Consider the following 144,179-nt stretch of genomic DNA (forward strand, 5'->3'; position numbering starts at 1 on the left):
TCTAGTCAGTGAAATTTTTACCAAGTTTTGGGAGAATGGCAGGTTTCAGAAACACCATAACCTATGGAATAAGCACGAGACTCTCAGGATAGACCTTCAAATCTGCAAAGGTTCTCTGAGCCACATCACAGTACACCTTTCATTCACGGAACTGAAGACATAATGTCAGAGCCACACTAGGCTGCTCCTCAAATGACTTCGGGAAGGAACCGAATTTCTACAAATCAGTGATGGCAGCCCGAACAACAAATATCCCCCACACACTCACACACACAAAATTTGCGATGTACTAAGAGTTATCTTGTATGTGAATTTCTTACATTCTATGGAGTGAATTAAATCAGTAAGCATGAATAAAAGTCATGGAACATCACACAGCCTTCTACATTCCATCCATTTCCACAGTGTTAGAGACAGATTTTGATTCAAGGAGACTTCTGCATGCCTAAGCAGCAGATACACTCATCGAGGGTGAAATAATTGCTAGTATGAGAATTTATGAGAAACAGCAAAGAAATTAATACATGAAGACACTACAAACATTAAACACAGACACAAAAACAAACACACACACTCAAAGAAAGACAGACAGACAGGTAGACACACACACACACACACACACACGCTCACTCACACACACACACCAAGGAACACGGCCTGTATTTCAACGAATGTCAAATATTATCTGCAAAGGCTGAAAAGTTGGCGTGAACCTACCGAGGGGACCCTTCCAGCACTTTAGAAAGGATCAAATTTAGAAAAACACGTGAAGTGAGATTGGTTACACCAGTGTCCTTGGCAGGAAGACAAATGACCACCACTATGCCAAGGAACAACTAAAGCCTAATTAATAGTCAGTGCCTGAAGCCATCACTTGAATTGAAATAACATCTAGCAGGGTAATGATGCACGTACGTACACGCATCATGATAATCTCACATAAACTGGCCATATTTAAGGAACACTGAATCTTTCCTCCTCAGGCAATCGATTATATTTGACATAGGGAATAGCTACGCCTAGAAAAACCCGAAATTACTGTCTTCCAAGTAGCATTCCTGACTGGCATTATTAGGATCTGAGCATCTAACGGATACTGATCCAGGAAATATTCTTAAGCACACATGTGCACCCACTCATAAACACACCCACAGAGTGCCTGTGATCCATGAATATTAACTATTTTGGAGTAAGTGAATTTCTGGACTTTCATCTAAGAAAAGTACCTTTTAGCAGCAGCCATACTTAGGAATACCTACAAACACTGGTGATGAGGTGCATTTCTTGAAACCTTCACTGCCCGTGGTTGAATGGACCCTGCAGACTGGAGAAGAAATTATGTTAGATCAACAAGTGCCTGTGCTAGGCCTCCATGTAACCTTTTCCTCCCTTGCCAGGGCACTAGGATCACACCCTGAGATCACGTGACCAGGACTAGAAGCAGAAACCAACGCTGCCTGGGACCACCGCGACACCACAGCTTGGTGAGATAACTGCTAAACGACCCACACGAGTATGGACTCTGAAAGCCGTGTGGCACGGTAGCTTACGCTGGCTGTGAAGAATGGAACCACTCCATCCTGATGTGCTCACGTCACCCCTGTGCTCCTGCCATACGTGCCGCGTATACCTAGGACCCAGTTAAAGAGAAGGCTTCCACACAAGACAGTGGCACCTTCCTCCAGCTTCACATGCTTTGCTGGCTGCGCTACCATAGCAACAGGCCAGGCAGGAGCTGCCTCAGGAATCTATATGTTCCAGGGGCTGTGATCCCACTGTAACATCACAAGCAAGCGTGTCCTGATTGGTCATAACACGTAAGCACTGCCTCTCCGGCCCATCTCCCTCCAGTCTCCAGCCACTTGTGTGGCAGTTTCCTGGCAAGAACTGATCTGGGGATTGCTTTTCTCCTCCATGTTCCCTCCTCAGATCATTCAAGGCTCTACTGGCATGACATTTATGTCATGTTCCAAATGACTCCCAATCTGGACCCCACACTTTGGAGGACAGGAATCCTTTCGCCTGGTGAGTACACAAACACCTGAAGTCCTTTGAAGGTAAATCAGCCAGGAAAACTCCCTGAACCTTGGATGAGGAAACTTCCTTCTCAGAACTTCATCTCCCATCATCTGGGAGCGGATTCCCTTATGTCACAAAAAAGGAACACAGTGAGGAATAGGGACTGTTATCCAGCTTTCGGTGTTCCTCACGTGAACAAAACACACACTGGCTGGCAAGTGCCTCAAGGTGTCCACATGAATTCACTTCCTCTCCACACAGAAATTACTTCACTTTGATCTCAGAAATACATAGGCTCCACACGACATTGTCAAGGAATGATTAGTTTTCTCTAGTCAGTGAAATTTTTACCAAGTTTTGGGAGAATGGCAGGTTTCAGAAACACCATAACCTATGGAATAAGCACGAGACTCTCAGGATAGACCTTCAAATCTGCAAAGGTTCTCTGAGCCACAACACAGTACACCTTTCATTCACGGAACTGAAGACATAATGTCAGAGCCACACTAGGCTGCTCCTCAAATGACTTCGGGAAGGAACCGAATTTCTACAAATCAGTGATGGCAGCCCGAACAACAAATATCCCCCACACACTCACACACACAAAATTTGCGATGTACTAAGAATTATCTTGTATGTGAATTTCTTACATTCTATGGAGTGAATTAAATCAGTAAGCATGAATAAAAGTCATGGAACATCACACAGCCTTCTACATTCCATCCATTTCCACAGTGTTAGAGACAGATTTTGATTCAAGGAGACTTCTGCATGCCTAAGCAGCAGATACACTCATCGAGGGTGAAATAATTGCTAGTATGAGAATTTATGAGAAACAGCAAAGAAATTAATACATGAAGACACTACAAACATTAAACACAGACACAAAAACAAACACACACACTCAAAGAAAGACAGACAGACAGGTAGACACACACACACACACTCACTCACACACACACACCAAGGAACACGGCCTGTATTTCAACGAATGTCAAATATTATCTGCAAAGGCTGAAAAGTTGGCGTGAACCTACCGAGGGGACTCTTCCAGCACTTTAGAAAGGATCAAATTTAGAAAAACACGTGAAGTGAGATTGGTTACACCAGTGTCCTTGGCAGGAAGACAAATGACCACCACTATGCCAAGGAACAACTAAAGCCTAATTAATAGTCAGTGCCTGAAGCCATCACTTGAATTGAAATAACATCTAGCAGGGTAATGATGCACGTACGTACACGCATCATGATAATCTCACATAAACTGGCCATATTTAAGGAACACTGAATCTTTCCTCCTCAGGCAATCGATTATATTTGACATAGGGAATAGCTACGCCTAGAAAAACCCGAAATTACTGTCTTCCAAGTAGCATTCCTGACTGGCATTATTAGGATCTGAGCATCTAACGGATACTGATCCAGGAAATATTCTTAAGCACACATGTGCACCCACTCATAAACACACCCACAGAGTGCCTGTGATCCATGAATATTAACTATTTTGGAGTAAGTGAATTTCTGGACTTTCATCTAAGAAAAGTACCTTTTAGCAGCAGCCATACTTAGGAATACCTACAAACACTGGTGATGAGGTGAATTTCTTGAAACCTTCACTGCCCGTGGTTGAATGGACCCTGCAGACTGGAGAAGAAATTATGTTAGATCAACAAGTGCCTGTGCTAGGCCTCCATGTAACCTTTTCCTCCCTTGCCAGGGCACTAGGATCACACCCTGAGATCACGTGACCAGGACTAGAAGCAGAAACCAACGCTGCCTGGGACCACCGCGACACCACAGCTTGGTGAGATAACTGCTAAACGACCCACACGAGTATGGACTCTGAAAGCCGTGTGGCACGGTAGCTTACGCTGGCTGTGAAGAATGGAACCACTCCATCCTGATGTGCTCACGTCACCCCTGTGCTCCTGCCATACGTGCCGCGTATACCTAGGACCCAGTTAAAGAGAAGGCTTCCACACAAGACAGTGGCACCTTCCTCCAGCTTCACATGCTTTGCTGGCTGCGCTACCATAGCAACAGGCCAGGCAGGAGCTGCCTCAGGAATCTATATGTTCCAGGGGCTGTGATCCCACTGTAACATCACAAGCAAGCGTGTCCTGATTGGTCATAACACGTAAGCACTGCCTCTCCGGCCCATCTCCCTCCAGTCTCCAGCCACTTGTGTGGCAGTTTCCTGGCAAGAACTGATCTGGGGATTGCTTTTCTCCTCCATGTTCCCTCCTCAGATCATTCAAGGCTCTACTGGCATGACATTTATGTCATGTTCCAAATGACTCCCAATCTGGACCCCACACTTTGGAGGACAGGAATCCTTTCGCCTGGTGAGTACACAAACACCTGAAGTCCTTTGAAGGTAAATCAGCCAGGAAAACTCCCTGAACCTTGGATGAGGAAACTTCCTTCTCAGAACTTCATCTCCCATCATCTGGGAGCGGATTCCCTTATGTCACAAAAAAGGAACACAGTGAGGAATAGGGACTGTTATCCAGCTTTCGGTGTTCCTCACGTGAACAAAACACACACTGGCTGGCAAGTGCCTCAAGGTGTCCACATGAATTCACTTCCTCTCCACACAGAAATTACTTCACTTTGATCTCAGAAATACATAGGCTCCACACGCCATTGTCAAGGAATGATTAGTTTTCCTAGTCAGTGAAATTTTTACCAAGTTTTGGGAGAATGGCAGGTTTCAGAAACACCATAACCTATGGAATAAGCACGAGACTCTCAGGATAGACCTTCAAATCTGCAAAGGTTCTCTGAGCCACAACACAGTACACCTTTCATTCACGGAACTGAAGACATAATGTCAGAGCCACACTAGGCTGCTCCTCAAATGACTTCGGGAAGGAACCGAATTTCTACAAATCAGTGATGGCAGCCCGAACAACAAATATCCCACACACACTCACACACACAAAATTTGCGATGTACTAAGAATTATCTTGTATGTGAATTTCTTACATTCTATGGAGTGAATTAAATCAGTAAGCATGAATAAAAGTCATGGAACATCACACAGCCTTCTACATTCCATCCATTTCCACAGTGTTAGAGACAGATTTTGATTCAAGGAGACTTCTGCATGCCTAAGCAGCAGATACACTCATCGAGGGTGAAATAATTGCTAGTATGAGAATTTATGAGAAACAACAAAGAAATTAATACATGAAGACACTACAAACATTAAACACAGACACAAAAACATACACACACACTCAAAGAAAGACAAACAGACAGGTAGACACACACACACACACACACACACACACTCACTCACACACACACACCAAGGAACACGGCCTGTATTTCAACGAATGTCAAATATTATCTGCAAAGGCTGAAAAGTTGGCGTGAACCTACCGAGGGGACTCTTTCAGCACTTTAGAAAGGATCAAATTTAGAAAAACACGTGAAGTGAGATTGGTTACACCAGTGTCCTTGGCAGGAAGACAAATGACCACCACTATGCCAAGGAACAACTAAAGCCTAATTAATAGTCAGTGCCTGAAGCCATCACTTGAATTGAAATAACATCTAGCAGGGTAATGATGCACGTACGTACACGCATCATGATAATCTCACATAAACTGGCCATATTTAAGGAACACTGAATCTTTCCTCCTCAGGCAATTGATTATATTTGACATAGGGAATAGCTACGCCTAGAAAAACCCGAAATTACTGTCTTCCAAGTAGCATTCCTGACTGGCATTATTAGGATCTGAGCATCTAATGGATACTGATCCAGGAAATATTCTTAAGCACACATGTGCACCCACTCATAAACACACCCACAGAGTGCCTGTGATCCATGAATATTAACTATTTTGGAGTAAGTGAATTTCTGGACTTTCATCTAAGAAAAGTACCTTTTAGCAGCAGCCATACTTAGGAATACCTACAAACACTGGTGATGAGGTGAATTTCTTGAAACCTTCACTGCCCGTGGTTGAATGGACCCTGCAGACTGGAGAAGAAATTATGTTAGATCAACAAGTGCCTGTGCTAGGTCTCCATGTAACCTTTTCCTCCCTTGCCAGGGCACTAGGATCACACCCTGAGATCACGTGATCAGGACTCGAAGCAGAAACCAACGCTGCCTGTGACCACCGCGACACCACAGCTTGGTGAGATAACTGCAAAACAACCCACACGAGTATGGACTCTGAAAGCCGTGTGACACGGTAGCTTACGCTGGCTGTGAAGAATGGAACCACTCAATCCTGATGTGCTCACGTCACCCGTGTGCTCCTGCCATACGTGCCGCGTATACCTAGGACCCAGTTAAAGAGAAGGCTTCCACACAAGACAGTGGCACCTTCCTCCAGCTTCTCATGATTCGCTGGCTGCACTACCATAGCAACAGGCCAGGCAGGAGCTGCCTCAGGAATCTATATGTTCCAGAGGCTGTGATCCCACTGTAACATCACAACCAAGCGTGTCCCGATTGGTCATAACACGTAAGCACTGCCTCTCCGGCCCATCTCCCTCCAGTCTCCAGCCACTTGTGTGGCAGTTTCCTGGCAAGAACTGATCTGGGGATTGCTTTTCTCCTCCATGTTCCCTCCTCAGATCATTCAAGGCTCTACTGGCATGACATTTATGTCATGTTCCAAATGACTCCCAATCTGGACCCCACACTTTGGAGGACAGGAATCCTTTTGCCTGGTGAGTACACAAACACCTGAAGTCCTTTGAAGGTAAATCAGCCAGGAAAACTCCCTGAACCTTGGATGAGGAAACTTCCTTCTCAGAACTTCATCTCCCATCATCTGGGAGCAGATTCCCTTATGTCACAAAAAAGGAACACAGTGAGGAATAGGGACTGTTATCCAGCTTTCGGTGTTCCTCACGTGAACAAAACACACACTGGCTGGCAAGTGCCTCAAGGTGTCCACATGAATTCACTTCCTCTCGACACAGAAATTACTTCACTTTGATCTCAGAAATACATAGGCTCCACACGACATTGTCAAGGAATGATTAGTTTTCTCTAGTCAGTGAAATTTTTACCAAGTTTTGGGAGAATGGCAGGTTTCAGAAACACCATAACCTATGGAATAAGCACGAGACTCTCAGGATAGACCTTCAAATCTGCAAAGGTTCTCTGAGCCACATCACAGTACACCTTTCATTCATGGAACTGAAGACATAATGTTAGAGCCACACTAGGCTGCTCCTCAAATGACTTCGGGAAGGAACCGAATTTCTACAAATCAGTGATGGCAGCCCGAACAACAAATATCCCCCACACACTCACACACACAAAATTTGCGATGTACTAAGAGTTATCTTGTATGTGAATTTCTTACATTCTATGGAGTGAATTAAATCAGTAAGCATGAATAAAAGTCATGGAACATCACACAGCCTTCTACATTCCATCCATTTCCACAGTGTTAGAGACAGATTTTGATTCAAGGAGACTTCTGCATGCCTAAGCAGCAGATACACTCATCGAGGGTGAAATAATTGCTAGTATGAGAATTTATGAGAAACAGCAAAGAAATTAATACATGAAGACACTACAAACATTAAACACAGACACAAAAACAAACACACACACTCAAAGAAAGACAGACAGACAGGTAGACACACACACACACACACACACACACTCACTCACACACACACACCAAGGAACACGGCCTGTATTTCAACGAATGTCAAATATTATCTGCAAAGGCTGAAAAGTTGGCGTGAACCTACCGAGGGGACTCTTCCAGCACTTTAGAAAGGATCAAATTTAGAAAAACACGTGAAGTGAGATTGGTTACACCAGTGTCCTTGGCAGGAAGACAAATGACCACCACTATGCCAAGGAACAACTAAAGCCTAATTAATAGTCAGTGCCTGAAGCCATCACTTGAATTGAAATAACATCTAGCAGGGTAATGATGCACGTACGTACACGCATCATGATAATCTCACATAAACTGGCCATATTTAAGGAACACTGAATCTTTCCTCCTCAGGCAATCGATTATATTTGACATAGGGAATAGCTACGCCTAGAAAAACCCGAAATTACTGTCTTCCAAGTAGCATTCCTGACTGGCATTATTAGGATCTGAGCATCTAACGGATACTGATCCAGGAAATATTCTTAAGCACACATGTGCACCCACTCATAAACACACCCACAGAGTGCCTGTGATCCATGAATATTAACTATTTTGGAGTAAGTGAATTTCTGGACTTTCATCTAAGAAAAGTACCTTTTAGCAGCAGCCATACTTAGGAATACCTACAAACACTGGTGATGAGGTGAATTTCTTGAAACCTTCACTGCCCGTGGTTGAATGGACCCTGCAGACTGGAGAAGAAATTATGTTAGATCAACAAGTGCCTGTGCTAGGCCTCCATGTAACCTTTTCCTCCCTTGCCAGGGCACTAGGATCACACCCTGAGATCACGTGACCAGGACTAGAAGCAGAAACCAACGCTGCCTGTGACCACCGCGACACCACAGCTTGGTGAGATAACTGCTAAACGACCCACACGAGTATGGACTCTGAAAGCCGTGTGGCACGGTAGCTTACGCTGGCTGTGAAGAATGGAACCACTCCATCCTGATGTGCTCACGTCACCCCTGTGCTCCTGCCATACGTGCCGCGTATACCTAGGACCCAGTTAAAGAGAAGGCTTCCACACAAGACAGTGGCACCTTCCTCCAGCTTCACATGCTTTGCTGGCTGCGCTACCATAGCAACAGGCCAGGCAGGAGCTGCCTCAGGAATCTATATGTTCCAGGGGCTGTGATCCCACTGTAACATCACAAGCAAGCGTGTCCTGATTGGTCATAACACGTAAGCACTGCCTCTCCGGCCCATCTCCCTCCAGTCTCCAGCCACTTGTGTGGCAGTTTCCTGGCAAGAACTGATCTGGGGATTGCTTTTCTCCTCCATGTTCCCTCCTCAGATCATTCAAGGCTCTACTGGCATGACATTTATGTCATGTTCCAAATGACTCCCAATCTGGACCCCACACTTTGGAGGACAGGAATCCTTTCGCCTGGTGAGTACACAAACACCTGAAGTCCTTTGAAGGTAAATCAGCCAGGAAAACTCCCTGAACCTTGGATGAGGAAACTTCCTTCTCAGAACTTCATCTCCCATCATCTGGGAGCGGATTCCCTTATGTCACAAAAAAGGAACACAGTGAGGAATAGGGACTGTTATCCAGCTTTCGGTGTTCCTCACGTGAACAAAACACACACTGGCTGGCAAGTGCCTCAAGGTGTCCACATGAATTCACTTCCTCTCGACACAGAAATTACTTCACTTTGATCTCAGAAATACATAGGCTCCACACGCCATTGTCAAGGAATGATTAGTTTTCCTAGTCAGTGAAATTTTTACCAAGTTTTGGGAGAATGGCAGGTTTCAGAAACACCATAACCTATGGAATAAGCACGAGACTCTCAGGATAGACCTTCAAATCTGCAAAGGTTCTCTGAGCCACAACACAGTACACCTTTCATTCACGGAACTGAAGACATAATGTCAGAGCCACACTAGGCTGCTCCTCAAATGACTTCGGGAAGGAACCGAATTTCTACAAATCAGTGATGGCAGCCCGAACAACAAATATCCCCCACACACTCACACACACAAAATTTGCGATGTACTAAGAATTATCTTGTATGTGAATTTCTTACATTCTATGGAGTGAATTAAATCAGTAAGCATGAATAAAAGTCATGGAACATCACACAGCCTTCTACATTCCATCCATTTCCACAGTGTTAGAGACAGATTTTGATTCAAGGAGACTTCTGCATGCCTAAGCAGCAGATACACTCATCGAGGGTGAAATAATTGCTAGTATGAGAATTTATGAGAAACAGCAAAGAAATTAATACATGAAGACACTACAAACATTAAACACAGACACAAAAACATACACACACACTCAAAGAAAGACAAACAGACAGGTAGACACACACACACACACACACACACACACTCACTCACACACACACACCAAGGAACACGGCCTGTATTTCAACGAATGTCAAATATTATCTGCAAAGGCTGAAAAGTTGGCGTGAACCTACCGAGGGGACTCTTTCAGCACTTTAGAAAGGATCAAATTTAGAAAAACACGTGAAGTGAGATTGGTTACACCAGTGTCCTTGGCAGGAAGACAAATGACCACCACTATGCCAAGGAACAACTAAAGCCTAATTAATAGTCAGTGCCTGAAGCCATCACTTGAATTGAAATAACATCTAGCAGGGTAATGATGCACGTACGTACACGCATCATGATAATCTCACATAAACTGGCCATATTTAAGGAACACTGAATCTTTCCTCCTCAGGCAATTGATTATATTTGACATAGGGAATAGCTACGCCTAGAAAAACCCGAAATTACTGTCTTCCAAGTAGCATTCCTGACTGGCATTATTAGGATCTGAGCATCTAATGGATACTGATCCAGGAAATATTCTTAAGCACACATGTGCACCCACTCATAAACACACCCACAGAGTGCCTGTGATCCATGAATATTAACTATTTTGGAGTAAGTGAATTTCTGGACTTTCATCTAAGAAAAGTACCTTTTAGCAGCAGCCATACTTAGGAATACCTACAAACACTGGTGATGAGGTGAATTTCTTGAAACCTTCACTGCCCGTGGTTGAATGGACCCTGCAGACTGGAGAAGAAATTATGTTAGATCAACAAGTGCCTGTGCTAGGTCTCCATGTAACCTTTTCCTCCCTTGCCAGGGCACTAGGATCACACCCTGAGATCACGTGATCAGGACTCGAAGCAGAAACCAACGCTGCCTGTGACCACCGCGACACCACAGCTTGGTGAGATAACTGCAAAACAACCCACACGAGTATGGACTCTGAAAGCCGTGTGACACGGTAGCTTACGCTGGCTGTGAAGAATGGAACCACTCAATCCTGATGTGCTCACGTCACCCGTGTGCTCCTGCCATACGTGCCGCGTATACCTAGGACCCAGTTAAAGAGAAGGCTTCCACACAAGACAGTGGCACCTTCCTCCAGCTTCTCATGATTCGCTGGCTGCACTACCATAGCAACAGGCCAGGCAGGAGCTGCCTCAGGAATCTATATGTTCCAGAGGCTGTGATCCCACTGTAACATCACAACCAAGCGTGTCCCGATTGGTCATAACACGTAAGCACTGCCTCTCCGGCCCATCTCCCTCCAGTCTCCAGCCACTTGTGTGGCAGTTTCCTGGCAAGAACTGATCTGGGGATTGCTTTTCTCCTCCATGTTCCCTCCTCAGATCATTCAAGGCTCTACTGGCATGACATTTATGTCATGTTCCAAATGACTCCCAATCTGGACCCCACACTTTGGAGGACAGGAATCCTTTCGCCTGGTGAGTACACAAACACCTGAAGTCCTTTGAAGGTAAATCAGCCAGGAAAACTCCCTGAACCTTGGATGAGGAAACTTCCTTCTCAGAACTTCATCTCCCATCATCTGGGAGCAGATTCCCTTATGTCACAAAAAAGGAACACAGTGAGGAATAGGGACTGTTATCCAGCTTTCGGTGTTCCTCACGTGAACAAAACACACACTGGCTGGCAAGTGCCTCAAGGTGTCCACATGAATTCACTTCCTCTCGACACAGAAATTACTTCACTTTGATCTCAGAAATACATAGGCTCCACACGACATTGTCAAGGAATGATTAGTTTTCTCTAGTCAGTGAAATTTTTACCAAGTTTTGGGAGAATGGCAGGTTTCAGAAACACCATAACCTATGGAATAAGCACGAGACTCTCAGGATAGACCTTCAAATCTGCAAAGGTTCTCTGAGCCACATCACAGTACACCTTTCATTCACGGAACTGAAGACATAATGTCAGAGCCACACTAGGCTGCTCCTCAAATGACTTCGGGAAGGAACCGAATTTCTACAAATCAGTGATGGCAGCCCGAACAACAAATATCCCCCACACACTCACACACACAAAATTTGCGATGTACTAAGAGTTATCTTGTATGTGAATTTCTTACATTCTATGGAGTGAATTAAATCAGTAAGCATGAATAAAAGTCATGGAACATCACACAGCCTTCTACATTCCATCCATTTCCACAGTGTTAGAGACAGATTTTGATTCAAGGAGACTTCTGCATGCCTAAGCAGCAGATACACTCATCGAGGGTGAAATAATTGCTAGTATGAGAATTTATGAGAAACAGCAAAGAAATTAATACATGAAGACACTACAAACATTAAACACAGACACAAAAACAAACACACACACTCAAAGAAAGACAGACAGACAGGTAGACACACACACACACACACACACACACTCACTCACACACACACACCAAGGAACACGGCCTGTATTTCAACGAATGTCAAATATTATCTGCAAAGGCTGAAAAGTTGGCGTGAACCTACCGAGGGGACCCTTCCAGCACTTTAGAAAGGATCAAATTTAGAAAAACACGTGAAGTGAGATTGGTTACACCAGTGTCCTTGGCAGGAAGACAAATGACCACCACTATGCCAAGGAACAACTAAAGCCTAATTAATAGTCAGTGCCTGAAGCCATCACTTGAATTGAAATAACATCTAGCAGGGTAATGATGCACGTACGTACACGCATCATGATAATCTCACATAAACTGGCCATATTTAAGGAACACTGAATCTTTCCTCCTCAGGCAATCGATTATATTTGACATAGGGAATAGCTACGCCTAGAAAAACCCGAAATTACTGTCTTCCAAGTAGCATTCCTGACTGGCATTATTAGGATCTGAGCATCTAACGGATACTGATCCAGGAAATATTCTTAAGCACACATGTGCACCCACTCATAAACACACCCACAGAGTGCCTGTGATCCATGAATATTAACTATTTTGGAGTAAGTGAATTTCTGGACTTTCATCTAAGAAAAGTACCTTTTAGCAGCAGCCATACTTAGGAATACCTACAAACACTGGTGATGAGGTGAATTTCTTGAAACCTTCACTGCCCGTGGTTGAATGGACCCTGCAGACTGGAGAAGAAATTATGTTAGATCAACAAGTGCCTGTGCTAGGCCTCCATGTAACCTTTTCCTCCCTTGCCAGGGCACTAGGATCACACCCTGAGATCACGTGACCAGGACTAGAAGCAGAAACCAACGCTGCCTGGGACCACCGCGACACCACAGCTTGGTGAGATAACTGCTAAACGACCCACACGAGTATGGACTCTGAAAGCCGTGTGGCACGGTAGCTTACGCTGGCTGTGAAGAATGGAACCACTCCATCCTGATGTGCTCACGTCACCCCTGTGCTCCTGCCATACGTGCCGCGTATACCTAGGACCCAGTTAAAGAGAAGGCTTCCACACAAGACAGTGGCACCTTCCTCCAGCTTCACATGCTTTGCTGGCTGCGCTACCATAGCAACAGGCCAGGCAGGAGCTGCCTCAGGAATCTATATGTTCCAGGGGCTGTGATCCCACTGTAACATCACAAGCAAGCGTGTCCTGATTGGTCATAACACGTAAGCACTGCCTCTCCGGCCCATCTCCCTCCAGTCTCCAGCCACTTGTGTGGCAGTTTCCTGGCAAGAACTGATCTGGGGATTGCTTTTCTCCTCCATGTTCCCTCCTCAGATCATTCAAGGCTCTACTGGCATGACATTTATGTCATGTTCCAAATGACTCCCAATCTGGACCCCACACTTTGGAGGACAGGAATCCTTTCGCCTGGTGAGTACACAAACACCTGAAGTCCTTTGAAGGTAAATCAGCCAGGAAAACTCCCTGAACCTTGGATGAGGAAACTTCCTTCTCAGAACTTCATCTCCCATCATCTGGGAGCGGATTCCCTTATGTCACAAAAAAGGAACACAGTGAGGAATAGGGACTGTTATCCAGCTTTCGGTGTTCCTCACGTGAACAAAACACACACTGGCTGGCAAGTGCCTCAAGGTGTCCACATGAATTCACTTCCTCTCCACACAGAAATTACTTCACTTTGATCTCAGAAATACATAGGATCCACACGCCATTGTCAAGGAATGATTAGTTTTCTCTAGTCAGTGAAATTTTTACCAAGTTTTGGGAGAATGGCAGGTTTCAGAAACACCATAACCTATGGAATAAGCACGAGACTCTCAGGATAGACCTTCAAATCTGCAAAGGTTCTCTTAGCCACATCACAGTACACCTTTCATTCACGGAACTGAAGACATAATGTCAGAGCCACACTAGGCTGCTCCTCAAATGATTTCAGGAAGGAACCGAATTTCTACAAATCAGTGATGGCAGCCCGAACAACAAATATTCCCCACACACTCACACACCCAAAATTTGCGATGTACTAAGAGTTATCTTGTATGTGAATTTCTTACATTCTATGGAGTTAATTAAATCAGTAAGCATGAATAAAAGTCATGGAACATCACACAGCCTTCTACATTCCATCCATTTCCACAGTGTTAGAGACAGATTTTGATTCAAGGAGACTTCTGCATGCCTAAGCAGCAGATACACTCATCGAGGGTGAAATAATTGCTAGTATGAGAATTTATGAGAAACAGCAAAGAAATTAATACATGAAGACACTACAAACATTAAACACAGACACAAAAACAAACACACACACTCAAAGAAAGACAGACAGACAGGTAGACACACACACACACACACACACACACTCACTCACACACACACACCAAGGAACACGGCCTGTATTTCAACGAATGTCAAATATTATCTGCAAAGGCTGAAAAGTTGGCGTGAACCTACCGAGGGGACTCTTCCAGCACTTTAGAAAGGATCAAATTTAGAAAAACACGTGAAGTGAGATTGGTTACACCAGTGTCCTTGGCAGGAAGACAAATGACCACCACTATGCCAAGGAACAACTAAAGCCTAATTAATAGTCAGTGCCTGAAGCCATCACTTGAATTGAAATAACATCTAGCAGGGTAATGATGCACGTACGTACACGCATCATGATAATCTCACATAAACTGGCCATATTCAAGGAACACTGAATCTTTCCTCCTCAGGCAATCGATTATATTTGACATAGGGAATAGCTACGCCTAGAAAAACCCGAAATTACTGTCTTCCAAGTAGCATTCCTGACTGGCATTATTAGGATCTGAGCATCTAACGGATACTGATCCAGGAAATATTCTTAAGCACACATGCGCACCCCCACATAAACACACCCACAGAGTGCCTGTGATCCATGAATATTCACTATTTTGGAGTAAGTGAATTTCTGGACTTTCATCTAAGAAAAGTACCTTTTAGCAGCACCCATACTTAGGAGTACCTACAAACACTGGTGATGAGGTGAATTTCTTGAACCTTCACTGCCCGTGGTTGAATGGACCCTGCAGACCGGAGAAGAAATTATGTTAGATCAACAAGTGCCTGTGCTAGGCCTCCATGTAACCTTTTCCTCCCTTGCCAGGGCACTAGGATCACACCCTGAGATCACGTGATCAGGACTAGAAGCAGAAACCAACGCTGCCTGTGACCACCGCGACACCACAGCTTGGTGAGATAACTGCTAAACGACCCACACGAGTATGGACTCTGAAAGCCGTGTGGCACGGTAGCTTACGCTGGCTGTGAAGAATGGAACCACTCCATCCTGATGTGCTCACGTCACCCGTGTGCTCCTGCCATACGTGCCGCGTATACCTAGGACCCAGTTAAAGAGAAGGCTTCCACACAAGACAGTGGCACCTTCCTCCAGCTTCTCATGATTCGCTGGCTGCACTACCATAGCAACAGGCCAGGCAGGAGCTGCCTTAGGAATCTATATGTTCCAGGGGCTGTGATCCCACTGTAACATCACAAGCAAGCGTGTCCTGATTGGTCATAACACGTAAGCACTGCCTCTCCGGCCCATCTCCCTCCAGTCTCCAGCCACTTGTGTGGCAGTTTCCTGGCAAGAACTGATCTGGGGATTGCTTTTCTCCTCCATGTTCCCTCCTCAGATCATTCAAGGCTCTACTGGCATGACATTTATGTCATGTTCCAAATGACTCCCAATCTGGACCCCACACTTTGGAGGACAGGAATCCTTTCGCCTGGTGAGTACACAAACACCTGAAGTCCTTTGAAGGTAAATCAGCCAGGAAAACTCCCTGAACCTTGGATGAGGAAACTTCCTTCTCAGAACTTCATCTCCCATCATCTGGGAGCGGATTCCCTTATGTCACAAAAAAGGAACACAGTGAGGAATAGGGACTGTTATCCAGCTTTCGGTGTTCCTCACGTGAACAAAACACACACTGGTTGGCAAGTGCCTCAAGGTGTCCACATGAATTCACTTCCTCTCGACACAGAAATTACTTCACTTTGATCTCAGAAATACATAGGCTCCACACGCCATTGTCAAGGAATGATTAGGTTTCTCTACTCAGTGAAATTTTTACCAAGTTTTGGGAGAATGGCAGGTTTCAGAAGCACCTTAACCTATGGAGGAAGCAAGAGACTCTCAGGCAAGACTTTCAAATCTGCAAAGGTTCTCTGAGCCACAACACAGTACACCTTTCATTCACGGAACTGAAGACATAATGTCAGAGCCACACTAGGCTGCTCCTCAAATGACTTCGGGAAGGAACCGAATTTCTACAAATCAGTGATGGCAGCCCGAACAACAAATATCCCACACACACTCACACACACAAAATTTGCGATGTACTAAGAATTATCTTGTATGTGAATTTCTTACATTCTATGGAGTGAATTAAATCAGTAAGCATGAATAAAAGTCATGGAACATCACACAGCCTTCTACATTCCATCCATTTCCACAGTGTTAGAGACAGATTTTGATTCAAGGAGACTTCTGCATGCCTAAGCAGCAGATACACTCATCGAGGGTGAAATAATTGCTAGTATGAGAATTAATGAGAAACAGCAAAGAAATTAATACATGAAGACACTACAAACATTAAACACAGACACAAAAACATACACACACACTCAAAGAAAGACAAACAGACAGGTAGACACACACACACACACACACACACACACTCACTCACACACACACACCAAGGAACACGGCCTGTATTTCAACGAATGTCAAATATTATCTGCAAAGGCTGAAAAGTTGGCGTGAACCTACCGAGGGGACCCTTCCAGCACTTTAGAAAGGATCAAATTTAGAAAAACACGTGAAGTGAGATTGGTTACACCAGTGTCCTTGGCAGGAAGACAAATGACCACCACTATGCCAAGGAACAACTAAAGCCTAATTAATAGTCAGTGCCTGAAGCCATCACTTGAATTGAAATAACATCTAGCAGGGTAATGATGCACGTACGTACACGCATCATGATAATCTCACATAAACTGGCCATATTTAAGGAACACTGAATCTTTCCTCCTCAGGCAATCGATTATATTTGACATAGGGAATAGCTACGCCTAGAAAAACCCGAAATTACTGTCTTCCAAGTAGCATTCCTGACTGGCATTATTAGGATCTGAGCATCTAACGGATACTGATCCAGGAAATATTCTTAAGCACACATGTGCACCCACTCATAAACACACCCACAGAGTGCCTGTGATCCATGAATATTAACTATTTTGGAGTAAGTGAATTTCTGGACTTTCATCTAAGAAAAGTACCTTTTAGCAGCAGCCATACTTAGGAATACCTACAAACACTGGTGATGAGGTGAATTTCTTGAAACCTTCACTGCCCGTGGTTGAATGGACCCTGCAGACTGGAGAAGAAATTATGTTAGATCAACAAGTGCCTGTGCTAGGCCTCCATGTAACCTTTTCCTCCCTTGCCAGGGCACTAGGATCACACCCTGAGATCACGTGACCAGGACTAGAAGCAGAAACCAACGCTGCCTGGGACCACCGCGACACCACAGCTTGGTGAGATAACTGCTAAACGACCCACACGAGTATGGACTCTGAAAGCCGTGTGGCACGGTAGCTTACGCTGGCTGTGAAGAATGGAACCACTCCATCCTGATGTGCTCACGTCACCCCTGTGCTCCTGCCATACGTGCCGCGTATACCTAGGACCCAGTTAAAGAGAAGGCTTCCACACAAGACAGTGGCACCTTCCTCCAGCTTCACATGCTTTGCTGGCTGCGCTACCATAGCAACAGGCCAGGCAGGAGCTGCCTCAGGAATCTATATGTTCCAGGGGCTGTGATCCCACTGTAACATCACAAGCAAGCGTGTCCTGATTGGTCATAACACGTAAGCACTGCCTCTCCGGCCCATCTCCCTCCAGTCTCCAGCCACTTGTGTGGCAGTTTCCTGGCAAGAACTGATCTGGGGATTGCTTTTCTCCTCCATGTTCCCTCCTCAGATCATTCAAGGCTCTACTGGCATGACATTTATGTCATGTTCCAAATGACTCCCAATCTGGACCCCACACTTTGGAGGACAGGAATCCTTTCGCCTGGTGAGTACACAAACACCTGAAGTCCTTTGAAGGTAAATCAGCCAGGAAAACTCCCTGAACCTTGGATGAGGAAACTTCCTTCTCAGAACTTCATCTCCCATCATCTGGGAGCGGATTCCCTTATGTCACAAAAAAGGAACACAGTGAGGAATAGGGACTGTTATCCAGCTTTCGGTGTTCCTCACGTGAACAAAACACACACTGGCTGGCAAGTGCCTCAAGGTGTCCACATGAATTCACTTCCTCTCCACACAGAAATTACTTCACTTTGATCTCAGAAATACATAGGATCCACACGCCATTGTCAAGGAATGATTAGTTTTCTCTAGTCAGTGAAATTTTTACCAAGTTTTGGGAGAATGGCAGGTTTCAGAAACACCATAACCTATGGAATAAGCACGAGACTCTCAGGATAGACCTTCAAATCTGCAAAGGTTCTCTTAGCCACATCACAGTACACCTTTCATTCACGGAACTGAAGACATAATGTCAGAGCCACACTAGGCTGCTCCTCAAATGATTTCAGGAAGGAACCGAATTTCTACAAATCAGTGATGGCAGCCCGAACAACAAATATTCCCCACACACTCACACACCCAAAATTTGCGATGTACTAAGAGTTATCTTGTATGTGAATTTCTTACATTCTATGGAGTTAATTAAATCAGTAAGCATGAATAAAAGTCATGGAACATCACACAGCCTTCTACATTCCATCCATTTCCACAGTGTTAGAGACAGATTTTGATTCAAGGAGACTTCTGCATGCCTAAGCAGCAGATACACTCATCGAGGGTGAAATAATTGCTAGTATGAGAATTTATGAGAAACAGCAAAGAAATTAATACATGAAGACACTACAAACATTAAACACAGACACAAAAACAAACACACACACTCAAAGAAAGACAGACAGACAGGTAGACACACACACACACACACACACACACTCACTCACACACACACACCAAGGAACACGGCCTGTATTTCAACGAATGTCAAATATTATCTGCAAAGGCTGAAAAGTTGGCGTGAACCTACCGAGGGGACTCTTCCAGCACTTTAGAAAGGATCAAATTTAGAAAAACACGTGAAGTGAGATTGGTTACACCAGTGTCCTTGGCAGGAAGACAAATGACCACCACTATGCCAAGGAACAACTAAAGCCTAATTAATAGTCAGTGCCTGAAGCCATCACTTGAATTGAAATAACATCTAGCAGGGTAATGATGCACGTACGTACACGCATCATGATAATCTCACATAAACTGGCCATATTCAAGGAACACTGAATCTTTCCTCCTCAGGCAATCGATTATATTTGACATAGGGAATAGCTACGCCTAGAAAAACCCGAAATTACTGTCTTCCAAGTAGCATTCCTGACTGGCATTATTAGGATCTGAGCATCTAACGGATACTGATCCAGGAAATATTCTTAAGCACACATGCGCACCCCCACATAAACACACCCACAGAGTGCCTGTGATCCATGAATATTCACTATTTTGGAGTAAGTGAATTTCTGGACTTTCATCTAAGAAAAGTACCTTTTAGCAGCACCCATACTTAGGAGTACCTACAAACACTGGTGATGAGGTGAATTTCTTGAACCTTCACTGCCCGTGGTTGAATGGACCCTGCAGACCGGAGAAGAAATTATGTTAGATCAACAAGTGCCTGTGCTAGGCCTCCATGTAACCTTTTCCTCCCTTGCCAGGGCACTAGGATCACACCCTGAGATCACGTGATCAGGACTAGAAGCAGAAACCAACGCTGCCTGTGACCACCGCGACACCACAGCTTGGTGAGATAACTGCTAAACGACCCACACGAGTATGGACTCTGAAAGCCGTGTGGCACGGTAGCTTACGCTGGCTGTGAAGAATGGAACCACTCCATCCTGATGTGCTCACGTCACCCGTGTGCTCCTGCCATACGTGCCGCGTATACCTAGGACCCAGTTAAAGAGAAGGCTTCCACACAAGACAGTGGCACCTTCCTCCAGCTTCTCATGATTCGCTGGCTGCACTACCATAGCAACAGGCCAGGCAGGAGCTGCCTTAGGAATCTATATGTTCCAGGGGCTGTGATCCCACTGTAACATCACAAGCAAGCGTGTCCTGATTGGTCATAACACGTAAGCACTGCCTCTCCGGCCCATCTCCCTCCAGTCTCCAGCCACTTGTGTGGCAGTTTCCTGGCAAGAACTGATCTGGGGATTGCTTTTCTCCTCCATGTTCCCTCCTCAGATCATTCAAGGCTCTACTGGCATGACATTTATGTCATGTTCCAAATGACTCCCAATCTGGACCCCACACTTTGGAGGACAGGAATCCTTTCGCCTGGTGAGTACACAAACACCTGAAGTCCTTTGAAGGTAAATCAGCCAGGAAAACTCCCTGAACCTTGGATGAGGAAACTTCCTTCTCAGAACTTCATCTCCCATCATCTGGGAGCGGATTCCCTTATGTCACAAAAAAGGAACACAGTGAGGAATAGGGACTGTTATCCAGCTTTCGGTGTTCCTCACGTGAACAAAACACACACTGGTTGGCAAGTGCCTCAAGGTGTCCACATGAATTCACTTCCTCTCGACACAGAAATTACTTCACTTTGATCTCAGAAATACATAGGCTCCACACGCCATTGTCAAGGAATGATTAGGTTTCTCTACTCAGTGAAATTTTTACCAAGTTTTGGGAGAATGGCAGGTTTCAGAAGCACCTTAACCTATGGAGGAAGCAAGAGACTCTCAGGCAAGACTTTCAAATCTGCAAAGGTTCTCTGAGCCACAACACAGTACACCTTTCATTCACGGAACTGAAGACATAATGTCAGAGCCACACTAGGCTGCTCCTCAAATGACTTCGGGAAGGAACCGAATTTCTACAAATCAGTGATGGCAGCCCGAACAACAAATATCCCACACACACTCACACACACAAAATTTGCGATGTACTAAGAATTATCTTGTATGTGAATTTCTTACATTCTATGGAGTGAATTAAATCAGTAAGCATGAATAAAAGTCATGGAACATCACACAGCCTTCTACATTCCATCCATTTCCACAGTGTTAGAGACAGATTTTGATTCAAGGAGACTTCTGCATGCCTAAGCAGCAGATACACTCATCGAGGGTGAAATAATTGCTAGTATGAGAATTAATGAGAAACAGCAAAGAAATTAATACATGAAGACACTACAAACATTAAACACAGACACAAAAACATACACACACACTCAAAGAAAGACAAACAGACAGGTAGACACACACACACACACACACACACACACTCACTCACACACACACACCAAGGAACACGGCCTGTATTTCAACGAATGTCAAATATTATCTGCAAAGGCTGAAAAGTTGGCGTGAACCTACCGAGGGGACTCTTTCAGCACTTTAGAAAGGATCAAATTTAGAAAAACACGTGAAGTGAGATTGGTTACACCAGTGTCCTTGGCAGGAAGACAAATGACCACCACTATGCCAAGGAACAACTAAAGCCTAATTAATAGTCAGTGCCTGAAGCCATCACTTGAATTGAAATAACATCTAGCAGGGTAATGATGCACGTACGTACACGCATCATGATAATCTCACATAAACTGGCCATATTTAAGGAACACTGAATCTTTCCTCCTCAGGCAATTGATTATATTTGACATAGGGAATAGCTACGCCTAGAAAAACCCGAAATTACTGTCTTCCAAGTAGCATTCCTGACTGGCATTATTAGGATCTGAGCATCTAATGGATACTGATCCAGGAAATATTCTTAAGCACACATGTGCACCCACTCATAAACACACCCACAGAGTGCCTGTGATCCATGAATATTAACTATTTTGGAGTAAGTGAATTTCTGGACTTTCATCTAAGAAAAGTACCTTTTAGCAGCAGCCATACTTAGGAATACCTACAAACACTGGTGATGAGGTGAATTTCTTGAAACCTTCACTGCCCGTGGTTGAATGGACCCTGCAGACTGGAGAAGAAATTATGTTAGATCAACAAGTGCCTGTGCTAGGCCTCCATGTAACCTTTTCCTCCCTTGCCAGGGCACTAGGATCACACCCTGAGATCACGTGACCAGGACTAGAAGCAGAAACCAACGCTGCCTGGGACCACCGCGACACCACATCTTGGTGAGTTAACTGCTAAACGACCCACACGAGTATGGACTCTGAAAGCCGTGTGGCACGGTAGCTTACGCTGGCTGTGAAGAATGGAACCACTCCATCCTGATGTGCTCACGTCACCCCTGTGCTCCTGCCATACGTGCCGCGTATACCTAGGACCCAGTTAAAGAGAAGGCTTCCACACAAGACAGTGGCACCTTCCTCCAGCTTCACATGCTTTGCTGGCTGCGCTACCATAGCAACAGGCCAGGCAGGAGCTGCCTCAGGAATCTATATGTTCCAGGGGCTGTGATCCCACTGTAACATCACAAGCAAGCGTGTCCTGATTGGTCATAACACGTAAGCACTGCCTCTCCGGCCCATCTCCCTCCAGTCTCCAGCCACTTGTGTGGCAGTTTCCTGGCAAGAACTGATCTGGGGATTGCTTTTCTCCTCCATGTTCCCTCCTCAGATCATTCAAGGCTCTACTGGCATGACATTTATGTCATGTTCCAAATGACTCCCAATCTGGACCCCACACTTTGGAGGACAGGAATCCTTTCGCCTGGTGAGTACACAAACACCTGAAGTCCTTTGAAGGTAAATCAGCCAGGAAAACTCCCTGAACCTTGGATGAGGAAACTTCCTTCTCAGAACTTCATCTCCCATCATCTGGGAGCGGATTCCCTTATGTCACAAAAAAGGAACACAGTGAGGAATAGGGACTGTTATCCAGCTTTCGGTGTTCCTCACGTGAACAAAACACACACTGGCTGGCAAGTGCCTCAAGGTGTCCACATGAATTCACTTCCTCTCCACACAGAAATTACTTCACTTTGATCTCAGAAATACATAGGCTCCACACGCCATTGTCAAGGAATGATTAGTTTTCCTAGTCAGTGAAATTTTTACCAAGTTTTGGGAGAATGGCAGGTTTCAGAAACACCATAACCTATGGAATAAGCACGAGACTCTCAGGATAGACCTTCAAATCTGCAAAGGTTCTCTGAGCCACAACACAGTACACCTTTCATTCACGGAACTGAAGACATAATGTCAGAGCCACACTAGGCTGCTCCTCAAATGACTTCGGGAAGGAACCGAATTTCTACAAATCAGTGATGGCAGCCCGAACAACAAATATCCCACACACACTCACACACACAAAATTTGCGATGTACTAAGAATTATCTTGTATGTGAATGTCTTACATTCTATGGAGTGAATTAAATCAGTAAGCATGAATAAAAGTCATGGAACATCACACAGCCTTCTACATTCCATCCATTTCCACAGTGTTAGAGACAGATTTTGATTCAAGGAGACTTCTGCATGCCTAAGCAGCAGATACACTCATCGAGGGTGAAATAATTGCTAGTATGAGAATTTATGAGAAACAGCAAAGAAATTAATACATGAAGACACTACAAACATTAAACACAGACACAAAAACATACACACACACTCAAAGAAAGACAAACAGACAGGTAGACACACACACACACACACACACACACACTCACTCACACACACACACCAAGGAACACGGCCTGTATTTCAACGAATGTCAAATATTATCTGCAAAGGCTGAAATGTTGGCGTGAACCTACCGAGGGGACTCTTTCAGCACTTTAGAAAGGATCAAATTTAGAAAAACACGTGAAGTGAGATTGGTTACACCAGTGTCCTTGGCAGGAAGACAAATGACCACCACTATGCCAAGGAACAACTAAAGCCTAATTAATAGTCAGTGCCTGAAGCCATCACTTGAATTGAAATAACATCTAGCAGGGTAATGATGCACGTACGTAAACGCATCATGATAATCTCACATAAACTGGCCATATTTAAGGAACACTGAATCTTTCCTCCTCAGGCAATTGATTATATTTGACATAGGGAATAGCTACGCCTAGAAAAACCCGAAATTACTGTCTTCCAAGTAGCATTCCTGACTGGCATTATTAGGATCTGAGCATCTAATGGATACTGATCCAGGAAATATTCTTAAGCACACATGTGCACCCACTCATAAACACACCCACAGAGTGCCTGTGATCCATGAATATTAACTATTTTGGAGTAAGTGAATTTCTGGACTTTCAACTAAGAAAAGTACCTTTTAGCAGCAGCCATACTTAGGAATACCTACAAACACTGGTGATGAGGTGAATTTCTTGAAACCTTCACTGCCCGTGGTTGAATGGACCCTGCAGACTGGAGAAGAAATTATGTTAGATCAACAAGTGCCTGTGCTAGGCCTCCATGTAACCTTTTCCTCCCTTGCCAGGGCACTAGGATCACACCCTGAGATCACGTGATCAGGACTCGAAGCAGAAACCAACGCTGCCTGTGACCACCGCGACACCACAGCTTGGTGAGATAACTGCAAAACAACCCACACGAGTATGGACTCTGAAAGCCGTGTGACACGGTAGCTTACGCTGGCTGTGAAGAATGGAACCACTCAATCCTGATGTGCTCACGTCACCCGTGTGCTCCTGCCATACGTGCCGCGTATACCTAGGACCCAGTTAAAGAGAAGGCTTCCACACAAGACAGTGGCACCTTCCTCCAGCTTCTCATGATTCGCTGGCTGCACTACCATAGCAACAGGCCAGGCAGGAGCTGCCTCAGGAATCTATATGTTCCAGAGGCTGTGATCCCACTGTAACATCACAACCAAGCGTGTCCCGATTGGTCATAACACGTAAGCACTGCCTCTCCGGCCCATCTCCCTCCAGTCTCCAGCCACTTGTGTGGCAGTTTCCTGGCAAGAACTGATCTGGGGATTGCTTTTCTCCTCCATGTTCCCTCCTCAGATCATTCAAGGCTCTACTGGCATGACATTTATGTCATGTTCCAAATGACTCCCAATCTGGACCCCACACTTTGGAGGACAGGAATCCTTTCGCCTGGTGAGTACACAAACACCTGAAGTCCTTTGAAGGTAAATCAGCCAGGAAAACTCCCTGAACCTTGGATGAGGAAACTTCCTTCTCAGAACTTCATCTCCCATCATCTGGGAGCAGATTCCCTTATGTCACAAAAAAGGAACACAGTGAGGAATAGGGACTGTTATCCAGCTTTCGGTGTTCCTCACGTGAACAAAACACACACTGGCTGGCAAGTGCCTCAAGGTGTCCACATGAATTCACTTCCTCTCGACACAGAAATTACTTCACTTTGATCTCAGAAATACATAGGCTCCACACGACATTGTCAAGGAATGATTAGTTTTCTCTAGTCAGTGAAATTTTTACCAAGTTTTGGGAGAATGGCAGGTTTCAGAAACACCATAACCTATGGAATAAGCACGAGACTCTCAGGATAGACCTTCAAATCTGCAAAGGTTCTCTGAGCCACATCACAGTACACCTTTCATTCACGGAACTGAAGACATAATGTCAGAGCCACACTAGGCTGCTCCTCAAATGACTTCGGGAAGGAACCGAATTTCTACAAATCAGTGATGGCAGCCCGAACAACAAATATCCCCCACACACTCACACACACAAAATTTGCGATGTACTAAGAGTTATCTTGTATGTGAATTTCTTACATTCTATGGAGTGAATTAAATCAGTAAGCATGAATAAAAGTCATGGAACATCACACAGCCTTCTACATTCCATCCATTTCCACAGTGTTAGAGACAGATTTTGATTCAAGGAGACTTCTGCATGCCTAAGCAGCAGATACACTCATCGAGGGTGAAATAATTGCTAGTATGAGAATTTATGAGAAACAGCAAAGAAATTAATACATGAAGACACTACAAACATTAAACACAGACACAAAAACAAACACACACACTCAAAGAAAGACAGACAGACAGGTAGACACACACACACACACACACACACACTCACTCACACACACACACCAAGGAACACGGCCTGTATTTCAACGAATGTCAAATATTATCTGCAAAGGCTGAAAAGTTGGCGTGAACCTACCGAGGGGACCCTTCCAGCACTTTAGAAAGGATCAAATTTAGAAAAACACGTGAAGTGAGATTGGTTACACCAGTGTCCTTGGCAGGAAGACAAATGACCACCACTATGCCAAGGAACAACTAAAGCCTAATTAATAGTCAGTGCCTGAAGCCATCACTTGAATTGAAATAACATCTAGCAGGGTAATGATGCACGTACGTACACGCATCATGATAATCTCACATAAACTGGCCATATTTAAGGAACACTGAATCTTTCCTCCTCAGGCAATCGATTATATTTGACATAGGGAATAGCTACGCCTAGAAAAACCCGAAATTACTGTCTTCCAAGTAGCATTCCTGACTGGCATTATTAGGATCTGAGCATCTAACGGATACTGATCCAGGAAATATTCTTAAGCACACATGTGCACCCACTCATAAACACACCCACAGAGTGCCTGTGATCCATGAATATTAACTATTTTGGAGTAAGTGAATTTCTGGACTTTCATCTAAGAAAAGTACCTTTTAGCAGCAGCCATACTTAGGAATACCTACAAACACTGGTGATGAGGTGAATTTCTTGAAACCTTCACTGCCCGTGGTTGAATGGACCCTGCAGACTGGAGAAGAAATTATGTTAGATCAACAAGTGCCTGTGCTAGGCCTCCATGTAACCTTTTCCTCCCTTGCCAGGGCACTAGGATCACACCCTGAGATCACGTGACCAGGACTAGAAGCAGAAACCAACGCTGCCTGGGACCACCGCGACACCACAGCTTGGTGAGATAACTGCTAAACGACCCACACGAGTATGGACTCTGAAAGCCGTGTGGCACGGTAGCTTACGCTGGCTGTGAAGAATGGAACCACTCCATCCTGATGTGCTCACGTCACCCCTGTGCTCCTGCCATACGTGCCGCGTATACCTAGGACCCAGTTAAAGAGAAGGCTTCCACACAAGACAGTGGCACCTTCCTCCAGCTTCACATGCTTTGCTGGCTGCGCTACCATAGCAACAGGCCAGGCAGGAGCTGCCTTAGGAATCTATATGTTCCAGGGGCTGTGATCCCACTGTAACATCACAAGCAAGCGTGTCCTGATTGGTCATAACACGTAAGCACTGCCTCTCTGGCCCATCTCCCTCCAGTCTCCAGCCACTTGTGTGGCAGTTTCCTGGCAAGAACTGATCTGGGGATTGCTTTTCTCCTCCATGTTCCCTCCTCAGATCATTCAAGGCTCTACTGGCATGACATTTATGTCATGTTCCAAATGACTCCCAATCTGGACCCCACACTTTGGAGGACAGGAATCCTTTCGCCTGGTGAGTACACAAACACCTGAAGTCCTTTGAAGGTAAATCAGCCAGGAAAACTCCCTGAACCTTGGATGAGGAAACTTCCTTCTCAGAACTTCATCTCCCATCATCTGGGAGCGGATTCCCTTATGTCACAAAAAAGGAACACAGTGAGGAATAGGGACTGTTATCCAGCTTTCGGTGTTCCTCACGTGAACAAAACACACACTGGCTGGCAAGTGCCTCAAGGTGTCCACATGAATTCACTTCCTCTCCACACAGAAATTACTTCACTTTGATCTCAGAAATACATAGGCTCCACACGACATTGTCAAGGAATGATTAGTTTTCTCTAGTCAGTGAAATTTTTACCAAGTTTTGGGAGAATGGCAGGTTTCAGAAACACCATAACCTATGGAATAAGCACGAGACTCTCAGGATAGACCTTCAAATCTGCAAAGGTTCTCTGAGCCACAACACAGTACACCTTTCATTCACGGAACTGAAGACATAATGTCAGAGCCACACTAGGCTGCTCCTCAAATGACTTCGGGAAGGAACCGAATTTCTACAAATCAGTGATGGCAGCCCGAACAACAAATATCCCACACACACTCACACACACAAAATTTGCGATGTACTAAGAATTATCTTGTATGTGAATTTCTTACATTCTATGGAGTGAATTAAATCAGTAAGCATGAATAAAAGTCATGGAACATCACACAGCCTTCTACATTCCATCCATTTCCACAGTGTTAGAGACAGATTTTGATTCAAGGAGACTTCTGCATGCCTAAGCAGCAGATACACTCATCGAGGGTGAAATAATTGCTAGTATGAGAATTTATGAGAAACAGCAAAGAAATTAATACATGAAGACACTACAAACATTAAACACAGACACAAAAACAAACACACACACTCAAAGAAAGACAGACAGACAGGTAGACACACACACACACACTCACTCACACACACACACCAAGGAACACGGCCTGTATTTCAACGAATGTCAAATATTATCTGCAAAGGCTGAAAAGTTGGCGTGAACCTACCGAGGGGACTCTTCCAGCACTTTAGAAAGGATCAAATTTAGAAAAACACGTGAAGTGAGATTGGTTACACCAGTGTCCTTGGCAGGAAGACAAATGACCACCACTATGCCAAGGAACAACTAAAGCCTAATTAATAGTCAGTGCCTGAAGCCATCACTTGAATTGAAATAACATCTAGCAGGGTAATGATGCACGTACGTACACGCATCATGATAATCTCACATAAACTGGCCATATTTAAGGAACACTGAATCTTTCCTCCTCAGGCAATCGATTATATTTGACATAGGGAATAGCTACGCCTAGAAAAACCCGAAATTACTGTCTTCCAAGTAGCATTCCTGACTGGCATTATTAGGATCTGAGCATCTAACGGATACTGATCCAGGAAATATTCTTAAGCACACATGTGCACCCACTCATAAACACACCCACAGAGTGCCTGTGATCCATGAATATTAACTATTTTGGAGTAAGTGAATTTCTGGACTTTCATCTAAGAAAAGTACCTTTTAGCAGCAGCCATACTTAGGAATACCTACAAACACTGGTGATGAGGTGAATTTCTTGAAACCTTCACTGCCCGTGGTTGAATGGACCCTGCAGACTGGAGAAGAAATTATGTTAGATCAACAAGTGCCTGTGCTAGGCCTCCATGTAACCTTTTCCTCCCTTGCCAGGGCACTAGGATCACACCCTGAGATCACGTGACCAGGACTAGAAGCAGAAACCAACGCTGCCTGTGACCACCGCGACACCACAGCTTGGTGAGATAACTGCTAAACGACCCACACGAGTATGGACTCTGAAAGCCGTGTGGCACGGTAGCTTACGCTGGCTGTGAAGAATGGAACCACTCCATCCTGATGTGCTCACGTCACCCCTGTGCTCCTGCCATACGTGCCGCGTATACCTAGGACCCAGTTAAAGAGAAGGCTTCCACACAAGACAGTGGCACCTTCCTCCAGCTTCACATGCTTTGCTGGCTGCGCTACCATAGCAACAGGCCAGGCAGGAGCTGCCTCAGGAATCTATATGTTCCAGGGGCTGTGATCCCACTGTAACATCACAAGCAAGCGTGTCCTGATTGGTCATAACACGTAAGCACTGCCTCTCCGGCCCATCTCCCTCCAGTCTCCAGCCACTTGTGTGGCAGTTTCCTGGCAAGAACTGATCTGGGGATTGCTTTTCTCCTCCATGTTCCCTCCTCAGATCATTCAAGGCTCTACTGGCATGACATTTATGTCATGTTCCAAATGACTCCCAATCTGGACCCCACACTTTGGAGGACAGGAATCCTTTCGCCTGGTGAGTACACAAACACCTGAAGTCCTTTGAAGGTAAATCAGCCAGGAAAACTCCCTGAACCTTGGATGAGGAAACTTCCTTCTCAGAACTTCATCTCCCATCATCTGGGAGCGGATTCCCTTATGTCACAAAAAAGGAACACAGTGAGGAATAGGGACTGTTATCCAGCTTTCGGTGTTCCTCACGTGAACAAAACACACACTGGCTGGCAAGTGCCTCAAGGTGTCCACATGAATTCACTTCCTCTCCACACAGAAATTACTTCACTTTGATCTCAGAAATACATAGGCTCCACACGCCATTGTCAAGGAATGATTAGTTTTCCTAGTCAGTGAAATTTTTACCAAGTTTTGGGAGAATGGCAGGTTTCAGAAACACCATAACCTATGGAATAAGCACGAGACTCTCAGGATAGACCTTCAAATCTGCAAAGGTTCTCTGAGCCACAACACAGTACACCTTTCATTCACGGAACTGAAGACATAATGTCAGAGCCACACTAGGCTGCTCCTCAAATGACTTCGGGAAGGAACCGAATTTCTACAAATCAGTGATGGCAGCCCGAACAACAAATATCCCACACACACTCACACACACAAAATTTGCGATGTACTAAGAATTATCTTGTATGTGAATTTCTTACATTCTATGGAGTGAATTAAATCAGTAAGCATGAATAAAAGTCATGGAACATCACACAGCCTTCTACATTCCATCCATTTCCACAGTGTTAGAGACAGATTTTGATTCAAGGAGACTTCTGCATGCCTAAGCAGCAGATACACTCATCGAGGGTGAAATAATTGCTAGTATGAGAATTTATGAGAAACAACAAAGAAATTAATACATGAAGACACTACAAACATTAAACACAGACACAAAAACATACACACACACTCAAAGAAAGACAAACAGACAGGTAGACACACACACACACACACACACACACACTCACTCACACACACACACCAAGGAACACGGCCTGTATTTCAACGAATGTCAAATATTATCTGCAAAGGCTGAAAAGTTGGCGTGAACCTACCGAGGGGACTCTTTCAGCACTTTAGAAAGGATCAAATTTAGAAAAACACGTGAAGTGAGATTGGTTACACCAGTGTCCTTGGCAGGAAGACAAATGACCACCACTATGCCAAGGAACAACTAAAGCCTAATTAATAGTCAGTGCCTGAAGCCATCACTTGAATTGAAATAACATCTAGCAGGGTAATGATGCACGTACGTACACGCATCATGATAATCTCACATAAACTGGCCATATTTAAGGAACACTGAATCTTTCCTCCTCAGGCAATTGATTATATTTGACATAGGGAATAGCTACGCCTAGAAAAACCCGAAATTACTGTCTTCCAAGTAGCATTCCTGACTGGCATTATTAGGATCTGAGCATCTAATGGATACTTATCCAGGAAATATTCTTAAGCACACATGTGCACCCACTCATAAACACACCCACAGAGTGCCTGTGATCCATGAATATTAACTATTTTGGAGTAAGTGAATTTCTGGACTTTCATCTAAGAAAAGTACCTTTTAGCAGCAGCCATACTTAGGAATACCTACAAACACTGGTGATGAGGTGAATTTCTTGAAACCTTCACTGCCCGTGGTTGAATGGACCCTGCAGACTGGAGAAGAAATTATGTTAGATCAACAAGTGCCTGTGCTAGGCCTCCATGTAACCTTTTCCTCCCTTGCCAGGGCACTAGGATCACACCCTGAGATCACGTGATCAGGACTCGAAGCAGAAACCAACGCTGCCTGTGACCACCGCGACACCACAGCTTGGTGAGATAACTGCAAAACAACCCACACGAGTATGGACTCTGAAAGCCGTGTGACACGGTAGCTTACGCTGGCTGTGAAGAATGGAACCACTCAATCCTGATGTGCTCACGTCACCCGTGTGCTCCTGCCATACGTGCCGCGTATACCTAGGACCCAGTTAAAGAGAAGGCTTCCACACAAGACAGTGGCACCTTCCTCCAGCTTCTCATGATTCGCTGGCTGCACTACCATAGCAACAGGCCAGGCAGGAGCTGCCTCAGGAATCTATATGTTCCAGAGGCTGTGATCCCACTGTAACATCACAACCAAGCGTGTCCCGATTGGTCATAACACGTAAGCACTGCCTCTCCGGCCCATCTCCCTCCAGTCTCCAGCCACTTGTGTGGCAGTTTCCTGGCAAGAACTGATCTGGGGATTGCTTTTCTCCTCCATGTTCCCTCCTCAGATCATTCAAGGCTCTACTGGCATGACATTTATGTCATGTTCCAAATGACTCCCAATCTGGACCCCACACTTTGGAGGACAGGAATCCTTTTGCCTGGTGAGTACACAAACACCTGAAGTCCTTTGAAGGTAAATCAGCCAGGAAAACTCCCTGAACCTTGGATGAGGAAACTTCCTTCTCAGAACTTCATCTCCCATCATCTGGGAGCAGATTCCCTTATGTCACAAAAAAGGAACACAGTGAGGAATAGGGACTGTTATCCAGCTTTCGGTGTTCCTCACGTGAACAAAACACACACTGGCTGGCAAGTGCCTCAAGGTGTCCACATGAATTCACTTCCTCTCGACACAGAAATTACTTCACTTTGATCTCAGAAATACATAGGCTCCACACGACATTGTCAAGGAATGATTAGTTTTCTCTAGTCAGTGAAATTTTTACCAAGTTTTGGGAGAATGGCAGGTTTCAGAAACACCATAACCTATGGAATAAGCACGAGACTCTCAGGATAGACCTTCAAATCTGCAAAGGTTCTCTGAGCCACATCACAGTACACCTTTCATTCATGGAACTGAAGACATAATGTCAGAGCCACACTAGGCTGCTCCTCAAATGACTTCGGGAAGGAACCGAATTTCTACAAATCAGTGATGGCAGCCCGAACAACAAATATCCCCCACACACTCACACACACAAAATTTGCGATGTACTAAGAGTTATCTTGTATGTGAATTTCTTACATTCTATGGAGTGAATTAAATCAGTAAGCATGAATAAAAGTCATGGAACATCACACAGCCTTCTACATTCCATCCATTTCCACAGTGTTAGAGACAGATTTTGATTCAAGGAGACTTCTGCATGCCTAAGCAGCAGATACACTCATCGAGGGTGAAATAATTGCTAGTATGAGAATTTATGAGAAACAGCAAAGAAATTAATACATGAAGACACTACAAACATTAAACACAGACACAAAAACAAACACACACACTCAAAGAAAGACAGACAGACAGGTAGACACACACACACACACACACACACACTCACTCACACACACACACCAAGGAACACGGCCTGTATTTCAACGAATGTCAAATATTATCTGCAAAGGCTGAAAAGTTGGCGTGAACCTACCGAGGGGACTCTTCCAGCACTTTAGAAAGGATCAAATTTAGAAAAACACGTGAAGTGAGATTGGTTACACCAGTGTCCTTGGCAGGAAGACAAATGACCACCACTATGCCAAGGAACAACTAAAGCCTAATTAATAGTCAGTGCCTGAAGCCATCACTTGAATTGAAATAACATCTAGCAGGGTAATGATGCACGTACGTACACGCATCATGATAATCTCACATAAACTGGCCATATTTAAGGAACACTGAATCTTTCCTCCTCAGGCAATCGATTATATTTGACATAGGGAATAGCTACGCCTAGAAAAACCCGAAATTACTGTCTTCCAAGTAGCATTCCTGACTGGCATTATTAGGATCTGAGCATCTAACGGATACTGATCCAGGAAATATTCTTAAGCACACATGTGCACCCACTCATAAACACACCCACAGAGTGCCTGTGATCCATGAATATTAACTATTTTGGAGTAAGTGAATTTCTGGACTTTCATCTAAGAAAAGTACCTTTTAGCAGCAGCCATACTTAGGAATACCTACAAACACTGGTGATGAGGTGAATTTCTTGAAACCTTCACTGCCCGTGGTTGAATGGACCCTGCAGACTGGAGAAGAAATTATGTTAGATCAACAAGTGCCTGTGCTAGGCCTCCATGTAACCTTTTCCTCCCTTGCCAGGGCACTAGGATCACACCCTGAGATCACGTGACCAGGACTAGAAGCAGAAACCAACGCTGCCTGGGACCACCGCGACACCACAGCTTGGTGAGATAACTGCTAAACGACCCACACGAGTATGGACTCTGAAAGCCGTGTGGCACGGTAGCTTACGCTGGCTGTGAAGAATGGAACCACTCCATCCTGATGTGCTCACGTCACCCCTGTGCTCCTGCCATACGTGCCGCGTATACCTAGGACCCAGTTAAAGAGAAGGCTTCCACACAAGACAGTGGCACCTTCCTCCAGCTTCACATGCTTTGCTGGCTGCGCTACCATAGCAACAGGCCAGGCAGGAGCTGCCTCAGGAATCTATATGTTCCAGGGGCTGTGATCCCACTGTAACATCACAAGCAAGCGTGTCCTGATTGGTCATAACACGTAAGCACTGCCTCTCCGGCCCATCTCCCTCCAGTCTCCAGCCACTTGTGTGGCAGTTTCCTGGCAAGAACTGATCTGGGGATTGCTTTTCTCCTCCATGTTCCCTCCTCAGATCATTCAAGGCTCTACTGGCATGACATTTATGTCATGTTCCAAATGACTCCCAATCTGGACCCCACACTTTGGAGGACAGGAATCCTTTCGCCTGGTGAGTACACAAACACCTGAAGTCCTTTGAAGGTAAATCAGCCAGGAAAACTCCCTGAACCTTGGATGAGGAAACTTCCTTCTCAGAACTTCATCTCCCATCATCTGGGAGCGGATTCCCTTATGTCACAAAAAAGGAACACAGTGAGGAATAGGGACTGTTATCCAGCTTTCGGTGTTCCTCATGTGAACAAAACACACACTGGCTGGCAAGTGCCTCAAGGTGTCCACATGAATTCACTTCCTCTCCACACAGAAATTACTTCACTTTGATCTCAGAAATACATAGGCTCCACACGACATTGTCAAGGAATGATTAGTTTTCTCTAGTCAGTGAAATTTTTACCAAGTTTTGGGAGAATGGCAGGTTTCAGAAACACCATAACCTATGGAATAAGCACGAGACTCTCAGGATAGACCTTCAAATCTGCAAAGGTTCTCTGAGCCACAACACAGTACACCTTTCATTCACGGAACTGAAGACATAATGTCAGAGCCACACTAGGCTGCTCCTCAAATGACTTCGGGAAGGAACCGAATTTCTACAAATCAGTGATGGCAGCCCGAACAACAAATATCCCACACACACTCACACACACAAAATTTGCGATGTACTAAGAATTATCTTGTATGTGAATTTCTTACATTCTATGGAGTGAATTAAATCAGTAAGCATGAATAAAAGTCATGGAACATCACACAGCCTTCTACATTCCATCCATTTCCACAGTGTTAGAGACAGATTTTGATTCAAGGAGACGTCTGCATGCCTAAGCAGCAGATACACTCATCGAGGGTGAAATAATTGCTAGTATGAGAATTTATGAGAAACAGCAAAGAAATTAATACATGAAGACACTACAAACATTAAACACAGACACAAAAACAAACACACACACTCAAAGAAAGACAGACAGACAGGTAGACACACACACACACACTCACTCACACACACACACCAAGGAACACGGCCTATATTTCAACGAATGTCAAATATTATCTGCAAAGGCTGAAAAGTTGGCGTGAACCTACCGAGGGGACTCTTCCAGCACTTTAGAAAGGATCAAATTTAGAAAAACACGTGAAGTGAGATTGGTTACACCAGTGTCCTTGGCAGGAAGACAAATGACCACCACTATGCCAAGGAACAACTAAAGCCTAATTAATAGTCAGTGCCTGAAGCCATCACTTGAATTGAAATAACATCTAGCAGGGTAATGATGCACGTACGTACACGCATCATGATAATCTCACATAAACTGGCCATATTTAAGGAACACTGAATCTTTCCTCCTCAGGCAATCGATTATATTTGACATAGGGAATAGCTACGCCTAGAAAAACCCGAAATTACTGTCTTCCAAGTAGCATTCCTGACTGGCATTATTAGGATCTGAGCATCTAACGGATACTGATCCAGGAAATATTCTTAAGCACACATGTGCACCCACTCATAAACACACCCACAGAGTGCCTGTGATCCATGAATATTAACTATTTTGGAGTAAGTGAATTTCTGGACTTTCATCTAAGAAAAGTACCTTTTAGCAGCAGCCATACTTAGGAATACCTACAAACACTGGTGATGAGGTGAATTTCTTGAAACCTTCACTGCCCGTGGTTGAATGGACCCTGCAGACTGGAGAAGAAATTATGTTAGATCAACAAGTGCCTGTGCTAGGCCTCCATGTAACCTTTTCCTCCCTTGCCAGGGCACTAGGATCACACCCTGAGATCACGTGACCAGGACTAGAAGCAGAAACCAACGCTGCCTGTGACCACCGCGACACCACAGCTTGGTGAGATAAGTGCTAAACGACCCACACGAGTATGGACTCTGAAAGCCGTGTGGCACGGTAGCTTACGCTGGCTGTGAAGAATGGAACCACTCCATCCTGATGTGCTCACGTCACCCCTGTGCTCCTGCCATACGTGCCGCGTATACCTAGGACCCAGTTAAAGAGAAGGCTTCCACACAAGACAGTGGCACCTTCCTCCAGCTTCACATGCTTTGCTGGCTGCGCTACCATAGCAACAGGCCAGGCAGGAGCTGCCTCAGGAATCTATATGTTCCAGGGGCTGTGATCCCACTGTAACATCACAAGCAAGCGTGTCCTGATTGGTCATAACACGTAAGCACTGCCTCTCCGGCCCATCTCCCTCCAGTCTCCAGCCACTTGTGTGGCAGTTTCCTGGCAAGAACTGATCTGGGGATTGCTTTTCTCCTCCATGTTCCCTCCTCAGATCATTCAAGGCTCTACTGGCATGACATTTATGTCATGTTCCAAATGACTCCCAATCTGGACCCCACACTTTGGAGGACAGGAATCCTTTCGCCTGGTGAGTACACAAACACCTGAAGTCCTTTGAAGGTAAATCAGCCAGGAAAACTCCCTGAACCTTGGATGAGGAAACTTCCTTCTCAGAACTTCATCTCCCATCATCTGGGAGCGGATTCCCTTATGTCACAAAAAAGGAACACAGTGAGGAATAGGGACTGTTATCCAGCTTTCGGTGTTCCTCACGTGAACAAAACACACACTGGCTGGCAAGTGCCTCAAGGTGTCCACATGAATTCACTTCCTCTCGACACAGAAATTACTTCACTTTGATCTCAGAAATACATAGGCTCCACACGCCATTGTCAAGGAATGATTAGATTTCCTAGTCAGTGAAATTTTTACCAAGTTTTGGGAGAATGGCAGGTTTCAGAAACACCATAACCTATGGAATAAGCACGAGACTCTCAGGATAGACCTTCAAATCTGCAAAGGTTCTCTGAGCCACAACACAGTACACCTTTCATTCACGGAACTGAAGACATAATGTCAGAGCCACACTCGGCTGCTCCTCAAATGACTTCGGGAAGGAACCGAATTTCTACAAATCAGTGATGGCAGCCCGAACAACAAATATCCCCCACACACTCACACACACAAAATTTGCGATGTACTAAGAATTATCTTGTATGTGAATTTCTTACATTCTATGGAGTGAATTAAATCAGTAAGCATGAATAAAAGTCATGGAACATCACACAGCCTTCTACATTCCATCCATTTCCACAGTGTTAGAGACAGATTTTGATTCAAGGAGACTTCTGCATGCCTAAGCAGCAGATACACTCATCGAGGGTGAAATAATTGCTAGTATGAGAATTTATGAGAAACAGCAAAGAAATTAATACATGAAGACACTACAAACATTAAACACAGACACAAAAACATACACACACACTCAAAGAAAGACAAACAGACAGGTAGACACACACACACACACACACACACACACTCACTCACACACACACACCAAGGAACACGGCCTGTATTTCAACGAATGTCAAATATTATCTGCAAAGGCTGAAAAGTTGGCGTGAACCTACCGAGGGGACTCTTTCAGCACTTTAGAAAGGATCAAATTTAGAAAAACACGTGAAGTGAGATTGGTTACACCAGTGTCCTTGGCAGGAAGACAAATGACCACCACTATGCCAAGGAACAACTAAAGCCTAATTAATAGTCAGTGCCTGAAGCCATCACTTGAATTGAAATAACATCTAGCAGGGTAATGATGCACGTACGTACACGCATCATGATAATCTCACATAAACTGGCCATATTTAAGGAACACTGAATCTTTCCTCCTCAGGCAATTGATTATATTTGACATAGGGAATAGCTACGCCTAGAAAAACCCGAAATTACTGTCTTCCAAGTAGCATTCCTGACTGGCATTATTAGGATCTGAGCATCTAATGGATACTGATCCAGGAAATATTCTTAAGCACACATGTGCACCCACTCATAAACACACCCACAGAGTGCCTGTGATCCATGAATATTAACTATTTTGGAGTAAGTGAATTTCTGGACTTTCATCTAAGAAAAGTACCTTTTAGCAGCAGCCATACTTAGGAATACCTACAAACACTGGTGATGAGGTGAATTTCTTGAAACCTTCACTGCCCGTGGTTGAATGGACCCTGCAGACTGGAGAAGAAATTATGTTAGATCAACAAGTGCCTGTGCTAGGCCTCCATGTAACCTTTTCCTCCCTTGCCAGGGCACTAGGATCACACCCTGAGATCACGTGATCAGGACTCGAAGCAGAAACCAACGCTGCCTGTGACCACCGCGACACCACAGCTTGGTGAGATAACTGCAAAACAACCCACACGAGTATGGACTCTGAAAGCCGTGTGACACGGTAGCTTACGCTGGCTGTGAAGAATGGAACCACTCAATCCTGATGTGCTCACGTCACCCGTGTGCTCCTGCCATACGTGCCGCGTATACCTAGGACCCAGTTAAAGAGAAGGCTTCCACACAAGACAGTGGCACCTTCCTCCAGCTTCTCATGATTCGCTGGCTGCACTACCATAGCAACAGGCCAGGCAGGAGCTGCCTCAGGAATCTATATGTTCCAGAGGCTGTGATCCCACTGTAACATCACAACCAAGCGTGTCCCGATTGGTCATAACACGTAAGCACTGCCTCTCCGGCCCATCTCCCTCCAGTCTCCAGCCACTTGTGTGGCAGTTTCCTGGCAAGAACTGATCTGGGGATTGCTTTTCTCCTCCATGTTCCCTCCTCAGATCATTCAAGGCTCTACTGGCATGACATTTATGTCATGTTCCAAATGACTCCCAATCTGGACCCCACACTTTGGAGGACAGGAATCCTTTTGCCTGGTGAGTACACAAACACCTGAAGTCCTTTGAAGGTAAATCAGCCAGGAAAACTCCCTGAACCATGGATGAGGAAACTTCCTTCTCAGAACTTCATCTCCCATCATCTGGGAGCAGATTCCCTTATGTCACAAAAAAGGAACACAGTGAGGAATAGGGACTGTTATCCAGCTTTCGGTGTTCCTCACGTGAACAAAACACACACTGGCTGGCAAGTGCCTCAAGGTGTCCACATGAATTCACTTCCTCTCGACACAGAAATTACTTCACTTTGATCTCAGAAATACATAGGCTCCACACGACATTGTCAAGGAATGATTAGTTTTCTCTAGTCAGTGAAATTTTTACCAAGTTTTGGGAGAATGGCAGGTTTCAGAAACACCATAACCTATGGAATAAGCACGAGACTCTCAGGATAGACCTTCAAATCTGCAAAGGTTCTCTGAGCCACATCACAGTACACCTTTCATTCACGGAACTGAAGACATAATGTCAGAGCCACACTAGGCTGCTCCTCAAATGACTTCGGGAAGGAACCGAATTTCTACAAATCAGTGATGGCAGCCCGAACAACAAATATCCCCCACACACTCACACACACAAAATTTGCGATGTACTAAGAGTTATCTTGTATGTGAATTTCTTACATTCTATGGAGTGAATTAAATCAGTAAGCATGAATAAAAGTCATGGAACATCACACAGCCTTCTACATTCCATCCATTTCCACAGTGTTAGAGACAGATTTTGATTCAAGGAGACTTCTGCATGCCTAAGCAGCAGATACACTCATCGAGGGTGAAATAATTGCTAGTATGAGAATTTATGAGAAACAGCAAAGAAATTAATACATGAAGACACTACAAACATTAAACACAGACACAAAAACAAACACACACACTCAAAGAAAGACAGACAGACAGGTAGACACACACACACACACACACACACACTCACTCACACACACACACCAAGGAACACGGCCTGTATTTCAACGAATGTCAAATATTATCTGCAAAGGCTGAAAAGTTGGCGTGAACCTACCGAGGGGACTCTTCCAGCACTTTAGAAAGGATCAAATTTAGAAAAACACGTGAAGTGAGATTGGTTACACCAGTGTCCTTGGCAGGAAGACAAATGACCACCACTATGCCAAGGAACAACTAAAGCCTAATTAATAGTCAGTGCCTGAAGCCATCACTTGAATTGAAATAACATCTAGCAGGGTAATGATGCACGTACGTACACGCATCATGATAATCTCACATAAACTGGCCATATTTAAGGAACACTGAATCTTTCCTCCTCAGGCAATCGATTATATTTGACATAGGGAATAGCTACGCCTAGAAAAACCCGAAATTACTGTCTTCCAAGTAGCATTCCAGACTGGCATTATTAGGATCTGAGCATCTAACGGATACTGATCCAGGAAATATTCTTAAGCACACATGTGCACCCACTCATAAACACACCCACAGAGTGCCTGTGATCCATGAATATTAACTATTTTGGAGTAAGTGAATTTCTGGACTTTCATCTAAGAAAAGTACCTTTTAGCAGCAGCCATACTTAGGAATACCTACAAACACTGGTGATGAGGTGAATTTCTTGAAACCTTCACTGCCCGTGGTTGAATGGACCCTGCAGACTGGAGAAGAAATTATGTTAGATCAACAAGTGCCTGTGCTAGGCCTCCATGTAACCTTTTCCTCCCTTGCCAGGGCACTAGGATCACACCCTGAGATCACGTGACCAGGACTAGAAGCAGAAACCAACGCTGCCTGGGACCACCGCGACACCACAGCTTGGTGAGATAACTGCTAAACGACCCACACGAGTATGGACTCTGAAAGCCGTGTGGCACGGTAGCTTACGCTGGCTGTGAAGAATGGAACCACTCCATCCTGATGTGCTCACGTCACCCCTGTGCTCCTGCCATACGTGCCGCGTATACCTAGGACCCAGTTAAAGAGAAGGCTTCCACACAAGACAGTGGCACCTTCCTCCAGCTTCACATTCTTTGCTGGCTGCGCTACCATAGCAACAGGCCAGGCAGGAGCTGCCTCAGGAATCTATATGTTCCAGGGGCTGTGATCCCACTGTAACATCACAAGCAAGCGTGTCCTGATTGGTCATAACACGTAAGCACTGCCTCTCCGGCCCATCTCCCTCCAGTCTCCAGCCACTTGTGTGGCAGTTTCCTGGCAAGAACTGATCTGGGGATTGCTTTTCTCCTCCATGTTCCCTCCTCAGATCATTCAAGGCTCTACTGGCATGACATTTATGTCATGTTCCAAATGACTCCCAATCTGGACCCCACACTTTGGAGGACAGGAATCCTTTCGCCTGGTGAGTACACAAACACCTGAAGTCCTTTGAAGGTAAATCAGCCAGGAAAACTCCCTGAACCTTGGATGAGGAAACTTCCTTCTCAGAACTTCATCTCCCATCATCTGGGAGCGGATTCCCTTATGTCACAAAAAAGGAACACAGTGAGGAATAGGGACTGTTATCCAGCTTTCGGTGTTCCTCACGTGAACAAAACACACACTGGCTGGCAAGTGCCTCAAGGTATCCACATGAATTCACTTCCTCTCCACACAGAAATTACTTCACTTTGATCTCAGAAATACATAGGCTCCACACGACATTGTCAAGGAATGATTAGTTTTCTCTAGTCAGTGAAATTTTTACCAAGTTTTGGGAGAATGGCAGGTTTCAGAAACACCATAACCTATGGAATAAGCACGAGACTCTCAGGATAGACCTTCAAATCTGCAAAGGTTCTCTGAGCCACAACACAGTACACCTTTCATTCACGGAACTGAAGACATAATGTCAGAGCCACACTAGGCTGCTCCTCAAATGACTTCGGGAAGGAACCGAATTTCTACAAATCAGTGATGGCAGCCCGAACAACAAATATCCCACACACACTCACACACACAAAATTTGCGATGTACTAAGAATTATCTTGTATGTGAATTTCTTACATTCTATGGAGTGAATTAAATCAGTAAGCATGAATAAAAGTCATGGAACATCACACAGCCTTCACATTCCATCCATTTCCACAGTGTTAGAGACAGATTTTGATTCAAGGAGACTTCTGCATGCCTAAGCAGCAGATACACTCATCGAGGGTGAAATAATTGCTAGTATGAGAATTTATGAGAAACAGCAAAGAAATTAATACATGAAGACACTACAAACATTAAACACAGACACAAAAACAAACACACACACTCAAAGAAAGACAGACAGACAGGTAGACACACACACACACACTCACTCACACACACACACCAAGGAACACGGCCTGTATTTCAACGAATGTCAAATATTATCTGCAAAGGCTGAAAAGTTGGCGTGAACCTACCGAGGGGACTCTTCCAGCACTTTAGAAAGGATCAAATTTAGAAAAACACGTGAAGTGAGATTGGTTACACCAGTGTCCTTGGCAGGAAGACAAATGACCACCACTATGCCAAGGAACAACTAAAGCCTAATTAATAGTCAGTGCCTGAAGCCATCACTTGAATTGAAATAACATCTAGCAGGGTAATGATGCACGTACGTACACGCATCATGATAATCTCACATAAACTGGCCATATTTAAGGAACACTGAATCTTTCCTCCTCAGGCAATCGATTATATTTGACATAGGGAATAGCTACGCCTAGAAAAACCCGAAATTACTGTCTTCCAAGTAGCATTCCTGACTGGCATTATTAGGATCTGAGCATCTAACGGATACTGATCCAGGAAATATTCTTAAGCACACATGTGCACCCACTCATAAACACACCCACAGAGTGCCTGTGATCCATGAATATTAACTATTTTGGAGTAAGTGAATTTCTGGACTTTCATCTAAGAAAAGTACCTTTTAGCAGCAGCCATACTTAGGAATACCTACAAACACTGGTGATGAGGTGAATTTCTTGAAACCTTCACTGCCCGTGGTTGAATGGACCCTGCAGACTGGAGAAGAAATTATGTTAGATCAACAAGTGCCTGTGCTAGGCCTCCATGTAACCTTTTCCTCCCTTGCCAGGGCACTAGGATCACACCCTGAGATCACGTGACCAGGACTAGAAGCAGAAACCAACGCTGCCTGTGACCACCGCGACACCACAGCTTGGTGAGATAACTGCTAAACGACCCACACGAGTATGGACTCTGAAAGCCGTGTGGCACGGTAGCTTACGCTGGCTGTGAAGAATGGAACCACTCCATCCTGATGTGCTCACGTCACCCCTGTGCTCCTGCCATACGTGCCGCGTATACCTAGGACCCAGTTAAAGAGAAGGCTTCCACACAAGACAGTGGCACCTTCCTCCAGCTTCACATGCTTTGCTGGCTGCGCTACCATAGCAACAGGCCAGGCAGGAGCTGCCTCAGGAATCTATATGTTCCAGGGGCTGTGATCCCACTGTAACATCACAAGCAAGCGTGTCCTGATTGGTCATAACACGTAAGCACTGCCTCTCCGGCCCATCTCCCTCCAGTCTCCAGCCACTTGTGTGGCAGTTTCCTGGCAAGAACTGATCTGGGGATTGCTTTTCTCCTCCATGTTCCCTCCTCAGATCATTCAAGGCTCTACTGGCATGACATTTATGTCATGTTCCAAATGACTCCCAATCTGGACCCCACACTTTGGAGGACAGGAATCCTTTCGCCTGGTGAGTACACAAACACCTGAAGTCCTTTGAAGGTAAATCAGCCAGGAAAACTCCCTGAACCTTGGATGAGGAAACTTCCTTCTCAGAACTTCATCTCCCATCATCTGGGAGCGGATTCCCTTATGTCACAAAAAAGGAACACAGTGAGGAATAGGGACTGTTATCCAGCTTTCGGTGTTCCTCACGTGAACAAAACACACACTGGCTGGCAAGTGCCTCAAGGTGTCCACATGAATTCACTTCCTCTCGACACAGAAATTACTTCACTTTGATCTCAGAAATACATAGGCTCCACACGCCATTGTCAAGGAATGATTAGTTTTCCTAGTCAGTGAAATTTTTACCAAGTTTTGGGAGAATGGCAGGTTTCAGAAACACCATAACCTATGGAATAAGCACGAGACTCTCAGGATAGACCTTCAAATCTGCAAAGGTTCTCTGAGCCACAACACAGTACACCTTTCATTCACGGAACTGAAGACATAATGTCAGAGCCACACTAGGCTGCTCCTCAAATGACTTCGGGAAGGAACCGAATTTCTACAAATCAGTGATGGCAGCCCGAACAACAAATATCCCCCACACACTCACACACACAAAATTTGCGATGTACTAAGAATTATCTTGTATGTGAATTTCTTACATTCTATGGAGTGAATTAAATCAGTAAGCATGAATAAAAGTCATGGAACATCACACAGCCTTCTACATTCCATCCATTTCCACAGTGTTAGAGACAGATTTTGATTCAAGGAGACTTCTGCATGCCTAAGCAGCAGATACACTCATCGAGGGTGAAATAATTGCTAGTATGAGAATTTATGAGAAACAGCAAAGAAATTAATACATGAAGACACTACAAACATTAAACACAGACACAAAAACATACACACACACTCAAAGAAAGACAAACAGACAGGTAGACACACACACACACACACACACACACACTCACTCACACACACACACCAAGGAACACGGCCTGTATTTCAACGAATGTCAAATATTATCTGCAAAGGCTGAAAAGTTGGCGTGAACCTACCGAGGGGACTCTTTCAGCACTTTAGAAAGGATCAAATTTAGAAAAACACGTGAAGTGAGATTGGTTACACCAGTGTCCTTGGCAGGAAGACAAATGACCACCACTATGCCAAGGAACAACTAAAGCCTAATTAATAGTCAGTGCCTGAAGCCATCACTTGAATTGAAATAACATCTAGCAGGGTAATGATGCACGTACGTACACGCATCATGATAATCTCACATAAACTGGCCATATTTAAGGAACACTGAATCTTTCCTCCTCAGGCAATTGATTATATTTGACATAGGGAATAGCTACGCCTAGAAAAACCCGAAATTACTGTCTTCCAAGTAGCATTCCTGACTGGCATTATTAGGATCTGAGCATCTAATGGATACTGATCCAGGAAATATTCTTAAGCACACATGTGCACCCACTCATAAACACACCCACAGAGTGCCTGTGATCCATGAATATTAACTATTTTGGAGTAAGTGAATTTCTGGACTTTCATCTAAGAAAAGTACCTTTTAGCAGCAGCCATACTTAGGAATACCTACAAACACTGGTGATGAGGTGAATTTCTTGAAACCTTCACTGCCCGTGGTTGAATGGACCCTGCAGACTGGAGAAGAAATTATGTTAGATCAACAAGTGCCTGTGCTAGGCCTCCATGTAACCTTTTCCTCCCTTGCCAGGGCACTAGGATCACACCCTGAGATCACGTGATCAGGACTCGAAGCAGAAACCAACGCTGCCTGTGACCACCGCGACACCACAGCTTGGTGAGATAACTGCAAAACAACCCACACGAGTATGGACTCTGAAAGCCGTGTGACACGGTAGCTTACGCTGGCTGTGAAGAATGGAACCACTCAATCCTGATGTGCTCACGTCACCCGTGTGCTCCTGCCATACGTGCCGCGTATACCTAGGACCCAGTTAAAGAGAAGGCTTCCACACAAGACAGTGGCACCTTCCTCCAGCTTCTCATGATTCGCTGGCTGCACTACCATAGCAACAGGCCAGGCAGGAGCTGCCTCAGGAATCTATATGTTCCAGAGGCTGTGATCCCACTCTAACATCACAACCAAGCGTGTCCCGATTGGTCATAACACGTAAGCACTGCCTCTCCGGCCCATCTCCCTCCAGTCTCCAGCCACTTGTGTGGCAGTTTCCTGGCAAGAACTGATCTGGGGATTGCTTTTCTCCTCCATGTTCCCTCCTCAGATCATTCAAGGCTCTACTGGCATGACATTTATGTCATGTTCCAAATGACTCCCAATCTGGACCCCACACTTTGGAGGACAGGAATCCTTTTGCCTGGTGAGTACACAAACACCTGAAGTCCTTTGAAGGTAAATCAGCCAGGAAAACTCCCTGAACCTTGGATGAGGAAACTTCCTTCTCAGAACTTCATCTCCCATCATCTGGGAGCAGATTCCCTTATGTCACAAAAAAGGAACACAGTGAGGAATAGGGACTGTTATCCAGCTTTCGGTGTTCCTCACGTGAACAAAACACACACTGGCTGGCAAGTGCCTCAAGGTGTCCACATGAATTCACTTCCTCTCGACACAGAAATTACTTCACTTTGATCTCAGAAATACATAGGCTCCACACGACATTGTCAAGGAATGATTAGTTTTCTCTAGTCAGTGAAATTTTTACCAAGTTTTGGGAGAATGGCAGGTTTCAGAAACACCATAACCTATGGAATAAGCACGAGACTCTCAGGATAGACCTTCAAATCTGCAAAGGTTCTCTGAGCCACATCACAGTACACCTTTCATTCACGGAACTGAAGACATAATGTCAGAGCCACACTAGGCTGCTCCTCAAATGACTTCGGGAAGGAACCGAATTTCTACAAATCAGTGATGGCAGCCCGAACAACAAATATCCCCCACACACTCACACACACAAAATTTGCGATGTACTAAGAGTTATCTTGTATGTGAATTTCTTACATTCTATGGAGTGAATTAAATCAGTAAGCATGAATAAAAGTCATGGAACATCACACAGCCTTCTACATTCCATCCATTTCCACAGTGTTAGAGACAGATTTTGATTCAAGGAGACTTCTGCATGCCTAAGCAGCAGATACACTCATCGAGGGTGAAATAATTGCTAGTATGAGAATTTATGAGAAACAGCAAAGAAATTAATACATGAAGACACTACAAACATTAAACACAGACACAAAAACAAACACACACACTCAAAGAAAGACAGACAGACAGGTAGACACACACACACACACACACACACACTCACTCACACACACACACCAAGGAACACGGCCTGTATTTCAACGAATGTCAAATATTATCTGCAAAGGCTGAAAAGTTGGCGTGAACCTACCGAGGGGACTCTTCCAGCACTTTAGAAAGGATCAAATTTAGAAAAACACGTGAAGTGAGATTGGTTACACCAGTGTCCTTGGCAGGAAGACAAATGACCACCACTATGCCAAGGAACAACTAAAGCCTAATTAATAGTCAGTGCCTGAAGCCATCACTTGAATTGAAATAACATCTAGCAGGGTAATGATGCACGTACGTACACGCATCATGATAATCTCACATAAACTGGCCATATTTAAGGAACACTGAATCTTTCCTCCTCAGGCAATCGATTATATTTGACATAGGGAATAGCTACGCCTAGAAAAACCCGAAATTACTGTCTTCCAAGTAGCATTCCAGACTGGCATTATTAGGATCTGAGCATCTAACGGATACTGATCCAGGAAATATTCTTAAGCACACATGTGCACCCACTCATAAACACACCCACAGAGTGCCTGTGATCCATGAATATTAACTATTTTGGAGTAAGTGAATTTCTGGACTTTCATCTAAGAAAAGTACCTTTTAGCAGCAGCCATACTTAGGAATACCTACAAACACTGGTGATGAGGTGAATTTCTTGAAACCTTCACTGCCCGTGGTTGAATGGACCCTGCAGACTGGAGAAGAAATTATGTTAGATCAACAAGTGCCTGTGCTAGGCCTCCATGTAACCTTTTCCTCCCTTGCCAGGGCACTAGGATCACACCCTGAGATCACGTGACCAGGACTAGAAGCAGAAACCAACGCTGCCTGGGACCACCGCGACACCACAGCTTGGTGAGATAACTGCTAAACGACCCACACGAGTATGGACTCTGAAAGCCGTGTGGCACGGTAGCTTACGCTGGCTGTGAAGAATGGAACCACTCCATCCTGATGTGCTCACGTCACCCCTGTGCTCCTGCCATACGTGCCGCGTATACCTAGGACCCAGTTAAAGAGAAGGCTTCCACACAAGACAGTGGCACCTTCCTCCAGCTTCACATTCTTTGCTGGCTGCGCTACCATAGCAACAGGCCAGGCAGGAGCTGCCTCAGGAATCTATATGTTCCAGGGGCTGTGATCCCACTGTAACATCACAAGCAAGCGTGTCCTGATTGGTCATAACACGTAAGCACTGCCTCTCCGGCCCATCTCCCTCCAGTCTCCAGCCACTTGTGTGGCAGTTTCCTGGCAAGAACTGATCTGGGGATTGCTTTTCTCCTCCATGTTCCCTCCTCAGATCATTCAAGGCTCTACTGGCATGACATTTATGTCATGTTCCAAATGACTCCCAATCTGGACCCCACACTTTGGAGGACAGGAATCCTTTCGCCTGGTGAGTACACAAACACCTGAAGTCCTTTGAAGGTAAATCAGCCAGGAAAACTCCCTGAACCTTGGATGAGGAAACTTCCTTCTCAGAACTTCATCTCCCATCATCTGGGAGCGGATTCCCTTATGTCACAAAAAAGGAACACAGTGAGGAATAGGGACTGTTATCCAGCTTTCGGTGTTCCTCACGTGAACAAAACACACACTGGCTGGCAAGTGCCTCAAGGTGTCCACATGAATTCACTTCCTCTCCACACAGAAATTACTTCACTTTGATCTCAGAAATACATAGGCTCCACACGACATTGTCAAGGAATGATTAGTTTTCTCTAGTCAGTGAAATTTTTACCAAGTTTTGGGAGAATGGCAGGTTTCAGAAACACCATAACCTATGGAATAAGCACGAGACTCTCAGGATAGACCTTCAAATCTGCAAAGGTTCTCTGAGCCACAACACAGTACACCTTTCATTCACGGAACTGAAGACATAATGTCAGAGCCACACTAGGCTGCTCCTCAAATGACTTCGGGAAGGAACCGAATTTCTACAAATCAGTGATGGCAGCCCGAACAACAAATATCCCACACACACTCACACACACAAAATTTGCGATGTACTAAGAATTATCTTGTATGTGAATTTCTTACATTCTATGGAGTGAATTAAATCAGTAAGCATGAATAAAAGTCATGGAACATCACACAGCCTTCTACATTCCATCCATTTCCACAGTGTTAGAGACAGATTTTGATTCAAGGAGACGTCTGCATGCCTAAGCAGCAGATACACTCATCGAGGGTGAAATAATTGCTAGTATGAGAATTTATGAGAAACAGCAAAGAAATTAATACATGAAGACACTACAAACATTAAACACAGACACAAAAACAAACACACACACTCAAAGAAAGACAGACAGACAGGTAGACACACACACACACACTCACTCACACACACACACCAAGGAACACGGCCTGTATTTCAACGAATGTCAAATATTATCTGCAAAGGCTGAAAAGTTGGCGTGAACCTACCGAGGGGACTCTTCCAGCACTTTAGAAAGGATCAAATTTAGAAAAACACGTGAAGTGAGATTGGTTACACCAGTGTCCTTGGCAGGAAGACAAATGACCACCACTATGCCAAGGAACAACTAAAGCCTAATTAATAGTCAGTGCCTGAAGCCATCACTTGAATTGAAATAACATCTAGCAGGGTAATGATGCACGTACGTACACGCATCATGATAATCTCACATAAACTGGCCATATTTAAGGAACACTGAATCTTTCCTCCTCAGGCAATCGATTATATTTGACATAGGGAATAGCTACGCCTAGAAAAACCCGAAATTACTGTCTTCCAAGTAGCATTCCTGACTGGCATTATTAGGATCTGAGCATCTAACGGATACTGATCCAGGAAATATTCTTAAGCACACATGTGCACCCACTCATAAACACACCCACAGAGTGCCTGTGATCCATGAATATTAACTATTTTGGAGTAAGTGAATTTCTGGACTTTCATCTAAGAAAAGTACCTTTTAGCAGCAGCCATACTTAGGAATACCTACAAACACTGGTGATGAGGTGAATTTCTTGAAACCTTCACTGCCCGTGGTTGAATGGACCCTGCAGACTGGAGAAGAAATTATGTTAGATCAACAAGTGCCTGTGCTAGGCCTCCATGTAACCTTTTCCTCCCTTGCCAGGGCACTAGGATCACACCCTGAGATCACGTGACCAGGACTAGAAGCAGAAACCAACGCTGCCTGTGACCACCGCGACACCACAGCTTGGTGAGATAACTGCTAAACGACCCACACGAGTATGGACTCTGAAAGCCGTGTGGCACGGTAGCTTACGCTGGCTGTGAAGAATGGAACCACTCCATCCTGATGTGCTCACGTCACCCCTGTGCTCCTGCCATACGTGCCGCGTATACCTAGGACCCAGTTAAAGAGAAGGCTTCCACACAAGACAGTGGCACCTTCCTCCAGCTTCACATGCTTTGCTGGCTGCGCTACCATAGCAACAGGCCAGGCAGGAGCTGCCTCAGGAATCTATATGTTCCAGGGGCTGTGATCCCACTGTAACATCACAAGCAAGCGTGTCCTGATTGGTCATAACACGTAAGCACTGCCTCTCCGGCCCATCTCCCTCCAGTCTCCAGCCACTTGTGTGGCAGTTTCCTGGCAAGAACTGATCTGGGGATTGCTTTTCTCCTCCATGTTCCCTCCTCAGATCATTCAAGGCTCTACTGGCATGACATTTATGTCATGTTCCAAATGACTCCCAATCTGGACCCCACACTTTGGAGGACAGGAATCCTTTCGCCTGGTGAGTACACAAACACCTGAAGTCCTTTGAAGGTAAATCAGCCAGGAAAACTCCCTGAACCTTGGATGAGGAAACTTCCTTCTCAGAACTTCATCTCCCATCATCTGGGAGCGGATTCCCTTATGTCACAAAAAAGGAACACAGTGAGGAATAGGGACTGTTATCCAGCTTTCGGTGTTCCTCACGTGAACAAAACACACACTGGCTGGCAAGTGCCTCAAGGTGTCCACATGAATTCACTTCCTCTCGACACAGAAATTACTTCACTTTGATCTCAGAAATACATAGGCTCCACACGCCATTGTCAAGGAATGATTAGTTTTCCTAGTCAGTGAAATTTTTACCAAGTTTTGGGAGAATGGCAGGTTTCAGAAACACCATAACCTATGGAATAAGCACGAGACTCTCAGGATAGACCTTCAAATCTGCAAAGGTTCTCTGAGCCACAACACAGTACACCTTTCATTCACGGAACTGAAGACATAATGTCAGAGCCACACTAGGCTGCTCCTCAAATGACTTCGGGAAGGAACCGAATTTCTACAAATCAGTGATGGCAGCCCGAACAACAAATATCCCCCACACACTCACACACACAAAATTTGCGATGTACTAAGAATTATCTTGTATGTGAATTTCTTACATTCTATGGAGTGAATTAAATCAGTAAGCATGAATAAAAGTCATGGAACATCACACAGCCTTCTACATTCCATCCATTTCCACAGTGTTAGAGACAGATTTTGATTCAAGGAGACTTCTGCATGCCTAAGCAGCAGATACACTCATCGAGGGTGAAATAATTGCTAGTATGAGAATTTATGAGAAACAGCAAAGAAATTAATACATGAAGACACTACAAACATTAAACACAGACACAAAAACATACACACACACTCAAAGAAAGACAAACAGACAGGTAGACACACACACACACACACACACACACACTCACTCACACACACACACCAAGGAACACGGCCTGTATTTCAACGAATGTCAAATATTATCTGCAAAGGCTGAAAAGTTGGCGTGAACCTACCGAGGGGACTCTTTCAGCACTTTAGAAAGGATCAAATTTAGAAAAACACGTGAAGTGAGATTGGTTACACCAGTGTCCTTGGCAGGAAGACAAATGACCACCACTATGCCAAGGAACAACTAAAGCCTAATTAATAGTCAGTGCCTGAAGCCATCACTTGAATTGAAATAACATCTAGCAGGGTAATGATGCACGTACGTACACGCATCATGATAATCTCACATAAACTGGCCATATTTAAGGAACACTGAATCTTTCCTCCTCAGGCAATTGATTATATTTGACATAGGGAATAGCTACGCCTAGAAAAACCCGAAATTACTGTCTTCCAAGTAGCATTCCTGACTGGCATTATTAGGATCTGAGCATCTAATGGATACTGATCCAGGAAATATTCTTAAGCACACATGTGCACCCACTCATAAACACACCCACAGAGTGCCTGTGATCCATGAATATTAACTATTTTGGAGTAAGTGAATTTCTGGACTTTCATCTAAGAAAAGTACCTTTTAGCAGCAGCCATACTTAGGAATACCTACAAACACTGGTGATGAGGTGAATTTCTTGAAACCTTCACTGCCCGTGGTTGAATGGACCCTGCAGACTGGAGAAGAAATTATGTTAGATCAACAAGTGCCTGTGCTAGGCCTCCATGTAACCTTTTCCTCCCTTGCCAGGGCACTAGGATCACACCCTGAGATCACGTGATCAGGACTCGAAGCAGAAACCAACGCTGCCTGTGACCACCGCGACACCACAGCTTGGTGAGATAACTGCAAAACAACCCACACGAGTATGGACTCTGAAAGCCGTGTGACACGGTAGCTTACGCTGGCTGTGAAGAATGGAACCACTCAATCCTGATGTGCTCACGTCACCCGTGTGCTCCTGCCATACGTGCCGCGTATACCTAGGACCCAGTTAAAGAGAAGGCTTCCACACAAGACAGTGGCACCTTCCTCCAGCTTCTCATGATTCGCTGGCTGCACTACCATAGCAACAGGCCAGGCAGGAGCTGCCTCAGGAATCTATATGTTCCAGAGGCTGTGATCCCACTCTAACATCACAACCAAGCGTGTCCCGATTGGTCATAACACGTAAGCACTGCCTCTCCGGCCCATCTCCCTCCAGTCTCCAGCCACTTGTGTGGCAGTTTCCTGGCAAGAACTGATCTGGGGATTGCTTTTCTCCTCCATGTTCCCTCCTCAGATCATTCAAGGCTCTACTGGCATGACATTTATGTCATGTTCCAAATGACTCCCAATCTGGACCCCACACTTTGGAGGACAGGAATCCTTTTGCCTGGTGAGTACACAAACACCTGAAGTCCTTTGAAGGTAAATCAGCCAGGAAAACTCCCTGAACCTTGGATGAGGAAACTTCCTTCTCAGAACTTCATCTCCCATCATCTGGGAGCAGATTCCCTTATGTCACAAAAAAGGAACACAGTGAGGAATAGGGACTGTTATCCAGCTTTCGGTGTTCCTCACGTGAACAAAACACACACTGGCTGGCAAGTGCCTCAAGGTGTCCACATGAATTCACTTCCTCTCGACACAGAAATTACTTCACTTTGATCTCAGAAATACATAGGCTCCACACGACATTGTCAAGGAATGATTAGTTTTCTCTAGTCAGTGAAATTTTTACCAAGTTTTGGGAGAATGGCAGGTTTCAGAAACACCATAACCTATGGAATAAGCACGAGACTCTCAGGATAGACCTTCAAATCTGCAAAGGTTCTCTGAGCCACATCACAGTACACCTTTCATTCACGGAACTGAAGACATAATGTCAGAGCCACACTAGGCTGCTCCTCAAATGACTTCGGGAAGGAACCGAATTTCTACAAATCAGTGATGGCAGCCCGAACAACAAATATCCCCCACACACTCACACACACAAAATTTGCGATGTACTAAGAATTATCTTGTATGTGAATTTCTTACATTCTATGGAGTGAATTAAATCAGTAAGCATGAATAAAAGTCATGGAACATCACACAGCCTTCTACATTCCATCCATTTCCACAGTGTTAGAGACAGATTTTGATTCAAGGAGACTTCTGCATGCCTAAGCAGCAGATACACTCATCGAGGGTGAAATAATTGCTAGTATGAGAATTTATGAGAAACAGCAAAGAAATTAATACATGAAGACACTACAAACATTAAACACAGACACAAAAACAAACACACACACTCAAAGAAAGACAGACAGACAGGTAGACACACACACACACACACACACACACTCACTCACACACACACACCAAGGAACACGGCCTGTATTTCAACGAATGTCAAATATTATCTGCAAAGGCTGAAAAGTTGGCGTGAACCTACCGAGGGGACTCTTCCAGCACTTTAGAAAGGATCAAATTTAGAAAAACACGTGAAGTGAGATTGGTTACACCAGTGTCCTTGGCAGGAAGACAAATGACCACCACTATGCCAAGGAACAACTAAAGCCTAATTAATAGTCAGTGCCTGAAGCCATCACTTGAATTGAAATAACATCTAGCAGGGTAATGATGCACGTACGTACACGCATCATGATAATCTCACATAAACTGGCCATATTTAAGGAACACTGAATCTTTCCTCCTCAGGCAATCGATTATATTTGACATAGGGAATAGCTACGCCTAGAAAAACCCGAAATTACTGTCTTCCAAGTAGCATTCCAGACTGGCATTATTAGGATCTGAGCATCTAACGGATACTGATCCAGGAAATATTCTTAAGCACACATGTGCACCCACTCATAAACACACCCACAGAGTGCCTGTGATCCATGAATATTAACTATTTTGGAGTAAGTGAATTTCTGGACTTTCATCTAAGAAAAGTACCTTTTAGCAGCAGCCATACTTAGGAATACCTACAAACACTGGTGATGAGGTGAATTTCTTGAAACCTTCACTGCCCGTGGTTGAATGGACCCTGCAGACTGGAGAAGAAATTATGTTAGATCAACAAGTGCCTGTGCTAGGCCTCCATGTAACCTTTTCCTCCCTTGCCAGGGCACTAGGATCACACCCTGAGATCACGTTACCAGGACTAGAAGCAGAAACCAACGCTGCCTGGGACCACCGCGACACCACAGCTTGGTGAGATAACTGCTAAACGACCCACACGAGTATGGACTCTGAAAGCCGTGTGGCACGGTAGCTTACGCTGGCTGTGAAGAATGGAACCACTCCATCCTGATGTGCTCACGTCACCCCTGTGCTCCTGCCATACGTGCCGCGTATACCTAGGACCCAGTTAAAGAGAAGGCTTCCACACAAGACAGTGGCACCTTCCTCCAGCTTCACATGCTTTGCTGGCTGCGCTACCATAGCAACAGGCCAGGCAGGAGCTGCCTCAGGAATCTATATGTTCCAGGGGCTGTGATCCCACTGTAACATCACAAGCAAGCGTGTCCTGATTGGTCATAACACGTAAGCACTGCCTCTCCGGCCCATCTCCCTCCAGTCTCCAGCCACTTGTGTGGCAGTTTCCTGGCAAGAACTGATCTGGGGATTGCTTTTCTCCTCCATGTTCCCTCCTCAGATCATTCAAGGCTCTACTGGCATGACATTTATGTCATGTTCCAAATGACTCCCAATCTGGACCCCACACTTTGGAGGACAGGAATCCTTTCGCCTGGTGAGTACACAAACACCTGAAGTCCTTTGAAGGTAAATCAGCCAGGAAAACTCCCTGAACCTTGGATGAGGAAACTTCCTTCTCAGAACTTCATCTCCCATCATCTGGGAGCGGATTCCCTTATGTCACAAAAAAGGAACACAGTGAGGAATAGGGACTGTTATCCAGCTTTCGGTGTTCCTCACGTGAACAAAACACACACTGGCTGGCAAGTGCCTCAAGGTGTCCACATGAATTCACTTCCTCTCCACACAGAAATTACTTCACTTTGATCTCAGAAATACATAGGCTCCACACGACATTGTCAAGGAATGATTAGTTTTCTCTAGTCAGTGAAATTTTTACCAAGTTTTGGGAGAATGGCAGGTTTCAGAAACACCATAACCTATGGAATAAGCACGAGACTCTCAGGATAGACCTTCAAATCTGCAAAGGTTCTCTGAGCCACAACACAGTACACCTTTCATTCACGGAACTGAAGACATAATGTCAGAGCCACACTAGGCTGCTCCTCAAATGACTTCGGGAAGGAACCGAATTTCTACAAATCAGTGATGGCAGCCCGAACAACAAATATCCCACACACACTCACACACACAAAATTTGCGATGTACTAAGAATTATCTTGTATGTGAATTTCTTACATTCTATGGAGTGAATTAAATCAGTAAGCATGAATAAAAGTCATGGAACATCACACAGCCTTCTACATTCCATCCATTTCCACAGTGTTAGAGACAGATTTTGATTCAAGGAGACTTCTGCATGCCTAAGCAGCAGATACACTCATCGAGGGTGAAATAATTGCTAGTATGAGAATTTATGAGAAACAGCAAAGAAATTAATACATGAAGACACTACAAACATTAAACACAGACACAAAAACAAACACACACACTCAAAGAAAGACAGACAGACAGGTAGACACACACACACACACTCACTCACACACACACACCAAGGAACACGGCCTGTATTTCAACGAATGTCAAATATTATCTGCAAAGGCTGAAAAGTTGGCGTGAACCTACCGAGGGGACTCTTCCAGCACTTTAGAAAGGATCAAATTTAGAAAAACACGTGAAGTGAGATTGGTTACACCAGTGTCCTTGGCAGGAAGACAAATGACCACCACTATGCCAAGGAACAACTAAAGCCTAATTAATAGTCAGTGCCTGAAGCCATCACTTGAATTGAAATAACATCTAGCAGGGTAATGATGCACGTACGTACACGCATCATGATAATCTCACATAAACTGGCCATATTTAAGGAACACTGAATCTTTCCTCCTCAGGCAATCGATTATATTTGACATAGGGAATAGCTACGCCTAGAAAAACCCGAAATTACTGTCTTCCAAGTAGCATTCCTGACTGGCATTATTAGGATCTGAGCATCTAACGGATACTGATCCAGGAAATATTTTTAAGCACACATGTGCACCCACTCATAAACACACCCACAGAGTGCCTGTGATCCATGAATATTAACTATTTTGGAGTAAGTGAATTTCTGGACTTTCATCTAAGAAAAGTACCTTTTAGCAGCAGCCATACTTAGGAATACCTACAAACACTGGTGATGAGGTGAATTTCTTGAAACCTTCACTGCCCGTGGTTGAATGGACCCTGCAGACTGGAGAAGAAATTATGTTAGATCAACAAGTGCCTGTGCTAGGCCTCCATGTAACCTTTTCCTCCCTTGCCAGGGCACTAGGATCACACCCTGAGATCACGTGACCAGGACTAGAAGCAGAAACCAACACTGCCTGGGACCACCGCGACACCACAGCTTGGTGAGATAACTGCTAAACGACCCACACGAGTATGGACTCTGAAAGCCGTGTGGCACGGTAGCTTACGCTGGCTGTGAAGAATGGAACCACTCCATCCTGATGTGCTCACGTCACCCCTGTGCTCCTGCCATACGTGCCGCGTATACCTAGGACCCAGTTAAAGAGAAGGCTTCCACACAAGACAGTGGCACCTTCCTCCAGCTTCACATGCTTTGCTGGCTGCGCTACCATAGCAACAGGCCAGGCAGGAGCTGCCTGAGGAATCTATATGTTCCAGGGGCTGTGATCCCACTGTAACATCACAAGCAAGCGTGTCCTGATTGGTCATAACACGTAAGCACTGCCTCTCCGGCCCATCTCCCTCCAGTCTCCAGCCACTTGTGTGGCAGTTTCCTGGCAAGAACTGATCTGGGGATTGCTTTTCTCCTCCATGTTCCCTCCTCAGATCATTCAAGGCTCTACTGGCATGACATTTATGTCATGTTCCAAATGACTCCCAATCTGGACCCCACACTTTGGAGGACAGGAATCCTTTCGCCTGGTGAGTACACAAACACCTGAAGTCCTTTGAAGGTAAATCAGCCAGGAAAACTCCCTGAACCTTGGATGAGGAAACTTCCTTCTCAGAACTTCATCTCCCATCATCTGGGAGCGGATTCCCTTATGTCACAAAAAAGGAACACAGTGAGGAATAGGGACTGTTATCCAGCTTTCGGTGTTCCTCACGTGAACAAAACACACACTGGCTGGCAAGTGCCTCAAGGTGTCCACATGAATTCACTTCCTCTCCACACAGAAATTACTTCACTTTGATCTCAGAAATACATAGGCTCCACACGACATTGTCAAGGAATGATTAGTTTTCTCTAGTCAGTGAAATTTTTACCAAGTTTTGGGAGAATGGCAGGTTTCAGAAACACCATAACCTATGGAATAAGCACGAGACTCTCAGGATAGACCTTCAAATCTGCAAAGGTTCTCTGAGCCACAACACAGTACACCTTTCATTCACGGAACTGAAGACATAATGTCAGAGCCACACTAGGCTGCTCCTCAAATGACTTCGGGAAGGAACCGAATTTCTACAAATCAGTGATGGCAGCCCGAACAACAAATATCCCACACACACTCACACACACAAAATTTGCGATGTACTAAGAATTATCTTGTATGTGAATTTCTTACATTCTATGGAGTGAATTAAATCAGTAAGCATGAATAAAAGTCATGGAACATCACACAGCCTTCTACATTCCATCCATTTCCACAGTGTTAGAGACAGATTTTGATTCAAGGAGACTTCTGCATGCCTAAGCAGCAGATACACTCATCGAGGGTGAAATAATTGCTAGTATGAGAATTAATGAGAAACAGCAAAGAAATTAATACATGAAGACACTACAAACATTAAACACAGACACAAAAACATACACACACACTCAAAGAAAGACAAACAGACAGGTAGACACACACACACACACACACACACACACTCACTCACACACACACACCAAGGAACACGGCCTGTATTTCAACGAATGTCAAATATTATCTGCAAAGGCTGAAAAGTTGGCGTGAACCTACCGAGGGGACTCTTTCAGCACTTTAGAAAGGATCAAATTTAGAAAAACACGTGAAGTGAGATTGGTTACACCAGTGTCCTTGGCAGGAAGACAAATGACCACCACTATGCCAAGGAACAACTAAAGCCTAATTAATAGTCAGTGCCTGAAGCCATCACTTGAATTGAAATAACATCTAGCAGGGTAATGATGCACGTACGTACACGCATCATGATAATCTCACATAAACTGGCCATATTTAAGGAACACTGAATCTTTCCTCCTCAGGCAATTGATTATATTTGACATAGGGAATAGCTACGCCTAGAAAAACCCGAAATTACTGTCTTCCAAGTAGCATTCCTGACTGGCATTATTAGGATCTGAGCATCTAATGGATACTGATCCAGGAAATATTCTTAAGCACACATGTGCACCCACTCATAAACACACCCACAGAGTGCCTGTGATCCATGAATATTAACTATTTTGGAGTAAGTGAATTTCTGGACTTTCATCTAAGAAAAGTACCTTTTAGCAGCAGCCATACTTAGGAATACCTACAAACACTGGTGATGAGGTGAATTTCTTGAAACCTTCACTGCCCGTGGTTGAATGGACCCTGCAGACTGGAGAAGAAATTATGTTAGATCAACAAGTGCCTGTGCTAGGCCTCCATGTAACCTTTTCCTCCCTTGCCAGGGCACTAGGATCACACCCTGAGATCACGTGATCAGGACTCGAAGCAGAAACCAACACTGCCTGTGACCACCGCGACACCACAGCTTGGTGAGATAACTGCAAAACAACCCACACGAGTATGGACTCTGAAAGCCGTGTGACACGGTAGCTTACGCTGGCTGTGAAGAATGGAACCACTCAATCCTGATGTGCTCACGTCACCCGTGTGCTCCTGCCATACGTGCCGCGTATACCTAGGACCCAGTTAAAGAGAAGGCTTCCACACAAGACAGTGGCACCTTCCTCCAGCTTCTCATGATTCGCTGGCTGCACTACCATAGCAACAGGCCAGGCAGGAGCTGCCTTAGGAATCTATATGTTCCAGGGGCTGTGATCCCACTGTAACATCACAACCAAGCGTGTCCCGATTGGTCATAACACGTAAGCACTGCCTCTCCGGCCCATCTCCCTCCAGTCTCCAGCCACTTGTGTGGCAGTTTCCTGGCAAGAACTGATCTGGGGATTGCTTTTCTCCTCCATGTTCCCTCCTCAGATCATTCAAGGCTCTACTGGCATGACATTTATGTCATGTTCCAAATGACTCCCAATCTGGACCCCACACTTTGGAGGACAGGAATCCTTTCGCCTGGTGAGTACACAAACACCTGAAGTCCTTTGAAGGTAAATCAGCCAGGAAAACTCCCTGAACCTTGGATGAGGAAACTTCCTTCTCAGAACTTCATCTCCCATCATCTGGGAGCAGATTCCCTTATGTCACAAAAAAGGAACACAGTGAGGAATAGGGACTGTTATCCAGCTTTCGGTGTTCCTCACGTGAACAAAACACACACTGGCTGGCAAGTGCCTCAAGGTGTCCACATGAATTCACTTCCTCTCGACACAGAAATTACTTCACTTTGATCTCAGAAATACATAGGCTCCACACGACATTGTCAAGGAATGATTAGTTTTCTCTAGTCAGTGAAATTTTTACCAAGTTTTGGGAGAATGGCAGGTTTCAGAAACACCATAACCTATGGAATAAGCACGAGACTCTCAGGATAGACCTTCAAATCTGCAAAGGTTCTCTGAGCCACATCACAGTACACCTTTCATTCACGGAACTGAAGACATGATGTCAGAGCCACACTAGGCTGCTCCTCAAATGACTTCAGGAAGGAACCGAATTTCTACAAATCAGTGATGGCAGCCCGAACAACAAATATCCCCCACACACTCACACACACAAAATTTGCGATGTACTAAGAGTTATCTTGTATGTGAATTTCTTACATTCTATGGAGTGAATTAAATCAGTAAGCATGAATAAAAGTCATGGAACATCACACAGCCTTCTACATTCCATCCATTTCCACAGTGTTAGAGACAGATTTTGATTCAAGGAGACTTCTGCATGCCTAAGCAGCAGATACACTCATCGAGGGTGAAATAATTGCTAGTATGAGAATTTATGAGAAACAGCAAAGAAATTAATACATGAAGACACTACAAACATTAAACACAGACACAAAAACAAACACACACACTCAAAGAAAGACAGACAGACAGGTAGACACACACACACACACACACACACTCACTCACACACACACACCAAGGAACACGGCCTGTATTTCAACGAATGTCAAATATTATCTGCAAAGGCTGAAAAGTTGGCGTGAACCTACCGAGGGGACTCTTCCAGCACTTTAGAAAGGATCAAATTTAGAAAAACACGTGAAGTGAGATTGGTTACACCAGTGTCCTTGGCAGGAAGACAAATGACCACCACTATGCCAAGGAACAACTAAAGCCTAATTAATAGTCAGTGCCTGAAGCCATCACTTGAATTGAAATAACATCTAGCAGGGTAATGATGCACGTACGTACACGCATCATGATAATCTCACATAAACTGGCCATATTTAAGGAACACTGAATCTTTCCTCCTCAGGCAATCGATTATATTTGACATAGGGAATAGCTACGCCTAGAAAAACCCGAAATTACTGTCTTCCAAGTAGCATTCCTGACTGGCATTATTAGGATCTGAGCATCTAACGGATACTGATCCAGGAAATATTCTTAAGCACACATGTGCACCCACTCATAAACACACCCACAGAGTGCCTGTGATCCATGAATATTAACTATTTTGGAGTAAGTGAATTTCTGGACTTTCATCTAAGAAAAGTACCTTTTAGCAGCAGCCATACTTAGGAATACCTACAAACACTGGTGATGAGGTGAATTTCTTGAAACCTTCACTGCCCGTGGTTGAATGGACCCTGCAGACTGGAGAAGAAATTATGTTAGATCAACAAGTGCCTGTGCTAGGCCTCCATGTAACCTTTTCCTCCCTTGCCAGGGCACTAGGATCACACCCTGAGATCACGTGATCAGGACTCGAAGCAGAAACCAACGATGCCTGTGACCACCTCGACACCACAGCTTGGTGAGATAACTGCTAAACGACCCACACGAGTATGGACTCTGAAAGCCGTGTGGCACGGTAGCTTACGCTGGCTGTGAAGAATGGAACCACTCCATCCTGATGTGCTCACGTCACCCCTGTGTTAGTGCCATACGTGCCGCGTATACCTAGGACCCAGTTAAAGAGAAGGCTTCCACACAAGACAGTGGCACCTTCCTCCAGCTTCTCATGATTCGCTGGCTGCACTACCATAGCAACAGGCCAGGCAGGAGCTGCCTTAGGAATCTATATGTTCCAGGGGCTGTGATCCCACTGTAACATCACAAGCAAGCGTGTCCTGATTGGTCATAACACGTAAGCACTGCCTCTCCGGCCCATCTCCCTCCAGTCTCCAGCCACTTGTGTGGCAGTTTCCTGGCAAGAACTGATCTGGGGATTGCTTTTCTCCTCCATGTTCCCTCCTCAGATCATTCAAGGCTCTACTGGCATGACATTTATGTCATGTTCCAAATGACTCCCAATCTGGACCCCACACTTTGGAGGACAGGAATCCTTTCGCCTGGTGAGTACACAAACACCTGAAGTCCTTTGAAGGTAAATCAACCAGGAAAACTCCCTGAACCTTGGATGAGGAAACTTCCTTCTCAGAACTTCATCTCCCATCATCTGGGAGCGGATTCCCTTATGTCACAAAAAAGGAACACAGTGAGGAATAGGGACTGTTATCCAGCTTTCGGTGTTCCTCACGTGAACAAAACACACACTGGCTGGCAAGTGCCTCAAGGTGTCCACATGAATTCACTTCCTCTCGACACAGAAATTACGTCACTTTGATCTCAGAAATACATAGGCTCCACACGACATTGTGAAGGAATGATTAGTTTTCTCTAGTCAGTGAAATTTTTACCAAGTTTTGGGAGAATGGCAGGTTTCAGAAACACCATAACCTATGGAATAAGCACGAGACTATCAGGATAGACCTTCAAATCTGCAAAGGTTCTCTGAGCCACATCACAGTACACCTTTCATTCACGGAACTGAAGACATAATGTCAGAGCCACACTAGGCTGCTCCTCAAATGACTTCAGGAAGGAACCGAATTTCTACAAATCAGTGATGGCAGCCCGAACAACAAATATCCCCCACACACTCACACACAGAAAATTTGCGATGTACTAAGAGTTATCTTGTATGTGAATTTCTTACAGTCTATGGAGTGAATTAAATCAGTAAGCATGAATAAAAGTCATGGAACATCACACAGCCTTCTACATTCCATCCATTTCCACAGTGTTAGAGACAGATTTTGATTCAAGGAGACTTCTGCATGCCTAAGCAGAAGATACACTCATCGAGGGTGAAATAATTGCTAGTATGAGAATTTAAGAGAAACAGCAAAGAAATTAATACATGAAGACACTACAAACATTAAACACAGACACAAAAACAAACACACAAACTCAAAGAAAGACAGACAGACAGGTAAACACACACACACACACACACACACACTCACTCACACACACACACCAAGGAACACGGCCTGTATTTCAACGAATGTCAAATATTATCTGCAAAGGCTGAAAAGTTGGCGTGAACCTACCGAGGGGACTCTTTCAGCACTTTAGAAAGGATCAAATTTAGAAAAACACGTGAAGTGAGACTGGTTACACCAGTGTCCTTGGCAGGAAGACAAATGACCACCACTATGCCAAGGAACAACTAAAGCCTAATTAATAGTCAGTGCCTGAAGCCATCACTTGAATTGAAATAACATCTAGCAGGGTAATGATGCACGTACGTACATGCATCATGATAATCTCACATAAACTGGCCATATTTAAGGAACACTGAATCTTTCCTCCTCAGGCAATTGATTATATTTGACATAGGGAATAGCTACGCCTAGAAAAACCCGAAATTACTGTCTTCCAAGTAGCATTCCTGACTGGCATTATTAGGATCTGAGCATCTAACGGATACTGATCCAGGAAATATTCTTAAGCACACATGTGCACCCACTCATAAACACACCCACAGAGTGCCTGTGATCCATGAATATTAACTATTTTGGAGTAAGTGAATTTCTGGACTTTCATCTAAGAAAAGTACCTTTTAGCAGCAGCCATACTTAGGAATACCTACAAACACTGGTGATGAGGTGAATTTCTTGAAACCTTCACTGCCCGTGGTTGAATGGACCCTGCAGACTGGAGAAGAAATTATGTTAGATCAACAAGTGCCTGTGCTAGGCCTCCATGTAACCTTTTCCTCCCTTGCCAGGGCACTAGGATCACACCCTGAGATCACGTGATCAGGACTCGAAGCAGAAACCAACGCTGCCTGTGACCACCGCGACACCACAGCTTGGTGAGATAACTGCAAAACGACCCACACGAGTATGGACTCTGAAAGCCGTGTGGCACGGTAGCTTACGCTGGCTGTGAAGAATGGAACCACTCAATCCTGATGTGCTCACGTCACCCGTGTGCTCCTGCCATACGTGCCGCGTATACCTAGGACCCAGTTAAAGAGAAGGCTTCCACACAAGACAGTGGCACCTTCCTCCAGCTTCTCATGATTCGCTGGCTGCACTACCATAGCAACAGGCCAGGCAGGAGCTGCCTTAGGAATCTATATGTTCCAGGGGCTGTGATCCCACTGTAACATCACAACCAAGCGTGTCCCGATTGGTCATAACACGTAAGCACTGCCTCTCCGGCCCATCTCCCTCCAGTCTCCAGCCACTTGTGTGGCAGTTTCCTGGCAAGAACTGATCTGGGGATTGCTTTTCTCCTCCATGTTCCCTCCTCAGATCATTCAAGGCTCTACTGGCATGACATTTATGTCATGTTCCAAATGACTCCCAATCTGGACCCCACACTTTGGAGGACAGGAATCCTTTCGCCTGGTGAGTACACAAACACCTGAAGTCCTTTGAAGGTAAATCAGCCAGGAAAACTCCCTGAACCTTGGATGAGGAAACTTCCTTCTCAGAACTTCATCTCCCATCATCTGGGAGCGGATTCCCTTATGTCACAAAAAAGGAACACAGTGAGGAATAGGGACTGTTATCCAGCTTTCGGTGTTCCTCAGGTGAACAAAACACACACTGGCTGGCAAGTGCCTCAAGGTGTCCACATGAATTCACTTACTCTCGACACAGAAATTACTTCACTTTGATCTCAGAAATACATAGGCTCCACACGACATTGTCAAGGAATGATTAGTTTTCTCTAGTCAGTGAAATTTTTACCAAGTTTTGGGAGAATGGCAGGTTTCACAAACACCATAACCTATGGAATAAGCACGAGACTCTCAGGATAGACCTTCAAATCTGCAAAGGTTCTCTGAGCCACAACACAGTACACCTTTCATTCACGGAACTGAAGACATAATGTCAGAGCCACACTAGGCTGCTCCTCAAATGACTTCGGGAAGGAACCGAATTTCTACAAATCAGTGATGGCAGCCCGAACAACAAATATCCCACACACACTCACACACACAAAATTTGCGATGTACTAAGAATTATCTTGTATGTGAATTTCTTACATTCTATGGAGTGAATTAAATCAGTAAGCATGAATAAAAGTCATGGAACATCACACAGCCTTCTACATTCCATCCATTTCCACAGTGTTAGAGACAGATTTTGATTCAAGGAGACTTCTGCATGCCTAAGCAGCAGATACACTCATCGAGGGTGAAATAATTGCTAGTATGAGAATTAATGAGAAACAGCAAAGAAATTAATACATGAAGACACTACAAACATTAAACACAGACACAAAAACAAACACACACACTCAAAGAAAGACAGACAGACAGGTAGACACACACACACACACACACACACTCACTCACACACACACACCAAGGAACACGGCCTGTATTTCAACGAATGTCAAATATTATCTGCAAAGGCTGAAAAGTTGGCGTGAACCTACCGAGGGGACTCTTTCAGCACTTTAGAAAGGATCAAATTTAGAAAAACACGTGAAGTGAGATTGGTTACACCAGTGTCCTTGGCAGGAAGACAAATGACCACCACTATGCCAAGGAACAACTAAAGCCTAATTAATAGTCAGTGCCTGAAGCCATCACTTGAATTGAAATCAATTCTAGCAGGGTAACGACGCACGGATATACATGTATCACCATAGCCTGACATACACTGGCCATACTGAAGGAATACTGAATCTTACTCCTCAGACAATCGATTACATTTGATCTAGGGAATAGCAACGCAGAGCAAACCCCGAAATCACTGTCTTGTGAGTAGTATTCTTCACTGGCATTATTAGGATCTGAGCATCTAAAGGACACTGATACAGGAAATATTTTTAACCACACGTGCGCCCCCACACATAAACACACCCACAGATAAGCTGTGATCCATGAATATTAACTATTTTGGAGTAAGTGAATTTCTGGACTTTCATCTAAGAAAAGTACCCTTCAGCCAAACCCATACTTATGGGTACCTGGAAACAATGGTGATGAGGTGATTTTCTTGAAACCTTCACTGCCCTTGGTTTAATGGACCCTGCAGACCAGAGAAGAAATTATGTTAGATCAACAAGTGCCTGTGCTGGACCTCCATGTAGCCTTTTCCCCCCTTGAGAGTCCACTAGAACCACACCCTGAGATCACGTGGTCAGTATTAGAAGCAGAAACCAAGGCTTCCTGTGACCACAGGGACAACCAGGAGGCCTACTCTGCTTGGTGAGTTCCCTGCGAAATGACACAGAGGACTATGGACACTAAAAGCTGTGTGGCACGGAAGGTTATGCTAGCTGTGAAGAATGGAATCACCCGATCCTGGTGTGCTCAGGTCACCCGTTTGCTCCTGCTACGTGTGCCCCGTATACCCAGAACCCAATTTAAAGAGAAGTCTTCCACACAAGACAGTGGTACCTACCTCCAGCTTCTTCATGCTTGGCTGGCTGCGCTACCATAGCAACAGGCCAGGCAGGAGCTGCCTCAGGAATGTATACGTTCCAGGGGCTCTGATCCCACTGTGACATCACAACCAAGTCTGTCCTGATTGGTCAGACCACGTAAGCACTGCCTCTACGGCCCCTCTCCCTCCAGTCTCCAGCCACTTGTGTGGCAGTTTCCTGGCAAGAACTTCTGATCTGGGGATTGCTTGTCTCCTCCATATTCCCTCCTCAGATCATTCAAGGTTCAACTGGCATGAGATTTCTGTCTTCTTCCAAACTACTCCCAATCTGGACCCCACACTGTGGAGGACAGGAAGGCTTTCACCTGATGAGTACACAAACACCTCAAGCCCTCTGAAGGTAAATCAGCCAGTAAAACTCCGTGAACCTTGGATGAGGCTACTTCCTTCTCAGAACTACATCTCCCATCATCTGGGAGGGTATTCCCTTATTTGACCCAAAATATCAGAGAGTGAGAACCTGGAGCTGTCTTCCAGACTACAGTGTTCCTAACTTGAACAAAACATGCAAACACACACATTGGCTGCCAAGACCCTCAACATGACCACATGAATTCACTCCCTCTCCACACAGAAATTACTTTACTTTGATCTGAGAACTACACAGGCACCCACACGCTATAGCCAACGAATGCTTAGGTTTCTCTAGTCACTGAAATGCTTACCACCTCTCGGGAGAACGGCACATTTCAGAACACCACAACCTATGGAATAAGCATGAAACTCTCAGGAAGGACATTCAAATCTGCAAAGGTTCTCTGAGGGACATCACAGTACACCTTTCATTCATGGAACCGAAGACATAAAGTCATTGCCACACAAGGCTGTTCCTCAAGTGACTTGGGGAAGGAACCTAAATTCTACCAACAAGTGTTGGGAAATTAAACAACAAATATCCCACACACACTCACACACAGATAATGAGTGACACACTAATAGTTATCTTGTATGTGAATTTCTTACATTCGATGGAGTTAATTACAACTTTGAGCAACACCAGAAGCCATAGAACATCACACAGCCTATTTCATTGATCTATTTCCGCATCGTTAATCATAGATTTTGATTCAAGGAGACTTCTGCAAGCCTATGCAGCGGATACACTCAACGAGTGAGAAACAGTTGGTAGTACGAGAATTTATGAGGAATAGCAAATAAATTAATACATGAACAAATGAGAAATATTAACCACGGAGACAAAGACAGACACATACACACAAGAAAGACAGACAGACAGGTTGACACAGACACCCAGGAACCTGGCCTCTATTTAACCCAAGTCCAATGTTAGCTGCAAAGGCTGATATCCTGGCGCTAACCTACTGAGGGGACACTTTAAGCACTTTAGAAAGGATCAAACTTAGAAAAACACGTGAAGTGACATCGGTTCCACCAATGTCCTTGGAAGGAACACATACTACCACCATTATGCCAAGGAACAACTAAAGCCTAATCGAGAGTCAGTGCCTGAAGCCATCACTTGAACTGAAATCAGTTCTAGCAGGGGAACGATGCACGTATATACATGCATCATGATGGCCTGACATGCCCTGGACATATGCAAGGATCCCTGAATCTTTCCTCCTCAGAGAATTAATTACAGTTTACCTAGGGAATAGCAACGCAGAGAAAAACCCAAAATTACTGCCTTCCTTTGAAGCATTCCTCACTGGCATTATTAGGAACAGAGCATCGAATGGACACTGATCCAGGAACTATTTTTAACCACACATGCGGCCCCACACACAAACCCACCCACAGAGTGGCTGTGATCCATGAATATTAACTATTTTGAGTAGGTGAATTTCTGGCCTTTCATCGAAGAAAAGTACCTTTCAGCAGAACCCATACTTATGAACACCTGGAAACACTGGTGAATGAGGTGAGTTTCTTCAAACCTTCACTGTCGGTGCTTTGATGAACTCTGCAGACCAGAGAAGAATTTATGTCAGATCAAAAGGTGCCTGTGCTCTGCCTCCATGTAACCTTTTCCTTCCGTGCCAGTATACTAGAACCACATCCTGAGATCACGTGGTGAGGATTAGACACAGACACCTAGGCTTCAGAATGGGCAAAATCTTTGCCACGTATACATCTGACTGAAATTAATACCGAGAATATACTCAAAAACTAAATTCCCATAAAATCAATGACCCAATGAAGAAATACACAAAGGAACTTAACAAAGCTTTTTCCAAGGCAGAAGTCCAAAGGACCTAAAACTACATAAAGAAATGCTCACCATCGCTAGTCAGAAAGGAAACACAAATCAAAACCATACCAAGATTCCAACTCACTCCCCTTAGAATGGCTATCATCAAGAATACAAACAAGTAATATTTTCAAGGATGTCTAAAAGAACGGAACCCTCATATGCAGTTAGTGGGAATGTAAATTAGTACAACAAGTATGGAAAACAATATGGAGGCTTCTCGAAACTAAAAGTAGAATTGCTGTGTGATCCAGCATTGTCATTCATAGGGACATCCCTGAATGAATGCAAGTCAGGTTACAATACAGACACCTGCAAATCCATGTTTACTGCAGCATTATTCACAACAGCTAAGATATGTCAATCAGCCAAGACGCCTCACTACTGACACATGGATCAAAAACTGTGGCGTTTATACACAATGGAATTTTATTCAGCCTTAAATAAGAATGAAATTTTGTTGTTTGTAGGTAAAAGGATGGAACTGGACAACATCAACTTAAGTGAAATGAGAAAGGTTAGGGAAACCAAAGGCCACATGTTTTCTCTCACACATGGACTAGAGACCTAATACGCATACAAGCAGTATTATGAACAACAGGTCTAAGGGGTGCTCATTTACGAGAGAGAGAGGGTAAAAGGAGGAGGTTAATCAGGTCAATATGGTTGTTGTACTTTCTGTAGAAGAATGCAGAATTTTAAAACCTTTTGAAACTACCATAAGAAGGAGAATAAAGTAGAAAACCAAAAAATAGAGGGCATGACACAATTTGTGTTATAACATGGACATATATGTATATATATATATAGATATGCATATATCAATATACATATGTGAAAAGGTCACTATGAAATATCCTGTATAGCTATCTTCATTAAACAAACAAAAATGTGCTGGGCACCAGTGCCTCACACCTGCAATCCTTGTGACTCAGGGGGAAGAGATAAGGAAGATCATGGTTCAAAGACAGCTTGGGCAAATTGTTTGCAAGACCCTATCTCAAAAACACCTATCACAAAAAAGGGCTGGTGGACTGCCTCAAGGTAGAGTCCCTGAGTTCAAGCCCCAGTTCTGCCCTCCACACCAAAAATAGTACACACAAAAATGGATTTTTGTTGTTAAAAATGGAGAACAGAATTAGAAAATACGTCCTGTCTAGGGAGTTGTTACTTGTGGGAGGGGTGAGGATATAAGGAAAGGGTGTAGGATATGGTGTAAATACTATATATTCATGTACGAAAATGGAAAAACGAGACCTGATGAAACTATTCCAGGAATGGGGTGAGAGAGGATAAAGGAGAATGATGGAGGGATGAATTCAACTATGGCATATTATAAGAACTTTTGCAAATGTCACAATGTACCCCCACTACAGTAAGTTTTTTAAAACTCAGTAATGTAAAAACGTTTTTTTAATCACTGTGTTCATTTCACTGAGCTTCACAGAGAGAAGTTACACAACCACACTTAATCGGCCAGTTTTCCTACAAACTAACAACTATATGACTTACTATGCATGTGAGTTCTCATCACGTCGTACCTCCTCACAAACATTATAGCACTGACATCACCCAACAGCAGATGTGAGGAACAGAGCCCTGTGCTCCAAACACCTCTGACAATAGCTGCACCAGCACAGGTAATCATTCAAACTCTCTGCATAGATTTCCCTATAAAATAAGAAGGTTGCTCTAAATGACATATAAGGTCAGTTTGGGTTCTAACATTCTATGAACATTTTGGGTCACTTTTGCTCAACTGGGCAGTTCCCAAATGCCTGACCCACAGAAAATGAGTGAATTATCTTTTCTTGTTTACTATGCTAAAAGTTGGAGAAATGTGTTACACAGATATAGGTAACTAACAGATGGAAGATCATAGGCCCATCTGCTAACTACTGGTGGCATCCAAGAGTGCTCCACAACCTCAGGGGCTTGCACTGAAAGCCCAGGGGCATCTTCACATCTGACCAGATATAAAGCATCTAGGGCCTCTGCAAAAATCCTACCAGTGCATTGGGTGGGGTGCTGACAAAAAAATTCTTCAATGATACATACATGCTAAGCGACCCAGGGCTCATGAACTCGTCCTCAACTCAGTCACTGCTAGTGGCTGGGTTATGGGAGTTGTATATCTCATAGAAGCACGATCTCTGATCAAACATGCTCCTTAACTCACCTGAATTTGTAGAATCTAAAATTCAAGTTGAAAAGTAACCATGTGGTAATTTCCTGATAATCCGTGTCACTGTATAATGTTCTTTACATCTGAAAATTACAAAAACAAGAATTTTCAATGGAATTTTATTCAGCCACAATAAAGAATGAGATTTTATCCTTTGCAGGGAAATGGATGGAAATGGAGATTATCTTAAGTGAAATTAGCCAGGTTCTGAAAACCAAACACTGCGTATTGCCTCTCAGATGTAGAATATAGGCCCAATAAAAATACAAAGAATATTATGTAAAACAACTCAATCTGACGGGAAGTCCCTAACGGGAGGGAGAACATTTAAAAGAATGAACTTAAGTATGTGAATATGGTGGATGTATTTTCTACACATCAAGAATGGAAGGGGAACAAAGTACAAAGGACAAAACGAAGGGATGAAACAAGTAGGATTATAATACATATGTACCTGGAAATGTCACAGTGAACCACCATAGAGAGCTATTTTAAACAAAAAAAATATCATTTTTTTTTTCAAAAAAAGAGAACAGGCCCAGTCCGACCACAAACAAAGAAATAAACTATTAAAAAACACAACACAAGAAAGTAAAACTGGTCTTGTCTGGGGGTTAGTTACATTGGGAGCAGGGAGCATTATTAGTAAAGGGTTGTGAGGGTGAATATGACCGAAATATTATGTACTCATGTATGCAAAGGGAAACATGAAACCTGTTAAACTATTCCAGGAATAGGGAGAGAGGGAATAAAGGAAAATGACGGAAGGGATGAATTTAACTGTGACATATTGTAACAATCTTTTGTAAATGTGACAACATATACCCAGTACAACAGTACTCAATAAAAAATATTAAAAAAAAGAAAAACCATAGCACTCCAGCAGACCTTTTGTGCCTTGAGTATTTTCAATATAGGGTTGTGGAAACTATTTGCCAGAGCTGGCTTTGAACTGTGATCCTCTCGTTTCTTCCTGCTGAGTAGAGAAATGCAGGTATACGTCACAGGCAAACAGCCCAAATTTCAATATATTACTATTGGTTTTTTATCACATATGTATCCATTCCTAAACAATGTAGCGATTGGTTTTGGATGGTTTGGCTCTGTTTATTCTTTTAGGGGTTCACTGTACTTCTTTAACCTAAAGATTTATAGACTTGGACTTGTGGTGTTGCTAAAGGGGAAGAGCAACTGCTTTGCAAGTGAAAAGCCCTGACATCCAACCCCAGTATTACCAGTCCCAACCATCCCACCAAAAACAAAAAAGTCTATGAAGCTCCCTAGTCTTCAGGAAATTTAGAAAAAGAATTTAAGCATTGAGTATACTGTTAACAAAATTAGCGAACACCACTAATTTTCTTCAAAATAATCAAATATGGAGCCCACACATTCATGCTTCACAATATAATTTTAGAGCTCATAAAATGGTTAAGAACACTCCTCATTAGGATAGTGCTGAGAAGTCATGAAAACCATAGTTAAGAACAGAGGCTGGGCAGAGTGATCCATGCTTGTAGCAATACCAGCTACATGGTAGGCAGAAATCAGGAGGATCACAGTTCTAATCCAGGGAAGGCAAAAAGTTAAAAATACCTGGGCTGGTGATACAGCTCAAATGGTAGACTGCCTGCCTAGCAATTACAACGCCCTGAGATCAAACCCCAATACTACAAAATAAAATCCCCAAACTTAGCAAGACCCCATCTCAACCAGTAAGCTGAGCATGTTATTGTGTGCCTGTATCCTTATGTGTGTGTCCCAAGTCCAACCACCCCCAAAATAATCCGATCTGTGTGACGTGGCATAGGCAGGAGGATCAAGGTCTGAGGGCCCACCCTGTGTGAAAACTCAAAAGACCATATCTGAAAAATTACTGAAAGAAAAGCAGCCTAGGGGTATGGCTCAAGTGCTAGAGCACCTACCAAGCAAGTAAGAGACCCTGACTTCAAACACCATTATTATCAAAAGTTTGTAAAAAGAACAGAATCTGAGAATGCATTACTTGCCTAGCATAGTCAAGGAACTGGGTTCAATCCCCAGCACTGGAAAAAAAACAAACATTCAATGAAAAACTCTTCTGACATTGATAATACATGCAGGTACACTTCATTTTTAATTTCAAACTCATTATTTTGTAAACCAACTCATTAGGAAACAAAACTAATGATACTCAAAACAATGATCAGGTGCACTAAAGGAAATTCCAAAACAATTCTAACAATCTTTGGAGAAATGAAAACATAACCGCCTCAGAGGATACATTCCTCAAATACTACTATTTGATTGACTGGCTTCTAATGTATTCATTAATAATCCAGAGGAACGGTAACAGCACAATTATGTCAATGGAAAGAGATGACTTCAAATTATTGACTTTCCAACAGCACCTGACCCAGTGACCCACGCAGACACAATATGAATTTGTTCATTAAGTAAACATGTGATGACAGCAAATCCAGATCAAGCTTTTTGCCTGTCAATTTGCTCAGTATGTCAAAAAGCTGTCAAAACATAGAATTATAAATACCATTTTGAACAAGGCTGTATCACTTGGCCTCAGGAGCAGTCACTTTTACCTGCCAATCTTTTTTCATATTTTGCAACAAAGTATAACCCAAGAGAATATAATCTTCAACGTCAGGGCTCTCAGGCATTGATATGCTTCTGAAGCTCATCAGCTGTTCTGCTTTTTGTGATATCATCTAAGTATTTTTAAAGGGCAGGCTTTTCGTGTGTGAAAAAGAGAAAAGAACGTCTGAATACCAGTGATACAAAAAACTGTATAATCCCAGTTTATTCACATCTAGATTCCACTTGCGTACTTGCATCAGACTGCATTCTTTTCCTGCTCAAAATGCTTCTCTTCCACTACCATTCCTCTTGCCAAATTATATCACTAATCATTCTCACAACTATTTTGATTGATGGCTTTAAAATACTACTTCTTGGGTCAGACATGTAGCTCAGTTGTAGAACACTTGCCCAGTATGTGCAAAGGTCCTGGGTTTAATCCTCAGCACACAGGGGACAAAAGTATGTGAGTGTGTATATATATTCTTTACTATAATTATTATTCTTTTCCACGTTTGCTAAAATAAGTACATACTACTCATAGAGAAGAAAAGTATTTCATCTTTTGAAATATCTTTGTCTGAAATCTCCATTCTAGCTACAGGAGTTTCTTTAAGACCCTGAACTTTTACATCTGGCTAGCCTTACTCTATTTCTTTTTGCAGTGGTAATGAAATTTGAACTCAGAGCCTAATGCATGGTACTCAGGCACTCTAATTCCTTGAGCCACCTCTGCCCGCATCATGGCACAGCTCCTGAATGAACCACGCTACCTGCAGCTGTACCACCTCCCGCTTGAACCCCGCCTGACCTCCGCGTGACGCACCAGCATGCCTGACCCCCACACACACATACACACACACACACACAAACCCACTCCCAGGAGCCCAGCCTGTATTCAAGGCATGTCGAATGTTATCTGCAAAGGCGGAAATCCTTGCGTTATCCTATTGAGTGGACACTTTCAGCACTTGAGAAAGGATCAAACTTAGAAAAACTCATGAAGTGACATCCGTTCCACCAATGTCCTTGGAAGGAAGATATACTACCACCTTTATGTCAAGGAATGAGTAAGATTAATCCAGAGTCAGTGCCTGAAGCCATCACTTGAATTGAAATCAATTCTAGCAGGGTAACGACGCATGGATATACATGTATCACGATAGCCTGACATACACTGGCCATACTGAAGGAATACTGAATCTTTCCTACTCAGACAATCGATTACAGTTGATCTAGGGAATAGCAACGTAGAGAAAACCCCGAAATCACTGTCTTCCGAGTAGTATTCCTCACTGGCAGTATAGGATCTGAGCATCTAAAGGACACTGATCCAGGAAATATTTTTAACCACACATGCGCCCCCACACATAAACACACCCACAGATAAGCTGTGATCCATGAATATTAACTATTTTGGAGTAAGTGAATTTCTGGACTTTCATCTAAGAAAAGTACCCTTCAGCCAAACCCCTACTTATGGGTACCTGGAAACACTGGTGATGAGGTGATTTTCTTGAAACCTTCACTGCCCTTGGTTTAATGGACCCTGCAGACCAGAGAAGAAATTATGTTAGATCAACACGTGCCTGTGCTGGACCTCCATGTAGCCTTTTCCTCCCTTGCCAGTCCACTAGAACCACACCCTGAGATCACGTGGTCAGGATTAGAAGCAGAAACCAAGGCTTCCTGTGACCACAGGGACAACCAGGAGGCCTACTCTGCTTGGTGAGTTCCCTGCGAAATGACACAGAGGACTATGGACACTAAAAGCTGTGTGGCACGGAAGGTTATGCTAGCTGTGATGAATGGAATCACCCGATCCTGGTGTGCTCAGGTCACCCGTGTGCTCCCGCCACGCATGCCCCGTATACCTAGGACCCAATTTAAAGAGAAGTCTTCCACACAAGATAGTGGCACCTACCTCCAGCTTCTTCATGCTTGGCTGGCTGCGCTACCATAGCAACAGGCCAGGCAGGAGCTGCCTCAGGAATGTATATGTTCCAGGGGTTCTGATCCAACTGTGACATCACAACCAAGTGTGTCCTGATTGGTCAGACCAGGTAAGCACTGCCTCTACGGCCCCTCTCCCTCCAGTCTCCAGCCACTTGTGTGGCAGTTTCCTGGCAAGAACTTCTGATCTGGGGTTTGCTTGTCTCCTTCATGTTCCCTCCTCAGATCATTCAAGGTTCAACTGGCATGACACTTCTGTCTTGTTCCAAAGTACTCCCATCTGGACCCCACACTGTGGAGGACAGGAAGGCTTTCACCTGGTGAGTACACAAACACCTCAAGCCCTCTGAAGGTAAATCAGCCAGGAAAACTCCCTGAACTTTGGATGAGGCAACTTCATTCTCAGAACTACATCTCCCATCATCTGGGAGGGTATTCCCTTATTTGACCCAAAATATCACAGAGTGAGAACCTGGAGCTGTCTTCCAGACTACAGTGTTCCTAACTTGAACAAAACACGCAAACGCACACACTGGCTGCCAAGACCCTCAACGTGACCACATGAATTCACTCCCTCTCGACACAGAAATTACTTCACTTTGATCTGAGAACTACACAGGCACACACACGCTATAGCCAACCAATGCTTAGGTTTCTCTAGTCACTGAAATGCTTACCACCTCTCGGGAGAACGGCACATTTCAGGAACACCACAACCTATGGAATAAGCATGAAACTCTCAGGAAGGACATTCAAATCTGCAAAGGTTCTCTGAGGGACATCACAGTACACCTTTCATTCATGGAACCGAAGACATAAAGTCAGTGCCACACAAGGCTGTTCCTCAAGTGACTTGGGGAAGGAACCTCAATTCTACCAACCAGTGTTGGGAAATTAAACAACAAATATCCCACACACACTCACACACAGATAATGAGTGACATACTAATAGGTATCTTGTATGTGAATTTCTTACATTCGATGGAGTTAATTACAACTTTGAGCAACACCAGAAGGCATAGAACATCACACAGCCTTTTTCATTGATCTATTTCCGCATCGTTAATCATAGATTTTGATTCAAGGAGGCTTCTGCATGCCTATGCAGCGGATACACTCAACGAGTGAGAAACAGTTGGTAGTACGAGAATTTATGAGGAATAGCAAAGAAATTAATACATGAACAAATGAGAAATATTAAGCACAGAGACAAAGACAGACACATACACACAAGAAAGACAGACAGACAGGTTGACACAGACACCCAGGAACCTGGCCTCTATTCAACGCAAGTCCAATGTTAGCTGCAAAGGCTGATATCCTGGCGTTAACCTACTGAGGGGACCCTTTAAGCACATTAGAAAGGATCAAACTTAGAAAAGCACGTGAAGTGACATCGGTTCCACCAATGTCCTTGGAAGGAACACATACTACCACCATTATGCCAAGGAACAACTAAAGCCTAATCGAGAGTCAGTGCCTGAAGCCATCACTTGAACCGAAATCAGTTCTAGCAGGGGAACGATGCACGTATATACATGCATCATGATGGCCTGACATGCTCTGGACATATGCAAGGATCCCTGAATCTTTCCTCCTCAGAGAATTGATTACAGTTTACCTAGGGAATAGCAACGCAGAGAAAAACCCAAAATTACTGCCTTCCTTTGAAGCATTCCTCACTGGCATTATTAGGAACAGAGCATCGAATGGACACTGATCCAGGAACTATTTTTAACCACACATGCGGCCCCACACACAAACCCACCCACAGAGTGGCTGTGATCCATGAATATTAACTATTTTGAGTAGGTGAATTTCTGGCCTTTCATCGAAGAAAAGTACCTTTCAGCAGAACCCATACTTATGAACACCTGGAAACACTGGTGAATGAGGTGAGTTTCTTCAAACCTTCACTGTCTGTGCTTTGATGAACTCTGCAGACCAGAGAAGAATTTATGTCAGATCAAAAGGTGCCTGTGCTCTGCCTCCATGTAACCTTTTCCTCCCGTGCCAGTACACTAGAACCACATCCTGAGATCACGTGGTGAGGATTAGACGCAGACACCTAGGCTTCAGAATGGGCGAAATCTTTGCCACGTATACATCTGACTGAAATTAATACCGAGAACATACTCAAAAACTAAATTCCCATAAAATCAATGACCCAATGAAGAAATACACAAAGGAACTTAACAGAGCTTTTTCCAAGGCAAAAGTCCAAAGGACCTAAAACTACATAAAGAAATGCTCACCATCGCTAGTCAGAAAGGAAACACAAATCAAAACCATACCAAGATTCCAACTCACTCCCATTGGAATGGCTATCATCAAGAATACAAACAAGTAATATTTTCAAGGATGTCTAAAAGAACGGAACCCTCATATGCAGTTAGTGGGAATGTAAATTAGTACAACAAGTATGGAAAACAATATGGAGGCTTCTCGAAACTAAAAGTAGAATTGCTGTGTGATCCAGCATTGTCATTCATAGGGACATCCCTGAATGAATGCAAGTCAGGTTACAATACAGACACCTGCAAATCCATGTTTACGGCAGCATTATTCACAACAGCTAAGATAGGTCAATCAGCCAAGACGCCTCACTACTGACACATGGATCAAAAACTGTGGCGTTTATACACAATGGAATTTTATTCAGCCTTAAATAAGAATGAAATTTTGTTGTTTGTAGGTAAAAGGATGGAACTGGACAATATCAACTTAAGCGAAATTAGAAAGGTTAGGGAAGCCAAAGGCCACATGTTTTCTCTCACACATGGACTAGAGACCTGATACGCATAGAAGCGGTATTATGCACAACAGGTCTGAGGGGAGCTCATTTACGAGAGAGAGAGGGTAAAAGGAGGAGGTTAATCAGGTCAATATGGTTGTTGTACTTTCTGTAGAAGAATGCAGAATTTTAAAACCTTTTAAAAGTACCATAAGAAGGAGAATAAAGTAGAAAACCAAAAAATAGAGGGCATGACACAATTTGTGTTATAACAAGGACATATATGTATATATGTATATAGATATGCATATATCTATATACGTATGTGAAAATGTCACTATGAAATATCCTGTATAGCTATCTTCATTAAACAAACAAAAATGTGCTGGGCACCAGTGGCTCACACCTGCAATCCTTGTGACTCAGGAGGAAGAGATAAGGAAGATCATGGTTCAAAGACAGCTTGGGCAAATAGTTTGCAAGACCCTATCTCAAAAACACCTATCACAAAAAAGGGCTGGTGGACTGCCTCAAGGTAGAGTCCCTGAGTTCAAGCCCCAGTTCTGCCCTCCACACCAAAAATAGTGCACACAAAAATGGATTTTTGTTGTTAAAAATGGAGAACAGAATTGGAAAATACGTCCTGTCTAGGGAGTTGTTACTTGTGGGAGGGGTGAGGATATAAGGAAAGGGTGTAGGATATGGTATAAATACTATATATTCATGTACGAAAATGGAAAAACGAGACCTGATGAAACTATTCCAGGAATGGGGTGAGAGAGGATAAAGGAGAATGATGGAGGGATGAATTCAACTATGGCATATTATAAGAACTTTTGAAAATGTCACAATGTACCCTCACTACAGTAAGTTTTTTAAAACTCAGTAATGTAAAAACGTTTTTTTAATCACTGTGTTCATTTCACTGAGCTTCACAGAGAGAAGTTACACAACCACACTTAATCGGCCAGTTTTCCTACAAACTAACAACTATATGACTTACTATGCATGTGAGTTCTCATCACCTCGTACCTCCTCACAAACATTATAGCACTGACATCACACTGACATCACCCAACAGCAGATGTGAGGGACAGAGCCCTGTGCTCCAAACACCTCTGACAATAGCTGCACCAGCACAGGTAATCATTCAAACTCTCTGCATAGATTTCCCTATAAAATAAGAAGGTTGCTCTAAATGACATATAAGGTCAGTTTGGGTTCTAACATTCTACGAACATTTTGGGTCACTTTTGCTCAACTGGGCAGTTCCCAAATGCCTGACCCACAGAAAATGAGTGAATTATTTTTTCTTCTTTACTATGCTAAAAGTTGGAGAAATGTGTTACACAGATATAGGTAACTAATAGATGGAAGATGACAGGCCCATCTGCTAACTACTGGTGGCATCCAAGAGTGCTCCACAACCTCAGGGGCTTGCACTGAAAGCCCAGGGGCATCTTCACATCTGCCCTGCAATAAATCATCTAGGGCCTCTGCAAAAATCCTACCAGTGCATTGGGTGGGATGCTGACAAAAAAATTCTTCAATGATACATACATGCTAAGGGACCCAGGGCTCATGAACTCGTCCTCAACTCAGTCACTGCTAGAGGCTGAGGTATGGGAGTTGTTTATCTCATAGAAGCAAGATCTCTGATCAAACATGCTCCTTAACTCACCTGAATTTGTAGAATCTGAAATTCAAGTTGAAAAGTAACCATGTGGTAATTTCCTGATAATCCGTGTCACTGTATAACGTTCTGTACATCTGAAAAATACAAAAACAACAATTTTCAATGGAGTTATATTGAGCCACAATAAAGAATGAGATTTTATCTTTTGCAGGGAAATGGATGGAAATGGAGATTATCTTAAATGAAATTAGCGAGGTTCTGAAAACCAAACACTGCGTATTGCCTCTCAGATGTAGAATATAGGCCCAGTAAAAATGCAAAGAATATGATGTAAAACAACTCAATCTGACGGGAAGTCCCTAATGGGAGGGAGAACATTTAAAAGAATGCACTTAAGAATGTGAATACGGTGGATGTATTTTCTACACATCAACAATGGAAGGGGAACAAAGTACAAAGGACAAAACGAAGGGATGAAACAAGTAGGATTATAATACATATGTGCCTGGAAATGTCACAGTGAACTGCCCCAGAGAGCTATCTTAAACAAAAAAATATCATTTTTTTTTTCAAAAAAAGAGAACATGCCCAGTCCCACAAAAGACAAAGAAATAAACTAATAAAAAACACAACACAAGAAAGTAAAACTGGTCTTGTCTGGGGGTTAGTTACATTGGGAGCAGGGAGCATTATTAGTAAAGGGTTGTGAGGGTGAATATGACGGAAATATTATGTACTCATGTATGAAAATGGAAACATGAAACCTGTTAAACTATTCCAGGAATAGGGAGAGAGGGAATAAAGGAAAATGACGGAAGGGATGAATTTAACTGTGACATATTGTAACAATCTTTTGTAAATGTAACAACATATACCCAGTACAACAGTACTCAATAAAAAATATTAAAAAAAGGAAAAACCATAGCACTCCAGCAGACCTTTTGTGCCTTGAGTATTTTCAATATAGGGTTGTGGAAACTATTTGCCAGAGCTGGCTTTGAACTGTGATCCTCCCGTTTCTTCCTGCTGAGTAGAGAGAAATGCAGGTATACGTCACAGGCAAACAGCCCAAATTTCAATATATTACTATTGGTTTTTTTATCACATATGTATCCATTCCTAAACAATATAGCGATTGGTTTTGGATGGTTTGGCTCTGTTTATTCTTTTAGGGGTTCACTGTACTTCTTTAACCTAAAGATTTGTAGAATTGGACAGGTGGTGTTGCTAAGGGGAAGAGCAACTGCTTTGCAAGTGCAAAGCCCTGACATGCAACCCCAGTATTACCACTCCCAACCGTCCCAACAAAAACAAAAAAGTCTATGAAGCTCCCTAGTCTTCAGGAAATTTAGAAAAAGAATTTAAGCATTGAGTATATTGTTAACAAAATTAGCGAACACCACTAATTTCCTTCAAAGTAATCAAATATGGAGCCCACACATTCATGCTTCACAATATAATTTTAGAGCTCATAAAATGGTTAAGAACACTCCTCATTAGGACAGTGCTGAGAAGTCATGAAAACCATAGTTAAGAACAGAGGCTGGGCAGAGTGATTCATGCTTGTAGCAATACCAGCTACTCGGTAGGCAGAAATCAGGAGGATCACAGTTCTAATCAGGGAAGGCAAAAAGTGAATGAGACCTGGGGTGGTGATACAGCTCAAATGGTAGACTGCCTGCCTAGCAATTACAACGCCCTGAGATCAAACCCCAATACTACAAAATAAAATCCCCAAAGTTAGCAAGACCCCATCTCAACCAGTAAGCTGAGCATGTTATTGTGTGCCTGTATTCTTATGTGTGTCCCAAGTCCCACCACCCCCAAAATAATCCAATCTGTGTGACGTGGCATAGGCAGGAGGATCAAGGTCTGAGGGCCCACCCTGGGTGAAAACTCAAAAGACCATATCTGAAAAATTACTGAAAGAAAAGCGGCCTAGGGGTATGGCTCAAGTGCTAGAGCACCTACCAAGCAAGTAAGAGACCCTGACTTCAAACACCATTATTATCAAAAGTTTGTAAAAAGAACAGAATCTGAGAATGCATTACTTGCCTAGCATAGTCAAGGAACTGGGTTCAATCCCCAGCACTGGAAAAAAAACAAACATTCAATGAAAAACTCTTCTGACATTGATAACACATGCAGGTACACTTAATTTTTAATTTCAAACTCATTATTTTGTAAACCAACTCATTAGGAAACAAAACTAAGGATACTCAAAACAATGATCAGGTGCACTAAAGGAAATTCCAAAACAATTCTAACAATCTTTGGAGAAATGAAAACATAACCGCCTCAAAGGATACATTCCTCAAATACTACTATTTGATTGACTGGCTTCTAATGTATTCATTAATAATCCAGAGGAACGGTAACAGCACAATTATGTCAATGGAAAGAGATGACTTCAAATTATTGACTTTCCAACAGCACCTGACCCAGTGACCCACGCAGACACAATATGAATTTGTTCATTAAGTAAACATGTGATGACATCAAATCCAGATCAAGCTTTTTGTCTGTCAATTTGCTCAGTATGTCAAAAAGCTGTCAAAAATAGAATTATAAATACCATTTTGAACAAGGCTGTATCACTTGGCCTCAGGAGCCGTCACTTTTACCTGCCAATCTTTTTTCATATTTTGCAACAAAGTATAACCCAGGTGAATATAATCTTCAACGTCAGGGCTCTCAGGCATTGATATGCTTCTGAAGCTCATCAGCTGTTCTGCTTTTTGTGGTATCATCTAAGTATTTTTAAAGGGCAGGCTTTTCATGTGTGAAAAAGAGAAAAGAACGTCTGAAAACCAGTGATACAAAAAACTGTATAATCCCAGTTTATTCACATCTAGATTCCACTTGCGTACTTGCATCAGACTGCATTCTTTTCCTGCTCAAAATGCTTCTCTTCCACTACCATTCCTCTTGCCAAATTATATCACTAATCATTCTCACAACTATTTTGATTGATGGCTTTAAAATACTACTTCTTGGGTCAGACATGTAGCTCAGTTGTAGAACACTTGCCCAGTATGTGCAAAGGTCCTGGGTTTAATCTTCAGCACAGAGGGGACAAAAGTATGTGAGTGTGTATATATATTCTTTACTATAATTTTTATTCTTTTCCAAGTTTGCTAAAATAAGTACATACTACTCATAGAGAAGAAAAGTATTTCATCTTTTGAAATATCTTTGTCTGAAATCTCCTTTCTAGCTACAGGAGTTTCTTTAAGACCCTGAACTTTTACATTTGGCTAGCCTTACTCTATTTCTTTTTGCAGTGGTAATGAAATTTGAACTCAGAGCCTCATGCATGGTACTCAGGCACTCTAACACCTTCAGCCACCTCTGCCCGCATCCTGGCGCACCTTCCAACTGACCCACGCTGCCTGCAGCCGGACCACCTCCCGCCTGACCTCCGCCTGATGCACCAGCACGCCTGACACCCACACACACATACACACACACACACACACAAAGCCACTCCCAGGAGCCCAGCCTGTATTCAAGGCATGTCGAATGTTATTTGCAAAGGCGGAAATCCTTGCGTTATCCTATTGAGTGGACACTTTCAGCACTTGAGAAAGGATCAAACTTAGAAAAACTCATGAAGTGACATCCGTTCCACCAATGTCCTTGGAAGGAAGATGTACTACCACCTTTATGTCAAGGAATGAGTAAGACTAATCCAGAGTCAGTGCCTGAAGCCATCACTTGAATTGAAATCAATTCTAGCAGGGTAACGATACATGGATATACATGTATCACGATAGCCTGACAAACACTGGCCATATGGAAGGAATACTGAATCTTTCCTCCTCAGACAATCGATTACAGTTGATCTAGGGAATAGCAACGCAGAGAAAACCCCGAAATCACTGTCTTCCGAGTAGTATTCCTCACTGGCATTATTAGGATCTGAGCATCTAAAGGACACTGATCCAGGAAACATTTTTAACCACACATGCGCCCCCACACATAAACACACCCACAGAGTGCCTGTGATCCATGAATATTAACTATTTTGGAGTAAGTGAATTTCTGGACTTTCATCTAAGAAAAGTACCTTTTAGCAGCAGCCATACTTAGGAATACCTACAAACACTGGTGATGAGGTGAATTTCTTGAAACCTTCACTGCCCGTGGTTGAATGGACCCTGCAGACTGGAGAAGAAATTATGTTAGATCAACAAGTGCCTGTGCTAGGCCTCCATGTAACCTTTTCCTCCCTTGCCAGGGCACTAGGATCACACCCTGAGATCACGTGACCAGGACTAGAAGCAGAAACCAACGCTGCCTGTGACCACCGCGACACCACAGCTTGGTGAGATAACTGCTAAACGACCCACACGAGTATGGACTCTGAAAGCCGTGTGGCACGGTAGCTTACGCTGGCTGTGAAGAATGGAACCACTCCATCCTGATGTGCTCACGTCACCCCTGTGCTCCTGCCATACGTGCCGCGTATACCTAGGACCCAGTTAAAGAGAAGGCTTCCACACAAGACAGTGGCACCTTCCTCCAGCTTCACATGCTTTGCTGGCTGCGCTACCATAGCAACAGGCCAGGCAGGAGCTGCCTCAGGAATCTATATGTTCCAGGGGCTGTGATCCCACTGTAACATCACAAGCAAGCGTGTCCTGATTGGTCATAACACGTAAGCACTGCCTCTCCGGCCCATCTCCCTCCAGTCTCCAGCCACTTGTGTGGCAGTTTCCTGGCAAGAACTGATCTGGGGATTGCTTTTCTCCTCCATGTTCCCTCCTCAGATCATTCAAGGCTCTACTGGCATGACATTTATGTCATGTTCCAAATGACTCCCAATCTGGACCCCACACTTTGGAGGACAGGAATCCTTTCGCCTGGTGAGTACACAAACACCTGAAGTCCTTTGAAGGTAAATCAGCCAGGAAAACTCCCTGAACCTTGGATGAGGAAACTTCCTTCTCAGAACTTCATCTCCCATCATCTGGGAGCGGATTCCCTTATGTCACAAAAAAGGAACACAGTGAGGAATAGGGACTGTTATCCAGCTTTCGGTGTTCCTCACGTGAACAAAACACACACTGGCTGGCAAGTGCCTCAAGGTGTCCACATGAATTCACTTCCTCTCCACACAGAAATTACTTCACTTTGATCTCAGAAATACATAGGCTCCACACGACATTGTCAAGGAATGATTAGTTTTCTCTAGTCAGTGAAATTTTTACCAAGTTTTGGGAGAATGGCAGGTTTCAGAAACACCATAACCTATGGAATAAGCACGAGACTCTCAGGATAGACCTTCAAATCTGCAAAGGTTCTCTGAGCCACAACACAGTACACCTTTCATTCACGGAACTGAAGACATAATGTCAGAGCCACACTAGGCTGCTCCTCAAATGACTTCGGGAAGGAACCGAATTTCTACAAATCAGTGATGGCAGCCCGAACAACAAATATCCCACACACACTCACACACACAAAATTTGCGATGTACTAAGAATTATCTTGTATGTGAATTTCTTACATTCTATGGAGTGAATTAAATCAGTAAGCATGAATAAAAGTCATGGAACATCACACAGCCTTCTACATTCCATCCATTTCCACAGTGTTAGAGACAGATTTTGATTCAAGGAGACTTCTGCATGCCTAAGCAGCAGATACACTCATCGAGGGTGAAATAATTGCTAGTATGAGAATTTATGAGAAACAGCAAAGAAATTAATACATGAAGACACTACAAACATTAAACACAGACACAAAAACAAACACACACACTCAAAGAAAGACAGAGAGACAGGTAGACACACACACACACACACACACACTCACTCACACACACACACCAAGGAACACGGCCTGTATTTCAACGAATGTCAAATATTATCTGCAAAGGCTGAAAAGTTGGCGTGAACCTACCGAGGGGACTCTTCCAGCACTTTAGAAAGGATCAAATTTAGAAAAACACGTGAAGTGAGATTGGTTACACCAGTGTCCTTGGCAGGAAGACAAATGACCACCACTATGCCAAGGAACAACTAAAGCCTAATTAATAGTCAGTGCCTGAAGCCATCACTTGAATTGAAATAACATCTAGCAGGGTAATGATGCACGTACGTACACGCATCATGATAATCTCACATAAACTGGCCATATTTAAGGAACACTGAATCTTTCCTCCTCAGGCAATCGATTATATTTGACATAGGGAATAGCTACGCCTAGAAAAACCCGAAATTACTGTCTTCCAAGTAGCATTCCTGACTGGCATTATTAGGATCTGAGCATCTAACGGATACTGATCCAGGAAATATTCTTAAGCACACATGTGCACCCACTCATAAACACACCCACAGAGTGCCTGTGATCCATGAATATTAACTATTTTGGAGTAAGTGAATTTCTGGACTTTCATCTAGGAAAAGTACCTTTTAGCAGCAGCCATACTTAGGAATACCTACAAACACTGGTGATGAGGTGAATTTCTTGAAACCTTCACTGCCCATGGTTGAATGGACCCTGCAGACTGGAGAAGAAATTATGTTAGATCAACAAGTGCCTGTGCTAGGCCTCCATGTAACCTTTTCCTCCCTTGCCAGGGCACTAGGATCACACCCTGAGATCACGTGACCAGGACTAGAAGCAGAAACCAACGCTGCCTGGGACCACCGCGACACCACAGCTTGGTGAGATAACTGCTAAACGACCCACACGAGTATGGACTCTGAAAGCCGTGTGGCACGGTAGCTTACGCTGGCTGTGAAGAATGGAACCACTCCATCCTGATGTGGTCACGTCACCCCTGTGCTCCTGCCATACGTGCCGCGTATACCTAGGACCCAGTTAAAGAGAAGGCTTCCACACAAGACAGTGGCACCTTCCTCCAGCTTCACATGCTTTGCTGGCTGCGCTACCATAGCAACAGGCCAGGCAGGAGCTGCCTCAGGAATCTATATGTTCCAGGGGCTGTGATCCCACTGTAACATCACAAGCAAGCGTGTCCTGATTGGTCATAACACGTAAGCACTGCCTCTCCGGCCCATCTCCCTCCAGTCTCCAGCCACTTGTGTGGCAGTTTCCTGGCAAGAACTGATCTGGGGATTGCTTTTCTCCTCCATGTTCCCTCCTCAGATCATTCAAGGCTCTACTGGCATGACATTTATGTCATGTTCCAAATGACTCCCAATCTGGACCCCACACTTTGGAGGACAGGAATCCTTTCGCCTGGTGAGTACACAAACACCTGAAGTCCTTTGAAGGTAAATCAGCCAGGAAAACTCCCTGAACCTTGGATGAGGAAACTTCCTTCTCAGAACTTCATCTCCCATCATCTGGGAGCGGATTCCCTTATGTCACAAAAAAGGAACACAGTGAGGAATAGGGACTGTTATCCAGCTTTCGGTGTTCCTCACGTGAACAAAACACACACTGGCTGCCAAGTGCCTCAAGGTGTCCACATGAATTCACTTCCTCTCCACACAGAAATTACTTCACTTTGATCTCAGAAATACATAGGCTCCACACGACATTGTCAAGGAATGATTAGTTTTCTCTAGTCAGTGAAATTTTTACCAAGTTTTGGGAGAATGGCAGGTTTCAGAAACACCATAACCTATGGAATAAGCACGAGACTCTCAGGATAGACCTTCAAATCTGCAAAGGTTCTCTGAGCCACAACACAGTACACCTTTCATTCACGGAACTGAAGACATAATGTCAGAGCCACACTAGGCTGCTCCTCAAATGACTTCGGGAAGGAACCGAATTTCTACAAATCAGTGATGGCAGCCCGAACAACAAATATCCCACACACACTCACACACACAAAATTTGCGATGTACTAAGAGTTATCTTGTATGTGAATTTCTTACATTCTATGGAGTGAATTAAATCAGTAAGCATGAATAAAAGTCATGGAACATCACACAGCCTTCTACATTCCATCCATTTCCACAGTGTTAGAGACAGATTTTGATTCAAGGAGACTTCTGCATGCCTAAGCAGCAGATACACTCATCGAGGGTGAAATAATTGCTAGTATGAGAATTAATGAGAAACAGCAAAGAAATTAATACATGAAGACACTACAAACATTAAACACAGACACAAAAACATACACACACACTCAAAGAAAGACAAACAGACAGGTAGACACACACACACACACACACACACACTCACTCACACACACACACCAAGGAACACGGCCTGTATTTCAACGAATGTCAAATATTATCTGCAAAGGCTGAAAAGTTGGCGTGAACCTACCGAGGGGACTCTTTCAGCACTTTAGAAAGGATCAAATTTAGAAAAACACGTGAAGTGAGACTGGTTACACCAGTGTCCTTGGCAGGAAGACAAATGACCACCACTATGCCAAGGAACAACTAAAGCCTAATTAATAGTCAGTGCCTGAAGCCATCACTTGAATTGAAATAACATCTAGCAGGGTAATGATGCACGTACGTACACGCATCATGATAATCTCACATAAACTGGCCATATTTAAGGAACACTGAATCTTTCCTCCTCAGGCAATTGATTATATTTGACATAGGGAATAGCTACGCCTAGAAAAACCCGAAATTACTGTCTTCCAAGTAGCATTCCTGACTGGCATTATTAGGATCTGAGCATCTAACGGATACTGATCCAGGAAATATTCTTAAGCACACATGTGCACCCACTCATAAACACACCCACAGAGTGCCTGTGATCCATGAATATTAACTATTTTGGAGTAAGTGAATTTCTGGACTTTCATCTAAGAAAAGTACCTTTTAGCAGCAGCCATACTTAGGAATACCTACAAACACTGGTGATGAGGTGAATTTCTTGAAACCTTCACTGCCCGTGGTTGAATGGACCCTGCAGACTGGAGAAGAAATTATGTTAGATCAAGAAGTGCCTGTGCTAGGCCTCCATGTAACCTTTTCCTCCCTTGCAGGGCACTAGGATCACACCCTGAGATCACGTGATCAGGACTCGAAGCAGAAACCAACGCTGCCTGTGACCACCGCGACACCACAGCTTGGTGAGATAACTGCAAAACGACCCACACGAGTATGGACTCTGAAAGCCGTGTGGCACGGTAGCTTACGCTGGCTGTGAAGAATGGAACCACTCAATCCTGATGTGCTCACGTCACCTGTGTGCTCCTGCCATACGTGCCGCGTATACCTAGGACCCAGTTAAAGAGAAGGCTTCCACACAAGACAGTGGCACCTTCCTCCAGCTTCTCATGATTCGCTGGCTGCACTACCATAGCAACAGGCCAGGCAGGAGCTGCCTTAGGAATCTATATGTTCCAGGGGCTGTGATCCCACTGTAACATCACAACCAAGCGTGTCCCGATTGGTCATAACACGTAAGCACTGCCTCTCCGGCCCATCTCCCTCCAGTCTCCAGCCACTTGTGTGGCAGTTTCCTGGCAAGAACTGATCTGGGGATTGCTTTTCTCCTCCATGTTCCCTCCTCAGATCATTCAAGGCTCTACTGGCATGACATTTATGTCATGTTCCAAATGACTCCCAATCTGGACCCCACACTTTGGAGGACAGGAATCCTTTCGCCTGGTGAGTACACAAACACCTGAAGTCCTTTGAAGGTAAATCAGCCAGGAAAACTCCCTGAACCTTGGATGAGGAAACTTCCTTCTCAGAACTTCATCTCCCATCATCTGGGAGCGGATTCCCTTATGTCACAAAAAAGGAACACAGTGAGGAATAGGGACTGTTATCCAGCTTTCGGTGTTCCTCAGGTGAACAAAACACACACTGGCTGGCAAGTGCCTCAAGGTGTCCACATGAATTCACTTCCTCTCGACACAGAAATTACTTCACTTTGATCTCAGAAATACATAGGCTCCACACGACATTGTCAAGGAATGATTAGTTTTCTCTAGTCAGTGAAATTTTTACCAAGTTTTGGGAGAATGGCAGGTTTCAGAAACACCATAACCTATGGAATAAGCACGAGACTCTCAGGATAGACCTTCAAATCTGCAAAGGTTCTCTGAGCCACAACACAGTACACCTTTCATTCACGGAACTGAAGACATAATGTCAGAGCCACACTAGGCTGCTCCTCAAATGACTTCGGGAAGGAACCGAATTTCTACAAATCAGTGATGGCAGCCCGAACAACAAATATCCCACACACACTCACACACACAAAATTTGCGATGTACTAAGAGTTATCTTGTATGTGAATTTCTTACATTCTATGGAGTGAATTAAATCAGTAAGCATGAATAAAAGTCATGGAACATCACACAGCCTTCTACATTCCATCCATTTCCACAGTGTTAGAGACAGATTTTGATTCAAGGAGACTTCTGCATGCCTAAGCAGCAGATACACTCATCGAGGGTGAAATAATTGCTAGTATGAGAATTAATGAGAAACAGCAAAGAAATTAATACATGAAGACACTACAAACATTAAACACAGACACAAAAACAAACACACACACTCAAAGAAAGACAGACAGACAGGTAGACACACACACACACACACACACACTCACTCACACACACACACCAAGGAACACGGCCTGTATTTCAACGAATGTCAAATATTATCTGCAAAGGCTGAAAAGTTGGCGTGAACCTACCGAGGGGACTCTTTCAGCACTTTAGAAAGGATCAAATTTAGAAAAACACGTGAAGTGAGATTGGTTACACCAGTGTCCTTGGCAGGAAGACAAATGACCACCACTATGCCAAGGAACAACTAAAGCCTAATTAATAGTCAGTGCCTGAAGCCATCACTTGAATTGAAATCAATTCTAGCAGGGTAACGACGCACGGATATACATGTATCACGATAGCCTGACATACACTGGCCATACTGAAGGAATACTGAATCTTACTCCTCAGACAATCGATTACATTTGATCTAGGGAATAGCAACGCAGAGCAAACCCCGAAATCACTGTCTTGTGAGTAGTATTCTTCACTGGCATTATTAGGATCTGAGCATCTAAAGGACACTGATACAGCAAATATTTTTAACCACACGTGCGCCCCCACACATAAACACACCCACAGATAAGCTGTGATCCATGAATATTAACTATTTTGGAGTAAGTGAATTTCTGGACTTTCATCTAAGAAAAGTACCCTTCAGCCAAACCCATACTTATGGGTACCTGGAAACAATGGTGATGAGGTGATTTTCTTGAAACCTTCACTGCCCTTGGTTTAATGGACCCTGCAGACCAGAGAAGAAATTATGTTAGATCAACAAGTGCCTGTGCTGGACCTCCATGTAGCCTTTTCCCCCCTTGAGAGTCCACTAGAACCACACCCTGAGATCACGTGGTCAGTATTAGAAGCAGAAACCAAGGCTTCCTGTGACCACAGGGACAACCAGGAGGCCTACTCTGCTTGGTGAGTTCCCTGCGAAATGACACAGAGGACTATGGACACTAAAAGCTGTGTGGCACAGAAGGTTATGCTAGCTGTGACGAATGGAATCACCCGATCCTGGTGTGCTCAGGTCACCCGTGTGCTCCCGCCACGCATGCCCCGGATACCTAGGACCCAATTTAAAGAGAAGTCTTCCACACAAGACAGTGGCACCTACCTCCAGCTTCTTCATGCTTGGCTGGCTGCGCTACCATAGCAACAGGCCAGGCAGGAGCTGCCTCAGGAATGTATATATTCCAGGGGATCTGATCCCACTGTGACATCACAACCAAGTCTGTCCTGATTGGTCAGACCAGGTAAGCACTGCCTCTACGGCCCCTCTCCCTCCAGTCTCCAGCCACTTGTGTGGCAGTTTCCTGGCAAGAACTTCTGATATGGGGATTGCTTGTCTCCTTCATGTTTCCTCCTCAGATCATTCAAGGTTCAACTGGCATGACACTTCTGTCTTGTTCCAAAGTACTCCCATCTGGACCCCACACTGTGGAGGACAGGAAGGCTTTCACCTGGTGAGTACACAAACACCTCAAGCCCTGTCAAGGTAAATCAGCCAGGAAAACTCCCTGAACCTTGGATGAGGCAACTTCCTTCTCAGAACTACATCTCCCATCATCTGGGAGGGTATTCCCTTATTTGACCCAAAATATCACAGAGTGAGAACCTGGAGCTGTCTTCCAGACTACAGTGTTCCTAACTTGAACAAAACACGCCAACGCACACACTGGCTGCCAAGACCCTCAACGTGACCACATGAATTCACTCCCTCTCGACACAGAAATTACTTCACTTTGATCTGAGAACTGCACAGGCACACACACGCTGTAGCCAACGAATGCTTAGGTTTCTCTAGTCACTGAAATGCTTACCACCTCTCGGGAGAACGGCACATTTCAGGAACACCACAACCTATGGAATAAGCATGAAACTCTCAGGAAGGACATTCAAATCTGCAAAGGTTCTCTGAGGGACATCACAGTACACCTTTCATTCATGGAACTGAAGACATAAAGTCAGTGCCACACAAGGCTGTTCCTCAAGTGACTTGGGGAAGGAACCTAAATTCTACCAACCAGTGTTGGGAAATTAAACAACAAATATCCCACACACACTCACACACAGATAATGAGTGACATACTAATAGTTATCTTGTATGTGAATTTCTTACATTCGATGGAGTTAATTACAACTTTGAGCAACACCAGAAGGCATAGAACATCACACAGCCTTTTTCATTGATCTATTTCCGCATCGTTAATCATAGATTTTGATTCAAGGAGACTTCTGCATGCCTATGCAGCAGATACACTCAAGGAGTGAGAAACAGTTGGTAGTACGAGAATTTATGAGGAATAGCAAAGAAATTAATACATGAACAAATGAGAAATATTAAGCACAGAGACAAAGACAGACACATACACACAAGAAAGACAGACAGACAGGTTGACACAGACACCCAGGAACCTGGCCTCTATTCAACGCAAGTCCAATGTTAGCTGCAAAGGCTGATATCCTGGCGTTAACCTACTGAGGGGACCCTTTAAGCACATTAGAAAGGATCAAACTTAGAAAAGCACGTGAAGTGACATCGGTTCCACCAATGTTCTTGGAAGGAACACATACTACCACCATTATGCCAAGGAACAACTAAAGCCTAATCGAGAGTCAGTGCCTGAAGCCATCACTTGAACCGAAATCAGTTCTAGCAGGGGCACGATGCACGTATATACATGCATCATGATGGCCTGACATGCTCTGGACATATGCAAGGATCCCTGAATCTTTCCTCCTCAGAGAATTGATTACAGTTTACCTAGGGAATAGCAACGCAGAGAAAAACCCAAAATTACTGCCTTCCTTTGAAGCATTCCTCACTGGCATTATTAGGAACAGAGCATCGAATGGACACTGATCCAGGAACTATTTTTAACCACACATGCGGCCCCACACACAAACCCACCCACAGAGTGGCTGTGATCCATGAATATTAACTATTTTGAGTAGGTGAATTTCTGGCCTTTCATCGAAGAAAAGTACCTTTCAGCAGAACCCATACTTATGAACACCTGGAAACACTGGTGAATGAGGTGAGTTTCTTCAAACCTTCACTGTCTGTGCTTTGATGAACTCTGCAGACCAGAGAAGAATTTATGTCGGATCAAAAGGTGCCTGTGCTCTGCCTCCATGTAACCTTTTCCTCCTGTGCCAGTACACTAGAACCACATCCTGAGATCACGTGGTGAGGATTAGACGCAGACACCTAGGCTTCAGAATGGGCGAAATCTTTGCCACGTATACATCTGACTGAAATTAATACCGAGAATATACTCAAAAACTAAATTCCCATAAAATCAATGACCCAATGAAGAAATACACAAAGGAACTTAACAGAGCTTTTTCCAAGGCAAAAGTCCAAAGGACCTAAAACTACATAAAGAAATGCTCACCATCGCTAGTCAGAAAGGAAACACAAATCAAAACCATACCAAGATTCCAACTCACTCCCATTGGAATGGCTATCATCAAGAATACAAACAAGTAATATTTTCAAGGATGTCTAAAAGAACGGAACCCTCATATGCAGTTAGTGGGAATGTAAATTAGTACAACATGTATGGAAAACAATATGGAGGCTTCTCGAAACTAAAAGTAGAATTGCTGTGTGATCCAGCATTGTCATTCATAGGGACATCCGTGAATGAATGCAAGTCAGGTTACAATACAGACACCTGCAAATCCATGTTTACGGCAGCATTATTCACAACAGCTAAGATATGTCAATCAGCCAAGACGCCTCACTACTGACACATGGATCAAAAACTGTGGCGTTTATACACAATGGAATTTTATTCAGCCTTAAATAAGAATGAAATTTTGTTGTTTGTAGGTAAAAGGATGGAACTGGACAACATCAACTTAAGCGAAATTAGAAAGGTTAGGGAAGCCAAAGGCCACATGTTTTCTCTCACACATGGACTAGAGACCTGATACGCATACAAGCGGTATTATGCACAACAGGTCTGAGGGGAGCTCATTTACGAGAGAGAGAGGGTAAAAGGAGGAGGTTAATCAGGTCAATATGGTTGTTGTACTTTCTGTAGAAGAATGCAGAATTTTAAAACCTTTTGAAAGTACCATAAGAAGGAGAATAAAGTAGAAAACCAAAAAATAGAGGGCATGACACAATTTGTGTTATAACATGGACATATATGTATATATGTATATAGATATGCATATATCTATATACGTATGTGAAAATGTCACTATGAAATATCCTGTATAGCTATCTTCATTAAACAAACAAAAATGTGCTGGGCACCAGTGGCTCACACCTGCAATCCTTGTGACTCAGGAGGAAGAGATAAGGAAGATCATGGTTCAAAGACAGCTTGGGCAAATAGTTTGCAAGACCCTATCTCAAAAACACCTATCACAAAAAAGGGCTGGTGGACTGCCTCAAGGTAGAGTCCCTGAGTTCAAGCCCCAGTTCTGCCCTCCACACCAAAAATAGTGCACACAAAAATGGATTTTTGTTGTTAAAAATGGAGAACAGAATTGGAAAATACGTCCTGTCTAGGGAGTTGTTACTTGTGGGAGGGGTGAGGATATAAGGAAAGGGTGTAGGATATGGTATAAATACTATATATTCATGTACGAAAATGGAAAAACGAGACCTGATGAAACTATTCCAGGAATGGGGTGAGAGAGGATAAAGGAGAATGATGGAGGGATGAATTCAACTATGGCATATTATAAGAACTTTTGCAAATGTCACAATGTACCCTCACTACAATAAGTTTTTTAAAACTCAGTAATGTAAAAACGTTTTTTTAATCACTGTGTTCATTTCACTGAGCTTCACAGAGAGAAGTTACACAACCACACTTAATCGGCCAGTTTTCCTACAAACTAACAACTATATGACTTACTATGCATGTGAGTTCTCATCACCTCGTACCTCCTCACAAACATTATAGCACTGACATCACACTGACATCACCCAACAGCAGATGTGAGGGACAGAGCCCTGTGCTCCAAACACCTCTGACAATAGCTGCACCAGCACAGGTAATCATTCAAACTCTCTGCATAGATTTCCCTATAAAATAAGAAGGTTGGTCTAAATGACATATAAGGTCAGTTTGGGTTGTAACATTCTACGAACATTTTGGGTCACTTTTGCTCAACTGGGCAGTTCCCAAATGCCTGACCCACAGAAAATGAGTGAATTATTTTTTCTTCTTTACTATGCTAAAAGTTGGAGAAATGTGTTACACAGATATAGGTAACTAATAGATGGAAGATGACAGGCCCATCTGCTAACTACTGGTGGCATCCAAGAGTGCTCCACAACCTCAGGGGCTTGCACTGAAAGCCCAGGGGCATCTACACATCTGCCCTGCAATAAATCATCTAGGGCCTCTGCAAAAATCCTACCAGTGCATTGGGTGGGGTGCTGACAAAAAAATTCTTCAATGATACATACATGCTAAGGGACCCAGGGCTCATGAACTCGTCCTCAACTCAGTCACTGCTAGAGGCTGAGGTATGGGAGTTGTTTATCTCATAGAAGCAAGATCTCTGATCAAACATGCTCCTTAACTCACCTGAATTTGTAGAATCTGAAATTCAAGTTTAAAAGTAACCATGTGGTAATTTCCTGATAATCCGTGTCATTGTATAACGTTCTGTACATCTGAAAAATACAAAAACAAGAATTTTCAATGGAGTTATATTGAGCCACAATAAAGAATGAGATTTTATCTTTTGCAGGGAAATGGATGGAAATGGAGATTATCTTAAATGAAATTAGCGAGGTTCTGAAAACCAAACACTGCGTATTGCCTCTCAGATGTAGAATATAGGCCCAGTAAAAATGCAAAGAATATGATGTAAAACAACTCAATCTGACGGGAAGTCCCTAATGGGAGGGAGAACATTTAAAAGAATGAACTTAAGAATGTGAATACGGTGGATGTATTTTCTACACATCAAGAATGGAAGGGGAACAAAGTACAAAGGACAAAACGAAGGGATGAAACAAGTAGGATTATAATACATATGTGCCTGGAAATGTCCCAGTGAACCGCCCCAGAGAGCTATCTTAAACAATAAAATATCATTTTTTTTCAAAAAAAGAGAACAGGCCCAGTCCCACCAAAAACAAAGAAATAAACTAATAAAAAACACAACACAAGAAAGTAAAACTGGTCTTGTCTGGGGGTTAGTTACATTGGGAGCAGGGAGCATTATTAGTAAAGGGTTGTGAGGGTGAATATGACGGAAACATTATGTACTCATGTATGAAAATGGAAACATGAAACCTGTTAAACTATTCCAGGAATAGGGAGAGAGGGAATAAAGGAAAATGACGGAAGGGATGAATTTAACTGTGACATATTGTAACAATCTTTTGTAAATGTAACAACATATACCCAGTACAACAGTACTCAATAAAAAATATTAAAAAAAAGAAAAACCATAGCACTCCAGCAGACCTTTTGTGCCTTGAGTATTTTCAATATAGGGTTGTGGAAACTATTTGCCAGAGCTGGCTTTGAACTGTGATCCTCCCGTTTCTTCCTGCTGAGTAGAGAGAAATGCAGGTATACGTCACAGGCAAACAGCCCAAATTTCAATATATTACTATTGGATTTTTATCACATATGTATCCATTCCTAAACAATACAGCGATTGGTTTTGGATGGTTTGGCTCTGTTTATTCTTTTAGGGGTTCACTGTACTTCTTTAACCTAAAGATTTGTAGAATTGGACAGGTGGTGTTGCTAAAGGGGAAGAGCAACTGCTTTACAAGTGCAAAGCCCTGACATCCAACCCCAGTATTACCACTCCCAACCGTCCCACCAAAAACAAAAAAGTCTCTGAAGCTCCCTAGTCTTCAGGAAATTTAGAAAAAGAATTTATGCATTGAGTATATTGTTAACAAAATTAGCGAACACCACTAATTTTCTTCAAAATAATCAAATATGGAGCCCACACATTCATGCTTCACAATATAATTTTAGAGCTCATAAAATGCTTAAGAACACTCCTCATTAGGACAGTGCTGAGAAGTCATGAAAACCATAGTTAAGAATAGAGGCTGGGCAGAGTGATTCATGCTTGTAGCAATACCAGCTACTCGGTAGGCAGAAATCAGGAGGATCACAGTTCTAATCCAGGGAAGGCAAAAAGTTAATGAGACCTAGGCTGGTGATACGGCTCAAATGGTAGACTGCCTGCCTAGCAATTACAACGCCCTGAGATCAAACCCCAATACTACAAAATAAAATCCCCAAAGTTAGCAAGACCCCATCTCAACCAGTAAGCTGAGCATGTTATTGTGTGCCTGTATCCTTATGTGTGTCCCAAGTCCCACCACCCCCAAAATAATCCAATCTGTGTGACGTGGCATAGGCAGGAGGATCAAGGTCTGAGGGCCCACCCTGGGTGAAAACTCAAAAGACCATATCTGAAAAATTACTGAAAGAAAAGCGGCCTAGGGGTATGGCTCAAGTGCTAGAGCACCTACCAAGCAAGTAAGAGACCCTGAATTCAAACACCATTATTATCAAAAGTTTGTAAAAAGAACAGAATCTGAGAATGCATTACTTGCCTAGCATAGTCAAGGAACTGGGTTCAATCCCCAGCACTGGAAAAAAACCAAACATTCAATGAAAAACTCTTCTGACATTGAAAATACATGCACGTACACTTAATTTTTAATTTCAAACTCATTATTTTGTAAACCAACTCATTAGGAAACAAAACTAAGGATACTCAAAACAATGATCAGGTGCACTAAAGGAAATTCCAAAACAATTCTAACAATCTTTGGAGAAATGAAAACATAACCGCCTCAAAGGATACATTCCTCAAATACTACTATTTGATTGACTGGCTTCTAATGTATTCATTAATAATCCATAGGAACGGTAACAGCACAATTATGTCAATGGAAAGAGATGACTTCAAATTATTGACTTTCCAACAGCACCTGACCCAGTGACCCAGGCAGACACAATATGAATTTGTTCATTAAGTAAACATGTGATGACATCAAATCCAGATCAAGCTTTTTGTCTGTCAATTTGCTCAGTATGTCAAAAAGCTGTCAAAAAATAGAATTATAAATACCATTTTGAACAAGGCTGTATCACTTGGCCTCAGGAGCCGTCACTTTTACCTGCCAATCTTTTTTCATATTTTGCAACAAAGTATAACCCAGGTGAATATAATCTTCAACGTCAGGGCTCTCAGGCATTGATATGCTTCTGAAGCTCATCAGCTGTTCTGCTTTTTGTGATATCATCAAAGTATTTTAAAGGGCAGGCTTTTCGTGTGTGAAAAAGAGAAAAGAACATCTGAAAACCAGTGATACAAAAAACTGTATAATCCCAGTTTATTCACATCTAGATTCCACTTGCGTACTTGCATCAGACTGCATTCTTTTCCTGCTCAAAATGCTTCACTTCCACTACCATTCCTCTTGCCAAATTATATCACTAATCATTCTCACAACTATTTTGATTGATGGCTTTAAAATACTACTTCTTGGGTCAAACATGTAGCTCAGTTGTAGAACACTTGCCCAGTATGTGCAAAGGTCCTGGGTTTAATCCTCAGCACAGAGGGGACAAAAGTATGTGAGTGTGTATATATATTCTTTACTATAATTTTTATTCTTTTCCAAGTTTGCTAAAAGAAGTACATACTACTCATAGAGAAGAAAAGTATTTCATCTTTTGAAATATCTTTGTCTGAAATCTCCTTTCTAGCTACAGTTGTTTCTTTAAGACCCTGAACTTTTACATCTGGCTAGCCTTACTCTATTTCTTTTTGCAGTGGTAAGGAAATTTGAACTCAGAGCCTCATGCATGGTACTCAGGCACTCAAACTCCTTGAGCCACCTCTGCCCGCATCCTGGCGCACCTCCCGCCTGACCCACGCTGCCTGCAGCCGGACCACCTCCCGCCTGAACCCCGCCTGACCTCCGCCTGACGCACCAGCACACCTGACCCCCACACACACATACACACACACACACACACACAAACCCACTCCCAGGGACCCAGCCTGTATTCAAGGCATGTCGAATGTTATCTGCAAAGGCGGAAATCCTTGCGTTATCCTATTGAGTGGACACTTTCAGCACTTGAGAAAGGATCAAACTTAGAAAAACGCATGAAGTGACAACCATTCCACCAATGTCCTTGGAAGGAAGATATACTACCACCTTTATGTCAAGGAATGAGTAAGACTAATCCAGAGTCAGTGCCTGAAGCCATCACTTGAATTGAAATCAATTCTAGCAGGGTAACGATACATGGATATACATGTATCATGATAGCCTGACATACACTGGCCATACGGAAGGAATACTGAATCTTTCCTCCTCAAACAATCGATTACAGTTGATCTAGGGAATAGCAACGCAGAGAAAACCCCGAAATCACTGTCTTCCGAGTAGTATTCCTCACTGGCATTATTAGGATCTGAGCATCTAAAGGACACTGATCCAGGAAATATTTTTAACCCACATGCGCCCCCACACATAAACACACCCACAGATAGGCTGTGATCCATGAATATTAACTATTTTGGAGTAAGTGAATTTCTGGACTTTCATCTAAGAAAAGTACCCTTCAGCCAAACCCATACTTATGGGTACCTGGAACAACTGGTGATGAGGTGATTTTCTTGAAACCTTCACTGCCCTTGGTTTAATGGACCCTACAGACCAGAGAAGAAATTATGTTAGATCAACAAGTGCCTGTGCTGGACCTCCATGTAGCCTTTTCCTCCCTTGCCAGTCCACTAGAACCACACCCTGAGATCACGTGGTCAGGATTAGAAGCAGAAACCAAGGCTTCCTGTGACCACAGGGACAACCAGGAGGCCTACTCTGCTTGGTGAGTTCCCTGCGAAATGACACAGAGGACTATGGACACTAAAAGCTGTGTGGCACAGAAGGTTATGCTAGCTGTGACGAATGGAATCACCCGATCCTGGTGTGCTCAGGTCACCCGTGTGCTCCCGCCACGCATGCCCCGTATACCTAGGACCCAATTTAAAGAGAAGTCTTCCACACAAGACAGTGGCACCTACCTCCAGCTTCTTCATGCTTGGCTGGCTGCGCTACCATAGCAACAGGCCAGGCAGGAGCTGCCTCAGGAATGTATATGTTCCAGGGGTTCTGATCCAACTGTGACATCACAACCAAGTGTGTCCTGATTGGTCAGACCAGGTAAGCACTGCCTCTACGGCCCCTCTCCCTCTAGTCTCCAGCCACTTGTGTGGCAGTTTCCTGGCAAGAACTTCTGATCTGGGGTTTGCTTGTCTCCTTCATGTTCCCTCCTCAGATCATTCAAGGTTCAACTGGCATGACACTTCTGTCTTGTTCCAAAGTACTCCCATCTGGACCCCACACTGTGGAGGACAGGAAGGCTTTCACCTGGTGAGTACACAAACACCTCAAGCCCTCTCAAGGTAAATCAGCCAGGAAAACTCCCTGAACCTTGGATGAGGCAACTTCCTTCTCAGAAATACATCTCCCATCATCTGGGAGGGTATTCCCTTATTTGACCCAAAATATCACAGAGTGAGAACCTGGAGCTGTCTTCCAGACTACAGTGTTCCTAACTTGAACAAAACACGCAAACGCACACACTGGCTGCCAAGACCCTCAACGTGACCACATGAATTCACTCCCTCTCGACACAGAAATTACTTCACTTTGATCTGAGAACTACACAGGCACACACACGCTATAGCCAACCAATGCTTAGGTTTCTCTAGTCACTGAAATGCTTACCACCTCTCGGGAGAATGGCACATTTCAGGAACACCACAACCTATGGAATAAGCATGAAACTCTCAGGAAGGACATTCAAATCTGCAAAGGTTCTCTGAGGGACATCACAGTACACTTTTCATTCATGGAACCGAAGACTTAAAGTCAGTGCCACACAAGGCTGTTCCTCAAGTGACTTGGGGAAGGAACCTAAATTCTACCAACCAGTGTTGGGAAATTAAACAACAAATATCCCATACACACTCACACACAGATAATGAGTGACATACTAATAGTTATCTTGTATGTGAATTTCTTACATTCGATGGAGTTAATTACAACTTTGAGCAACACCAGAAGGCATAGAACATCACACAGCCTTTTTCATTGATCTATTTCCGCATCGTTAATCATAGATTTTGATTCAAGGAGGCTTCTGCATGCCTATGCAGCGGATACACTCAACGAGTGAGAAACAGTTGGTAGTACGAGAATTTATGAGGAATAGCAAAGAAATTAATACATGAACAAATGAGAAATATTAAGCACAGAGACAAAGACAGACACATACACACAAGAAAGACAGACAGACAGGTTGACACAGACACCCAGGAACCTGGCCTCTATTCAACGCAAGTCCAATGTTAGCTGCAAAGGCTGATATCCTGGCGTTAACCTACTGAGGGGACCCTTTAAGCACATTAGAAAGGATCAAACTTAGAAAAACACGTGAAGTGACATCGGTTCCACCAATGTCCTTGGAAGGAACACATACTACCACCATTATGCCAAGGAACAACTAAAGCCTAATCGAGAGTCAGTGCCTGAAGCCATCACTTGAACTGAAATCAGTTCTAGCAGGGGCACGATGCACGTGTATACATGCATCATGATGGCCTGACATGCTCTGGACATATGCAAGGATCCCTGAATCTTTCCTCCTCAGAGAATTGATTACAGTTTACCTAGGGAATAGCAACGCAGAGAAAAACCCAAAATTACTGCCTTCCTTTGAAGCATTCCTCACTGGCATTATTAGGAACAGAGCATCGAATGGACACTGATCCAGGAACTATTTTTAACCACACATGCGGCCCCACACACAAACCCACCCACAGAGTGGCTGTGATCCATGAATATTAACTATTTTGAGTAGGTGAATTTCTGGCCTTTCATCGAAGAAAAGTACCTTTCAGCAGAACCCATACTTATGAACACCTGGAAACACTGGTGAATGAGGTGAGTTTCTTCAAACCTTCACTGTCTGTGCTTTGATGAACTCTGCAGACCAGAGAAGAATTTATGTCAGATCAAAAGGTGCCTGTGCTCTGCCTCCATGTAACCTTTTCCTCCCGTGCCAGTACACTAGAACCACATCCTGAGATCACGTGGTGAGGATTAGACGCAGACACCTAGGCTTCAGAATGGGCGAAATCTTTGCCACGTATACATCTGACTGAAATTAATACCGAGAATATACTCAAAAACTAAATTCCCATAAAATCAATGACCCAATGAAGAAATACACAAAGGAACTTAACAGAGCTTTTTCCAAGGCAGAAGTCCAAAGGACCTAAAACTACATAAAGAAATGCTCACCATCGCTAGTCAGAAAGGAAACACAAATCAAAACCATACCAAGATTCCAACTCACTCCCATTAGAATGGCTATCATCAAGAATACAAACAAGTAATATTTTCAAGGATGTCTAAAAGAACGGAACCCTCATATGCAGTTAGTGGGAATGTAAATTAGTACAACAAGTATGGAAAACAATATGGAGGCTTCTCGAAACTAAAAGTAGAATTGCTGTGTGATCCAGCATTGTCATTCATAGGGACATCCGTGAATGAATGCAAGTCAGGTTACAATACAGACACCTGCAAATCCATGTTTACGGCAGCATTATTCACAACAGCTAAGATATGTCAATCAGCCAAGACGCCTCACTACTGACACATGGATCAAAAACTGTGGCGTTCATACACAATGGAATTTTATTCAGCCTTAAATAAGAATGAAATTTTGTTGTTTGTAGGTAAAAGGATGGAACTGGACAACATCAACTTAAGTGAAATTAGAAAGGTTAGGGAAGCCAAAGGCCACATGTTTTCTCTCACACATGGACTAGAGACCTGATACGCATACAAGCAGTATTATGAACAACAGGTCTAAGGGGAGCTCATTTACGAGAGAGAGAGGGTAAAAGGAAGAGGTTAATCAGGTCAATATGGTTGTTGTACTTTCTGTAGAAGAATGCAGAATTTTAAAACCTTTTGAAACTACCATAAGGAGAATAAAGTAGAAAACCAAAAAATAGAGGGCATGACACAATTTGTGATATAACATGGACATATATGTATATATGTATATATATATGCATATATCTATATACGTATGTGAAAATGTCACAATGAAATATCCTGTATAGCTATCTTCATTAAACAAACAAAAAATGTGCTGGGCACCAGAGGCTCACACCTGCAATCCTTGTGACTCAGGAGGAAGAGATAAGGAAGATCATGGTTCCAAGACAGCTTGGGCAAATAGTTTGCAAGACCCTATCTCAAAAACACCTATCACAAAAAAGGGCTGGTGGACTGCCTCAAGGTAGAGTCCCTGAGTTCAAGCCCCAGTTCTGCCCTCCATACCAAAAATAGTACACACAAAAATGGATTTTTGTTGTTAAAAATGGAGAACAGAATTCGAAAATAGGTCCTGTCTAGGGACTTGTTACTTGTGGGAGGAGTGAGGATATAAGGAAAGGGTGTAGGATATGGTATAAATACTATATATTCATGTACGAAAATGGAAAAACGAGACCTGATGAAACTATTCCAGGAATGGGGTGAGAGAGGATAAAGGAGAATGATGGAGGGATGAATTCAACTATGGCATATTATAAGAACTTTTGCAAATGTCACAATGTACCCCCACTACAGTAAGTTTCTAAAATTCAGTAATGTAAAAACGTTTTTTTAATCACTGTGTTCATTTCACTGAGCTACACAGAGAGAAGTTACACAACCACACTTAATCGGCCAGTTTTCCTACAAACTAACAACTATATGACTTACTATGCATGTGAGTTCTCATCACCTCGTAACTCCTCACAAACATTATAGCACTGACATCACACTGACATCACCCAACAGCAGATGTGAGGGACAGAGCCCTGTGCTCCAAACACCTCTGACAATAGCTGCACCAGCACAGGTAATCATTCAAATTCTCTGCATAGATTTCCCTATAAAATAAGAAGGTTGGTCTAAATGACATATAAGGTCAGTTTGGGTTGTAACATTCTACGAACATTTTGGGTCATTTTTGCTCAACTGGGCAGTTCCCAAATGACTGACCCACAGAAAATGAGTGAATTATTTTTTCTTCTTTACTATGCTAAAAGTTGGAGAAATTTGTTACACAGATATAGGTAACTAATAGATGGAAGGTGACAGGCCCATCTGCTAACTACTGGTGGCATCCAAGAGTGCTCCACAACCTCAGGGGCTTGCACTGAAAGCCCAGGGGCACCTTCACATCTGCCCTGCAATAAAGCATCTAGGGCCTCTGCAAAAATCCTACCAGTGCATTGGGTGGGGTGCTGACAAAAAAATTCTTCAATGATACATACATGCTAAGGGACCCAGGGCTCATGAACTCGTCCTCAACTCAGTCACTGCTAAAGGCTGGGGTATGGGAGTTGTATATCTCATAGAAGCACGATCTCTGATCAAAAATGCTCCTTAACTCACCTGAATTTATAGAATCTGAAATTCAAGTTGAAAAGTAACCATGTGGTAATTTCCTGATAATCCGTGTCACTGTATAACGTTCTTTACATCTGAAAATTACAAAAACAAGAATTTTCAATGGAATTTTATTCAGCCACAATAAAGAATGAGATTTTATCCTTTGCAGGCAAATGGATGGAAATGGAGATTATCTTAAGTGAAATTAGACAGGTTCTGAAAACCAAACACTGTGTATTGTCTCTCAGATGTAGAATATGGGCCCAGTAAAAATAAAAAGAATATTATGTAAAACAACTCAATCTGACGGGAAGTCCCTAATGGGAGGGAGAACATTTAAAAGAATGAACTTAAGAATGTGAATACGGTGGATGTATTTTCTACACATCAAGAATGGAAGGGGAACAAAGTACAAAGGACAAAACGAAGGGATGAAACAAGTAGGATTATAATACATATGTACCTGGAAATGTCCCAGTGAACCGCCCCAGAGAGCTATCTTAAACAAAAAAATATCATTTTTTTTTCAAAAAAAGAGAACAGGCCCTGTCCCACCAAAAACAAAGAAATAAACTAATAAAAAACAAAACACAAGAAAGTAAAACTGGTCTTGTCTGGGGGTTAGTTACATTGGGAGCAGGGAGCATTATTAGTAAAGGGTTGTGAGGGTGAATATGACGGAAATATTATGTACTCATGTATGAAAATGGAAACATGAAACCTGTTAAACTATTCCAGGAATAGGGAGAGAGGGAATAAAGGAAAATGACGGAAGGGATGAATTTAACTGTGACATATTGTAACAATCTTTTGTAAATGTAACAACATATACCCAGTACAACAGTACTCAATAAAAAATAATAAAAAAAAGAAAAACCATAGCACTCCAGCAGACCTTTTGTGCCTTGAGTATTTTCAATATAGGGTTGTGGAAACTATTTGCCAGAGCTGGCTTTGAACTGTGATCCTCCCGTTTCTTCCTGCTGAGTAGAGAGAAATGCAGGTATACGTCACAGGCAAACAGCCCAAATTTCAATATATTACTATTGGATTTTTATCACATATGTATCCATTCCTAAACAATATAGCGATTGGTTTTGGATGGTTTGGCTCTGTTTATTCTTTTAGGGGTTCACTGTACTTCTTTAACCTAAAGATTTGTAGAATTGGACAGGTGGTGTTGCTAAAGGGGAAGAGCAACTGCTTTGCAAGTGCAAAGCCCTGACATCCAACCCCAGTATTACCACTCCCAACCGTCCCACCAAAAACAAAAAAGTCTATGAAGCTCCCTAGTCTTCAGGAAATTTAGAAAAAGAATTTATGCATTGAGTATATTGTTAACAAAATTAGCGAACACCACTAATTTTCTTCAAAATAATCAAATATGGAGCCCACACATTCATGCTTCACAATATAATTTTAGAGCTCATAAAATGGTTAAGAACACTCCTCATTAGGACAGTGCTGAGAAGTCATGAAAACCATAGTTAAGAATAGAGGCTGGGCAGAGTGATTCATGCTTGTAGCAATACCAGCTACTCGGTAGGCAGAAATCAGGAGGATCACAGTTCTAATCCAGGGAAGGCAAAAAGTTAATGAGACCTAGGCTGGTGATACGGCTCAAATGGTAGACTGCCTGCCTAGCAATTACAACGCCCTGAGATCAAACCCCAATAGTACAAAATAAAATCCCCAAAGTTAGCAAGACCCCATCTCAACCAGTAAGCTGAGCATGTTATTGTGTGCCTGTATCCTTATGTGTGTCCCAAGTCCCACCACCCCCAAAATAATCCAATCTGTGTGACGTGGCATAGGCAGGAGGATCAAGGTCTGAGGGCCCACCCTGGGTGAAAACTCAAAAGACCATATCTGAAAAATTACTGAAAGAAAAGCGGCCTAGGGGTATGGCTCAAGTGCTAGAGCACCTACCAAGCAAGTAAGAGACCCTGACTTCAAACACCATTATTATCAAAAGTTTGTAAAATGAACAGAATCTGAGAATGCATTACTTGCCTAGCGTAGTCAAGGAACTGGGTTCAATCCCCAGCACTGGAAAAAAAACAAACATTCAATGAAAAACTCTTCTGACATTGATAATACATGCACGTACACTTAATTTTTAATTTCAAACTCATTATTTTGTAAACCAACTCATTAGGAAACAAAACTAAGGATACTCAAAACAATGATCAGGTGCACTAAAGGAAATTCCAAAACAATTCTAACAATCTTTGGAGAAATGAAAACATAACCGCCTCAAAGGATACATTCCTCAAATACTACTATTTGATTGACTGGCTTCTAATGCATTCATTAATAATCCAGAGGAACGGTAACAGCACAATTATGTCAATGGAAAGAGATGACTTCAAATTATTGACTTTCCAACAGCACCTGACCCAGTGACCCAGGCAGACACAATATGATTTTGTTCATTAAGTAAACATGTGATGACATCAAATCCAGATCAAGCTTTTTGTCTGTCAATTTGCTCAGTATGTCAAAAAGCTGTCAAAAAATAGAATTATAAATACCATTTTGAACAAGGCTGTATCACTTGGCCTCAGGAGCCGTCACTTTTACCTGCCAATCTTTTTTCATATTTTGCAACAAAGTATAACCCAGGTGAATATAATCTTCAACGTCAGGGCTCCCAGGCATTGATATGCTTCTGAAGCTCATCAGCTGTTCTGCTTTTTGTGATATCATCAAAGTATTTTTAAAGGGCAGGCTTTTCGTGTGTGAAAAAGAGAAAAGAACGTCTGAAAACCAGTGATACAAAAAACTGTATAATCCCAGTTTATTCACATCTAGATTCCACTTGCGTACTTGCATCAGACTGCATTCTTTTCCTGCTCAAAATGCTTCTCTTCCACTACCATTCCTCTTGCCAAATTATATCACTAATCATTCTCACAACTATTTTGATTGATGGTTTTAAAATACTACTTCTTGGGTCAGACATGTAGCTCAGTTGTAGAACACTTGCCCAGTATGTGCAAAGGTCCTGGGTTTAATCCTCAGCACAGAGGGGACAAAAGTATGTGAGTGTGTATATATATTCTTTACTATAATTTTTATTCTTTTCCAAGTTTGCTAAAAGAAGTACATACTACTCAGAGAAGAAAAGTATTTCATCTTTTGAAATATCTTTGTCTGAAATCTCCTTTCTAGCTACAGGTGTTTCTTTAAGACCCTGAACTTTTACATCTGGCTAGCCTTACTCTATTTCTTTTTGCAGTGGTAAGGAAATTTGAACTCAGAGCCTCATGCATGGTACTCAGGCACTCAAACTCCTTGAGCCACCTCTGCCCGCATCCTGGCGCACCTCCCGCCTGACCCACGCTGCCTGCAGCCGGACCACCTCCCGCCTGAACCCCGCCTGACCTCCGCCTGACGCACCAGCACACCTGACCCCCACACACACATACACACACACACACACACAAACCCACTCCCAGGGACCCAGCCTGTATTCAAGGCATGTCGAATGTTATCTGCAAAGGCGGAAATCCTTGCGTTATCCTATTGAGTGGACACTTTCAGCACTTGAGAAAGGATCAAACTTAGAAAAACGCATGAAGTGACATCCATTCCACCAATGTCCTTGGAAGGAAGATATACTACCACCTTTGTGTCAAGGAATGAGTAAGACTAATCCAGAGTCAGTGCCTGAAGCCATCACTTGAATTGAAATCAATTCTAGCAGGGTAACGACGCATGGATATACATGTATCATGATAGCCTGACATACACTGGCCATACGGAAGGAATACTGAATCTTTCCTCCTCAGACAATCGATTACAGTTGATCTAGGGAATAGCAACGCAGAGAAAACCCCGAAATCACTGTCTTCTGAGTAGTATTCCTCACTGGCATTATTAGGATCTGAGCATCTAAAGGACACTGATCCAGGAAATATTTTTAACCCACATGCGCCCCCACACATAAACACACCCACAGATAGGCTGTGATCCATGAATATTAACTATTTTGGAGTAAGTGAATTTCTGGACTTTCATCTAAGAAAAGTACCCTTCAGCCAAACCCATACTTATGGGTACCTGGAACAACTGGTGATGAGGTGATTTTCTTGAAACCTTCACTGCCCTTGGTTTAATGGACCCTACAGACCAGAGAAGAAATTATGTTAGATCAACAAGTGCCTGTGCTGGACCTCCATGTAGCCTTTTCCTCCCTTGCCAGTCCACTAGAACCACACCCTGAGATCACGTGGTCAGGATTAGAAGCAGAAACCAAGGCTTCCTGTGACCACAGGGACAACCAGGAGGCCTACTCTGCTTGGTGAGTTCCCTGCGAAATGACACAGAGGACTATGGACACTAAAAGCTGTGTGGCACGGAAGGTTATGCTAGCTGTGACGAATGGAATCACCCGATCCTGGTGTGCTCAGGTCACCCGTGTGCTCCCGCCACGCATGCCCCATATACCTAGGACCCAATTTAAAGAGAAGTCTTCCACACAAGATAGTGGCACCTACCTCCAGCTTCTTCATGCTTGGCTGGCTGCGCTACCATAGCAACAGGCCAGGCAGGAGCTGCCTCAGGAATGTATATGTTCCAGGGGTTCTGATCCAACTGTGACATCACAACCAAGTGTGTCCTGATTGGTCAGACCAGGTAAGCACTGCCTCTACGGCCCCTCTCCCTCCAGTCTCCAGCCACTTGTGTGGCAGTTTCCTGGCAAGAACTTCTGATCTGGGGTTTGCTTGTCTCCTTCATGTTCCCTCCTCAGATCATTCAAGGTTCAACTGGCATGACACTTCTGTCTTGTTCCAAAGTACTCCCATCTGGACCCCACACTGTGGAGGACAGGAAGGCTTTCACCTGGTGAGTACACAAACACCTCAAGCCCTCTCAAGGTAAATCAGCCAGGAAAACTCCCTGAACCTTGGATGAGGCAACTTCATTCTCAGAACTACATCTCCCATCATCTGGGAGGGTATTCCCTTATTTGACCCAAAATATCACAGAGTGAGAACCTGGAGCTGTCTTCCAGACTACAGTGTTCCTAACTTGAACAAAACATGCAAACGCACACACTGGCTGCCAAGACCCTCAACGTGACCACATGAATTCACTCCCTCTCGACACAGAAATTACTTCACTTTGATCTGAGAACTACACAGGCACACACACGCTATAGCCAACCAATGCTTAGGTTTCTCTAGTCACTGAAATGCTTACCACCTCTCGGGAGAACGGCACATTTCAGGAACACCACAACCTATGGAATAAGCATGAAACTCTCAGGAAGGACATTCAAATCTGCAAAGGTTCTCTGAGGGACATCACAGTACACCTTTCATTCATGGAACCGAAGACATAAAGTCAGTGCCACACAAGGCTGTTCCTCAAGTGACTTGGGGAAGGAACCTAAATTCTACCAACCAGTGTTGGGAAATTAAACAACAAATATCCCACACACACTCACACACAGATAATGAGTGACATACTAATAGTTATCTTGTATGTGAATTTCTTACATTTGATGGAGTTAATTACAACTTTGAGCAACACCAGAAGGCATAGAACATCACACAGCCTTTTTCATTGATCTATTTCCACATCGTTAATCATAGATTTTGATTCAAGGAGGCTTCTGCATGCCTATGCAGCGGATACACTCAACGAGTGAGAAACAGTTGGTAGTACGAGAATTTATGAGGAATAGCAAAGAAATTAATACATGAACAAATGAGAAATATTAAGCACAGAGACAAAGACAGACACATACACACAAGAAAGACAGACAGACAGGTTGACACAGACACCCAGGAACCTGGCCTCTATTCAACGCAAGTCCAATGTTAGCTGCAAAGGCTGATATCCTGGCGTTAACCTACTGAGGGGACCCTTTAAGCACATTAGAAAGGATCAAACTTAGAAAAACACGTGAAGTGACATCGGTTCCACCAATGTCCTTGGAAGGAACACATACTACCACCATTATGCCAAGGAACAACTAAAGCCTAATCGAGAGTCAGTGCCTGAAGCCATCACTTGAACTGAAATCAGTTCTAGCAGGGGCACGATGCACGTGTATACATGCATCATGATGGCCTGACATGCTCTGGACATATGCAAGGATCCCTGAATCTTTCCTCCTCAGAGAATTGATTACAGTTTACCTAGGGAATAGCAACGCAGAGAAAAACCCAAAATTACTGCCTTCCTTTGAAGCATTCCTCACTGGCATTATTAGGAACAGAGCATCGAATGGACACTGATCCAGGAACTATTTTTAACCACACATGCGGCCCCACACACAAACCCACCCACAGAGTGGCTGTGATCCATGAATATTAACTATTTTGAGTAGGTGAATTTCTGGCCTTTCATCGAAGAAAAGTACCTTTCAGCAGAACCCATACTTATGAACACCTGGAAACACTGGTGAATGAGGTGAGTTTCTTCAAACCTTCACTGTCTGTGCTTTGATGAACTCTGCAGACCAGAGAAGAATTTATGTCGGATCAAAAGGTGCCTGTGCTCTGCCTCCATGTAACCTTTTCCTCCCGTGCCAGTACACTAGAACCACATCCTGAGATCACGTGGTGAGGATTAGACGCAGACACCTAGGCTTCAGAATGGGCGAAATCTTTGCCACGTATACATCTGACTGAAATTAATACCGAGAATATACTCAAAAACTAAATTCCCATAAAATCAATGACCCAATGAAGAAATACACAAAGGAACTTAACAGAGCTTTTTCCAAGGCAGAAGTCCAAAGGACCTAAAACTACATAAAGAAATGCTCACCATCGCTAGTCAGAAAGGAAACACAAATCAAAACCATACCAAGATTCCAACTCACTCCCATTAGAATGGCTATCATCAAGAATACAAACAAGTAATATTTTCAAGGATGTCTAAAAGAACGGAACCCTCATATGCAGTTAGTGGGAATGTAAATTAGTACAACAAGTATGGAAAACAATATGGAGGCTTCTCGAAACTAAAAGTAGAATTGCTGTGTGATCCAGCATTGTCATTCATAGGGACATCCGTGAATGAATGCAAGTCAGGTTACAATACAGACACCTGCAAATCCATGTTTACGGCAGCATTATTCACAACAGCTAAGATATGTCAATCAGCCAAGACGCCTCACTACTGACACATGGATCAAAAACTGTGGCGTTCATACACAATGGAATTTTATTCAGCCTTAAATAAGAATGAAATTTTGTTGTTTGTAGGTAAAAGGCTGGAACTGGACAACATCAACTTAAGTGAAATTAGAAAGGTTAGGGAAGCCAAAGGCCACATGTTTTCTCTCACACATGGACTAGAGACCTGATACGCATACAAGCAGTATTATGAACAACAGTTCTAAGGGGAGCTCATTTACGAGAGAGAGAGGGTAAAAGGAAGAGGTTAATCAGGTCAATATGGTTGTTGTACTTTCTGTAGAAGAATGCAGAATTTTAAAACCTTTTGAAACTACCATAAGGAGAATAAAGTAGAAAACCAAAAAATAGAGGGAATGACACAATTTGTGTTATAACATGGACATATATGTATATATGTATATATATATGCATATATCTATATACGTATGTGAAAATGTCACAATGAAATATCCTGTATAGCTATCTTCATTAAACAAACAAAAATGTGCTGGGCACCAGAGGCTCACACCTGTAATCCTTGTGACTCAGGAGGAAGAGATAAGGAAGATCATGGTTCAAAGACAGCTTGGGCAAATAGTTTGCAAGACCCTATCTCAAAAACACCTATCACAAAAAAGGGCTGGTGGACTGCCTCAAGGTAGAGTCCCTGAGTTCAAGCCCCAGTTCTGCCCTCCACACCAAAAATAGTACACACAAAAATGGATTTTTGTTGTTAAAAATGGAGAACAGAATTCGAAAATAGGTCCTGTCTAGGGACTTGTTACTTGTGGGAGGAGTGAGGATATAAGGAAAGGGTGTAGGATATGGTATAAATACTATATATTCATGTACGAAAATGGAAAAACGAGACCTGATGAAACTATTCCAGGAATGGGGTGAGAGAGGATAAAGGAGAATGATGGAGGGATGAATTCAACTATGGCATATTATAAGAACTTTTGCAAATGTCACAATGTACCCCCACTACAGTAAGTTTCTAAAATTCAGTAATGTAAAAACGTTTTTTTAATCACTGTGTTCATTTCACTGAGCTACACAGAGAGAAGTTACACAACCACACTTAATCGGCCAGTTTTCCTACAAACTAACAACTATATGACTTACTATGCATGTGAGTTCTCATCACCTCGTACCTCCTCACAAACATTATAGCACTGACATCACCCAACAGCAGATGTGAGGGACAGAGCCCTGTGCTCCAAACACCTCTGACAATAGCTGCACCAGCACAGGTAATCATTCAAATTCTCTGCATAGATTTCCCTATAAAATAAGAAGGTTGGTCTAAATGACATATAAGGTCAGTTTGGGTTGTAACATTCTACGAACATTTTGGGTCATTTTTGCTCAACTGGGCAGTTCCCAAATGACTGACCCACAGAAAATGAGTGAATTATTTTTTCTTCTTTACTATGCTAAAAGTTGGAGAAATTTGTTACACAGATATAGGTAACTAATAGATGGAAGGTGACAGGCCCATCTGCTAACTACTGGTGGCATCCAAGAGTGCTCCACAACCTCAGGGGCTTGCACTGAAAGCCCAGGGGCACCTTCACATCTGCCCTGCAATAAAGCATCTAGGGCCTCTGCAAAAATCCTACCAGTGCATTGGGTGGGGTGCTGACAAAAAAATTCTTCAATGATACATACATGCTAAGGGACCCAGGGCTCATGAACTCGTCCTCAACTCAGTCACTGCTAAAGGCTGGGGTATGGGAGTTGTATATCTCATAGAAGCACGATCTCTGATCAAAAATGCTCCTTAACTCACCTGAATTTATAGAATCTGAAATTCAAGTTGAAAAGTAACCATGTGGTAATTTCCTGATAATCCGTGTCACTGTATAACGTTCTTTACATCTGAAAATTACAAAAACAAGAATTTTCAATGGAATTTTATTCAGCCACAATAAAGAATGAGATTTTATCCTTTGCAGGCAAATGGATGGAAATGGAGATTATCTTAAGTGAAATTAGACAGGTTCTGAAAACCAAACACTGTGTATTGTCTCTCAGATGTAGAATATGGGCCCAGTAAAAATAAAAAGAATATTATGTAAAACAACTCAATCTGACGGGAAGTCCCTAATGGGAGGGAGAACATTTAAAAGAATGAACTTAAGAATGTGAATACGGTGGATGTATTTTCTACACATCAAGAATGGAAGGGGAACAAAGTACAAAGGACAAAACGAAGGGATGAAACAAGTAGGATTATAATACATATGTACCTGGAAATGTCCCAGTGAACCACCCCAGAGAGCTATCTTAAACAAAAAAATATCATTTTTTTTTCAAAAAAAGAGAACAGGCCCTGTCCCACCAAAAACAAAGAAATAAACTAATAAAAAACAAAACACAAGAAAGTAAAACTGGTCTTGTCTGGGGGTTAGTTACATTGGGAGCAGGGAGCATTATTAGGAAAGGGTTGTGAGGGTGAATATGACGGAAATATTATGTACTCATGTATGAAAATGGAAACATGAAACCTGTTAAACTATTCCAGGAATAGGGAGAGAGGGAATAAAGGAAAATGACGGAAGGGATGAATTTAACTGTGACATATTGTAACAATCTTTTGTAAATGTAACAACATATACCCAGTACAACAGTACTCAATAAAAAATAATAAAAAAAAGAAAAACCATAGCACTCCAGCAGACCTTTTGTGCCTTGAGTATTTTCAATATAGGGTTGTGGAAACTATTTGCCAGAGCTGGCTTTGAACTGTGATCCTCCCGTTTCTTCCTGCTGAGTAGAGAGAAATGCAGGTATACGTCACAGGCAAACAGCCCAAATTTCAATATATTACTATTGGATTTTTATCACATATGTATCCATTCCTAAACAATATAGCGATTGGTTTTGGATGGTTTGGCTCTGTTTATTCTTTTAGGGGTTCACTGTACTTCTTTAACCTAAAGATTTGTAGAATTGGACAGGTGGTGTTGCTAAAGGGGAAGAGCAACTGCTTTGCAAGTGCAAAGCCCTGACATCCAACCCCAGTATTACCACTCCCAACCGTCCCACCAAAAACAAAAAAGTCTATGAAGCTCCCTAGTCTTCAGGAAATTTAGAAAAAGAATTTATGCATTGAGTATATTGTTAACAAAATTAGCGAACACCACTAATTTTCTTCAAAATAATCAAATATGGAGCCCACACATTCATGCTTCACAATATAATTTTAGAGCTCATAAAATGGTTAAGAACACTCCTCATTAGGACAGTGCTGAGAAGTCATGAAAACCATAGTTAAGAATAGAGGCTGGGCAGAGTGATTCATGCTTGTAGCAATACCAGCTACTCGGTAGGCAGAAATCAGGAGGATCACAGTTCTAATCCAGGGAAGGCAAAAAGTTAATGAGACCTAGGCTGGTGATACGGCTCAAATGGTAGACTGCCTGCCTAGCAATTACAACGCCCTGAGATCAAACCCCAATAGTACAAAATAAAATCCCCAAAGTTAGCAAGACCCCATCTCAACCAGTAAGCTGAGCATGTTATTGTGTGCCTGTATCCTTATGTGTGTCCCAAGTCCCACCACCCCCAAAATAATCCAATCTGTGTGACGTGGCATAGGCAGGAGGATCAAGGTCTGAGGGCCCACCCTGGGTGAAAACTCAAAAGACCATATCTGAAAAATTACTGAAAGAAAAGCGGCCTAGGGGTATGGCTCAAGTGCTAGAGCACCTACCAAGCAAGTAAGAGACCCTGACTTCAAACACCATTATTATCAAAAGTTTGTAAAATGAACAGAATCTGAGAATGCATTACTTGCCTAGCGTAGTCAAGGAACTGGGTTCAATCCCCAGCACTGGAAAAAAAACAAACATTCAATGAAAAACTCTTCTGACATTGATAATACATGCACGTACACTTAATTTTTAATTTCAAACTCATTATTTTGTAAACCAACTCATTAGGAAACAAAACTAAGGATACTGAAAACAATGATCAGGTGCACTAAAGGAAATTCCAAAACAATTCTAACAATCTTTGGAGAAATGAAAACATAACCGCCTCAAAGGATACATTCCTCAAATACTACTATTTGATTGACTGGCTTCTAATGCATTCATTAATAATCCAGTGGAACGGTAACAGCACAATTATGTCAATGGAAAGAGATGACTTCAAATTATTGACTTTCCAACAGCACCTGACCCAGTGACCCAGGCAGACACAATATGATTTTGTTCATTAAGTAAACATGTGATGACATCAAATCCAGATCAAGCTTTTTGTCTGTCAATTTGCTCAGTATGTCAAAAAGCTGTCAAAAAATAGAATTATAAATACCATTTTGAACAAGGCTGTATCACTTGGCCTCAGGAGCCGTCACTTTTACCTGCCAATCTTTTTTCATATTTTGCAACAAAGTATAACCCAGGTGAATATAATCTTCAACGTCAGGGCTCCCAGGCATTGATATGCTTCTGAAGCTCATCAGCTGTTCTGCTTTTTGTGATATCATCAAAGTATTTTTAAAGGGCAGGCTTTTCGTGTGTGAAAAAGAGAAAAGAACGTCTGAAAACCAGTGATACAAAAAACTGTATAATCCCAGTTTATTCACATCTAGATTCCACTTGCGTACTTGCATCAGACTGCATTCTTTTCCTGCTCAAAATGCTTCTCTTCCACTACCATTCCTCTTGCCAAATTATATCACTAATCATTCTCACAACTATTTTGATTGATGGCTTTAAAATACTACTTCTTGGGTCAGACATGTAGCTCAGTTGTAGAACACTTGCCCAGTATGTGCAAAGGTCCTGGGTTTAATCCTCAGCACAGAGGGGACAAAAGTATGTGAGTGTGTATATATATTCTTTACTATAATTTTTATTCTTTTCCAAGTTTGCTAAAAGAAGTACATACTACTCATAGAGAAGAAAAGTATTTCATCTTTTGAAATATCTTTGTCTGAAATCTCCTTTCTAGCTACAGGTGTTTCTTTAAGACCCTGAACTTTTACATCTGGCTAGCCTTACTCTATTTCTTTTTGCAGTGGTAAGGAAATTTGAACTCAGAGCCTCATGCATGGTACTCAGGCACTCAAACTCCTTGAGCCACCTCTGCCCGCATCCTGGCGCACCTCCCGCCTGACCCACGCTGCCTGCAGCCGGACCACCTCCCGCCTGAACCCCGCCTGACCTCCGCCTGACGCACCAGCACACCTGACCCCCACACACACATACACACACACACACACACAAACCCACTCCCAGGGACCCAGCCTGTATTCAAGGCATGTCGAATGTTATCTGCAAAGGCGGAAATCCTTGCGTTATCCTATTGAGTGGACACTTTCAGCACTTGAGAAAGGATCAAACTTAGAAAAACGCATGAAGTGACATCCATTCCACCAATGTCCTTGGAAGGAAGATATACTACCACCTTTATGTCAAGGAATGAGTAAGACTAATCCAGAGTCAGTGCCTGAAGCCATCACTTGAATTGAAATCAATTCTAGCAGGGTAACGACGCATGGATATACATGTATCATGATAGCCTGACATACACTGGCCATACGGAAGGAATACTGAATCTTTCCTCCTCAGACAATCGATTACAGTTGATCTAGGGAATAGCAACGCAGAGAAAACCCCGAAATCACTGTCTTCTGAGTAGTATTCCTCACTGGCATTATTAGGATCTGAGCATCTAAAGGACACTGATCCAGGAAATATTTTTAACCCACATGCGCCCCCACACATAAACACACCCACAGATAGGCTGTGATCCATGAATATTAACTATTTTGGAGTAAGTGAATTTCTGGACTTTCATCTAAGAAAAGTACCCTTCAGCCAAACCCATACTTATGGGTACCTGGAACAACTGGTGATGAGGTGATTTTCTTGAAACCTTCACTGCCCTTGGTTTAATGGACCCTACAGACCAGAGAAGAAATTATGTTAGATCAACAAGTGCCTGTGCTGGACCTCCATGTAGCCTTTTCCTCCCTTGCCAGTCCACTAGAACCACACCCTGAGATCACGTGGTCAGGATTAGAAGCAGAAACCAAGGCTTCCTGTGACCACAGGGACAACCAGGAGGCCTACTCTGCTTGGTGAGTTCCCTGCGAAATGACACAGAGGACTATGGACACTAAAAGCTGTGTGGCACGGAAGGTTATGCTAGCTGTGACGAATGGAATCACCCGATCCTGGTGTGCTCAGGTCACCCGTGTGCTCCCGCCACGCATGCCCCGTATACCTAGGACCCAATTTAAAGAGTAGTCTTCCACACAAGATAGTGGCACCTACCTCCAGCTTCTTCATGCTTGGCTGGCTGCGCTACCATAGCAACAGGCCAGGCAGGAGCTGCCTCAGGAATGTATATGTTCCAGGGGTTCTGATCCAACTGTGACATCACAACCAAGTGTGTCCTGATTGGTCAGACCAGGTAAGCACTGCCTCTACGGCCCCTCTCCCTCCAGTCTCCAGCCACTTGTGTGGCAGTTTCCTGGCAAGAACTTCTGATCTGGGGTTTGCTTGTCTCCTTCATGTTCCCTCCTCAGATCATTCAAGGTTCAACTGGCATGACACTTCTGTCTTGTTCCAAAGTACTCCCATCTGGACCCCACACTGTGGAGGACAGGAAGGCTTTCACCTGGTGAGTACACAAACACCTCAAGCCCTCTCAAGGTAAATCAGCCAGGAAAACTCCCTGAACCTTGGATGAGGCAACTTCATTCTCAGAACTACATCTCCCATCATCTGGGAGGGTATTCCCTTATTTGACCCAAAATATCACAGAGTGAGAACCTGGAGCTGTCTTCCAGACTACAGTGTTCCTAACTTGAACAAAACACGCAAATGCACACACTGGCTGCCAAGACCCTCAACGTGACCACATGAATTCACTCCCTCTCGACACAGAAATTACTTCACTTTGATCTGAGAACTACACAGGCACACACACGCTATAGCCAACCAATGCTTAGGTTTCTCTAGTCACTGAAATGCTTACCACCTCTCGGGAGAACGGCACATTTCAGGAACACCACAACCTATGGAATAAGCATGAAACTCTCAGGAAGGACATTCAAATCTGCAAAGGTTCTCTAAGGGACATCACAGTACACCTTTCATTCATGGAACCGAAGACATAAAGTCAGTGCCACACAAGGCTGTTCCTCAAGTGACTTGGGGAAGGAACCTAAATTCTACCAACCAGTGTTGGGAAATTAAACAACAAATATCCCACACACACTCACACACAGATAATGAGTGACATACTAATAGTTATCTTGTATGTGAATTTCTTACATTCGATGGAGTTAATTACAACTTTGAGCAACACCAGAAGGCATAGAACATCACACAGCCTTTTTCATTGATCTATTTCCGCATCGTTAATCATAGATTTTGATTCAAGGAGGCTTCTGCATGCCTATGCAGCGGATACACTCAACGAGTGAGAAACAGTTGGTAGTACGAGAATTTATGAGGAATAGCAAAGAAATTAATACATGAACAAATGAGAAATATTAAGCACAGAGACAAAGACAGACACATACACACAAGAAAGACAGACAGACAGGTTGACACAGACACCCAGGAACCTGGCCTCTATTCAACGCAAGTCCAATGTTAGCTGCAAAGGCTGATATCCTGGCGTTAACCTACTGAGGGGACCCTTTAAGCACATTAGAAAGGATCAAACTTAGAAAAACACGTGAAGTGACATCGGTTCCACCAATGTCCTTGGAAGGAACACATACTACCACCATTATGCCAAGGAACAACTAAAGCCTAATCGAGAGTCAGTGCCTGAAGCCATCACTTGAACTGAAATCAGTTCTAGCAGGGGCACGATGCACGTGTATACATGCATCATGATGGCCTGACATGCTCTGGACATATGCAAGGATCCCTGAATCTTTCCTCCTCAGAGAATTGATTACAGTTTACCTAGGGAATAGCAACGCAGAGAAAAACCCAAAATTACTGCCTTCCTTTGAAGCATTCCTCACTGGCATTATTAGGAACAGAGCATCGAATGGACACTGATCCAGGAACTATTTTTAACCACACATGCGGCCCCACACACAAACCCACCCACAGAGTGGCTGTGATCCATGAATATTAACTATTTTGAGTAGGTGAATTTCTGGCCTTTCATCGAAGAAAAGTACCTTTCAGCAGAACCCATACTTATGAACACCTGGAAACACTGGTGAATGAGGTGAGTTTCTTCAAACCTTCACTGTCTGTGCTTTGATGAACTCTGCAGACCAGAGAAGAATTTATGTCAGATCAAAAGGTGCCTGTGCTCTGCCTCCATGTAACCTTTTCCTCCCGTGCCAGTACACTAGAACCACATCCTGAGATCACGTGGTGAGGATTAGACGCAGACACCTAGGCTTCAGAATGGGCGAAATCTTTGCCACGTATACATCTGACTGAAATTAATACCGAGAATATACTCAAAAACTAAATTCCCATAAAATCAATGACCCAATGAAGAAATACACAAAGGAACTTAACAGAGCTTTTTCCAAGGCAGAAGTCCAAAGGACCTAAAACTACATAAAGAAATGCTCACCATCGCTAGTCAGAAAGGAAACACAAATCAAAACCATACCAAGATTCCAACTCACTCCCATTAGAATGGCTATCATCAAGAATACAAACAAGTAATATTTTCAAGGATGTCTAAAAGAACGGAACCCTCATATGCAGTTAGTGGGAATGTAAATTAGTACAACAAGTATGGAAAACAATATGGAGGCTTCTCGAAACTAAAAGTAGAATTGCTGTGTGATCCAGCATTGTCATTCATAGGGACATCCGTGAATGAATGCAAGTCAGGTTACAATACAGACACCTGCAAATCCATGTTTACTGCAGCATTATTCACAACAGCTAAGATATGTCAATCAGCCAAGACGCCTCACTACTGACACATGGATCAAAAACTGTGGCGTTCATACACAATGGAATTTTATTCAGCCTTAAATGAGAATGAAATTTTGTTGTTTGTAGGTAAAAGGATGGAACTGGACAACATCAACTTAAGTGAAATTAGAAAGGTTAGGGAAGCCAAAGGCCACATGTTTTCTCTCACACATGGACTAGAGACCTGATACGCATACAAGCAGTATTATGAACAACAGGTCTAAGGGGAGCTCATTTACGAGAGAGAGAGGGTAAAAGGAAGAGGTTAATCAGGTCAATATGGTTGTTGTACTTTCTGTAGAAGAATGCAGAATTTTAAAACCTTTTGAAACTACCATAAGGAGAATAAAGTAGAAAACCAAAAAATAGAGGGCATGACACAATTTGTGTTATAAAATGGACATATATGTATATATGTATATATATATGCATATATCTATATACGTATGTGAAAATGTCACTATGAAATATCCTGTATAGCTATCTTCATTAAACAAACAAAAATGTGCTGGGCACCAGAGGCTCACACCTGCAATCCTTGTGACTCAGGAGGAAGAGATAAGGAAGATCATGGTTCCAAGACAGCTTGGGCAAATAGTTTGCAAGACCCTATCTCAAAAACACCTATCACAAAAAAGGGCTGGTGGACTGCCTCAAGGTAGAGTCCCTGAGTTCAAGCCCCAGTTCTGCCCTCCACACCAAAAATAGTACACACAAAAATGGATTTTTGTTGTTAAAAATGGAGAACAGAATTCGAAAATAGGTCCTGTCTAGGGACTTGTTACTTGTGGGAGGAGTGAGGATATAAGGAAAGGGTGTAGGATATGGTATAAATACTATATATTCATGTACGAAAATGGAAAAACGAGACCTGATGAAACTATTCCAGGAATGGGGTGAGAGAGGATAAAGGAGAATGATGGAGGGATGAATTCAACTATGGCATATTATAAGAACTTTTGCAAATGTCACAATGTACCCCCACTACAGTAAGTTTCTAAAATTCAGTAATGTAAAAACGTTTTTTTAATCACTGTGTTCATTTCACTGAGCTACACAGAGAGAAGTTACACAACCACACTTAATCGGCCAGTTTTCCTACAAACTAACAACTATATGACTTACTATGCATGTGAGTTCTCATCACCTCGTACCTCCTCACAAACATTATAGCACTGACATCACACTGACATCACCCAACAGCAGATGTGAGGGACAGAGCCCTGTGCTCCAAACACCTCTGACAATAGCTGCACCAGCACAGGTAATCATTCAAATTCTCTGCATAGATTTCCCTATAAAATAAGAAGGTTGGTCTAAATGACATATAAGGTCAGTTTGGGTTGTAACATTCTACGAACATTTTGGGTCATTTTTGCTCAACTGGGCAGTTCCCAAATGACTGACCCACAGAAAATGAGTGAATTATTTTTTCTTCTTTACTATGCTAAAAGTTGGAGAAATTTGTTACACAGATATAGGTAACTAATAGATGGAAGGTGACAGGCCCATCTGCTAACTACTGGTGGCATCCAAGAGTGCTCCACAACCTCAGGGGCTTGCACTGAAAGCCCAGGGGCACCTTCACATCTGCCCTGCAATAAAGCATCTAGGGCCTCTGCAAAAATCCTACCAGTGCATTGGGTGGGGTGCTGACAAAAAAATTCTTCAATGATACATACATGCTAAGGGACCCAGGGCTCATGAACTCGTCCTCAACTCAGTCACTGCTAAAGGCTGGGGTATGGGAGTTGTATATCTCATAGAAGCACGATCTCTGATCAAAAATGCTCCTTAACTCACCTGAATTTATAGAATCTGAAATTCAAGTTGAAAAGTAACCATGTGGTAATTTCCTGATAATCCGTGTCACTGTATAACGTTCTTTACATCTGAAAATTACAAAAACAAGAATTTTCAATGGAATTTTATTCAGCCACAATAAAGAATGAGATTTTATCCTTTGCAGGCAAATGGATGGAAATGGAGATTATCTTAAGTGAAATTAGACAGGTTCTGAAAACCAAACACTGTGTATTGTCTCTCAGATGTAGAATATGGGCCCAGTAAAAATAAAAAGAATATTATGTAAAACAACTCAATCTGACGGGAAGTCCCTAATGGGAGGGAGAACATTTAAAAGAATGAACTTAAGAATGTGAATACGGTGGATGTATTTTCTACACATCAAGAATGGAAGGGGAACAAAGTACAAAGGACAAAACGAAGGGATGAAACAAGTAGGATTATAATACATATGTACCTGGAAATGTCCCAGTGAACCGCCCCAGAGAGCTATCTTAAACAAAAAAATATCATTTTTTTTTCAAAAAAAGAGAACAGGCCCTGTCCCACCAAAAACAAAGAAATAAACTAATAAAAAACAAAACACAAGAAAGTAAAACTGGTCTTGTCTGGGGGTTAGTTACATTGGGAGCAGGGAGCATTATTACGAAAGGGTTGTGAGGGTGAATATGACGGAAATATTATGTACTCATGTATGAAAATGGAAACATGAAACCTGTTAAACTATTCCAGGAATAGGGAGAGAGGGAATAAAGGAAAATGACGGAAGGGATGAATTTAACTGTGACATATTGTAACAATCTTTTGTAAATGTAACAACATATACCCAGTACAACAGTACTCAATAAAAAATAATAAAAAAAAGAAAAACCATAGCACTCCAGCAGACCTTTTGTGCCTTGAGTATTTTCAATATAGGGTTGTGGAAACTATTTGCCAGAGCTGGCTTTGAACTGTGATCCTCCCGTTTCTTCCTGCTGAGTAGAGAGAAATGCAGGTATACGTCACAGGCAAACAGCCCAAATTTCAATATATTACTATTGGATTTTTATCACATATGTATCCATTCCTAAACAATATAGCGATTGGTTTTGGATGGTTTGGCTCTGTTTATTCTTTTAGGGGTTCACTGTACTTCTTTAACCTAAAGATTTGTAGAATTGGACAGGTGGTGTTGCTAAAGGGGAAGAGCAACTGCTTTGCAAGTGCAAAGCCCTGACATCCAACCCCAGTATTACCACTCCCAACCGTCCCACCAAAAACAAAAAAGTCTATGAAGCTCCCTAGTCTTCAGGAAATTTAGAAAAAGAATTTATGCATTGAGTATATTGTTAACAAAATTAGCGAACACCACTAATTTTCTTCAAAATAATCAAATATGGAGCCCACACATTCATGCTTCACAATATAATTTTAGAGCTCATAAAATGCTTAAGAACACTCCTCATTAGGACAGTGCTGAGAAGTCATGAAAACCATAGTTAAGAATAGAGGCTGGGCAGAGTGATTCATGCTTGTAGCAATACCAGCTACTCGGTAGGCAGAAATCAGGAGGATCACAGTTCTAATCCAGGGAAGGCAAAAAGTTAATGAGAACTAGGCTGGTGATACGGCTCAAATGGTAGACTGCCTGCCTAGCAATTACAACGCCCTGAGATCAAACCCCAATAGTACAAAATAAAATCCCCAAAGTTAGCAAGACCCCATCTCAACCAGTAAGCTGAGCATGTTATTGTGTGCCTGTATCCTTATGTGTGTCCCAAGTCCCACCACCCCCAAAATAATCCAATCTGTGTGACGTGGCATAGGCAGGAGGATCAAGGTCTGAGGGCCCACCCTGGGTGAAAACTCAAAAGACCATATCTGAAAAATTACTGAAAGAAAAGCGGCCTAGGGGTATGGCTCAAGTGGTAGAGCACCTACCAAGCAAGTAAGAGACCCTGAATTCAAACACCATTATTATCAAAAGTTTGTAAAAAGAACAGAATCTGAGAATGCATTACTTGCCTAGCATAGTCAAGGAACTGGGTTCAATCCCCAGCACTGGAAAAAAAACAAACATTCAATGAAAAACTCTTCTGACATTGATAATACATGCACGTACACTTAATTTTTAATTTCAAACTCATTATTTTGTAAACCAACTCATTAGGAAACAAAACTAAGGATACTCAAAACAATGATCAGGTGCACTAAAGGAAATTCCAAAACAATTCTAACAATCTTTGGAGAAATGAAAACATAACCGCCTCAAAGGATACATTCCTCAAATACTACTATTTGATTGACTGGCTTCTAATGTATTCATTAATAATCCAGAGGAACGGTAACAGCACAATTATGTCAATGGAAAGAGATGACTTCAAATTATTGACTTTCCAACAGCACCTGACCCAGTGACCCAGGCAGACACAATATGATTTTGTTCATTAAGTAAACATGTGATGACATCAAATCCAGATCAAGCTTTTTGTCTGTCAATTTGCTCAGTATGTCAAAAAGCTGTCAAAAAATAGAATTATAAATACCATTTTGAACAAGGCTGTATCACTTGGCCTCAGGAGCCGTCACTTTTACCTGCCAATCTTTTTTCATATTTTGCAACAAAGTATAACCCAGGTGAATATAATCTTCAACGTCAGGGCTCCCAGGCATTGATATGCTTCTGAAGCTCATCAGCTGTTCTGCTTTTTGTGATATCATCAAAGTATTTTTAAAGGGCAGGCTTTTCGTGTGTGAAAAAGAGAAAAGAACGTCTGAAAACCAGTGATACAAAAAACTGTATAATCCCAGTTTATTCACATCTAGATTCCACTTGCGTACTTGCATCAGACTGCATTCTTTTCCTGCTCAAAATGCTTCTCTTCCACTACCATTCCTCTTGCCAAATTATATCACTAATCATTCTCACAACTATTTTGATTGATGGCTTTAAAATACTACTTCTTGGGTCAAACATGTAGCTCAGTTGTAGAACACTTGCCCAGTATGTGCAAAGGTCCTGGGTTTAATCCTCAGCACAGAGGGGACAAAAGTATGTGAGTGTGTATATATATTCTTTACTATAATTTTTATTCTTTTCCAAGTTTGCTAAAAGAAGTACATACTACTCATAGAGAAGAAAAGTATTTCATCTTTTGAAATATCTTTGTCTGAAATCTCCTTTCTAGCTACAGGAGTTTCTTTAAGAACCTGAACTTTTACATCTGGCTAGCCTTACTCTATTTCTTTTTGCAGTGGTAAGGAAATTTGAACTCAGAGCCTCATGCATGGTACTCAGGCACTCAAACTCCTTGAGCCACCTCTGCCCGCATCCTGGCGCACCTCCCGCCTGACCCACGCTGCCTGCAGCCGGACCACCTCCCGCCTGAACCCCGCCTGACCTCCGCCTGACGCACCAGCACACCTGACCCCCACACACACATACACACACACACACACACAAACCCACTCCCAGGGACCCAGCCTGTATTCAAGGCATGTCGAATGTTATCTGCAAAGGCGGAAATCCTTGCGTTATCCTATTGAGTGGACACTTTCAGCACTTGAGAAAGGATCAAACTTAGAAAAATGCATGAAGTGACATCCATTCCACCAATGTCCTTGGAAGGAAGATATACTACCACCTTTATGTCAAGGAATGAGTAAGACTAATCCAGAGTCAGTGCCTGAAGCCATCACTTGAATTGAAATCAATTCTAGCAGGGTAACGATACATGGATATACATGTATCATGATAGCCTGACATACACTGGCCATACGGAAGGAATACTGAATCTTTCCTCCTCAGACAATCGATTACAGTTGATCTAGGGAATAGCAACGCAGGGAAAACCCCGAAATCACTGTCTTCCGAGTAGTATTCCTCACTGGCATTATTAGGATCTGAGCATCTAAAGGACACTGATCCCGGAAATATTTTTAACCCACATGCGCCCCCACACATAAACACACCCACAGATAGGCTGTGATCCATGAATATTAACTATTTTGGAGTAAGTGAATTTCTGGACTTTCATCTAAGAAAAGTACCCTTCAGCCAAACCCATACTTATGGGTACCTGGAACAACTGGTGATGAGGTGATTTTCTTGAAACCTTCACTGCCCTTGGTTGAATGGACCCTACAGACCAGAGAAGAAATTATGTTAGATCAACAAGTGCCTGTGCTGGACCTCCATGTAGCCTTTTCCTCCCTTGCCAGTCCACTAGAACCACACCCTGAGATCACGTGGTCAGGATTAGAAGCAGAAACCAAGGCTTCCTGTGACCACAGGGACAACCAGGAGGCCTACTCTGCTTGGTGAGTTCCCTGCGAAATGACACAGAGGACTATGGACACTAAAAGCTGTGTGGCACGGAAGGTTATGCTAGCTGTGACGAATGGAATCACCCGATCCTGGTGTGCTCAGGTCACCCGTGTGCTCCCGCCACGCATGCCCCGTATACCTAGGACCCAATTTAAAGAGAAGTCTTCCACACAAGATAGTGGCACCTACCTCCAGCTTCTTCATGCTTGGCTGGCTGCGCTACCATAGCAACAGGCCAGGCAGGAGCTGCCTCAGGAATGTATATGTTCCAGGGGTTCTGATCCAACTGTGACATCACAACCAAGTGTGTCCTGATTGGTCAGACCAGGTAAGCACTGCCTCTACGGCCCCTCTCCCTCCAGTCTCCAGCCACTTGTGTGGCAGTTTCCTGGCAAGAACTTCTGATCTGGGGTTTGCTTGTCTCCTTCATGTTCCCTCCTCAGATCATTCAAGGTTCAACTGGCATGACACTTCTGTCTTGTTCCAAAGTACTCCCATCTGGACCCCACACTGTGGAGGACAGGAAGGCTTTCACCTGGTGAGTACACAAACACCTCAAGCCCTCTGAAGGTAAATCAGCCAGGAAAACTCCCTGAACCTTGGATGAGGCAACTTCATTCTCAGAACTACATCTCCCATCATCTGGGAGGGTATTCCCTTATTTGACCCAAAATATCACAGAGTGAGAACCTGGAGCTGTCTTCCAGACTACAGTGTTCCTAACTTGAACAAAACATGCAAACGCACACACTGGCTGCCAAGACCCTCAACGTGACCACATGAATTCACTCCCTCTCGACACAGAAATTACTTCACTTTGATCTGAGAACTACACAGGCACACACACGCTATAGCCAACCAATGCTTAGGTTTCTCTAGTCACTGAAATGCTTACCACCTCTCGGGAGAACGGCACATTTCAGGAACACCACAACCTATGGAATAAGCATGAAACTCTCAGGAAGGACATTCAAATCTGCAAAGGTTCTCTGAGGGACATCACAGTACACCTTTCATTCATGGAACCGAAGACATAAAGTCAGTGCCACACAAGGCTGTTCCTCAAGTGACTTGGGGAAGGAACCTAAATTCTACCAACCAGTGTTGGGAAATTAAACAACAAATATCCCACACACACTCACACACAGATAATGAGTGACATACTAATAGTTATCTTGTATGTGAATTTCTTACATTCGATGGAGTTAATTACAACTTTGAGCAACACCAGAAGGCATAGAACATCACACAGCCTTTTTCATTGATCTATTTCCGCATCGTTAATCATAGATTTTGATTCAAGGAGGCTTCTGCATGCCTATGCAGCGGATACACTCAACGAGTGAGAAACAGTTGGTAGTACGAGAATTTATGAGGAATAGCAAAGAAATTAATACATGAACAAATGAGAAATATTAAGCACAGAGACAAAGACAGACACATACACACAAGAAAGACAGACAGACAGGTTGACACAGACACCCAGGAACCTGGCCTCTATTCAACGCAAGTCCAATGTTAGCTGCAAAGGCTGATATCCTGGCGTTAACCTACTGAGGGGACCCTTTAAGCACATTAGAAAGGATCAAACTTAGAAAAACACGTGAAGTGACATCGGTTCCACCAATGTCCTTGGAAGGAACACATACTACCACCATTATGCCAAGGAACAACTAAAGCCTAATCGAGAGTCAGTGCCTGAAGCCATCACTTGAACTGAAATCAGTTCTAGCAGGGGCACGATGCACGTGTATACATGCATCATGATGGCCTGACATGCTCTGGACATATGCAAGGATCCCTGAATCTTTCCTCCTCAGAGAATTGATTACAGTTTACCTAGGGAATAGCAACGCAGAGAAAAACCCAAAATTACTGCCTTCCTTTGAAGCATTCCTCACTGGCATTATTAGGAACAGAGCATCGAATGGACACTGATCCAGGAACTATTTTTAACCACACATGCGGCCCCACACACAAACCCACCCACAGAGTGGCTGTGATCCATGAATATTAACTATTTTGAGTAGGTGAATTTCTGGCCTTTCATCGAAGAAAAGTACCTTTCAGCAGAACCCATACTTATGAACACCTGGAAACACTGGTGAATGAGGTGAGTTTCTTCAAACCTTCACTGTCTGTGCTTTGATGAACTCTGCAGACCAGAGAAGAATTTATGTCAGATCAAAAGGTGCCTGTGCTCTGCCTCCATGTAACCTTTTCCTCCCGTGCCAGTACACTAGAACCACATCCTGAGATCACGTGGTGAGGATTAGACGCAGACACCTAGGCTTCAGAATGGGCGAAATCTTTGCCACGTATACATCTGACTGAAATTAATACCGAGAATATACTCAAAAACTAAATTCCCATAAAATCAATGACCCAATGAAGAAATACACAAAGGAACTTAACAGAGCTTTTTCCAAGGCAGAAGTCCAAAGGACCTAAAACTACATAAAGAAATGCTCACCATCGCTAGTCAGAAAGGAAACACAAATCAAAACCATACCAAGATTCCAACTCACTCCCATTAGAATGGCTATCATCAAGAATACAAACAAGTAATATTTTCAAGGATGTCTAAAAGAACGGAACCCTCATATGCAGTTAGTGGGAATGTAAATTAGTACAACAAGTATGGAAAACAATATGGAGGCTTCTCGAAACTAAAAGTAGAATTGCTGTGTGATCCAGCATTGTCATTCATAGGGACATCCGTGAATGAATGCAAGTCAGGTTACAATACAGACACCTGCAAATCCATGTTTACGGCAGCATTATTCACAACAGCTAAGATATGTCAATCAGCCAAGACGCCTCACTACTGACACATGGATCAAAAACTGTGGCGTTCATACACAATGGAATTTTATTCAGCCTTAAATAAGAATGAAATTTTGTTGTTTGTAGGTAAAAGGATGGAACTGGACAACATCAACTTAAGTGAAATTAGAAAGGTTAGGGAAACCAAAGGCCACATGTTTTCTCTCACACATGGACTAGAGACCTGATACGCATACAAGCAGTATTATGAACAACAGGTCTAAGGGGAGCTCATTTACGAGAGAGAGAGGGTAAAAGGAAGAGGTTAATCAGGTCAATATGGTTGTTGTACTTTCTGTAGAAGAATGCAGAATTTTAAAACCTTTTGAAACTACCATAAGGAGAATAAAGTAGAAAACCAAAAAATAGAGGGCATGACACAATTTGTGTTATAACATGGACATATATGTATATATGTATATATATATGCATATATCTATATACGTATGTGAAAATGTCCAATGAAATATCCTGTATAGCTATCTTCATTAAACAAACAAAAATGTGCTGGGCACCAGAGGCTCACACCTGCAATCCTTGTGACTCAGGAGGAAGAGATAAGGAAGATTATGGTTCAAAGACAGCTTGGGCAAATAGTTTGCAAGACCCTATCTCAAAAACACCTATCACAAAAAAGGGCTGGTGGACTGCCTCAAGGTAGAGTCCCTGAGTTCAAGCCCCAGTTCTGCCCTCCACACCAAAAATAGTACACACAAAAATGGATTTTTGTTGTTAAAAATGGAGAACAGAATTCGAAAATAGGTCCTGTCTAGGGACTTGTTACTTGTGGGAGGAGTGAGGATATAAGGAAAGGGTGTAGGATATGGTATAAATACTATATATTCATGTACGAAAATGGAAAAACGAGACCTGATGAAACTATTCCAGGAATGGGGTGAGAGAGGATAAAGGAGAATGATGGAGGGATGAATTCAACTATGGCATATTATAAGAACTTTTGCAAATGTCACAATGTACCCCCACTACAGTAAGTTTCTAAAATTCAGTAATGTAAAAACGTTTTTTTAATCACTGTGTTCATTTCACTGAGCTACACAGAGAGAAGTTACACAACCACACTTAATCGGTCAGTTTTCCTACAAACTAACAACTATATGACTTACTATGCATGTGAGTTCTCATCACCTCGTACCTCCTCACAAACATTATAGCACTGACATCACACTGACATCACCCAACAGCAGATGTGAGGGACAGAGCCCTGTGCTCCAAACACCTCTGACAATAGCTGCACCAGCACAAGTAATCATTCAAACTCTCTGCATAGATTTCCCTATAAAATAAGAAGGTTGGTCTAAATGACATATAAGGTCAGTTTGGGTTCTAACATTCTACGAACATTTTGGGTCACTTTTGCTCAACTGGGCAGTTCCCAAATGCCTGACCCACAGAAAATGAGTGAATTATTTTTTCTTCTTTACTATGCTAAAAGTTGGAGAAATGTGTTACACAGACATAGGTAACTAATAGATGGAAGATGACAGGCCCATCTGCTAACTACTGGTGGCATCCAAGAGTGCTCCACAACCTCAGGGGCTTGCACTGAAAGCCCAGGGGCATCTTCACATCTGCCCTGCAATAAAGCATCTAGGGCCTCGGCAAAAATCCTACCAGTGCATTGGGTGGGGTGCTGACAAAAAAATTCTTCAATGATACATACATGCTAAGGGACCCAGGGCTCATGAACTCGTCCTCAACTCAGTCACTGCTAGAGGCTGAGGTATGGGAGTTGTTTATCTCATAGAAGCAAGATCTCTGATCAAACATGCTACTTAACTCACCTGAATTTGTAGAATCTGAAATTCAAGTTGAAAAGTAACCATGTGGTAATTTCCTGATAATCCGTGTCACTGTATAACATTCTTTACATCCGAAAATTACAAAAACAAGAATTTTCAATAGAATTTTATTCAGCCACAATAAAGAATGAGATTTTATCCTTTGCAGGCAAATGGATGGAAATGGAGATTATCTTAAGTGAAATTAGCCAGGTTCAGAAAACCAAACACTGCGTATTGCCTCTCAGATGTAGAATATAGGCCCAGTAAAAATAAAAAGAATATTATGTAAAACAACTCAATCTGACGGGAAGTCCCTAATGGGAGGGAGAACATTTAAAAGAATGAACTTAAGAATGTGAATACGGTGGATGTATTTTCTACACATCAAGAATGGAAGGGGAACAAAGTACAAAGGACAAAACGAAGGGATGAAACAAGTAGGATTATAATACATATGTACCTGGAAATGTCCCAGTGAACCGCCCCAGAGAGCTATCTTAAACAAAAAAATATCATTTTTTTTTCAAAAAAAGAGAACAGGCCCAGTCCCACCAAAAACAAAGAAATAAACTAATAAAAAACACAACACAAGAAAGTAAAACTGGTCTTGTCTGGGGGTTAGTTACACTGGGAGCAGGGAGCATTATTAGTAAAGGGTTGTGAGGGTGAATATGACGGAAACATTATGTACTCATGTATGAAAATGGAAACATGAAACCTGTTAAACTATTCCAGGAATAGGGAGAGAGGGAATAAAGGAAAATGACGGAAGGGATGAATTTAACTGTGACATATTGTAACAATCTTTTGTAAATGTAACAACATATACCCAGTACAACAGTACTCAATAAAAAATATTAAAAAAAAGAAAAACCATAGCACTCCAGCAGACCTTTTGTGCCTTGAGTATTTTCAATATAGGGTTGTGGAAACTATTTGCCAGAGCTGGCTTTGAACTGTGATCCTCCCGTTTCTTCCTGCTGAGTAGAGAGAAATGCAGGTATACGTCACAGGCAAACAGCCCAAATTTCAATATATTACTATTGGATTTTTATCACATATGTATCCATTCCTAAACAATATAGCGATTGGTTTTGGATGGTTTGGCTCTGTTTATTCTTTTAGGGGTTCACTGTACTTCTTTAACCTAAAGATTTGTAGAATTGGACAGGTGGTGTTGCTAAAGGGGAAGAGCAACTGCTTTGCAAGTGCAAAGCCCTGACATCCAACCCCAGTATTACCACTCCCAACCGTCCCACCAAAAACAAAAAAGTCTATGAAGCTCCCTAGTCTTCAGGAAATTTAGAAAAAGAATTTATGCATTGAGTATATTGTTAACAAAATTAGCGAACACCACTAATTTTCTTCAAAATAATCAAATATGGAGCCCACACATTCATGCTTCACAATATAATTTTAGAGCTCATAAAATGCTTAAGAACACTCCTCATTAGGACAGTGCTGAGAAGTCATGAAAACCATAGTTAAGAATAGAGGCTGGGCAGAGTGATTCATGCTTGTAGCAATACCAGCTACTCGGTAGGCAGAAATGAGGAGGATCACAGTTCTAATCCAGGGAAGGCAAAAAGTTAATGAGACCTAGGCTGGTGATACGGCTCAAATGGTAGACTGCCTGCCTAGCAATTACAACGCCCTGAGATCAAACCCCAATAGTACAAAATAAAATCCCCAAAGTTAGCAAGACCCCATCTCAACCAGTAAGCTGAGCATGTTATTGTGTGCCTGTATCCTTATGTGTGTCCCAAGTCCCACCACCCCCAAAATAATCCAATCTGTGTGACGTGGCATAGGCAGGAGGATCAAGGTCTGAGGGCCCACCCTGGGTGAAAACTCAAAAGACCATATCTGAAAAATTACCGAAAGAAAAGCGGAATAGGGGTATGGCTCAAGTGCTAGAGCACCTACCAAGCAAGTAAGAGACCCTGAATTCAAACACCATTATTATCAAAAGTTTGTAAAAAGAACAGAATCTGAGAATGCATTACTTGCCTAGCATAGTCAAGGAACTGGGTTCAATCCCCAGCACTGGAAAAAAACCAAACATTCAATGAAAAACTCTTCTGACATTGATAATACATGCACGTACACTTAATTTTTAATTTCAAACTCATTATTTTGTAAACCAACTCATTAGGAAACAAAACTAAGGATACTCAAAACAATGATCAGGTGCACTAAAGGAAATTCCAAAACAATTCTAACAATCTTTGGAGAAATGAAAACATAACCGCCTCAAAGGATACATTCCTCAAATACTACTATTTGATTGACTGGCTTCTAATGTATTCATTAATAATCCAGAGGAACGGTAACAGCACAATTATGTCAATGGAAGGAGATGACTACAAATTATTGACTTTCCAACAGCACCTGACCCAGTGACCCACGCAGACACAATATGATTTTGTTCATTAAGTAAATATGTGATGATATCAAATCCAGATCAAGCTTTTTGTCTGTCAATTTGCTCAGTATGTCAAAAAGCTGTCAAAAAATAGAATTATAAATACCATTTTGAACAAGGCTGTATCACTTGGCCTCAGGAGCCGTCACTTTTACCTGCCAATCTTTTTTCATATTTTGCAACAAAGTATAACCCAGGTGAATATAATCTTCAACGTCAGGGCTCTCAGGCATTGATATGCTTCTGAAGCTCATCAGCTGTTCTGCTTTTTGTGATATCATCAAAGTATTTTTAAAGGGCAGGCTTTTCGTGTGTGAAAAAGAGAAAATAACATCTGAAAACCAGTGATACAAAAAACTGTATAATCCCAGTTTATTCACATCTAGATTCCACTTGCGTACTTGCATCAGACTGCATTCTTTTCCTGCTCAAAATGCTTCTCTTCCACTACCATTCCTCTTGACAAATTATATCACTAATCATTCTCACAACTATTTTGATTGATGGCTTTAAAATACTACTTCTTGGGTCAAACATGTAGTTCAGTTGTAGAACACTTGCCCAGTATGTGCAAAGGTCCTGGGTTTAATCCTCAGCACAGAGGGGACAAAAGTATGTGAGTGTGTATATATATTCTTTACTATAATTTTTATTCTTTTCCAAGTTTGCTAAAAGAAGTACATACTACTCATAGAGAAGAAAAGTATTTCATCTTTTGAAATATCTTTGTCTGAAATCTCCTTTCTAGCTACAGGTGTTTCTTTAAGACCCTGAACTTTTACATCTGGCTAGCCTTACTCTATTTCTTTTTGCAGTGGTAAGGAAATTTGAACTCAGAGCCTCATGCATGGTACTCAGGCACTCAAACTCCTTGAGCCACCTCTGCCCGCATCCTGGCGCACCTCCCGCCTGACCCATGCTGCCTGCAGCCGGACCACCTCCCGCCTGCACCCCGCCTGACCTCCGCCTGACGCACCAGCACACCTGACCCCCACACACACATACACACACACACACACACACAAACCCACTCCCAGGGACCCAGCCTGTATTCAAGGCATGTCGAATGTTATCTGCAAAGGCGGAAATCCTTGCGTTATCCTATTGAGTGGACACTTTCAGCACTTGAGAAAGGATCAAACTTAGAAAAACGCATGAAGTGACATCCATTCCACCAATGTCCTTGGAAGGAAGATATACTACCACCTTTATGTCAAGGAATGAGTAAGACTAATCCAGAGTCAGTGCCTGAAGCCATCACTTGAATTGAAATCAATTCTAGCAGGGTAACGATACATGGATATACATGTATCATGATAGCCTGACATACACTGGCCATACGGAAGGAATACTGAATCTTTCCTCCTCAGACAATCGATTACAGTTGATCTAGGGAATAGCAACGCAGAGAAAACCCCGAAATCACTGTCTTCTGAGTAGTATTCCTCACTGGCATTATTAGGATCTGAGCATCTAAAGGACACTGATCCAGGAAATATTTTTAACCCACATGCGCCCCCACACATAAACACACCCACAGATAGGCTGTGATCCATGAATATTAACTATTTTGGAGTAAGTGAATTTCTGGACTTTCATCTAAGAAAAGTACCCTTCAGCCAAACCCATACTTATGGGTACCTGGAACAACTGGTGATGAGGTGATTTTCTTGAAACCTTCACTGCCCTTGGTTGAATGGACCCTACAGACCAGAGAAGAAATTATGTTAGATCAACAAGTGCCTGTGCTGGACCTCCATGTAGCCTTTTCCTCCCTTGCCAGTCCACTAGAACCACACCCTGAGATCACGTGGTCAGGATTAGAAGCAGAAACCAAGGCTTCCTGTGACCACAGGGACAACCAGGAGGCCTACTCTGCTTGGTGAGTTCCCTGCGAAATGACACAGAGGACTATGGACACTAAAAGCTGTGTGGCACGGAAGGTTATGCTAGCTGTGACGAATGGAATCACCCGATCCTGGTGTGCTCAGGTCACCCGTGTGCTCCCGCCACGCATGCCCCGTATACCTAGGACCCAATTTAAAGAGAAGTCTTCCACACAAGATAGTGGCACCTACCTCCAGCTTCTTCATGCTTGGCTGGCTGCGCTACCATAGCAACAGGCCAGGCAGGAGCTGCCTCAGGAATGTATATGTTCCAGGGGTTCTGATCCAACTGTGACATCACAACCAAGTGTGTCCTGATTGGTCAGACCAGGTAAGCACTGCCTCTACGGCCCCTCTCCCTCCAGTCTCCAGCCACTTGTGTGGCAGTTTCCTGGCAAGAACTTCTGATCTGGGGTTTGCTTGTCTCCTTCATGTTCCCTCCTCAGATCATTCAAGGTTCAACTGGCATGACACTTCTGTCTTGTTCCAAAGTACTCCCATCTGGACCCCACACTGTGGAGGACAGGAAGGCTTTCACCTGGTGAGTACACAAACACCTCAAGCCCTCTCAAGGTAAATCAGCCAGGAAAACTCCCTGAACCTTGGATGAGGCAACTTCATTCTCAGAACTACATCTCCCATCATCTGGGAGGGTATTCCCTTATTTGACCCAAAATATCACAGAGTGAGAACCTGGAGCTGTCTTCCAGACTACAGTGTTCCTAACTTGAACAAAACACGCAAACGCACACACTGGCTGCCAAGACCCTCAACGTGACCACATGAATTCACTCCCTCTCGACACAGAAATTTCTTCACTTTGATCTGAGAACTACACAGGCACACACACGTTATAGCCAACCAATGCTTAGGTTTCTCTAGTCACTGAAATGCTTACCACCTCTCGGGAGAACGGCACATTTCAGGAACACCACAACCTATGGAATAAGCATGAAACTCTCAGGAAGGACATTCAAATCTGCAAAGGTTCTCTGAGGGACATCACAGTACACCTTTCATTCATGGAACCGAAGACATAAAGTCAGTGCCACACAAGGCTGTTCCTCAAGTGACTTGGGGAAGGAACCTAAATTCTACCAACCAGTGTTGGGAAATTAAACAACAAATATCCCACACACACTCACACACAGATAATGAGTGACATACTAATAGTTATCTTGTATGTGAATTTCTTACATTTGATGGAGTTAATTACAACTTTGAGCAACACCAGAAGGCATAGAACATCACACAGCCTTTTTCATTGATCTATTTCCGCATCGTTAATCATAGATTTTGATTCAAGGAGGCTTCTGCATGCCTATGCAGCGGATACACTCAACGAGTGAGAAACAGTTGGTAGTACGAGAATTTATGAGGAATAGCAAAGAAATTAATACATGAACAAATGAGAAATGTTAAGCACAGAGACAAAGACAGACACATACACACAAGAAAGACAGACAGACAGGTTGACACAGACACCCAGGAACCTGGCCTCTATTCAACGCAAGTCCAATGTTAGCTGCAAAGGCTGATATCCTGGCGTTAACCTACTGAGGGGACCCTTTAAGCACATTAGAAAGGATCAAACTTAGAAAAACATGTGAAGTGACATCGGTTCCACCAATGTCCTTGGAAGGAACACATACTACCACCATTATGCCAAGGAACAACTAAAGCCTAATCGAGAGTCAGTGCCTGAAGCCATCACTTGAACTGAAATCAGTTCTAGCAGGGGCACGATGCACGTGTATACATGCATCATGATGGCCTGACATGCTCTGGACATATGCAAGGATCCCTGAATCTTTCCTCCTCAGAGAATTGATTACAGTTTACCTAGGGAATAGCAACGCAGAGAAAAACCCAAAATTACTGCCTTCCTTTGAAGCATTCCTCACTGGCATTATTAGGAACAGAGCATCGAATGGACACTGATCCAGGAACTATTTTTAACCACACATGCGGCCCCACACACAAACCCACCCACAGAGTGGCTGTGATCCATGAATATTAACTATTTTGAGTAGGTGAATTTCTGGCCTTTCATCGAAGAAAAGTACCTTTCAGCAGAACCCATACTTATGAACACCTGGAAACACTGGTGAATGAGGTGAGTTTCTTCAAACCTTCACTGTCTGTGCTTTGATGAACTCTGCAGACCAGAGAAGAATTTATGTCGGATCAAAAGGTGCCTGTGCTCTGCCTCCATGTAACCTTTTCCTCCCGTGCCAGTACACTAGAACCACATCCTGAGATCACGTGGTGAGGATTAGACGCAGACACCTAGGCTTCAGAATGGGCGAAATCTTTGCCACGTATACATCTGACTGAAATTAATACCGAGAATATACTCAAAAACTAAATTCCCATAAAATCAATGACCCAATGAAGAAATACACAAAGGAACTTAACAGAGCTTTTTCCAAGGCAGAAGTCCAAAGGCCCTAAAACTACATAAAGAAATGCTCACCATCGCTAGTCAGAAAGGAAACACAAATCAAAACCATACCAAGATTCCAACTCACTCCCATTAGAATGGCTATCATCAAGAATACAAACAAGTAATATTTTCAAGGATGTCTAAAAGAACGGAACCCTCATATGCAGTTAGTGGGAATGTAAATTAGTACAACAAGTATGGAAAACAATATGGAGGCTTCTCGAAACTAAAAGTAGAATTGCTGTGTGATCCAGCATTGTCATTCATAGGGACATCCGTGAATGAATGCAAGTCAGGTTACAATACAGACACCTGCAAATCCATGTTTACGGCAGCATTATTCACAACAGCTAAGATATGTCAATCAGCCAAGACGCCTCACTACTGACACATGGATCAAAAACTGTGGCGTTCATACACAATGGAATTTTATTCAGCCTTAAATAAGAATGAAATTTTGTTGTTTGTAGGTAAAAGGCTGGAACTGGACAACATCAACTTAAGTGAAATTAGAAAGGTTAGGGAAGCCAAAGGCCACATGTTTTCTCTCACACATGGACTAGAGACCTGATACGCATACAAGCAGTATTATGAACAACAGTTCTAAGGGGAGCTCATTTACGAGAGAGAGAGGGTAAAAGGAAGAGGTTAATCAGGTCAATATGGTTGTTGTACTTTCTGTAGAAGAATGCAGAATTTTAAAACCTTTTGAAACTACCATAAGGAGAATAAAGTAGAAAACCAAAAAATAGAGGGAATGACACAATTTGTGTTATAACATGGACATATATGTATATATGTATATATATATGCATATATCTATATACGTATGTGAAAATGTCACAATGAAATATCCTGTATAGCTATCTTCATTAAACAAACAAAAATGTGCTGGGCACCAGAGGCTCACACCTGTAATCCTTGTGACTCAGGAGGAAGAGATAAGGAAGATCATGGTTCAAAGACAGCTTGGGCAAATAGTTTGCAAGACCCTATCTCAAAAACACCTATCACAAAAAAGGGCTGGTGGACTGCCTCAAGGTAGAGTCCCTGAGTTCAAGCCCCAGTTCTGCCCTCCACACCAAAAATAGTACACACAAAAATGGATTTTTGTTGTTAAAAATGGAGAACAGAATTCGAAAATAGGTCCTGTCTAGGGACTTGTTACTTGTGGGAGGAGTGAGGATATAAGGAAAGGGTGTAGGATATGGTATAAATACTATATATTCATGTACGAAAATGGAAAAACGAGACCTGATGAAACTATTCCAGGAATGGGGTGAGAGAGGATAAAGGAGAATGATGGAGGGATGAATTCAACTATGGCATATTATAAGAACTTTTGCAAATGTCACAATGTACCCCCACTACAGTAAGTTTCTAAAATTCAGTAATGTAAAAACGTTTTTTTAATCACTGTGTTCATTTCACTGAGCTACACAGAGAGAAGTTACACAACCACACTTAATCGGCCAGTTTTCCTACAAACTAACAACTATATGACTTACGATGCATGTTAGTTCTCATCACCTCGTACCTCCTCACAAACATTATAGCACTGACATCACCCAACAGCAGATGTGAGGGACAGAGCCCTGTGCTCCAAACACCTCTGACAATAGCTGCACCAGCACAGGTAATCATTCAAATTCTCTGCATAGATTTCCCTATAAAATAAGAAGGTTGGTCTAAATGACATATAAGGTCAGTTTGGGTTGTAACATTCTACGAACATTTTGGGTCATTTTTGCTCAACTGGGCAGTTCCCAAATGACTGACCCACAGAAAATGAGTGAATTATTTTTTCTTCTTTACTATGCTAAAAGTTGGAGAAATTTGTTACACAGATATAGGTAACTAATAGATGGAAGGTGACAGGCCCATCTGCTAACTACTGGTGGCATCCAAGAGTGCTCCACAACCTCAGGGGCTTGCACTGAAAGCCCAGGGGCACCTTCACATCTGCCCTGCAATAAAGCATCTAGGGCCTCTGCAAAAATCCTACCAGTGCATTGGGTGGGGTGCTGACAAAAAAATTCTTCAATGATACATACATGCTAAGGGACCCAGGGCTCATGAACTCGTCCTCAACTCAGTCACTGCTAAAGGCTGGGGTATGGGAGTTGTATATCTCATAGAAGCACGATCTCTGATCAAAAATGCTCCTTAACTCACCTGAATTTATAGAATCTGAAATTCAAGTTGAAAAGTAACCATGTGGTAATTTCCTGATAATCCGTGTCACTGTATAACGTTCTTTACATCTGAAAATTACAAAAACAAGAATTTTCAATGGAATTTTATTCAGCCACAATAAAGAATGAGATTTTATCCTTTGCAGGCAAATGGATGGAAATGGAGATTATCTTAAGTGAAATTAGACAGGTTCTGAAAACCAAACACTGTGTATTGTCTCTCAGATGTAGAATATGGGCCCAGTAAAAATAAAAAGAATATTATGTAAAACAACTCAATCTGACGGGAAGTCCCTAATGGGAGGGAGAACATTTAAAAGAATGAACTTAAGAATGTGAATACGGTGGATGTATTTTCTACACATCAAGAATGGAAGGGGAACAAAGTACAAAGGACAAAACGAAGGGATGAAACAAGTAGGATTATAATACATATGTACCTGGAAATGTCCCAGTGAACCGCCCCAGAGAGCTATCTTAAACAAAAAAATATCATTTTTTTTTCAAAAAAAGAGAACAGGCCCTGTCCCACCAAAAACAAAGAAATAAACTAATAAAAAACAAAACACAAGAAAGTAAAACTGGTCTTGTCTGGGGGTTAGTTACATTGGGAGCAGGGAGCATTATTACGAAAGGGTTGTGAGGGTGAATATGACGGAAATATTATGTACTCATGTATGAAAATGGAAACATGAAACCTGTTAAACTATTCCAGGAATAGGGAGAGAGGGAATAAAGGAAAATGACGGAAGGGATGAATTTAACTGTGACATATTGTAACAATCTTTTGTAAATGTAACAATATATACCCAGTACAACAGTACTCAATAAAAAATAATAAAAAAAAGAAAAACCATAGCACTCCAGCAGACCTTTTGTGCCTTGAGTATTTTCAATATAGGGTTGTGGAAACTATTTGCCAGAGCTGGCTTTGAACTGTGATCCTCCCGTTTCTTCCTGCTGAGTAGAGAGAAATGCAGGTATACGTCACAGGCAAACAGCCCAAATTTCAATATATTACTATTGGATTTTTATCACATATGTATCCATTCCTAAACAATATAGCGATTGGTTTTGGATGGTTTGGCTCTGTTTATTCTTTTAGGGGTTCACTGTACTTCTTTAACCTAAAGATTTGTAGAATTGGACAGGTGGTGTTGCTAAAGGGGAAGAGCAACTGCTTTGCAAGTGCAAAGCCCTGACATCCAACCCCAGTATTACCACTCCCAACCGTCCCACCAAAAACAAAAAAGTCTATGAAGCTCCCTAGTCTTCAGGAAATTTAGAAAAAGAATTTATGCATTGAGTATATTGTTAACAAAATTAGCGAACACCACTAATTTTCTTCAAAATAATCAAATATGGAGCCCACACATTCATGCTTCACAATATAATTTTAGAGCTCATAAAATGCTTAAGAACACTCCTCATTAGGACAGTGCTGAGAAGTCATGAAAACCATAGTTAAGAATAGAGGCTGGGCAGAGTGATTCATGCTTGTAGCAATACCAGCTACTCGGTAGGCAGAAATCAGGAGGATCACAGTTCTAATCCAGGGAAGGCAAAAAGTTAATGAGACCTAGGCTGGTGATACGGCTCAAATGGTAGACTGCCTGCCTAGCAATTACAACGCCCTGAGATCAAACCCCAATAGTACAAAATAAAATCCCCAAAGTTAGCAAGACCCCATCTCAACCAGTAAGCTGAGCATGTTATTGTGTGCCTGTATCCTTATGTGTGTCCCAAGTCCCACCACCCCCAAAATAATCCAATCTGTGTGACGTGGCATAGGCAGGAGGATCAAGGTTTGAGGGCCCACCCTGGGTGAAAACTCAAAAGACCATATCTGAAAAATTACTGAAAGAAAAGCGGCCTAGGGGTATGGCTCAAGTGGTAGAGCACCTACCAAGCAAGTAAGAGACCCTGAATTCAAACACCATTATTATCAAAAGTTTGTAAAAAGAACAGAATCTGAGAATGCATTACTTGCCTAGCATAGTCAAGGAACTGGGTTCAATCCCCAGCACTGGAAAAAAACCAAACATTCAATGAAAAACTCTTCTGACATTGATAATACATGCACGTACACTTAATTTTTAATTTCAAACTCATTATTTTGTAAACCAACTCATTAGGAAACAAAACTAAGGATACTCAAAACAATGATCAGGTGCACTAAAGGAAATTCCAAAACAATTCTAACAATCTTTGGAGAAATGAAAACATAACCGCCTCAAAGGATACATTCCTCAAATACTACTATTTGATTGACTGGCTTCTAATGCATTCATTAATAATCCAGAGGAACGGTAACAGCACAATTATGTCAATGGAAAGAGATGACTTCAAATTATTGACTTTCCAACAGCACCTGACCCAGTGACCCAGGCAGACACAATATGATTTTGTTCATTAAGTAAACATGTGATGACATCAAATCCAGATCAAGCTTTTTGTCTGTCAATTTGCTCAGTATGTCAAAAAGCTGTCAAAAAATAGAATTATAAATACCATTTTGAACAAGGCTGTATCACTTGGCCTCAGGAGCCGTCACTTTTACCTGCCAATCTTTTTTCATATTTTGCAACAAAGTATAACCCAGGTGAATATAATCTTCAACGTCAGGGCTCCCAGGCATTGATATGCTTCTGAAGCTCATCAGCTGTTCTGCTTTTTGTGATATCATCAAAGTATTTTTAAAGGGCAGGCTTTTC

Source organism: Castor canadensis, chromosome 8 (genome assembly GCF_047511655.1).
Source record: "Castor canadensis chromosome 8, mCasCan1.hap1v2, whole genome shotgun sequence".
Classification (NCBI taxonomy): Eukaryota; Metazoa; Chordata; class Mammalia; order Rodentia; family Castoridae; genus Castor; species Castor canadensis.